The sequence below is a fragment of the Semicossyphus pulcher genome, unplaced genomic scaffold (genome assembly GCF_022749685.1).
Source record: "Semicossyphus pulcher isolate SPU_LCO1_2020_fin unplaced genomic scaffold, fSemPul1.0.p SCAF_15, whole genome shotgun sequence".
NCBI lineage: Eukaryota > Metazoa > Chordata > Actinopteri > Labriformes > Labridae > Semicossyphus > Semicossyphus pulcher.
This window is the reverse complement of record NW_027211659.1, coordinates 16,811,868-16,956,046: the sequence shown is the minus strand read 5'-3', so window position 1 is coordinate 16,956,046 and position 144,179 is coordinate 16,811,868. Positions and strand designations below refer to the sequence as shown.

Here is a 144,179-nt window from a genome sequence, read left to right as displayed (position 1 = left end):
CACTTGCTAAAATAAATCTTTGTTCTGCAGATACACTCAGCAACACTGTTGATCTGGCTTCAATCAGATAGCAGCGCCCCAATTTTACCCCCATAAAGCATTTTAAGGTAAAACCTCCTCCCTCAGCACGCCAATGGAAATCAGGCAGTGATGCAGAAGATACAGCATATTCTAAAGATAATTGAGTCTCTGTCTCATGTGGCTGGAATGACAGGGGAAGATTAAGTGTGTCCATGTGTGGTTGACCTTCTCTTTAACCTTGTTTAGCCCTGTTTCACTGCACCGGAGATTAACACACACAATGAAGAGAGAAGGAGAGAGAAGGAAGAAAAAGTAAGGAGAGCGTCTCACTGTGCTGCAGGTTTTACCGCCTAAACTCAGAGTCTCTCTTTCCCTCTCTGACTCATCGCAAAGTCATGAAATACTAAAGCCGGTAAAGACAGATTATTTAAAAACTATCTTATACATTCAGGAGAAAAGCGTGAATGTCAGCTCCGGCAAAAAGACCCAGCGAGATACAGAGAATCTCTCCCTCTGTCTTACTGTCTCTATCTCACTCTTCAGCGCTCTGTCTCGCTCTTCCCCTCTGTATAATCTTCACCTCATTAGCATTTCAAAAATCATATCTTTATGAGTCATACGTCGCAGGCGCTCTGGTGAGTTTGTCATTGCTTGGTTATGAAACCGGGGCAACTCAGCCTCCCCATGCAAGACTCAGTTCAGGGTTGTCGAAAGAAATTCCACTTCCCACAAATTCACAAAACCCACTCTGTCACAGTCGTGCAAAGGAATGAATATAGCAGGATGTAGGCGAGGACATCAAAGATTAGATGAAAATGTACTGATCTCTGAGGAGAAATTGGGTCATTGCAGCAGGAGACTCACAGGATTCAGCACAAAATAAAGGCATCAGCTAATAAGAACAGAACAGACGGGAGGTTAAAAGTGACAAGAGCCAACAGGTAGGAAGAAAGAGTTTGCAAAATAACAGTGGTTCATACAAATGCAAAAAACACATAGTTAGAGAGAAAATACCAGATGTTACACTAAGTAAGAGTTTATTTTAAAGTAACAATCTCGAAGATTTCAGTGTTTGTGCTCTTGAGCACCTCCCACTGGCGATAATCGGTAATTTCAAGAGCACTCTTCCCAATTTAACCAGACGTCTACGGCTCGCTCCCTTTGTCATAAGCCTTTTTTACACTGCAGTTCTGCCTCAGCTGCCCTCATGCCACCTTTGTCATTCTACATTGGACCACGCAATGCTGGCTTAAAGCCGCCCCAGTGTGTGATTCTAAATAGCGTAAATGTGCATGAGGTGTAAACAAACAGCGTATGCTTCAAATACACTCACAAGGTTCCGCCCTGCCAGCTCTGCAGTTTACACAGACACTGTTTTGCCTCTGTTATGCCGTTGCTACTACCTCCGATGCCGGCTCGGAGGCGGAACAACTTCTCCCCACCATGCGTTCTACATAGAAGATGGAACATAAGAGAGGCGTAATAATCCCGCCTTGAACTGGCAGTGTAAAAAGCCCTATGGTTCGAACTCCTGATTTTCCTCGCTTTCCTTTTTAGACTGTTTTACTTAATCTGAGCCTCGAATTTGTTTCTTTTGCTTTGAATTTTCACTTATTTTTGAAGATATCTGTAGTCATCGATTTTTTTGTTTGTTCAGCAATTGTAGATTACCGTTTCCTCGCAATGCTTACAGAAACTGGAAGTGAGCCACTTAGTTGACAGACCAACCACTGCTGGGTGATGGAAAACGCGTCACTAACTGGGCGTCGCTTGTGATTTTGGCCATAGACATAAAAATATGATATACTGCAAATGCAAAGGCTTTCATCAGTGGGACATAGGCTCAGTCACCATTGTGTTAACTCATTCGCGATAGATAGTGACTTAACAGACATTTATTTCTATGAAAAAGTTTGAGATTCTTACTTTTCTTGTGGATTTCAAAATGTAAAAAAACAGAACATACACAACATTTTAAAAACATTATAAATTGTAAAGAGGGGTTAATATGCTAATAATGGAGTACCTTAGCATAATTTACAGTTAAAAAAACTCATCATTTTTCTCACTGGTGCTCTGTGCAGGCCCTCATACAGCTTCTGCCTTAAATGACTCTGTCCCTTTAAGAAACCCTGCCCCTATAAGCCCACTTCCTTCTGATTGGCCAGCTTTTCCAAAGCCTGCTGAGGCAGTAGAAAAAACTGTGTGAAAACCTGGCGTTCACAGCAGCCTGCAGACAGAGCTGAGAAGCCTGGGGATTACTCCCCACATACTTTTACCTACAGATTTGAAACTTCAGCCCCGTTTAGTCTGGACATCCAACGTTGTAAAATGATATATATGTATTAAAATGTGAAACATCATAATACCCCCTCTTTAAACTGCATTCAATTCTAATTGCTGGTAACTTGCCAGTTTTAATACCAAAAATTACCCCCTAGACCCATACATACACACACAAACAGCAACAAGTTGCCATTGAGGGTTATACTGCTCCACAACAGTTTGCATTAGTGATCTGATTTGCTGCCCATGCACATTCAATTTATTCAGTTCTCAATGGAGTATGTAGTTTCACACAAAACACACACACTCACACTCGGTTTGTCACATAATCACCAAAAGAAGATCCTTCTATACACACCCAGTCCCCACAATGACAGGCTGCTCTACACACTGCATACAAATAGTGTGAAAGAAATTACTGTTTATTTTTCTGCCACATTCGTCCTTTGTTAAAACATCTTCATCCCTGACAATTTTTAAATAAGAACATGGAGGGAGGAAGCGTGGCTCATCATTGCAGCTGTTTTAAGAAAAACACAGAGAAGGGATCTGCCCTTGCTGGTAACAACTAGAGGTGGAGAGAAAACAATGAGACAGATAGCAACAAGCTTATATTTTTTGTCATAATGCAGAGAGGAGTGGCCTTTGTGAGAAGTTCAGCATGATTTTAATATGTCAAGACGCTATGATCCTAATAATAGAAGATTTGATGTGACATTGATGTGTTTCCAGTACAGTTTATGTGGAGTTTGATTGCAGCTCTGTTGACATCAAAATGTAACATCTGTCATATTTGGTTGTGCGGATGTTTCTTTCAATGTTGCAGTGATTACTGCAGTGAATCAAAATGACTGCCGCGCTATTCTGAGCACAGGTGTCAGCTAATGAAAATAACCGTGCCAATTAAGTGTTCGATAATTGCCACCTGCATTAATAACATGTTTGTAGCAAAATGAGGGGACCGAAATGTCAGAGTAGATTAATAATGAAAAAGGTTGTAGGTAAAAGGTTGCTCAGAGAATAGGTGTAGTAATTAAATCAAATTAATTAGCGAATACCTTTATTTTGATAGAATGAAATATTGTCCTCTATTGTGAAGCATGTCAATGTGGCAGCCTTCCCATTCCTGTGCACAGGATGTCCCTGGATATCAGAGCTCCAGTCCAACTCTTTGTTCCTGTGCTCATCAGCTGATACAGCACATCAACAGAGAGGCCAAATAAACCATTACAGCTATGACGTTTAATTAGTCATTGTAAACTGAAACAAACATTTCAATAGCTGTTTTTGTTTAGACATGGTGGAATTACAAAAGCAAATGTGCCATCTTCCACGGGTTTGACAGAATAGTCCATAAGTACTTTATACATTATTCAGGCATTTGTTTTGAACCACTAGACTGTGCGGAACTATTGACTGATACTTTCATTTCACTAGCAAGGGCCACGCCACAACAATATACATCTAAATGTTTACTATTCATTTAGGATTATTGATGTTGAACACAGATATAGAGTCGTGTGAAGGAGGAGGAAGAATGTCTTCTGTTAGGCTGAGCTGGGAGGATGTAAGACTGGGCAGAGGGAGACTCAGAGTTGGGCGGTATGCCTGAGATGACCAGCGTCCAAGGACCTGGATGGTTAGGTCTGAAATTCCTATTGTGCTGCTGTGGATGTTTCGCCAATGTGAAATTAATGGGTTGAATTATGTTCAGTGGATATGCCTAAAATGCAGAGGACTTTTCCAATCAGTGAGGAAGAGTGGGTTATGTGATAATGCCTGAGCAGCACACCTGGAGCTGGTGTATTTTTTCAGTAGCTCATATGGACTGAGACAGGAGTCGAGATGGAAGATGATGATGGGGAAAGAGGCTCTCAGCTGCTCTGTTTTACTCCATTGGAGCGTGAATATGAGAGAGTCTGAAGTGTACATAGTGATGTCAGATAGCTTTAGATGATGACATGGATTAAATACGATAGATGAAGTCGGAGCAAATTCAGAGCACTTCAGGAAAAGACAATCAAAGTTAGTTTTGATGAAAGTTTATTCCTGCTAGGTAGGTCTGAATGGTGGAAGAACTGACTTTTTCTATGGTGTGAGTGTGTGTAATGAAACTGCAGATAGACATGACATCCAGAGACGGACATAGTAGCTGGTATGTGACGGTGGCGATGGGATGCAGATCCGGGGCCAAGTGTCTGAATTTATGGAAAGAGAAATGAGACAGTGCATCAGTGATGGTGTTGTGGTAACCAGGAATATGGTATTAGTTTGTGCACCGACCTGTACAATGGCTGGAGAATGAAATCAACCTTCTCTAGGACTGCTGTGTTATCAATGTATGAGTATGGATTTCCTTGACCATTCATGCCCCCAAAGTATGGTAGCTATGATGGTGGGGTAGAGCTCATGAAGGGCAGATGAAGGACAGCAGATTTAAAGTCGAGAGGTTTTATCACCAAGGGCCAATCAGAAACCTATAGAAGCTGTGTGTAGCTGAATATCTTCGGGTTGAGTGATAACATTTCCAAGAACGAGCAAATGCCTTTCCAAAAGGACAGGTAATGTTGCCGTTTCCATTTTGAAAGGGTATGGCTGCAACTTTTTTCAAGAGGTTGAGTAGGAAAGCCTTTGCTTGAGGAAATATGCAAATAGCATAATTGAGGTGGTCGAGGAGGGTGAGTAGCATGGTGCTTGGTACATCTATCTGTCAGTAGATAGACAGGGGCAGAGTGATCTCTGAGGGCAGTGATGCCTGAAAGGAAATGGAGTTCAAGGTGATGCCTAGAAACTCAATAGAGGTACAATACCCTGAGGTTTTCTCTTTAGAAAGAAGGACAACAAGTTCAGAGAAAGCTTTTGTGGGAGGTGAGGATGGTGGAGTGACAGCAAGAAAATCATCAAGAAGATTAAGTATGTGGGAGACTGTAGTTGTAATATAGGATCCAGCACAGGGCTTCTGAAAGGGAGTGCTTCTGCAGCCCAAAGTGAGGCGCAGGGTAAACAAAAAAGGTTCCTTTCTAATGCACCCTGAAAAAACACCAGTAGTCTGGATGAATAGATAAGACTTTGAATGCACTTGTGATGTCTGCTTTAGACAGCCAGGCTCCATGGCCTGCTAAATGGATGAGAGTCATGGCATGGTCAGTGGTTGCCTATTGCATGGAGAGATCTGGGCAAGGATTGACAATGTTGACACTCAGAATGTGTGAACCATGTGGGGGACAGAGGTCTATAATTAGCCTATTGGGCTGACTCAGAAGAGCAGAAAAGGTGAACAATCAAATGGCACCATCATAGACCCTTCTTTTACTTCTTTAGTTAAAAGAGTGTCAACGGTGTGATGTTCTGTGAGAGCAGACTAAGGTCTATGACTAGTATGTTCCCTGATTAAATTGCTGTATGAGGCCTGAAAATTGGTGGCAATAGAACCCTGTTCCTCCAAACGTATGGCCATGTCGAGTAATATAGAGAGGTAGTCAGCTAGCTCAGACCTGCGTGTGGGAAAGGCTGAACAGATGATGTTGTGGGAGAGTGAGAATGCATGTGTTGGAGTTGACGTGTTGGCTATGAGAGACATGAGAGGAACAGAAGCCGTGTTGTTGTGAGTGGCTGAAGGAAAAGAACAGGAAGGGGTGAAGAATACATCGGCACGGACATTTTGGGAATACTGAGAACACAAGGATGTAAATAAAGCTGAGATTGCTTGAGAAAAGTCAGACACTAAGGGTGCAGGCCTAGGGGATGATAAGACCTGGACCCTGCGAGGGTGAGCTGATGGTAGTGGCTATGGATGCTCAGTCGCTGTAGTGCTCATGGAAGATGAGTAGAGATGGAGTAATCTTGCTTGTCCTTTCGGTGGGATTGAATGCCCTTCACTGTCAGGAATTATTGGAGGCTAGCAACGCTCTAGTGCCTGATCAGGCCAGGTTTGAGGACATGGAGTAGGCTGAGGAAAAAGGGAGGCTGTGGATAGCCAGGGACTGTACGGTGTGAATGGCGAGGAGAGGGTTGGTGATGGATGGTGCGGCTATGCCTGTGGCATCTTTGGTTTTCCCCCCATACAGAGGGTGGAGATAAGGCCTGAGATCTGCCAAGACTCTGAGAAATATTGTTTGGGGAGCTTCAGTGGAGATGACGGGGCCGCGATATGTTGACCAAGGAGCTCAAGCGGCTCTGCTGTGATACTTGGCTGGATGATAACCAGTTTGGAAGAGATCGTCACACAGGTCTTCATCTGAATCATGCAAATGAAGTTCAGGATCCATGGTGAGATTTTTGTTTTATTCAGCATAGTGAAAAATAAAATCATGCATCTAAGTGTGAAGCACTATCTTGTCTGCCCTAGAAGAATCTGAGGCAACCAAAGTGGAATGGGTTGACTGAGTGTAAGTAGGCTACGCAGTTACACTTTTTGGACAAGTTATAAAGTTGTGTTTTGTCACAGTTGTTTGTGAGGCCCAGCCCTAAGAAACAGTCAATCATTCCTCCAACGTAATTCTCTCTCATTTTGGTCTGATAAACAGTAAAGCAATCAAATTCAGTTTCTCCTTATTGGGTCAAAATTAGTGCTCCACCTACAGGTCTGGAGACCTCTGTTGTAATGGCTGGATATTAGGACTGAACGCTAAATCGTTTAACAATCACAATTGTGATTTGCGCATGTGCAATAGTCACATCACAAAAGCAGTTCTTGCCATTTTCTCGTTTTCCATCACTAGTCTACAACAAAAGTCCATATGATATCACATTAGTGCAGCCCCTTATGAGAGCACAGAGTGAACTGACCGCTGAGCTGCAGAGTCTGTGTCACCTGCTTAAACACGGCACTTTGCTGCCAGTAGATTTGTCCTGTTTGCAATTGGTAGCCCTTTCGTGCTTATGGATAGATGTAAATGCCATGTGCAATATCTTTTGTTTGGTTTAGTGAATCCAGATAACGAAAGGATATTGGGTATGGATAACTTGTTTCTTAGTACAGGCCTCTGATCTGCCACTGCATTCTCTATCCTATGATGAGATTATACTGTATCTAAAGCAGATATTGGATCGGAGTATCCCACTTGTGTGGACCAAACGCCAGAAACAGCCTTTCAAAGTGCTAAACATCCCCCAGAATAAACCCTTGGTGACATATAGATATGCCTAAATAAGTATCACAGTGGCAAAACTTGGTCAAAATCCCTTTCTAAAGCAGTAACTCAAATGCTAATGAAATCAAATATTGATGAATCTTCAGGCCTGATATATAATACTGTGTGAATGATTACCATATTCAGACAACAAAAGCAACTCTAATCAACACATATATAATAACAATGGACCAAATTGCTGAGTGTCTCGTAAAAGTGTTCACCAACCTCTGTAGTCCTCTGCAACTCTATTTTAGCATATTTTATCTCATTGTTCTGGTTTATGGTAATGCAACTTCTTATTTTGATTTTCTCTCACCACTCTGATGAACCCTCTTCTTTCAGCAGCAGGGCAGCTGTTTTCAGTGATAAAGCTCTGATAGATCCACTGTGTACTACTTGACCAAGTGGCAAACACACAGTGTTAGCAACTAGCTGGGGAATGTATTGGAGCATTTTGCAGCTAAAGAGACAGATGTCTCTTCAGGAGTTGGTGCAGACCAAAAACAGAGCAAAAAGGAGAGTCAGCATTGGTGACACAGGTTATACAGCATCACTCTTTGGCAATTTGTTTGATTTACACAGAGCTGATGAAGAAAATTACTTGGGAGCGTGACCATTAAATGGCAATTTTTATGAAATGCCAATGATATGGAAGAATTTGCCATCTCTAGATGATGTTGTATCAGCCTTCAAATAATGTCCAGAATATTAGAAATATATAGATATTCTTACTGCATAATATTCCAACTGTAAATGAAATATTGAAAGAGAATGCAGCCTTCTCTGAATTTTTAATCAGTTTAAGCCCTGAGCGCTGACCTGTATAGGAAACATGTCACTTTCATAGCCACACAAATAGTGATTATTTGGGGCTGATAATACTGCAGCTTATCCTCTATAGGTCTTGGAAATATGTGTATGTCCTCCTCCACAACACCTCAGTGATGTTTTCTTGGTACAAAATTACAAGGTAATCTAATGGTGCAGCAAATCACCCTCCTCCTCATGTTCACTTATAGCTGCAATCACCACGCTTGCCTTCAGGCTTTCCGAACAGATGATGAAAAAGAAGCAATTGCCTTTGAACTTAGATTTCAGACCTGCAGAGTCTTGAATGAAAAGTGCAAATTGCATACAGCCAATTGACATTTAAATGTTTCAAGATTTAATGTCCTTTTATAAATGTTTCCTTGCAATTTTCCATGACGTGTCTGATGTTTGGAAGCTTTGATATATTCATTTAAATGTTAAATACATCTTTTGTATGTGAGAAGAAGGCTTCCCACCAAGGTGGTGTGGATACAATGGGCGACCAGAAAGCCAGTGCAAACGATAAAACGATACATTATTTTTCTTTTCAGAGACAGGACTTGACATTTTACATCTTTATTTGATTTAAACAGTTTCACTCTTTGTGCCTTGGAGAGTTTTTTCCAATATACAATATACTGCATGTCCTTCATAATGTAAAGAAATATACAGTATATAATACATGTTTTTTATGTAAAACATTTTCCTCTTTTTATCTCTGCTATATCACTTGCTCTGGAGAATTAGGACCCTGGAGGATTGTTTTCTCTTTCATGTCCTGTCTTATGTAATGTATCTTATCTTCTTCTTAAGTGTTAAAAACAAAGGTCAATAAGCATGTTAGGGTAAAACACTAAAGAAATGCTTTGAATATCACAGTTGTGAATATCTGAGGGCTACATCTTTTTTTCAAGCATATTTTCAAAGTGGATATGAATAGCCTTAAAGCAAATGCTTTAGCTGCGCTGTCCAAAAATGGAAAACACGCTTCAATGGCCCAAAACATTTCATTAAGATAAAAGTGCTGCATTTAAAAAAAAGAAGCCAACTCCAAAAAAACTAAGTTTGAAACAATTACAACAACAGAAACAGGCTGTTTCGGAACGGACCCAAAACAAATGCATAATACTGAATACATCAGAAAACAAAAGCAGAGAAAAAAGCTGCATATACACCACAACAGAAGTCTTCGGACCTTTATGGGGAGTGCTAAGTTTTCAGGCCAGAGTCAAACAGAGTTTCAGTTTGATGGCAGTGCTAAGCCTCTAAGTGTCAATTAGATGTAAACACTGACACTGCCAGACCAGGTAGAGTAAGCTGAATGTACTGCTAGCTTCACTAGCTAACCAAGCTAACTAGCTAAACACAGCTACATTTAGCAGTGAATTTTGCAAAGAAATCTGTCAATCAAAAAACATCCTTGATAAAATAGGATCCTGTTTCACCAAAATCTGTGAAAAATTTGTCCAGTTGTTTGGCTGTTTTTTTTACACGTTATAAAGTTGTTTTTTTTCCACAGTAGTCAGACCCGGCCCCAAGCAACAGTCAATCATTCCTCCAACCTAATTCTCTCTCTTTTGTTGTATGATCAATGACTGTGTATATAGATGGACGACATGTCTCCATCTGCTCTTATTGTGCAAAATTGAAGCCATTTGTAGCCCCTTTGACAGATGCTGCCATCTTGCGAAGGTGACGTCATTTGGAGCCAGAGTTGCGCAGTAGAGGTTGGCAGTCGGAGCTACCGTAGCCACTTTCACCTGTTAACATGAAAGAGGCGGGCTTTATGACCTATACTGCAGCCAGTCAGCAAGGGCGCTTGAAATGTTTTGGCTTCACTTTAAGGGAGCTGTCATGTCGTCCATCTTTTTATACAGTCTGTGGGTATATGATAAACAGTAAATGAATCAAATCCAGTGCTTGGCTCCTGTCTCTAGGCTTGAAAATCCAGCTGTAACAGCACTTGGCTCCCCCTACAGGCCTGGAGACTTCTGTGGTATTAGCTGGATATGAAGCATTTTTTGTTGCTTTTGCTATCTTGGTTCGTGTCTTTTGTTTTGGCTTTCTGACGCAAGTTTCTTTCATTTGCAGCAAATGTCCGTCATTGTGTGCTTTTGTATAATATTTAGCAAGTTTCTCCTATTGGAAATGATTTGGGCCATTGTAGTGTCTGTTAACACTGACAATCACATCTGGATAATGAATGTTAAGTGGCCCATTAGGCAAAGTGTAAAAGGGAGAATTCATTAACTCATAATGAAAATACTGCGTCATGTTTTCCTTTCAGTCGGAGCATCGTCCCTAATCACATTGTCCTGAGATCATTGAATTAAGTCAGTTGGCTTTTTTCTGGATTACATCACTCAGGATTAGTAACATTTGGTGGCCACACAGTATTCTCTTTGCAAGGTTCCCATTGGTCCTAAAGTGCAGTTTATCAGAAGATTAACAGAGGTAAAGTTTTTGGAAATTAAACAAAGGGCCTTGACTCTTTGAAAGATCCAGAGGAGAGAACCTGAAATACAAAAACATTTTGGTACAGAAGCATTTTTAAAGGATTTTTCAGAGATGACTCAATTAAACAGTTTCATCTTTTTGCTTCTTACGAGACGCTCTGCAGTCAGAGAGAGTAAACAAAATGTCCTTGACTGTGTGAGTGTGGGAACTCGGTTTGTACTGTGCCTACCTGTCATCTTTATCTTTCCCCACCTACAGAGTGTCTGTCACTGTCAGAAAACGCAATCACATCCATTTTTCTCGGAGGTAGGAGTTGTCGTGTTCACTGTTATTTATATATTATGTGAGAATGTGAGAATAAAAGTATGACAGAAGGAACAAGGTAAACGATGCATGTAGAGTTGAGCTGTCAACACTTCATCAGAGAGGGAAGAGGCAGTTTGACCCTGTTTATTATGCAACACGAATAAAGGCTTGTTATGTGAAAGATGAACAGGCATTGTAGTCTTATTTATCAAAAAAAGTTAAAAGGTTTGTTCCAATCTCAAATTTCCCATGATCATTCAATGTTTCATCATGTATCTTGCTTGTATATAGGACACGATGTGCACACCGCCTCTCGAAAATGGACCTGAACTCCATTGTCAATCCTGACCATTTCCAACACATTTGATGAAACACATTATATGGTGACATGAGGGTGACAGTGAGCAACATGTGAGCTCGTCCTGCAGAGAGGCAGAGCAGATGAAACAGGAGCGTGATGGAGCAATGACCTTGGAAACAGGACGGCCATCACATCTATCTCTCGTGTCCAATTTCCGTCACACCGGCTCCTTTTTATAATCCCGAATTTATGTCCAAGGTGTTCAAAGGAGTGCCGTTTTTATGAGCAGGGCCGAGTACTTTGCGATGAATTTCCCCCCGTAAAGATTGAATTCAGCCGGCCAATGTGAGAAAACTCAATTCTGCACATGGAGAAACTCTGCCTGCCGCTTTCTGCTTCTGTATCGTTTTTCCCACGAACACACAAGTGTGGACGCGAACACACACACACATAGGGTGATGTGTGTGAAATATGAAAAGCTTATTCCAGGGAAACCCATCTGATATCTGTTTCAGTCATTACCATAATAATTGGCACTCCACTGCACAGAGTAAGAGCCAGGCGGACTGGGATAGAATAATAACTAGAGAAGGGGAAGGAGGGGGCACACTGCAAAAAATATCAATCATAGCAAGTCTCATTCGGCCTGACAGTCTTTTTATCCCGTAAAAACTTGTGAAATTATGCCCAGTGGGCTGCAGTTAAAGCCTCTTGATTTCAATACTGTTGGATTTGCCTTCAGGATTTGTCAAGAAATAAGTGACATTATTTTTAAATGAGGATTAATGACGGCAGATTAGTTTAGAAAAATTACATTCCTCACAGCAAACACTCGAAACAAAAAAGCGACGCGCCATTCGAGGATTTTCTTTCTCTTACTTTATAAGAATAAGCCTCTACAGCTCAATGGCACTTTGCTAAGATCCTTATATTTTTTGCAGTGGGGCAGAGAGATGAGCAGGTAATGCCAATGAGCATCTGTTGAGCACATCCCATGATGCTCAGTTTCACGCTGTCTCTGCTTCCCCGGCTGACAGCCATATAAATCCCAGCGCCTCAGAGATTTTTCAGCTGCCATGTCTTATAAAACATTTTATTGCAGTATGTCATGTAAGGATCTGCATGTTTCCCTCGTCAACACAAAAAAGCTCAGCTCTGTGTTTTTGTTCTTATGATTCACAATGGATTTTGTTACGAGCATGCAACTCCCAGTGGCAATGAATGGCTTCGTTTTGAAAGACATACAATAGATTGAAGTGGTTTTAAGACAACAAACATTCATGATCTGTTTGGGATTTCAAAACTTGCCACATTACATTAGTATTTTAAAGGGCTAGTTTGCCGATTTTCAACCTCAGTCCTATCATGCTATTACGGGGAGCTAATGCCATTATGGTAGGACAAAAAATGCAGTTTTGCTCTGTGCTTTTGGAGGATGCTATCCGCTTCTCCAATGTGCCCTGGAAAAACCTCCGCCAGACTATGCCAGGGAGCTTGCTAAACTACTCTTCCTCAATCTAGGACGCCCGCCTCCGATGTCATGTCTCGTTCAAAATCGTCAGGTTTGAAATTCAGACTGCAGACCAAGAGATTTTTTGAACGATCCACCAGTATATTCTGTACCGCTCTGAGCTCTCCACAGCTATGGCATCAATTTCTCCTTTAAGAACACTTCTTTTGCCAGGTCAAATACATTTGTAAATGACTTCCAAACTATTTCAAATGAACAAAAATAAGTTTTGTGATCTGTTTCCTCCATGTTTAAAGAGAAGTTCGACATTGAAGGAAATATCCTCATAAAAACCCCCAAAACACTCCAGTGTTTACATTGAATATGAAGCTTATTCGGGGCTGCATGTTGGTGCAGTGTTTAGCACTGTCACCTCACAGCTAAAAGGTTTCTGGTTCAAATCCTGGTTCGGACATAGGGGATCATTCTGTGGGAAGTTTGCATGTTCTCCCTGTGCATGCTTGGGTTCTCTCCAGCTTCCTCCCACAGTCCAAAGACATGCTAGTTAGGTTCATTGGTGACTCTAAATTGCCTGGTGTGAATGTTGTCTGTCTCTATGTGTCAGCCCTGTGACTGACTGTTGATCAATCCAGGGTGTACCCCGCCTCTCGCCCAATGACAGCTGGGATAGGCTCTAGCCCCTGGACTCTGAACACAATAAGCGATATAGATGATGGATGGATGGAGCTTATTAACTTATCTTAGCACGAATTGGAGCACCTTTTATTTTTACTGCAGAACATGTAGTAAAGTTTTAAGAGGAGGTGACCCTGTGGTAAAGCCGTCTATTAAGCTGCAGAATTGTTTAACCTGCCCTTATAGGATCAATTTCTGACCTCTTCGTCGCAGGAACAGTAGTGAACACTAGGCTGGGCCAGAGGGAGTTTGGCTTGCGTTAATCACACGGACTGCAGCGAGCCTCTTTACCAATAACAACTAACCTCTACAACCGCCTCCACAGAGACTGCACCACATGGATTTATCAGTGAGACACCTGGCAGCAGCATGACAGCTGTAATTTCTGCCCTCCTTTCAGCAGCTGTAAGGAGACTGTTAATGCTGCGTGGGACAAGTTGCGAACAATTTCATCATATCCAAAGGAATCCTACAGATGGAGTTCCGGTTTTATAGCGGAGAAGGTGAGTCGTGTTAAGTAGAGACAGTGAGAAGACTTTTTAAGTAGGCTGTTAAAAGCTTTGTCAGTAATGAATAATCACACTGAAAGTCAGCTGCACTCTAAACTGCTCCTTGATTCATACAGTTTCACGATCTTTCAGTGTTGGTCAGTGGGTTGCAGCTACAGAGGAACAGCCGGAGGTTCAACGCCACAACGCTTTAAGGCTCCTGGTCACTGCTGCTTCTCCCCCACTGAGAGAGTAAAGAGTGGAAGGACAAAAAGATGAGCTGCCGGCTGGATTCGCTCAGACTGAACAGTTTTCTTGCAAGGTCAGTACTGAGGGGGTGTATGACTCATAGAATTAGTTCATAAATCATTCAATCATGAGGAGATAAAAAGCCAATACCTGCAAGCAGCTTTGTGATTGTCCAATTGCTGCGGGAGCGAGCAAATGTCCTCAAAGCACACAACCAATTTGCTCTGCCAAACTAATTTGAAGGAAAGTAATTATGATACAGAACTATTGTTTTGTTGATGCATTTTGACTTTGCAGAAACTTAAAAATGCATTCTCAGCATGGATTCTTCTGGATGAAGAAAACAGGAGGTGAGTGGAGACACTGAAAGGACAGCTGACAGCTGACAGCAGCAGAGAAGTGAAGTGAAAGACAGCAAGATGATTGCAACAGAGAGACTGTGAGAAAACCCGTAGGTTGAAGTGAAAAAAGGAAATGCCGTCAGTCAGATGATTGAGTTGCGAGTGGGAAATGAATTCAGCTACAGTAAAATCATAGACTGTATGTATATGTATATTGTGATGTCACCCATTGGTTATTCAGACTGCCGTTTTGAAGGCTCAAGTTTAGCATTATGGCCATTGCTATCTGAATACATTTGAGTTTTTTCAGTGATAATATTTGGTTGGGTAGATTGAGTTACCAATGCTGTACGGTCTCGGGCCAATGCTAATTTATTGGCTGGCTAATTAAGGGCCTGTGTCCACTTACGGCTTTTTTTGAGCTGGCAGCGCCCACAACCTCAATTTCAGAGCGCTTCTCACCTACGCTCACTGTTGCTAGGTTACAAAAGTTGTCTGGCGGCACTTCCACTTCCCTTGGTAGTGACCGTTAAGTCTGTTTTAAATCACCCAGTATGCTTAATATTTGCTTTTATTCATGTAAATTTTGCAAAGAAAAACATAAAAACAATGGAAAGTAATCGTGTCCTGGCATGAGCAGGAGCACTAGACCTGGAAAGTGTACCCTCGAAAAAACGAAAGGCTTGGCTTTCAAAGTTGATATCTGAAGTCTCGCCCCTGCTTGACTTTGATTTATCATTGAGGGAGAAGTGACATTGACGAGCGTGGCAGTGTCCCAAAAGTTGAACTATTTTCAGCTGAGAGCGCAGCGACAAAAAACAGCTGACGTTGAGGGTGTTTTTGCGCGGAGGATGCTGAGTGCTGAAAACGCTGAACTGAATTGGTTTTGTATAGAAAAGAGGCGCAGCCAGCGCAGAAAACACAGTCAGTGGACACAGGCCCTAATTAGTTAACAACAGTCTTTTGCACTTATTTATTTGACTAAAAAAGCTAAAAGAACTTGTGAAACATAGCAAATATTGTTGCTGGCCCACACAAATCTGTTGCAGTGCCAGCGGCAGGCGAATGAAACAAACCGGGTTAATTAAGGAAAAAATAGTCTTCTTATCACAGGGGCCAGCAGTCTTCTATGCAGAAACCAACCAACAACAATCCCGACTCCAACGCACATGCAAACACAACCAGTGAACAAGCTAACAAGCCAAGAATGGAGAGCACAGACACTGATACCTGCTAACTAGTGCTAGATACTAGAAAATAGATACTTCTTGAACAGTCTATTAGTACATAAACTGTACAGCAGTCATGAAGAGGGACATTATCTGTGGTGTTTTTGTACCAGGTTGTAAACAAGTTTATCTCAGCTCTAAAGTTAATCATTTTAACATGGGGCCTTATAGGGATTGACTCACCTTTAGAGCCTGCCTCAAGAGGTCATTTTTGGAACTACATTTTTTAGTCCCATTATTGCGACTTGCTGTAAACAAAAGAGAACAAACATTGAGACAGTCTTCGTGATAGAATTTCCAAAGCTTTATTTGGCTAAAGTAAAAGTGCATTAAGCTAGACATTAATCATGCTTTGGGAGATTTTAGCGAAGAAAAACAGTCAAAGCACCATCATATTTCCTTCTAAACTTATTTTTTATGCTAATTACTGGTGATTTATTTGTATATGAGCATCGTTTGTGGGAGACCGTGCTGGCAGGAGAAGAAATGGCCTGAAGGCTGTTGGTCCAGTCAGTGAAGGATTCAGGCCAGACGGGCGATTCGCCAGGGGCTGGAGAACAGCCAGTACACCTTTGATTTACTCATTCAGATTCATCTGACAGCTGCATCATGTTTTTTTGTCATCAGGTTTGCCTTACACAATAATAACCTTATATTTGTGGCCTCTTCGCTGCTCACCGTCTCAGTCTAGAAAAAAAAAAGTAGATCCCAGAGGCGTTGATAACTGCGAGATGACAGATTGAATTGTGTTATCATTTGCTGTGTGTTCTAATGGTGCTCCTCTTCCTCTCGTTTCCTCCCTCCGTATGCCTCCTCCATCTCTGTCTCTATTCTCCTCCTCAGGTCATCACAGGGTGAGATTTGGTTGCTAATTCTGCACAGATTTATGCGGATTCGTCATTAGAAGCTCACAGTTGCACAAGTCACACCTTCCCTTCTTCCTCAATTCCTCAATTTAGCCTGACCTTCCCAAAGCTCTGTCTCGCCAATATGTCTCATTATTGCACCATGGGGGGGCTGACAGACACACACACTTGCACACACAACGAGGTACACGCTCACAACGATCACAGATAATTAAAGACAGCGCAAGAATACTGACAGGCACACACGAGAAACATAATAAGCATGGCTCTTGCTGCTCTCTTCTTCAAGCGCACACGCACATTTCAGCACACGTGTACACACACACACACAGACAGCAGGGCATCAGTAAGTGACATAAAAACTCTAGAGAGAATAGGAAATATGTCTAAGAAGTGAGAGAGCATTCAGGCTTGACAGATTTATGCACACACACACACAAACACACTGAACAGGAAGCAAGAGAAAAATAAACAGACAATAGTGGCATCAACACAGAGTATTTGCATTTTTCTTTATTTCTTGAGGATCGACGTGGGTGTTAATATGTACGTGCGGCAATAAGCCTCCTTAACATGTCTCAATTTTCTTGACAGTCAGGAGGGGACAATACCCCTGAGGCTCTTTTTCGGACTGAGATGTTCTAGATCTTAAAATCAGTGTTTTTATCTAAAGTGGAAAATGTTATTTCAGTAGAACAAGAGCAATCAAATTCCTGATAAAGTTCTGGTTTATATTTAAATGTATTTTAGTTGCCATGCAGAAGCTTTCCAACCAACTAAACCAATGTAAAAATATAAGTGTGCACATAATAACAATGTGAAAGTCGCATTTAAGAGAAAAGTGCTGTAATAGTTGGATGGTTTTAAGAACATTCAAAATACTACACAACTGTTACGGCTGTATGTGTTCCCTGTTCTGTTTATCCCTTCTCCTCTTCTGTTCTCAACTCTACAGGTGAACCTCATTGCAAATGAGGTGCATCTGGCCTTGGATCAGTAGCCTATTTAAGACACCAGCACTGACACCAAGAGAGGCTTTTGGAGTGGGACATCCAGACGGCGCATGTGTGACGTCCACGGTTGGCTCCAGTTTCCTTTTTAGACTGTTTGCCTTCATCTGAGCGTCAAATTAGTTTCTTTTTCTTTGTATTTTCACTCATTTTTGAAGTGGTATCTGTAGTCATCGATTCTTTGTTTGCTCAGCCATAGTAGATTACTGTTTACTCGCAACACTTGCAGAGACCGGACAAGCTGCCCCTTAGCTCTGCCTACCCTCTCTGGCAGACCAACCACTGCTGAGTGATGGAAAACGCGTCACTATTTAAATGAAAATCTTCGAGATTATTACTTTAAGTCTCTTTTAATGGAAAAAGAAATCAAACTTTTCATTGTTATACCTCTAAATATATTTAATGCAAAGTAGCAATAGCAAATATCGACTAAAAGAAAACACTGTGCATCCTCACTGATTTTACAGAGATTCAGGTGCAAGACCCGTACTACTCTAACAACTCTGCTAAACAATCAAAGATAAACTTTGCTCTGTTTTTATGGAGGTAATCTCCCAACTGGTCTCTTCAGTCACCCAATTTCCACAACAACACAACACTCTTCAGTAGCAGGGCTGCAATTGCTGGCTCCCTAAATTGGGTAATGACAGAATACACTCTATGTGGCCTTTAGGGCCTCCGTTTTTTTTGCCATGCAAAAAATTTTCAATTAACCAATGTGTTTAAATGTTCAAATGCAAACTACAGTGCACACTTGGTGCAACACCTCTGTTTTCACATCCATTTCATGCAGCAGTGACCAGGCCGGGGGGCAGAGTTTCCATCCTGATGACCTCCTCCCAACCTGGTGACGGACTGAGGAAGGTGGATCTGTCCTCAATATGAACCATTGCTTAACATTTCACTGTCTTACAGGGTATTTTTTCATTCTGAGAGCCTCTGCTATCAGGGATACATCTCTGGTGAGAGCGACTGTCCAACCAGTCACTGTTGATGCTCTTGCCATATATGCTCTGATATTGTACATCAAATGCTTTTAAATATGTAGGTTTTCATTCTAATCCATCCTCCCCCTCTCATATAAGAAGACTGTCGCTCATCTTTTCACTCATATCACAGTCCAGACACTTTTGCAGACGCGGCCTGGGTGTCTGTTGGCGACCCAGGGAAGACACAAAAGCGCAGAGACAGCTAATCGAATGTTATCCTTATCATGGACGTACAGAGCTGAAGATGAAATATGGCAGAATGTTTTCAAAAGCATATATGCTTTGATGTGAGCATATCTGGAACTGGAGCCCTGCAGGGTTAGTGTGTGAGAGTGTGTGTGTGTGTGTGTGTGTGTGTGTTCCTGTCAGAGCAAGAGCTTGTAGTCACATGATGATAAATCGTCTCTCAAGCAGACTGCGTGTTCATGCAGTGTCACTCATTTGTCTTCTGTACACTAGTCCCTCTCTCGCACTCAGACACACACAATGTTAGGTCTCAGGACAGCCTTGACAGTTTTGTGTGTGTGTGTGTGTGACTCACTATACTGTAATGGCTTTATTGACCTGAGGCCCAAGGACACCACAGCGCTCCCCACCTAAACCAAACGTTAGTTTAATGAACGCCTCTCCTCCTCCACGTCTCAAACACAGTTTTCCTCTCTCGCTCCTGCTCGCCACCATCCATGATCTCCTCCCATCTCGTTCTCATCCTCCTCTTCCTAATCTCCTCAATCTCTCTATAATCTCCCACTCTTCTCAGAGTCCTACATAAGTGACCGGGAAAGAGGGAAGGAATGAAAATCGAAGAGCTGTGAGGTGTCTTTAAATCCCCAAAGAACAAACTCCTACAATGACATACGCAGACACACACACACTTCATACATTTAATCTAAAGTGAAATCCAGTGTGTGAATAAAGCAGCACGTCATGTATCTGTCAGATAAAATAAGGGGAAGCTCGGATAAATGTGTGTGTGTGTTTGTACGAACCCTACGGTGTATTAGAGCTGCGTCATGTGTTAGTACAAGCACATAGAAGAACACATATTTCTGCTTATGTGTCAATGTGCTATTTTCTTTAATGAAAACAGACTTAAAAAAAGTTTCGGCTTTTTGGTGAAAAAGAACATTCCCAAACAGACACTACGGCTCTCTTCAGTATTATCTAGCAGCTCAGGGTCCATAAGACCCTTGGGCCCCTGAGCTTTGCTGTGCCCATTTGGTGCTTTATCCATTACATTATTTCGGATCTGTATCTGACCATTTGTGAAGCTTTTCAAAACTTTCAGCACTTTTGGCCACTTTTTTTTAAACCAGACAGAGTTAAGAACATAAGGTATGCGAGGTTGAAGCCTCTCTCTCAGTACAAACAATGAAGTCCTTTTATGAGATGCGGTCCAAGCCTTTCAACCCTTCTTCAAAGGTGGCAAATTCAGCGTAGCAAAAAACAACTTTCCCTTCAGAAATTGGTGAACAGCACGTTGTACCAGCTACTTCTTTCTAAAAACAGTGACAACAAGGTTTTTAAGACATGATGTCCAACTACAGTACATCTGAAAACAAAAGTCTGAAGTTGTTCCAAATGGCACTGGAAGTCAAAAGCCGGCTGTCACAGAAAGAGGCCAATCTCTCTTGGAGGAGGTTCACAGAGATGCAGTGAGTTGCTCACATTAAAAGTAACAGAAATAGTTTTGGGAGGAATGAAAAACGAAAGCAAAAGAGTAAAGTTCATGCCCTGGGTCATTTCATACCTCAACACTGCTGGTCAGTCGTGTTCAGCTGCAGCCCACCTCAATTCCCTGATGTTTGAAAGGTGTGGAGGGAGGGGGTTCGGAAGCCATGCAACCATCTGGCAGACAGCTCTGATCAGGTACACTGGCCCCTTAAGAGTATACAGTCATGCTAGCTGCTCTGTGAGGCTGTACTGACATTTGTCTGTATAAAGCTAAATGCTAATGTTAGCATTAATATTACACTTTCAGTGATAATGCTAACATGTTAATGTTTAGCAGGAATAAAGACTGGTTTGCAGGCGCAAATTTATTCACTTTAGCACAAACAATAGGCATGTTCACCGTAAGGGAAAACTATTTCAACAAGCACACCTACCAAACACACCTTCCAACACTATGGGCATGCTAAATGTAACATTTTTGTTACTGAGAATTTTATTAAGGTAAGGGTAAGTCTTCTAGAGCTCTTAAGAAAAGACAGACTTCCTCTTCCGGATGACAGCTCTCTGTCAAAGAGCAGAGAGCATATGAAAAAAAGAAAGAGCTAATGACGCATAGGCTTGACAGCCTTGACATCTGCACATTAATAATCAGTTTAATTGAGATAGAAAGGATGATTTAGTAAAGAATGTGAAAACTGGAACATTTAAGGGTTTTACAGATATTTGTTAGGACTCTGGAAACACCTGGTGACTGTAGGTTTTGATCACCACCTTGGAAGCATGCTAACATTTGCTAAACACTAAAGACATAACGCCTTTCTCATTTCTCTATTTTGTGCATCCTTCGTCTCCTCGCTCCTCCTGCCTGTGACCCGGAAATTGATCTCAGCACGCCATCTTGAAGGATGTCTCAATTCATAAAATGCATCTCGAGGAGAGAGGATCGAGGATTGAGGAAGCTTGCCGGAGCAGCTGTGAGCGGGGATACACCGGTGTATCCTTTGTCTTTTCGGCACCCGTGACGTAAAAAGAGGCGTGAAACACAGCTGGAATATACAAACCACGGCAGGAGCCTTTTGCTGCGTATCTCTGCTCCTGGGACACCTGTTCCGTCTGAGCAGGTATTCTCCGCGGCGTGTCTCACATTTAACAGAGGGCGCACCAGACTAGCATGTCCACATGTTGCTATTTCTTCATCAAAACCAGAAGACAAATTGTCTCCTACAAAATAAGGACTGGTGTAGGCCTGGACATTTTATTTTAAGTTTCCACAGCCTGATGTTCATGTATTGACTGTTTTTGAGCAGAAACAAAACATAACATTTTCGCACGAGGCACAGCAGGTAACTCATTAATTATTTAAATCTGCAGAAACACCGTCAGGTCCGGACAGGATCTCATGTTTATTAAAGTTCTGTGTGCTGACCATCAGAGAAAGGTCGGCTGTAAATGTTTATTTACTTATTGTTGCTGCTGGATCACACGGCTGTATGCTCACGTGCGTGCATAAAAAGGACACTGGACAGTTAATATCTGTGGGCATGATTGTTGGTGCCAATGCTTGAGGATTATAATAAATGTGACTTTTATTTGTGTGAGTGTAAATTAAAAAATAAACATGTATGACATCCGTACATTCGCTGAGAAATGAAAAGAACCTATAGTAAAGCTAAGGCTGATGGGAATGTCAGTAGTATGAAGAAGGGTTGTTATACGCACAGCATGTAGGTGCAGGGCAATCAAAAACAGCAGCAAGGGCAAAAGAAGAAACGCCTGCACACCTGCTCAATGCAACAAACACTTTAAAGACTGGGTTTTATGCTGTTTCACATCTTAAGACATATAATGGTACAATGTTGAATGTCCATAGTAAACGTGGGTCCAGTTTCTGTAGGTAAAATTATGTTAGAGTAATTCCCAGGCTTCTCAGCTCAGTCTGCAGGCTGCTATGAACGCCAGGTTTGACACAGTTTTTTTTTTTTTTTCAGCAGGCTTCAGAGAGCTGGCCAATCAGAAGAAAGCGGGCTTGTAGGGGCGGGGTTTCTTAAAGGGACAGAGCTGACTGCGCCTCAGGCAGAGGCTATGTGAGGGACTGCACAGAGCACTAGTGTGAGAAAAATGATGAGTTTTTTTAACTTAAATTATGGTAAGCTACTCCACAGGTATCACAGATGGAAGTATGAAGCTTAAAATTAGCATAATACCCCTCCCTTTAATAATCATAAGTTTAAAGCATGACATGACATACATGACAAACTTTTTTCTTCTTTCACTTTCTAATGTTAGTAGTGCGGTCAAAGTATTGAAAAAGGGACGCATTGACCCGATGATGAAGCTCATAGATCACCAAAGTGTTAACAATTCATCCTGAGGATGAAATAAATGTCTGCACCAAATTTCATGGCAGTATTTCACTCAGGAACAACGCGACGGACTGTCAAACATGTTGGGTTTGTAACTGTGTGACTTGCTGCATTAATGAGACCTCATTAGAATTTCATTGGTCATGTGCAGGAAATCTCTGAGGTTTTTCACCACTATCAGAGTCTAGATTCTGCACCACCAGGGAAAAACAGTCATCTGCTGTCTTCACAGGTTGTTAATTAATTTCTGTATGGGGTCTAATCACTTAAATCCCTTGTGAACATTCTCTCTTTCAATTCCAGTCGCACATTAAAAACTTCAGAAAGTGACACCATGTGGGTGTGAGAAATCTCAGGGGTGAGTTGTTTCTCTCAGGGTGTGACATTTCTGCAGCTTTCATGTCAAAGACAACAACAAAGCAGATTATTTTCTGCTACAGTCACTGTACCTTCTCAGTAAACACCAGGACACAACGATCAATAACTCTGACATTTTAATCATGTTTTTGTGACATGTTGAAATCCAGACCAACAGTCCAAAGCTGTAACTGTGAGGTGAAAATTGTTGTTTTTGTTTCAGTAAATAATTTCTTGGCAATAACTTAAATAATTGCTTTGTCAAAAACTCACCATGAAGCCACAGCAGAATTGTTTTAAAGGATTTCGTTTAGCGGGCTCGCTCATGAGCTGACTTTATACCAAGAAAGAATAACAACTTAAAGGGCAGATGATCTTGAATATTGATTCCTGTCCAGCAATTTGCTAATAATTGTCAAACCCAGTGCAGAGCAACGTGTCATCATCTGCTCTGGTAAATTAACGGTGACAAGACTCCAACAAACATAGCTGCAGGCCTGATGACAGTTATCCGAATAAAGAGGTGGCGGAGATGTCAGCAGGAGAAGATTGTTGGTATTAAACTTGACTTCTTCACGATGAAAAACTTTGTCAAGTCAGTGAGCTCTACTTAGTTACTGTTTGCCAGACACCTAAAGTTTGTTTCATCTTTATGCGGCCTGGTTTCTCCCGAATCTGTTCATCTGCAGCTCTTCTTGAGATTTATTCATTGGTCTGTTGTCTTTCAGTGATAGGTGGGGAGAAGAATAGAAAATAACTGACAGAACCACATCTGCTACTGATACATATTACATCAAGCCTCAAGACAGAAAGACAAAAACAAGAGGACCATATTGCACATTCCCAACTACTAACAGGCCAAATTAGTTATTACTCGTGGGTGTAGTTTGAAGGGCGTTCATTGGTTCACTGACCCCGTAGTGGCCATAGACAAATCGCATTTAAATACGTATTTTTTTAAACACAGAATGAATCATTTATTGTAAAGCCATGCTCTATAATGGAGCGTTAGGGTTAGCCTAAATACAAATAACCCTAATAAAGAATAACCCTACCCCTAAATACAAATAGTAAACTAATTGTGTGACTGTGATAATTCTCAGAAAGCTGTGGTACGGTAGCCTGCAGGGACACTCTTCAGGCGCACCCATGACAGGCAAAGAAGGAGAGCTTGGCTGTCAACACCTGTTTGGCTCACTAAGTTACTACTGCCTTAAAAAGAGTTTTTGAATGGATATACGCTGTTACTAAAAAACAACACCAGCTCTGCCCACAGAAGAGACTGACAGTACCGAGTCAAGCAGCTTTGGTGAGAGTTTCAAAGCAACGGTTGCTAATGTTAGTGGCGGTGGCGTTGTAATTGCTATGGCAACAGCTCCGGAGCCTCACCAGCTCCTGTCTGCCACCACGCCCCCGGTCCGTCCCAGTCCCTGCGAGACACCTGGAACTAATGGCCTGGATGATTTCCACAACCCAGCAATCTAGGAGAAAAACATTCGGGCCCCGAGCAACCAGTGCATCCTGTTTTTCCCAGATATGTCATTGGCAATCCTAATTGTGCCTTTCCTACATTCTACTATTCTAAGCACCTGTGGCTCGAGTATTCTATGACTGTGGCCCAATTCAGGGGCTGCATCCTTAAGGGTGTATTTGAAGGTCAATTGTGTCACAGTACCATGCCGAAGGCTGTCCCAATTCGAAGGCTCTTTCAGATGAGTCCTCCTTTTGCCGTACCATGAAGGATCCATCAGGTCCAGCCAAACATGTCCTGAGATTCATCGTGCACCAATTCAAACGAGATGGCAGACTCTTATGCGGCTAAGTAATACTGTTTAAATGTAAAGTTTTTGGTTTCAACTCAATTGGATAGCTAGTGTTACATGTTAAAAAAACAAAAGGGCCCTTAAAACAAATTATATTTAAAATAACCGGTTAAGTTACGTGACGTTAGTTGTGCTTGCTAGTTAGCCCGCTAGCTACCTGTTGCTAGGCGACAAGAGTGGCATTAAGTGATGCAAGGGTAAGGGTGGGCGCAGCTGGTGACACAAACAGGAAATCCTCTGTAGATCAGACGGTCTAATTTCAGTTTGGCTTTAATGGTCTACGCAGGCTATGAATGGCGTATCATCGTAGACCGCCTCTTTCGAAGGCTTCAGCCCCTGAGTTGAGACACAGCTACTATCACAGGACTCAGTTTTGTTTTTGCTGCCGAAATTCTCTGAGGAAAGCGAGGAAGAAATACTATCGAAGAGAGGTGCGCAGTACTAGAGTACATTTTCTGAGAGGCTCACAAAGCATGGAACCTCACATAGGCACAGTTAACTTGCATGTACCTGTGGGTGGCAGCGTATCCTAGGTTACAGTATACTGTAAATGCCTAGCGATCCCAGACTTCTCTTTGTTCAACATAGGCTATATACTAATGTTTATATTGGACGACACAGGGCTGATTATAAAGGAGCCTGCAGGCTCTTCTCTGGAGAAAAGCAGCTGAGAATCTTGATCAGCTTTACTATCAGGTTTTACTGTTTGTGCAAGTTTGGTCACCAGCACCAGCAGACACCAGGCCTGATCGCAATACTTCAACACTCTGCCTACATTGTACGCATTCCATTTCCTCTGTCCTCCAACCTTATTTCAAACTACCTCGATGCTATTACTGGTAGAATAAGTGATTTCATATACCTGTTTTATGGCACTTTTAAGACAATAATAAGCTAGTACAATTGTTAATCTTGGCAAGGAGCATCAGCCTGCAGTAGATGAGCTGTCTGTGGGAGTGTAAGACAGTGTTAACAAACTATACTTGGTAACTGCAAGTTAAGGACAGAGAGTTGTGTTAGCATTTGTGTGGAAGAGTGAGGACCTCTCCATGTGGCTTGTCAGTTTAAGTGAGAGTGAGAGAGAAAGAGAGCTGTGACTTCTGTCACGACGTACTGTATGTGTGCTTATCTGCACAGAGTTTATCACCTTTTGTGATAAAAAATAAATTATGCAGTCCTTCAGGCACATCAGAGACGTGCATTTTGTGTAGATACATTTTGCTCATCTTAGGTTTTATAATAAAATATAAACAAACTCAACTTCCTGAACTCTCCAAAACGCTTACCTCTACAGTTTTTTTTTCCTGGCCCTCATCACCTGAATAATTAAAATCTGATTTGGGCTCAAATGTTTGCAGATGCCCTCCATCAAAATCTCATCCCAGGCCACCATGTGAGTCAAACTGGTTCAGCCAATCACAGCGTTTACTGATGGTTGATTGACGGTTAATTGACGGTTATGTCACCCTTCCTACTTGAATAAACCAGGCTCTGGCAGGCTCTTGTATCGTCTGTATTTCCGCTGTGACCCTGTACACGCAGTACAAACACAGGCCAATGTATCTTCATGCTCCCTCAGAATAGCATACGCTACCAGCTTGCCTGACCACACCTATATTTAAGACCAACACGCCCCTAGTTGCACAGGTGGGCGCAAGTACATTTGCTTTTCAAACGACAGAAAATAGCAACGACACTTGCGCTGCGCTGTGTAAGATAGGGCCCTAAGGACTTCTACTTTATAGTCTTACAGTTAGTTACAGACAATAATCTTTTCTGAGATCTAGGAGTCAGAATGCATATTTTCTATAAAACTCGATTCCTGTTGGGGTTTTCCTGCTCCTAGTGGAAATTGAAGTCGTTTGGTGCTTTGGTTATTGTTTCCATCTCTTCTACACGCACATGGCAACAACCCTGTCCCTCATTGCCTTTATCAATCTATCCGTGTATGTTCTACCGTTACTTTTTGCTGGATCCTCAATACAGCACAGGTGTTTCAAAAAACATTAATGATGGCTCTATTCAGTTCAAATGTCCATGAATGACAGTGTGACAGTGAGCCAGTGTGAACAATACAAGAACCATAACAATACAACTCATTGAATCATCTCCAACTGTTCCATCTGTGACATGTCAAAATGAAAAGTTGCGGGGGTTCCTTACCTTTGTTGTTTTTATATTGACCATTTTGTGGTGGACCAGCCAATGATTCCAAATCATGTACATTCTGGTTCAGGCACAATCTCTCTCTGCTTATGCTACCACTAAAAACATTGATAAATGACACCCAATTTGTTCTGCATTTGGTTATAAAAAATAGTCCTCTCTCAAATACACTTAGGCCTTTTTTCACTGGGAGTTCATAGTTTATGCTGAAAGATGGAGATAATGGACTCCAATACGGATGACCTACTTTTACCAAATATTAGTTTATTGTTGTTAGATATGTAGTGCAGGGTTATTATGAAAATGCATTACAGCCTGGACCTGGTTTAAATTGATTTCTGATTAAAAAATAGCCTGTAGCAGCCAATAAAGTTGTACTTGTTAATATTCCACTCTTTTTTGCCAAATCATCCTGACCTAATTTACACTCACTTGATTGAAAACGTGTCTGATCTCATAAGAAAGTAAACAAGTCCCAGAAGCACTGAAGGGGAATTGAAATCTGAAACCTCCTCAGGCACCTCCTCGGTCTGCCCCGTCTGATAGGCAGCTTAAGTTACACTGACATCAGTGGCAGTTTACCATGTGTCATTAACACAACAAGAAAATAGCAGCTCCAGTGACTTCAGTGTAGACTATCATCCCTGATCAGTGCTGTGACTTAATGATTTTCATGAGTAAGAGGTTTATCTTTATGGGTTAGGGAGCATTGATCTGTATGGATGAGCGGGCGGCGGGAACACCCATTGTACAACCAAGTAGTCCAACCAAGTAATCTGATTGGATAAGAGGCATTCAAGGAGTGCTGATATAAAGCAAAACATCACCGGGGCTGTGTTCGAATTCGCATAGCAGTACGTACTGATTTGGCCAAAATGTAGTATGTAGTATGCAGCATGCAAACAAAAGCAAAATTTACAGTATGCCAAATATACCCAGATGTCCCTACTGTATCCCACAATGCAAAGCGCTGGAATGTTACAACAGCAGTTGAAATGGCAGCAGCATTCGAGCAGAAGTTGGCACTATAGATAAAGAAGTGGTGGTTTGCTTTTGGTGGGCTACTTCTGCTTTACAAAACCAGAAACTGACACCTGGCATAGCATACTGCAAAATACATTTAAACAGCTCCATACTACATACTACCGCTGAACGCAGGGCGTAGTATGTAGTATATAGTATGCAATTTCCAACACAGCCTGGGACTTTTCACTCTGTGTATCAGCAAGGTGTTCTGAATACTGCTTTTTAACATTACAGCAGACCGTGAATGTCGAGACTGATCAAGCTGGTACCTCTGATCACACAGCAGGCTCTTATTTCACTGGTTGATGATGAATAAAAACATACAGATAAATGTGCTATCACGTGATAAAAACTGCTGATCTGTGGCAACCTGTAGACACAGAGTGCAGGAGAATGTTTGGGTTGCTTGGTAAGTTGAGTTGGTGAAGCAAAAAGTAATCTGTTGTTGATTAACCAGCTCCAGTCATGTTTAAGATATAAAATGCTCTGCTTGAAATAATAAATTGGGTCTGATATGTTTTTTTTCTGTAAAATACGTTTAATTACCTTGTAAAAATCCTCCCAAGACAGACCTCTTTCCCCGCCCACTACGTACTACATTTCTCCTTTCATAAAAATACAGGCGAAAACCAAACACGTCTCTGCCATCGTTTAGTGGCAACTTGTTGAAGCTTAACTAGCGTTAGTGATTGCCATAAATTGCATATAATGATATGCATAGTGTCACCCCTCCATTAACGGGATTGGCTCATTAGGTCTGTGATGTCTCAGCCTGCCAATGTGAAAACGTGTTGTTCAGCCTGTCCTTGGTACACTGCAGTTTAAAAGCAGACAGGCCCAGCCATGGCGATGACTGCTCATGTTGTCCCTGATAAGTCTTGTAGCACATGAAAAACTCTTTTTCACTGGAGGGGGTCTTTCATACTTTTTACTACTCTTTGCCGCTTGTATAACTGTAACAGTGACAGTAGTTGGCTTGATAATCAGGCTTTGGGAGTAATGGAATACAAGTAACGGCGTAACATAATTAGGATACAAAAAAAAGAAGAAAAAAAAGATGAGTTTAGATGACAGTTACATTTATTAAAAATGGACCTGCGCGCACACGTTACGACACTTGACGACACGACACCTCTCCTAAAATTGCCAGGAGCAACATCACAGTAGAGTGCAAGTTGTTAGCTAACCTGTTGTCTTTTTCTACTACTGATATATAGTTTGTGACTCTGTTGATGGCCGCGGCCGCGATGGTGAGGGTAAAAACACAAGCCCCAGACTGGAATAAGTTTATGGAAGTTTGGTTGTGAAGCAGTGTGAATAGCATACTTAACAAAGTACATTTAAACAGGCATAATTACCGCTTTAAAGTTAAAAGGGCATTCGCGCAGTACAAAAATATTGAAATGTCTTTTGGCTTGTCTTTATTTGCAGATTTAGTGTTGAAGTAATCCAAAAGTAACTGAAAGTACCTGGATTATGTTACTGATTACATTTTTTAAGGTAATTAGTAACTGTATTGGAATACATTTTTATAGTAACCGTCCCAACCCTGTGGATAATGCTACTGCTTAATATATGTAATAAAGATTTGTGATCTGGCCAACAGAGACACACATATGTGGCTGCATGCATCTTATGTCACGATTGGATTTTATCTGCATGAGACACAAGAAATTGCAGGTGCAGAAGAGACCCTTTTGATTTGGTTGGGATTCTCTATTGTGCCAACCATCCTGTTCCAGCCTTTGTTCTGTCTGCCTCTCTGTTGTTTTGTTGGATTTTTCTTTCTTTTTTCATTGTTGTTGTTTTGTCTTTGTACTTCCCTGCTCCTTTTTAGACTTTCGTTGCAGTTGTACTCTCCTAACCTGTTCCTAACAAAGACAACGAGTACACCTCTGAACGTCACATATTTGTGCTTCTTAAAGACTTCAGACACACATTATCCACGTCATTCACAAGGAGGAACATTACTTGTTATTCTGTCCGTAGGGCTAAGCTAAGCTAAACAGATGCTGGACCTAATTAATTAATATTGATTTTGTCATCAGACTGTCGGATTGACGTCAAAAGTGCATTTAGCCAAATGTCACAGTGTTACTTTGGTGTCACCTGTGCTATAAAAATCAGTCAGTTAATGCCCATTAACCCAGGAGGGGGCATTTAGAGTAGGCACCAGCAGGCTGTTCGGGGACACTTTAACAATATTTTAACCCAGCTGTTTTCCCCTTTGCGTCACTACTGTGGTAGCTTATGACAGTAAATAAAACAAGAGGACCTTTGCTCGTATTCAATTCATGCTTTACATTGAGTATTGATTGGACTGTAATAGTTTATTGAACGTGATGACGTGGTATTGGCTCAGCATACAAGCTACAGCAGCTCACTGTGTCTTAGGAAAGATGGATTGCCAGGTGTGAAATCCCCCTGCACCGTAAGCGCAGTGCATCTTGACTTTCAAGGGCGTTGTAGGGCGAGGGAGGCGAGTGTTTTCTCCCCCCCCAAAAAAAGAAAGAAAAGAAAGGAGGGATAAGCCAGCCACCTGAGAGAGGAGAGGAGATTGTCATTCAGCAGGCGTGTGATGACTGTCAGGCAGTTCTCCTCCACTGCAGCTGTGACGCAAACATACACTCCTCTTCCTCTTCTCCTCCTCGCTGTGTCATCCTCCCACCCCCCCTCCTCTCCTCCCCACTTTCCTTTCCTTCATCTTCTTATTTCCTTTCCTTCCCTGTCCCGCCTGCTGTTTTTCTCTCTCTCTCTACATGCTCTCTGCCCTCCCACCTCTGTGTTTTCCCCCTTATTTCTTCTTCTCTCAATCCTCTCAGCGGAGATGAGTGGGTGGAGTGAAGCATTGTGCCCTGGAGATCGTTGTGCCATCCGCTTTTCAAATGGGCCAGACCTTGTGTGCATGCTGTGAGAAAAATGGACATTCCCTTTTTTCCAGGCTTGAATAAATGATCTGAGTTATCTGTTCATCGTCGCAGTCCTACAAATATATAAATCTTACTTAGGAAATGACAGCTTATTTTCTCTGGCTTTCCCTGCATTTTCCTCATGGTGCATTCCGACATTTTTCTTTTTTTTTTTTTCCTGTCTCTTTCTGATTTTCTTTATTTCTCCATCCTGGTTTCCCTCTCCCTCATGACTTGTCCTCTTCTCCCCAATTCCTTTCCATGTCAGCTCACAGAGAAATATATCCCCCTCCTCTCTCGCTAAAATTCTACATATCTTCTCACTTTCTTCCTCTCCTCCTCCTCCTCCTCCTCCTCCTCCTCTTTGGCCATTTTTAGACAGTAAATCCCTTCCTCCTCCTCCAGAACATCTCTGTAAATGTGTGTGAGTGTGTATTTAAGCGTGTGTTTTGAGAGATTTTAAGGGATGCACTCACACACAATCACAAAGACTGAGCAATATGCCACCACTCACCTCCTCACCCCGCAGACTGTGAATTCCTAAACACACTGACTGTGACAGAATATGATACTTCCATCAACGCACCATTGTCAACCACCAAGTTATAGTTTGCGACATAATCCTATTTGCATTTCTGGAAAAGAGGGAAATGGAAGGCATGGGTACCAGTTGTCTACCAGAATAATTGCTTTTACACGCCGCTAGGCTCATTGGTGGAATGAGAACCTGATGCATCGTTGAATTAATGAATGGAAATGTGACAGTTTGGAAAAACTCATTTGTGGTGTTTTGGCTTTTCTTTCTCACCTAATGAAACACTTTCACTTTGCTGTTATTCAGACCATTGACTTTGTTTACTGTGGTTGAAACAGAAAGAGAGTGTTTCGTTTCTGGATGAACTACTGCTAATTAAAGCAAATGAATTGAATGAGAGTGGTTTGTGGGAGTCGTATTTTGACTTGTGGCGTGGAATAAGTGTGCAGGAGCAACTGGAGGCCTAAACCAGTATTTTTCTGCTGAAGCTACAAACAATAGATTTTCTTCTTCTATTTCAGCGTGTTCACAAAACTCCAAGCTTTGAATTAGAGCTCCATTTCTTTCTCTCATGAAGTTGAAGTACGTTCATCAACATAACATTTAAATTAGATGAATTAATAGGTAAGTAAATCATTTAATACCTTATTTATTTTTGACTTCCGAAAGTAACAATCAAACAATATGACTTGTTATTAATTAAAGAACAAGATTCATTTCGATCTAATCCGATGATAGCTGAATGATGAAGTCAGTTGCCCTTTTTACACGGAGACCCTGCAAAAAAACTGTAAGTAGCCTGAACCAAACAACACCAGCATGTTGCTGAACCAGTGCGTGATTTTAGATTGCAATTTGACAATCTGGGAACAAAAGAGGCATGACGTTTAAACAGCATTTGCGTCTTTCTCACACAACACACACATATACGCTACACACCATAGACTGTATAAAAAGATGGACGAAATGACAGCTCCCTGAAAGTGAAGCCAAAGGATTTCAAGCGCCCCCTGCTGACTGGCTGCAGTATAGGTCATAAAGCTCTCCTCCTCCATGTTAACAGATGGCACATAAGAACAAACTATAAAATCAAAATACACGCCAAATAAATGTTTCTCAAACATAATTTCTGTCATTATAGTTATTATGCTGATTTACGTCATAGTGGAGGTTTTTTGTTTACAATGATTGAAGCGATCATCTAGCAACGATATGTGCATTCTGTTATCTATTTCACAACTTAGAGCAGAGCTAAATCAGTAGTATTCTGTCTTTTAGTGATATTTCACTCTTCCTGAATGCAAGAGACAATATGTATTACCTAGATTTTGTGTATTGATAGTACTTGAAAGAAGACATTACCCTGTTTACCGGGTTATTTCTTATCAAACCATCTGGTCTCTGCGACACACAGCAGCTGCCTCTTTCCCTTAACTCTCCGTTCCTAAGCCTGCTTTATTGTTCATCAGCAGTATCTTTTTAAAAGTAACCTAAAAACCTCAATTGATTTTCAGATTTTTTCATTTTTGAGTTCCAGCAGGTTAGCTGGTATGGAGGAGGCTCTTTGTAAATGATGTTTCAGTTTAACCAGGGTCGGACTGGACTGTCTGGCAATTTTGGCAAGTGCCAGATGGGCCGGTGTACCCAGTGGGCTGCTAGGGCATGACCGACAGTGTGAAGAATAAAAGTTGGGGAGAGATTCACCTGCCAGCTGTGAGCCACTTGATATTTGAGCAGCCTATCTGAATCGAGATTACAAAGTCCCAAATTATTCAACAAGTGACCTACATTGTTTGCATTTCAGTTAAGTTCGATTCCCCCCGAAGTTATCAGATTTAGAATGACTAATCAATGACACTCCATGGTTTTTGGCTCTCAGGCAGGACATTTCCTTCTTCTTCCAAAGAAGGACAGCAGCTTTTGTTCAATCCTTGCTCTCAGCTGAACCAAGGTCTCAAAGGTTAACCTGACTTATCTTAAAGGTTCAGTTCTTCATGTGCTTCCAATAGCAGATATTGTCCAGGCTACGTCAGAGACAGACAGGTTAAGTATCAACTTGAAAGATACTTATTTTTATGTACCAGTGCCACCCAACCACTGGCAATTCCTTCATGTCGTCACAGTTATGCTCCATTGTGCACCTGCCCCACAGTATTTTCCCCTCCTCTGCTTCACTCTGCCGACATGTCACGCCCACCTCATCAGTTCACTCAGTTCACCGGAGCACGTAGCTGCTCCTCATCACTAATCTAGCCACTAGCCAGTAGATAAGCCTCTCCTGCTCACCCACTCATTGCCAGATTGTTCTTTGGCTTCCATGCAAGACTTTCCAGCACTCTCATTTGGACTGATTTCCCATTGCCGACCCCTACCTGCACCCACCTACCTGCTGGCTCCTCGAATCTCCGCCTGGCCCAGACTTACCTTCTGCCTGTTCCCTACTGGTTTGTTGGCCTAACCTGGTTCTGGACCCACTGCCGTTGCAGATCTGGATCATCTGGAAGTTTGGGCCTCAATCCCAAGAGGCAACAACGCAGGATGGTGATGGTCTCAAGCCAGTTCCTCCCTTTGTGGAACTTTACAGGCTAATCAGGGCTGCAGTGTTCCTTTACTCTGCTGTTAGGCAATGTTAACAAACTCGCTCTCAGGCTGTGTGGGCACAACAGGGCAGTCAGAGGAACCTAGCAGAGGCTCCAGCACAAAAATGTGTTAAGTTGTGTGCAGTACAATTAACGTTCAGAAATACTCTTCCTGTCTCAGAAGAGAAACATGTTTCTCTTCAGTCTGACAACAGCTCAGCAGTTACTTGAATGGCCAGGGGTAACCAAATCCATTCAGTCCCTTATGGAGGCTCCCAAGCTCCTTCAATGGTCCTCCCATTGCCATGCAAGTCTCAGTGATATAGATTTGCCAGGTGTGGCCACAGACATACTAAAAACCAACTTTAGGTGAGACAAGACTTAACCTGATTATCTGGGAGGGGTAGTGCGGACCAGAAGTAGATCCTTTTGCTTTGGACCCACTCTTTGGTCCATACTACTTGCTTGAACATCGTCAGCTAGGGTGCCCTACGCCATGGCTGAAAATGCTTTTCCAGTTGGTGCAATAGTTAGTAAGGGGACCAAGAGCATTGCTCTGTGCCTGTATTGCTCAAGGATTTGCATAAGTAGCTTGTTAAGGGGCTCTCGTTCTTCGCTTTTTAAGGTATATTTTGCTGCCATCTCAGCTTGACATGTTTTGTCGGGCCATTGTGCTGTGCGCTTACATAGAGTGGTAGGCTATTTTCTATAAGGTGCTCTCCGGTTACTTCCCCCACATCATTAGGATTTGCCTATTGTCCTAGAAACTTTTTATTCCCTTCCAGTTGCGCCCCTGGAACAGGGTAACCTCAGATAGATGTCTTTTTAAAATGCCTTCCTGCTAACTGTTGCATCTGTGGAGTGCATTATTGGGTTTCCTGCCCTGTCCATTGCTAGGGAATATTGGCATTGGCATTCTGATGGGTCTGGGGTTACTATGTGGCATAACCCCTCTTTCCTCCTAAGAGCCTTTTTTTTCTTTATAAATCAATCAATTAATCAGTTTTCAACCCAAAGCTAGGGCAAGGGGACTGAATCCTTATGTCAGCTTCAGTGTCCTTATGACTTCTGGGTGCCAGGCTCTGTTATGGTAAGCATGCCTCATCATTGATGGGGATGATAAGGAGTACAGGGAACTGACCCAGGACTTTGAGGACTGGTGCCAGAGGAACTGCCTCAAGATAAATGCCGGGAATACCAAAGAACTGGTGGTGGACTTTTGCAGGCACAAACCCACTCCTCCCGCACTGGTGAACATCCAGGGAATGGACATCGAGATTGTGGACTCTTACAAGTACCAGGGTGTTCACATGAAAAATAGAATCAGGTACTGTGGAGTGCAGGGCGCACTACTGAGGACCCTTTATGACTCTGTGGTGGCATCAACCATCTTTTATGGAGTGGTCTGCTGGAGCAACTGTGTCACGGCTGCAGACAGGAAGAGACTGAATAAACTGGTGAAGAAGGCCAGCTCTGTTCTGGGATGCCACCTCGACGCTGTGGAGGTGGTGGGAGACAGGAGGATGTTGGTAAAGCTGTCATCTCTCATGGAGAACAATTCGCACCCCCTGCATGGCACAGTTACACTAGGCAGCTCCTTCAGTGACAAGCTGCTTCACCCGCGGATGCAGTCAGACTGCAGTAGTACGATAAAAACACACACCCAATCTGAAAATATTTTCTTTTCTGCTATTATGTTATGTGCAATACATGTTAAGAACCACAATATTAATGTTCTTCATTCTTATCTTATCTTATCAATACATAGGAATTACAAACCGTATATGGCTGTGATGCAGTATTTATAGAATCTTGGTTGCATCCGTAATTACTGTATTTTTTTCACTTACAACACCAGAAAGGAGCTGCATGAAGCTCGTTGAAGAGGTGGGTGAATGTTCTGCTTGTTGGTAAATTACAACTCGGGGCAAATTTCACCTAAGATTGGAATTACCATTATCTAAAATAAATATTGGAGTATTGAATTTTGAAGGTACACAATGTGTGACTGCCCTGTGATTTTTAATAGATATTCTTGTAATCAGCAATAGAAATACATTGCCCAAATGCCTACTTGCAAAAAAAAAAGGCACAATAGACCTTCACAGCCAAAACAAGGACACAGAACAGAAGAACTAATGTGCCTTACAAAGTGGAGCCCTGCAGCTCAGAAAGAGTCATGTCACATCTCAGTAATTGTGCTCCTGATATTGTGCATGGATAGCATTATTTCAGCTTCAGGTGCTACTAACAGCATATGGCATGGTACATTTATCTTCATCAAAGAGAGAAATAAAGTTTCATTAAACCAAAAAGACTTTGGATAGCATAAATGCAAAACCTTGGCAAACTATCCTGTGTATATAAGACAAATCACGAGCAAACAGAATATCTTTTTAAACAGGGAGCAAAGATTTCAATCTGTATCTCTGCTGGCCTCACTTCAACTTCTGCCTACATACCGAAGTCCAATACAAATCAATCTGGACACACAATTACAGACAGAATGGTCCATAATTACAAATAGATTAAATGAGATGCACAGCTAACGCAGTAGGACGAGTACAGAATTGAAAACAATGCAGTGTGATTTCTCTGTCCGGTGAGGTTAGAGGTGCAGTTTTTCTTTGAGACTGAGGTTGTTCATTATTTTTGTTGCACGGTAAAGCAGGTTTAGAGGAAGCTTTACTATCCTGAGTATCCTTGAGTGTTTTTGTATTGAATTTGAATATTTATCTGTATATTTTGCACATCAACAATACACATATGCTTACTTTTACATGCTCATCATGACATCTAAGATATTCTGTAATGGTATTTAGATTTTTGCTATAATGGGTCGCACGTATGAGGATTAAGGCCCAAGGACCAGTACATTCCCTAAAACCACTAAAATCTTGGTTAACCTGTCTTGTAATAATGCTAATAAAAACTTGTTTGATTAATCTAGGTCCCACATGTGGATAGCAACTAACGGTTAAACCCATTATCACACAACATATATAACGTACCAACTTCTACCTCTGTTACCTTATTGGCTAGGTGAGGTGTGTGTGTGTGTGTGTGTGTGGGGGGGGGGGGGGGTTCTGCATGTGTGTCTTCGTCCAACCATCTATCCCTCCGTCAGGAGTCTTGACAAGGTCCATGTATCACTTAGCCCTGGGCTGTCAGGCCTTTCCCATAAGCCACTGCTGCCTGGAAGATTAATGGCTGTCGTAATCTTACATTTAGAGACTGCTAATAGGTGGCCCTGCAGACAGACAGACCTCTCTCACACTCTACGGGTTCAGCATCAGCATTTCAGCATTCCATATTGCCTGCTCATGACACCCGGTTAAATAGATGGCCAACATGAAACAGAAAACTCTGTCTTTTAATTTGTTCAAATATCCTTTTCCCGGTACGTTCAAATGTAGGTCTAGTGCACACTTTCATAAAGTTGTAAGTGAGTGGTTCTTCCTCTGAAGTTCCTCTTAGTATCCTGAAGAAGGTCAAAGAGAAGGTCACCCCCCCGCCCCTCCAGTCGACATCTGTTGGACACATCTGCTCAGCAAACTGACCTCAGATCCTGATTTAATAAATTATGAGTAAAAGTAGTGAAGTGGTTTGGGGCGGGTGTTTGACAGAGGGTCACTGCTTTGAATCCTTGAAATTATCTTAGGGAGTAATATAATAAAAATTTGTGAATGAGTTACACTTAATTGTCCCTCAGCAGCTACCAGCAGTGGGTGGTGGCCCAGTAATATTGAAATATAATGACACTATACCTTTAAGTATCAGATAACTTATTGCCTTACATTAGACTTTAGTCTTTCTGTGTCACCTCTAAGTTAGAGTACTTCATGCGTACAGGCCATAACTTGGACCAAAACCACACTGTTCCTGGTTAGCACCTAGGCTAGAGTGTCCCATCATGTTGTTAATCCAATTACGACATAGCTTGGTGACATCACTTAATTTCCAGCACAGTTCCTCTTAAGGTGCTGCACACATGACAGGAGGTCAAATGAGTCAAAATCATCGAGTATAGCTGTGTCTCAATTCGGGGGCTGCATCCTTCAAAGGACACGGTCTATGAAGGATGAGTCATTCGTAGCCTGTGTGTAACGCTAAGTCCGAACTGAAATGAGAAGGTCGGGCCAACAGAGGATTTCCTGTTTGCGTCACCAGCTCTTCCCGCCCTTTACCTTGCGTCACCAAACGTGGCCCCTGTTGCCTAGCAACAGCTAGCTATCATCACTAAAGTATTGTAACTTAACCTATTGTTTTAAAAATAACTTATTTTAAGGCCCCTATCATTTGTTTTTAACATTTGTATCACTAGCTATTTGATTGAGTTGATACCAAAAACATTTAATTGAATTGGCGCAATGAATCTCAGGATATGTTGGGCCACTAAGGATGCACCAAATGGATCCATTGTCACCCAGGAAATGCATTTGTTGGCCACATCTAAAAGAGCCTTCGAAATGGGACAGCCTTTGACCCGCCGCTGTGAGGCAATTGGCCCTCAAATGTGGCCTTCCAAGGATGCAGCCCCTGAATTGGGACGCAGCTGATGTGCAGAGCATTTAGTAAATTGTGGCTATAGATTTCAAATTAAGAGGTGTTTAAAGTTCATTATTTCCCTCTTAAATGTAATGCAGTAGCAAGGACAAGATGTTTCCTAGGTACTGTACTTGAGTAAATGCTATGATTACATTCCACCACTGGTGAAGCTAATAAGCTATTAATAAAGACTAGTAGTTTATATAAGAAATGGTGAAAAAAGCATATTTGTTGTGGGTACCCATCTATTTGGATTTTCTAAGTACATGTTGTGTGTGATTATTTACATGAGCACATACCAATTTTTAAGATTTTAACAGGAAATTAAGTTGACTTAAGACATAAAATCCTCTGCTTAAAATAATCAGTCCGATATGTTTTTTTCTACAAAACACATTTATTTACCTTTTAAAGTCCTCCCAAGGCATCTCCTCTTTCTCCCTCATTAAAAATTCCCAAATCTGTATAGTCCCCGCCCACAATGCAAATTTCCAACTGCCACCTCCGTTGCGAAAACTGCCGTTGTTTAGTGGCAAAGGTTGAAACTTAGCTAGCTTGAAATTTAGTAATTAGTAGCAACATTAACGTTAGTAGTCGGTAGTGAGTTTGCAAAAATTTTGACGACAATAACAGCTGGCTCGTGCATCGCTGAAGTGGTTTTAATAAGTTGCACATAATGCATAGCGTCACCCTGTCCATTAACGGGATTGGCTCCTTAGGTTTGTGACGTCTCAACCTGCCAATCTGAAAACGTGTTGTTCAGCCTGTCCTTGGTACACTGCAGTTTAAAAGCAGACAGGCCAAGCCATGGAGTTGACTGCTTATGTTGTCCCTGATGCACAAGAGAAACACCACATGGAGATGTTTACAAGGTTAAACACATGATTTTCACTGGAGGGGGTCTTTAAGTACAGTAACATACAGCTGCAAGAAAAAGTATGTGAACCCTCTGGACTTGCCTGGATTTCTGCATAAATTGGTCATAAAATGTGTTCTGATCTTCATCTAAGTCACAACAATAGACCATCACAGTCTGCTTAAACTAATACCACACAAACATTATATGTTTTCATGTTTTTATTGAACACACCATGTAAACATTCACAGTGCAGGGTGGAAAAAGTATGTGAACCCTTGGATTTAATAAGTGGTTGACCCTCCTTTGGCAGCAATAACCACAACCAAATGTTTCCTATAGTTGCATATCAGACCTGCACAACGGTCAGGAGGAAATTTGGACCATTCCTCTTTACAAAACTGTTTCAGTTCAGCAATATTCTTGGCATGTCTGGTGTGAATCGCTCGCTTGAGGTCATGCCACAGCATCTCAATCGGGTTGAGGTCAGGACTCTCACTGGGCCACTCCAGAAAGTGAATTTTCGTCTGTTGAAGCCATTCTATTGTTGATTTACTTCTGTGCTTTGGGTCGTTGTCCTGTTGTATCACCCATCTTCTTTTGAGCTTCAATTGGTGGACAGATGGCCTTAACTTCTCCTGCGAAATGTCTTGATAAACTTGGGAACTCATTTTTCAGTCGATGACAGCAATCTGCCCCAAACCATGATGCCCCCTCCACCATATTTCACAGTTGGGATGAGGTTTTGATGTTGGTGTGCTGGGCCTTTTTTTCTCCACTCATAGCATTGTGTGTTCCTTCCAAAGAACTCAACTTTGGTTTCATCTGTCCACAGAATATTTTGCCAGTGGTGCTGTGGAACATCCAGGTGCAACTTCAAACGTGCAGCAATGTTTTTTGTGGACAGAAGTGGCTTCCTCTGTGGTGTCCTCCCATGAACTCCATTCTTGTTTAGTGTTTTACGTATCGTAGATTCATCAACAGAGACGTTAGCATGTGCCACAGATTTCTGTAAGTCTTTAGCTGATACTCTTGGATTGTTCTTCACCTCATTGAGCATTCAGGGCTGTGCTCTTGCAGTCATTTTTACAGGACCGCCACTCCTAGGGAGAGTAGCAACAGTCCTGAACTTTATCCATTTATAGATAATTTGTCTTTCCGTGGACTGATGAACATCAAGGCTTTTAGAGATACTTTTTGTAACCCTTTCCAGCTTTATGCAAGTCAACAATTCTTAATCGTAGGTCTTCTGAGAGCTCTTTTGTGTGAGGCATAGTTCAGGCAATGCTTCTTGAGAATCGCAAACTCAAAACTGGTGTGTGTTTTTTATAGGGCAGGGCACCTTTAACCAACACCTCCAATCTCGTCTCATTGATTGGACTCCTGGTCGGCTGACTCCAATTAGGTCTTGGAGAAGTCATTAGCCTAGGGGTTCACATACTCTTTCCATCCTGCACTGTGAATGTTTACATGGTGTGTTTAAGCAGACTGTGTTTGTCTATTGTTGTGACTTAGATGAAGATCAGAACACATTTTATGACCAATTTATGCAGAAATCCAGGTAATTCCAAAGGGTTCACATACTTTTTCTTGCAACTGTTTAACTTTTGAGATAGGGAGGATCTTCACAGTACCCATTGGACTATGAGTCAGTGCAGCTACAGGTGACTGTGTACAACCAGGACCCTGTTTGGGGTTTGGATATTGCTATGAATAACAATGTCTTCTCTGTCATTTGACAGTAATTACATTAATGAAGGCCTATTAGCAACTTCCTAGTTTATGAGTGTGCATGCAATGACTTCATTAAATCTCCCATAAGGAATTTATGGAGGGAGAGCTGCCACTTAATGGTTGAATAAGGACCTATTAGGTGTGTTTAGAATGCTCTGTGGATTGTACTCATTGTTATAAAACATAATCCGTCCCGAGCATGTAAGCATCAATTAGAATGACATAAATGAGGACGATCGCTGTGTCATTTCAGGGTGCGCGCTCTCTCTCTCTCTCTGTCTGTTTTCTGCCTGAGTGAGCTCAGGCTACCGTCAGTCAAATGCAGACTCGCGCTGTATTGTATGTGTCCTCATGTTACAAAGAGCTGAAGAGACAGCTCTTCATTTCATTGTGTCAGATACTTATTCTACAAGCAGACATATACATGATGTGGCTAGGCCCGGCTGCCATTCAAATGCACCTTGATGAGGTGTCTTCCCATTTCCAAGCGTTTTGATTTTCTGCCGCGACTCAAAGCTCTGCTGTGCATCAGGTCATGTCGGCTAATCAAGTGTCTCAATAGCACTGTTATTAGAGACAAGATGACAGCAGCTCTCCTCTGCTTCTACTAATAGGAACTGTATTGTCACATTATGCAGAAAGAGAGATGTCTGATTCATGTGTTGCTCACTGTCTGAGTCCAATGTAATATTTAGTGTGGAGCAGAAAAGAGGGATTTTTTTGTTTGGCTTCACATACTTCTCTTTCCATCTTCAGTTAAAGTCTCTGAACCACACAACTCATACTCCCTTCTGCTGTATTCCTTTAGGTTTAAAAGGCATCGTGATATCAAAGAATTGTTGTCATGTAGTATGTTCATGGTTTACTTTTTCCATTTATGATATTAAGAAAAGCAGTAAATCCTATTATCAGTGCATAGAGTGGAAATAAAAAGGGCCAGTTCTTCCTTTATTCACATGCTGTCTAGGCTAGATTCTGCAAATCGTTAGGTAAAACATTCTGAATTTCTACGGTGAATAAATATACTGAGCCGAGGAGATAAACATTAATTGCATTTCCAAATTACAGAAAATCATAATTGACTGTGAACTGTAGCTTTTGTGTGTGTGGTGAAATGTCAGCAGGTCGCGGAGGCCTCAGTTCTTTGTGTATCTGGAACATCTCTGGATTCTTCCTCTTTCTTTTGGTGTGTCTGACTCTGTCTGTGTTGTCTTTGTACCATTTCAGATTAGGGTTAATGTAACGTCACTGATTGTATGGCAGCATCACTGAGTGCATATTGAGTTTTGCAATTTAAGTGATAATGAGGTTTTCATTTTGAATTATTTGTTATAAGTGTGCTATGCTTTCTACTTTGAAAACAGATAAATGGTGAGTGTGGTAACCTCAGTTTATTATAATGGACTCTCTCTGCTCGGGGGTTACTACGGCAAACATGTCAGGCCATATATACACTGATAAGCCATGACATTGTGATGCTCACATGGCCATTGTAGGCATGTTCAGCGGTGGACAGGGGCATGGACACCCTGACTGGTCTGCAGCTACACAGCCCCATGCACAACAAACTGTGATGCACTGTGTGTCCTTTCTATCAGAACCAGCATTAACTATTTTTTTTTTTAGCAATTTGAGCTACAGTAGCTCTTCTGTTGCCTTCGCTCCCCATGCGCATCACTGAGCCATGTCGCCAGTTCACAGGTTTCCCTTCCTTGGACCACTTTTGGTAGATATGTGGGAACACACCACAAGAGCTGCAGTTTTGGAGATGCTCTGACCCAGAGTTATTTCTGCTTCCAACACATCAATTTTAAGGACAAAATGTTAATTTGCTGCCTAACATATCCCACCTAATAGGTGCCATTGTAACGAGAAAATCAATGTTTTTTACTCTACCTGCAGTGGTCATAATGTTTTGGCTGATCGGTGTGTATGCCCAATTTTTTTTCCTCTGACAGAGAAACTAACAGGGAGTGAGAACAGGAAGAGGTGGGCATCATGCAGTGCCCTCTGGGTAATGCATTTTTTTAGGGCTGAAATGAATCACCCAGAGAACCTAATATGGAGAGGTGAGAAGAGAAGCTTGAATGAGGTGCATGGGCTCTTTGTAACGGCCCTAACTTAAATAAGTCGTCCAGTAATATTATCACATTGTGAAAGGGAGATGAGTTCTGGTGCAGCAGCGTCTGTATGAGAGCTCTCAATCTTCAATCTGCCATGTGCATTAACGTATGTTTACTGATTGAAGTGTCAAACTGAATTAGCTACAGTGTGTTTAAGGATTCAACTAACATTCATTACAGCAGACTAATTAATACATTTAATTACTGATGGACTGGTAAATCAAGAGTTTGTCAGTTCAGCCATGGTCCTCTGAAATCCCGTTGAATCGGAACACTCTAATGTATGCTCTGGTGAATAGAATAGAATACAGGACGGATAACTAGTGCAAACTGATGTAATTAAATTGTAGACTGTAGGCCAACTGGTATCTAAAGGATTCAGTGGAGAAAGTCTCGGTCACTGACTGGAACAAATGTAATATTTATAACAGGAAGGAGTTAGTGACCTGATAGTAAATGTGAGTGTGAAAGTTTCACTGACGGATCAGAGAACATCTCAAAAGTTCAGACTGCGCTCGAGGCTCGCCGTCTCATGCTGCGTGTCATCAGTGCGGCGGTTTCTCACTCGAACACACTGTAAAGGACGGAGAGCAGGAGTGGCACAATGATATGTTTATTGAGAGGCTTTGGATAATAGAAAAGGTGGTGGCTGCTGCTGGAATGTCACAACCATTGACAAAAAACATGGACATGAACTCCCTTATCTAGACACGCACGCACACTCACACACACTCACACACACACATTCACCTCCCATCACTCCAAAGAGAGAAAAAACTTACGGCAATGCACAAGACGAGACGTAATCACAGTTTCTACAAGCTCATTTCTACATGAGAATTCACAGTTACACATTTATGAGGGAGATTTTCTTCTTAGGCACGGCAAAAGCAATAAGATGTGTATCTCAACGACAACAAAATAATGACAAAAATAAAACATTTTGCACATTTCATAAATCCTCGGGGGCCCAGATGGACTGAATGTTTACACTGGACGTGAGGCGGGAACATCCTCTGTTTTCCGCCTGCAGGGACTCGACTGAAAGGTCGCACTCACACCGAAGGAGGAGACAGCATTAAGGGGGAATGTAATAAAGGTGAAAGGATAGATAAATGTGTGTTTCCTTTTGACTGGACTTTCACCAGTGTAAGGACTCAGCTCATCTGGTTACCCCTGTATACATCTTTATATTATCTCTCTTCCTATACATATACACATTTAGGATTTGCAGAACTTGGGACTGAAACATTTAATATAAATGTAATCCCAGGTCAGACAGAAGAATGGCTATTAGAACATTGTCAGTCTAAATACAGCTCCACTGGTCCGTGTCCAGTGATGACAACGCTTTAAAATGATCATATACGAGTAAATCACATACAGACAATATCACAGACACTTACTCGACTGTTTTTTTTGCTCTTTTTCTATATTTGCAGTTCAAGTTCAGAAAGTTCACTGTGTTGTCCTGTGTGTGTAGAACGCTCGAGGAGTAAGCTAAATATATAACAAGGTAATCATTGATAATTTAGCAGCCCTCCTCTGCACACTGACGCAACAAGAACACCAGGACAGACCATCGCACTCCTCCTCGGCTCGTCTTTGGAAAACCTTGTGCTCGGATAGAAAAGACAGTCAGTGACGTTCTCCGTCTCTCATCCCTCTCAGGGTTTTTCAGACATTTACTGCAGCAGCTGGACTGTGAGAAACACGATAGCTCTTTGACAGGATGTAGCCCTCGATGGAGCCTTGTACTTTATAAATGAGCGCTGTCGAATAGCAAGCTGGTGTTTTCATTTGTGTGGAGGGTGGCGGGTGCGTTAGTACTGAAATGGGACTAGGTTTGGTTGTTTTTCTGTTATTTAGGACCTTAAAGTAGCCTCGGGGAACAACACATCTAAACAAGGAAGCACTGAGGCCATGAACAGTTAGTTTCCAAGCAGTTTGACAACATTGAGCAGAAGAAAAGTTCTCAGAGACATGAGTATTGCTGGCATTTAGATTCAATCCTTAGAAAAAAAAAACACCCAACTTCTTCAATTTAAAATTTAAACATGAACCCTGATTGGCTCTCTGGCATCAGCTACATGTATTTAAAAGAGGCCCACCTGCTAATGGAGAGGACATACTGAAGTCATTCTATTACGTCAGACAGTAGGGGCCGATTTGGGTTGTGATGTGTGTTTTCTTCCTGGTGTTATGCTGCTTTCATGTCCTACCAGATTTTTTGATTTTCAGAATCTGACTGTTAAAACTTGTCGTGATCCAGGGACCAGTTCTACTTGGCACTAAATAAAATGAAAACACTGTAATTGATTAAATATGACCCAAACGTATTGAGTTCTCAGTTTCCGTCTCATATGACATAAACACAGCATCAAATTAAACTGACAAGTCCTGTCCAATTTCAAAGGCTCCTCCACTAAAGGCCAAGAAATGCTGCCCCTTTTTACCCCCCAACTCTGCAGGACACATCTGAGCCGTCGAGATTTAACAAATGCTGACCAACAATCTGTGTCAACTCATAAATTCATGTAATTGGTCATATTTACCAGGTCCCTGCGTGTTCAGGTGATTTATCACTGCTGATCATATTGTATAGACAAGACCAACATTAGGTTGTAAATAATGGAAGCCAGGCATGAACTCCAATATTTGCAGCATGGACGCGTTAATCACAGGGCATTACTTATAAATGGAAGTAATATGGATGTATTAACCTTTGACCTGGTCAACTGTTTGCCGTTTAAAGTCATCACACGATAAAAACCAGGCAGAGCGCGTTCTGCAAACTTTGTTTGGTCTTTACAGGTCAAATCCTGTAATAAACCTGGACATATAGGAGTTGACAAGGCGCGCCTGCACACACCATTACTTTTTATATCTGTGAGTGTAGACCTGTGTGTCGTGTAGGGCTGAGGAGCAGGTTTAAGTGTGACCTTTTGAGGGCTGCATCCTTAAAGATATAATCTCAAAGATTTTCTCGCCGAATGACGTAACTCAATGGTGATTGAGCCTATGGCCCACTGATGAAAGCCTTTGCATTTGCAGTATTACAAACTGTGCGTCTGTGGTGACTTGTAGAAAAAAATCACAAGCGGCGCCCAGTTAGTGACGCTTTTTCCTTCCCCCAGCAGGGGTTGGGTGATGGAAAAAGAGAGGGTAGGCGGAGCGGTTGCTTTTCCAGTCTCTGCAAGTGTTGTGAGTAAACAGTAATCTACTATGGCTGAACAAACAAAGAAAAGATCTATGACTACAGATACAACTTCAAAAATAAGTGATAATCCAAAGAAAAAGAAACGTATTCGATGCTCATATTGAGGCAAACAGTCTAAACAGGAAAGCGACCGTCAGCAAGGAAAATCAAGAGTGACAACCGGAGCCAACCTTGGATGTCACACATGCAACATCTTTTGGATATCCGGGAAGTGTGCTCCCGCAATTACCGTTTATAGCCAAAGGTGCCGCCAAAGAGAACAAAACTGAGATCTTCAAGATTATAACTTTAAGACGATCCGGCCTCGAAAGGGGGACACAAATTCAAACTGCTTAAAAAACTTTTTTTTAGGAATCTTAAATTGAATCATTCCAAACACTCAAATAAAGAGCGTTTTCTTTTTATATATTTTTAAATTTGTCGACAGGGATATTTAAATGTCCTCGTGTGGGTATCTAGAGGCTGGTGTTTTGATTAAAACACTCACAGTCTTGGGCTCGTTCTGTTTTCTGGATGTCTGACTCTGTGCTACTGGCTGAAATAGCTACCACAGTGATAATATTGCTTCACATACGGCAGATAACAAGTGCTGGATGCTCAGTGGCAGTATTCAAAGCAACAATATACACACAGAGCCAAAGAATGGCATAAGGGGAAGGTTATTTAGCCAAAACTTGTTAATTTGAGATAAAACTTTCATCTTCACAGCTAAAATGGTTTATCACAGTGGAGATGGCATTATGGCGCAGTGTGTGTGTGTGTGTGTGTGTGTGTGTGTGTGAGTGTTTTCCTGCATGAGTACCAGACGTGTTTGTTTGCTGTGTGCTTGTTTAGATAAGCCTGTGCCTGGATGTACTGCTTCCAGTGTTTCTGAGTGAGTGTGTGTGTCAGCTCAGCAGATGGAGTTTAATTCTCACCACTGGGAAATCTCAATCCCACAATGCACTGGGAGCCACGCCAAACGAGGAAGCGGCGGCAGAAGCAATGAGGAACCAACCACAGCTATCATAATTGAAAAAAAGGTGCATTTCCTCTCGCTCCTGTTCCCGTCGCTGTTCCTCCAGGACTTCTCATTGTTGTGCTCTCCATCAACATGAATTGGGTCCGTAGCATGAGTAAATTCCGAACTCATGTGCATAAAACACACACACACACACACGTATCACAGACACAGTAAAACCGATTAACAATGATCACAAAGGAAAACGGGGACAGAGTGAAGAGGCGGTTGGTTCCCCATCCTTTCCTTTTTGTGTCGGAGCAGACAAAAGCAAACAAACATCTGGAAATCCTGGCTGCAGAAAACCAAATCAGCTAAAAAATACCCCAGAACAAAACAGGCCTCCTCACTCTCAGGTCTATACCGGGAATTATTCCAGATTTAGGCCCACTTTAACACAGGATCTCTTCCTTTTTGCAGTGTCTTCCCAAATCCCTGATCAGTCTGAAGGAACGTCTTTTGTTGAATAACTGTGCGTTCGAGAGAGAGAGAGAGAGCGAGGAAAGAGGAGGTGATAACATTTTCCCCAAAAAAAATCCCCAATCCCCGCAACGACAGACTTTTTTTAAACACAGCTTATAATACACCTACGACTTACAAACATGAGGATTCAGTGGTGACCAGTAAAAGCACATGAATGTATCTAAAATTAAAGTGCTCTCAGTCAAAACGAGCGGGATGGCGAGACGATCTGAGAAATCATCATGATCTGTCGAAGCATACTGATGACATCACATTCCCCTGCCAGGAGCTAGGTGGGTCCAGATTTGAAAGATCATTGAGAGAGCATTGTCATGTGCATAAATGTGTGTTTGTTTGAGTGTGTGTGTGTGTGCGCTAAGGCTAGACCGACGTGTGATTTTTTAAGCCTGTGTACTACCAAAGAATTTTGTTCATGAATTTGAAATTTTCTGTGCCCGAAAAGCATCTGTATGTTTGCCTAGATTCATATTTTAGGGATGGAAAAGCCTCTGGAACAACGTCTTCACAGAAAGCCAGGCTAATGATATTAAGGCAGAGTGAGGCAGGTGTTTGAACACAACACTATGCAACTATTTCTCTAGCCAGACATCTAAAGTTAACTGTGATCAGGGAATAAACTTCCCTGTAGAAGAGATGGATGAAAACGGTTTCCTGTTTCTAACTAAATGTCAGCAACTGCCCTGTATCTACAGCCGAATCCTACATCGATATAACCCCAGCATACTGTATGTACGTGTGCATATGTCTGCTTGCTCATTGTGAACAACAAAAAAACGTCTTCCATCCCCTGTAGCCCTTCTTTGGCAGGTTAGGAACAAAAAGGAGCTCTTCGCTCCCTAAATAACCGATCACAGTCCACATCATCAACGTAAATAGCTACAAAAACCTCGAAATGAGGTACGATGGAGAAAAAAAAGGAGGAGAATGTGGCTGGATTGCCCCGGGTGAAGGGTCTTATCTGATGTTTTTGTAGAGGATTAGTCCAGTTAGTTGTCCTTTAGCCCCATGCTACTGCAGGCCCAGCAGCTGCAGGCTGGTTTCCCAAAGGCTCAGCTGTAGCTGCGGGTCAAAGGCCGGTGGCGTTGTCATCTCCCTGCGCCCGTTTGCCCAGTAGCCTCCTCCATTCTCCCCCTCCAGGTCCGGTGACAAAGCGGAGTACAGTATCGTGGCAGCGCCTTGTGCAGGAGTCTGACGAGGACACACATACCCGCACACACACACACACACACACACACACACACACACACACACAGGGGTACAGAGTTAGAAAATGCAATTTCATGAAATTAACACAGCTATCACAAAATTTCACACATCAATATAGGAAAAGTTGCTCACTGCTCAGTGACTGTAGCAAACCTTAGCCTTTCTGCTGGCTAATGCTAACATTTATGCATGCTTACTTTGCCTGTAGTTTATTCTCTAATGTCCTGTGGGTTTGTGACAGGTGGTCATTTCTAGCACGGTGTTCATTTTTGTTTGTTTTATTCTAATAACACGGATTGCAGGCTGAACAAGAGAGGCGACTCCCACTGTTTGTGCTTGGACTGAGACAATAAGTGATGTGTGTGAGCTTGGAGTGCTTGGAAGGGTGCGATTGATTTATGTTCCTATCCTTTCAAAATGTGTGGACTGATAATTCAAGAATTGTTTGCAATTGGCAAGGACTAATTGGTAAAATATAATATTATCTTAATACTCCTCTTTATAACAATAAATATGGCCTATTTACATGTTACCTAAGTTAAAGTTACAATCTCAAAGATCTCAGTTTCGTTTTCTTTGGAGGCACCTATGGCGATAAACAGTAATTGCGAGAGCACAATTCCCAGATATCCAGACAGTGTTGCATGTGTGACGTCCACAATTGGCTCCGGTTGTAACTCTTGATTTTCCTGGCTGACGGTCGCTTTTCTTTTTAGACTATTTGCCTTCATCTGAGCGTCAAATTTGTTTCTTTTTTCTTTGTATTTTCACTTATTTTTGGAGTTGTATCTGTAGTCATCGATCTTTTCTTTGTTTGTTCAGCCATAGTTAACTCGCAACATTTGTAGAGACCGGGAAAGCAGCCGCTTAGCTCCGCCTACCCTCTCTGGCAGACCAACCACTGCTGGCTGATGGAAAACGCGTCACTAGCTGGGCGCCGCTTTTGATTTTTTTCCGTAAAAGTCGCACCAGACACCCAGTCCGTAATACTGCAAAGGCAAAGTCTTTCATCAGTGGGCCATAGGCTCAATAACCATTGTGTTACCTCATTTGGAGCTAGATAGTGACTTAACAGACATTAATCTTTGACATTGTTACTTGAAGTACTTTTCTTATTTTTCCCATTCAATGTGTACATTTTAAAAAGCATTGTATTTTGGCAGCCTTTGGGCCTTCACTATAACAGTATGCATAATACCATGTTAATTCCAACACAGGAGAGACCTAAAGATGGTCGAAGGTTACATCGGGAATCAGCCAAGATGAGTTAGAAAGTATTAGCGAATCAGATATCAGCAAAAATCCACCGTCATGCATGCTTAAGTGCGTACATAGAAATAAACATCGAAAAGAATTTAAGTGACTCCACAATGACAAGTTCAACAACAACTTCTCACTGCAAGAAACAAATAGCGTGTCTGTGTGTGTGTATGTTGTTTGTGTGGGTGTCTGAGAATACCAGAGGAGGGCTGATGTCACTGTACGTTATTGTCTCTGAAAAGCAGACTCAGGGTCTGTGTGTGTGTGTATGTGTGTGCGTGCGTGTGTCTATCTGCATGCATAAGCGTGCGTGAGTGTTAGTGTTGATGCATTTTAACAATGATCTCGGTGTCAGCTGTGAGACCTGGAGCAGGTTTCAGAGCAGGGAGGGGATCACATCCTGCGAGCATCAACACTGCACTCGCATACTTTGTGTGTGTGTGCGCGCCGGTGTGTGTGTACGTGTTTTTCTGTTTGTGTTGCAGTTCTCCACATTATTTTCAATACATCAATTTTAATTGTTCTTCTGAATGAATTATTATTTTGCTCGCAGGGGCTACATTTTTCAGTGCGAGTAACGATACAGGCAAACACGACTTGTACTTCATTATACATGTTGCTGTCTGTAGCTGAACGCTCTGTTCACACATGGAGGGTTTTGAGCACAGAAAACACTCCCTAGAAAGCCTTTTGTGAGAGGAAAATACACACACACAAAAACAACTTGATTCCATTACAACACACCACTAATTTCATTGCTCACTGCAATTAATTTCTTATGACTTCACAGTTTCCAAAGTAACTCTCTGACCTTTGTTCCAGAATTTGTCTAGTAAGTGTTTGATAGCCCACTCATAGGTAGTTAAATTCCTTTTCTTTTCTTGTTTGTTCTGCAGTGGCAGTATTATGCTTTATCCCTGGACTCTGATTTTGCATTAAAACAAAGAAGGATGGGCTAAGTGCTTCCTGTCTGAGGCCATTGTATGAATGTAGGTATCTGGGCAGCTGTGGCTCAGTGGTAGAGTCGGTTGTCTTTCAATCGGAAGGTCGGTTCGATCCCCAGCTCCCTCAGTCTACAAGTGTCCTTGGGCAAGACACTGAACCCCAAATTGCTCCTGGTGGCATAGCCAACGAATGAATGTGATAACTGATTGACAGTTGGGCACTTTAGGTAGCTGCCTCTGCCATCAGTGTGTGAATGAGTGTGTGAATGTGACATGTAGTGTAAAAGCAGCTTTGAGTGGTTGCAAAGAGTAGAGAAGCACTATATAAGTACAGTCCATTTACCATGTTGAGTTTTGCAGCAGAAAAATATTACTAAATGATGTTAATTGATGGTCATTTAACTGAATAGATGGGAATTGGAATTCAATGCAAATTAAAGAATGCCAATGCCAACAGATAATGGATGTAGCAAGAGGACCATAAATGCTCATTAGAGATTGCAAAAAACACATTTTACATAGAGAACTGCAACAGGAGCATGATTACTTCTGTTACATCATTTTTCAGTCGTTTTTATTAATATAAAGAACCGTGTAAGAAAATACACCTCCATTATAAACCTTAACAAACAAACCTGCATATTACGTACATAATATGTGTATGCAACTTAATGTTACGGCTTGAGATACAAATGTATCATAACAGCAGCAGAGAGCTACACTTTGTATGTGTGTGTATGTGGGTGCATGTGATTATATGCACGAGTTTGTGTGATTAATGTGTTAACATATATGGGGCAGAAGCATCCCAAAGGTTGTGCTCGAAGGCAAATGCCTGTGACAATTGCAGTTCGGAGCTCATACACGCACACTTGTCTCCTTCCATTAAATCCCAGGGACATTAACAGCAGCCTGAGGCCGGTGCTTTAAGCTATGCAAGAAATGTTTAAAAATATAATGCACAGTGAACAGCCTGCCTTGATTTTAGCAGCACTTTAATTTTTAGTGATGTGGATGGACTGTGCGCATGTGTGTGTCTGTGAGCGACTGAAAATTGCTGCCCTGGAGTTTGTTGTTTCAAATCACTGTGGTGCTGCTTTTAAAAATTAAAACTTAGATACAATACAAGACAGGCTTATAAAAACAATATACAAATCCCTCTCAATTATTACTAAGTGTGAGTGTGCGGTGCCCCCAGCCAACAATCAGGATTTAAAGAAAAAGAAGCACACAAGTAACCTCACTGTCTCTCTCCCCTGCTATCTGTCTGTCCGCAACATGCGCTAAAGGGTACACAGTGTGTCTGATTGAGAGGCCAAAAGGAAGTGACAAAAAGTCGGTATTGCGACCTGTGAATGAGAACAGTCTGGTGTGTGGCGGCTGTCTAAGAGCTGCAGGTGTGACGGAGGGCAGAGCAGAGAGGAGACACACAGCGGGCAGAATGAAGTGAGGCTTTGGCTGCATACAAACAAAATCCGGCACCTTCCTTTAGGGTTGTGTGGAGCGGTGCGTGGTGTCTCTCTGTTTAGCTTGCGGCAGTATTTTTTGATATCTCAAATAAAAAAAATAAGGAAAGTGTATCATTTTTAAACGTGGTATCTAAAACATATTTTAGTATTGATACTTTTGAGAGATGACAGATTTTAACTTGGCATACTGAGGGAGACAGCAGCTTGGATACGATGTAAAATATCAAATGAGCACTCCTGCTCTTAAGGGTGATATGTTCTTTATCACAGCAAAAGATTTGGAGTGTAAATCTGTTGTTTCCTTACAACATGAATTTGTCTGTAAATCTCTCAGACCTTGAGAAAACCTACTTAGCTACTTTATTTCCCATCAAGGATTTGCATTCCAGTCTTTTACCAGACAAAACCTGACAAGGACAACAGCAGAATTAACTGCTGCTATGAGGATGTGGAAGCATTTTAAGTAACCAAGATTAAGGCTTTGTCCTTTTTAATATTCCTGAAACCATAAAGTAATTTAATCAAAATACAGCTTTAGAGCCAAAGTAGAAAGAACTTAATCAACCTGTCAGCCATATTAAAATTTACTTCACACACCCTACAGGAATCCCCTTCGCGGAGTACTACGGCACAGAGAGTACTTGAAAATGAACATCAAAAGGAATATTAAATGTGGTTCAATATTTCTTTCATATGCTCTCTTGCAGGGTGAGCGAAATCAAACTTAGAGTTTTACCCAGAAAAGCAGGCGAGCAATAACACTCAATGCCATGCAGAGGGGAGTCCAGAGGTGGCGATAGAGAGCCGTATCCACGATTCCTGGATCCACAGCACATGAACTCAGTGGGAAACCTCCACGCTGCAGCTCCTGGTGGAGGTGGGAACTAAATAACAGCTGTGCCAGCTTACTGTGACAGTAAGCAGCATGGGCTGAGTAACACTGGCTGAAGAGAGAGAGAAAGAAAGCATGTCAGAAATTATGGATGAAAGGCACATAAACAGATGTTTTCCTCAGTTTTGTTCGGTTCATTCCAATAAACTGTTGGCAAAGTAGGTAACTGTTTTTTTGAAGTTGAAACTTCACACCTCTCTTAATCCTCAGGCTCAGCGGGCACATTTGCGCAAACAAGGACACAATGTCATTGAAGCATCTGAAAGCAGACAGGCGTAGAGCAGCAGTGCCAGTTATTCACAAAAAGATCAGAGGACATATATTTCCAGGCCAACTTGTGCCACTGCAGTTTTTTTTTATTTAAATAACTGCTGTTTATATATGTGTGTGTGCCTGATAAATTTGAACACTTTCATGTCATTGAAAGTCTTCACATATCTGTTGATTATTGTTTCAATCATTGATGCAGACTGTGTATTTATTATACCAATTAAATATGAGTAAATCTTGTCCCACTAAAAGTCAGGTTGGTGGAGCGGGTGCCCCATGTATAGAGGCTACAGTCCTCGACGCACTGATTGCAGGTTTGACACCTGGCCTGCCGATCGTTTTGGTGCATGTCATCCCCCACTCTCTACTCCCCATATTTCCTGTCTCTCTTAAGTTGTCCTATCAATAACGGCAAAATCCAAAAACATCATCTTTTATTGCGCAATTATAATGTAATAATTCAATAAACTGCATCACAAATATCATGCACTCCGCTTTAAAATCAGTGTGACATTTTGAACAAAAATAATTTAGATAAAACTAGGGTATTAGTGATTACTTTATATTTTATAACATGTTACGAGAGCCAAACCACATTTTAATGAGCCTTAGCTAACCACTGAGGTGATGTAACAACACGATGCAACACGATGACATTCAGGCTGCTAATGCTTCTGGACAGCAGTGCTGCTAGCTGGAAGGATTCTGAGTGAACTGGAGCCAACAGTCGCCCCCCAATGCAGATGGAAAATGTGTTGGTACTGCTCAGAGGAAGTGCAGGTAGGTTTGACAAAGGCTTTGATATGAAAAAAATAAAACAAAAGTACAATAATATAAACTGTTACTTAATGAATGATGTCATCACGTTGAGAGATTATTATTTAACTTGGTGAGAACTTGGTGTTATTATTACTAATAGGATTGATAGCCCTAAGTATACAAGTAACATTTGTAAAATGTCTTTGTGATATGTAATTTCATATAGAGGTGACTGCTAGCTTGTGTGTGAACCCACCTGCTGTTTAGGTCATTTAGTCGGATCTCGCTGACGCGGTGTGCAGAGGAGGAGACGTTGACCACGCGGGAGAAGTGACCACATTTTCCAGAATTCTTCAGCGTGTCCAGGAGGAGCCAGGTCAACAGGAAGTGGCCCAGGTAGTTCACGGCAAAGTGCTGCTCAAATCCATCCTCAGTACGGCCTTCAGGAAGCAGCATGACACCAGCTATTCACACACAAACACACACGTACATGAGCATTTAAAGCAAACAAAATTAAATAAAAATAATTACATTACATGTGTAATCCCTGATGTACACACTTCACGTAAAAACAGGACTCACTGGTTAGAGTGTAAACAGCCACTTTTATGTCATCTTTATGGTATATTCATACAGAACCTCTAACAGGAGACTTCTGCTTCAGTCTGGCAGAATTATGACTGACAGACTTTATGTTTAAACTAGTGCAAAATCTCATTAAATGTTTATGAATGTAAACCAATCCATATTTTTTCCCTCTTAGTTAGGATATATATGTTTCTCGCTGAATACAAATATATTTCTATCACTCACCATTATTGACCAGAATGTTTAGCGGCAGGTCCTGCTCCCTGAAGCACTGGACAAACTGACGCACAGACTGCAAAGAGGCGAGGTCCAGTTTCATGAACTCCACTAGAATGGACACACACACACACACACACACACACACACACAGAGACACACGTATCAGAGCCATTGTAAAAGGATTATTTCTTCGAGCCGTTTTGGCGATGAGACATCAAAGAGTGTATTAATCATCTCTTACAGCGGGCTCGGTGCATTCTTACACTACAATAGTGGCAGCTCTACGCTCCTGTTGCTCCAGCACATTATATCAAACCTAATACTTCTTCCTGAGCTCCATCACAAGCTTAACGCAGCGTTCCATCAGGTCTAATGTATGAAGAGACAGAGGTAAGAAAGCAATGCCCAGGAGCAGGTATCGTCACAGCGTGAAAGTAACTTTGTGTGCTGAACACTTTAACACTCAGTATACTTAAAAACATTGACTCACACACATGCCTTGGAGGACGTCTAGTTAGTATGAGGAGTGTTAATGTTGAAGCAGCAGCATCACATTAATACCTGCAGTGGAGACTTCCTTCTTAACTCTGACCACTAAATATACCATTACTGTAAATATCATGTCTGTCCCTGGTGTTGTACGTTCTACAACCTAGATTTTTGCAGCCATAAGAAGTGAACAGAATAATTCCGACTATAAAAATAAAGTTTTTTTGGTGATTAAGTGACCACCATAAAGACCAGCTGGACTCCACTAGACCTCTGAAGGTGTTCTGTGGTACCAAGACGTTAGCAGCAGATCCTTTAAGTCCTGTAAGTTGCGAGGTGGGGCCTCCATGGATCGGACTTGTTTGTCCAGCACATCCCACAGAAGCTTGATTAGATTGAGATTTGGAGAAAATTGGAGGCCAAGTCAACTCCTTGAACTCATTGTCATGTTCCTCAACCGTGATGTAAAAGAAAACGTGATTCATCACACAATTGGTCGCCTATGACCCTTTCACCGCTTCACTGGTTTTCCTTCCTTGGACCACTTTTGGTACTGACCACTGCAGACTGGTAACACCCCACAAGTTTTGGAGATGCTCCGACCCGGCCGTCACAGTTTGGCCCTTGAGCAAGTCGCTCAAATCCTTAAGCTTGCCCATTCTTCCTGTTTCGAACTTCAAGTATAAAATGTTCACTTGCTGCCTATGATACTCCACCCACTGACAGATGCCACTGTAACGAGATAATCAATGTTATTCACTTCACCTGTCAGTGGTCATAATGTCTGATCGGTGTAAAAGAACGAGGGTTTGACAAGGTAATATAAGAAGGTTATATATTTGTTCTGCACCTGTGTATTTAAACTCCTCACTCTTAAAGTAACGTGCAATGTGTTTATAGGTGGGCATAAAGACAATTCAGCTTTTTACAGTGTGGGCATATTAGTCGTTCTCTACTCCCTGCTGTCACATCTGTAGTTCCCTCATCCAATCAAAGGAACGGCCGCATGGTGTGTAGTGTTTATATCTGAGCATTAGCATTAACATTGATGTAATGTTACTTTGTTTCCATTAGCTAAATAGGTTTATGTGGTCTGTCTTTACATTGTTTATTTACATGTGGCAAAAATGTAACTTAGGAACAGTGATTTATCACCACATGCCCTGTTACTGCTGCATTAGCTGCGTCCCTTAAAATACAATATAACTAAAGAAGGTTTCTTGGGCCTTAAACCCATTAACAGTATTCCAGTTGAAATAGGATATTTTGCATAAATTATATTAATTCAGTAATATCCCTGCAGTTGTGGTCTTCAACAGTCGTGAAAACACCGTCCATTTTGTTTGAGACTGCGGCAAGACCGAGTAAACATGCGGTCAAGACAGAAACCATCAAGAAGTAGAATGAGACCTTTAATCCAACAAGCTCCTCAACATATTTGAGCTTGAACATAGAATATAGAATATAGGATATAGCTTTCAAATTCTGCAGCTGGAGGTATAACATATTAAAACTTACTAAAACTTGCAAGGTTAATGGCAGAAAAGAAAAAAAAAAAACCCACTGATTTACCCTTTAAATATTTCGGGCCAGCCCGAAAGCTTTGTATTTCTTGACTTTGTTTTTAGTCCTTCCCTGTCTCTTCCCGTCTTCTTCTTCATTTACTGTTGCAATAAATAAGACAAGATGTTCATCTCTCATTTCCCAACAGGCTCGCCGTAGGTGGAATGACCTTCCCAATCCTCAGGACTGCAGAGTCACTCCTAATCTTAAACAGCAAATTGAAATCCCATCTCTTACAGAGAGGCTTTAAATTGCATCTACACCCTACATCCTCATCTGTATGCCCCTTGCTGGCTTTAATTTAATTTCTTTGCACTTCTCAAAAGTACAGAAGAGAGTTTAAGAATGTGAAAAAAAAACCATATGTCCTACTTTAAACTTTTGTTTTTATTTGTATGTAAAAATGTACCACCCATTACTTTCACCCCTACACACAACAAATGTCCAATATGGCATCCTAATATGTAAATGTCCTATTCTGTTGGACTCTTCCTTTTTGGATTAAGAACTTCTAGTTAATCATGAGTGCACAGCCGCCAGAAAAAAAGAAAAGTCAAATGCCCGAAAAAAATAAAATAAATATATATATATAATATATATATATTGTTCCTATCTATAACTCTAGTGAGCCTGTAGAGGGTCAAATGTGCTGGACAAAGACCGGATGAGGACTGAAAGGGGAGCAGATGGGAGGAGGCTTGATGGAGTTGATAGGGAAAAGGCCGCCATGACAGATGAGAGTGCAGCCGACCCAGATGAAGGTCTGATAGCAGCCTTATCTCCAAGCCATTGCCACTCACCTTATGATGAGTGTGTGTGCGTGTGTGTGTATGTGTGTGTGTGTGTGTGTGTGTGTGTGTGTGTGCGCGTGTGTGTGTGTGTATGTGTGTGTGTGCGTGTGTGCAAGAGAGAGAGAGAAAGGCAAAGAAAAAGAAGGACAGAAGCAGAGAAAGCAACTTAGTGAACAATATATCTCAGTGTCTGCAATTGGACTGTCTACCAGCAAGCACATGTGTGCGTGTGTGTGTGTGTGCATGTATGGGCGTGTGTACGTCATGCCTGTCAGTCCTCTCCAGTCCTCTCAAGTGGGTTCCCTTGGGGCTGGGTCCTTTCAGATAGGTCAGTCATATCTAGAAAGCCCACTGGGAGTGAAATGCCATCGATCGGGCGCGGGCCTGCTGCTGCCAGCCCTCAATTAAGACCCCGGGATCTTCTATAAAGCCCGACGTCTGCGGCTCAACAGCCAAACACAGTGACTTTGTTTTTGTTTCTGAGGATTTATTTGACAGTGACGACAGGAACTGCCTTCAGAGACATCATTCTGTTTAAGACTGACAGGATCCATTCATACTCTCCATGTCTAATTTATCACTCTCATCATTTCAGTTGTATGTTAAGTTTAATTTATTCTCTATTTAATAAAAGTTTGACACTGGCTTGACGTAATTTTTCTTGACGTTTTTTGTAATGAACTGCATTGTTTAACTTTAAAACATATTTTACTCATACTTATGATACTTGTGCATTCTGTATAATAGCACCATGCATTACAATTAATGCCTTTTCCAGCTTGATGACAAAGTGAAATTTAAAGCACAAACTGTAAAGAAAGAGGTAAAGGAGAGTAAAAAAAACACTAAACAAGAATCCCGTTCAGGATCGAGCGCCATGATTTGAAAATGTTTTCCTTCTCAATAAGCTGAACTGAAGTTGCCACGGAAAAAACTGAATTCAGAATTGATTAAATGTGTTAATTGTTCATTGATTCCATCTGTTCATTAATCATGCTATTATAGTCAGACATTTAGATATGACAGTGGGAAATGCATTGGTGTAATGATATAATAATTGATGTGTGAGTACCATCGAGCTGCTTCAGTTTCAGGCTCCTGGTATTGTGCCGGCTGACTCACTGTCACACTGGATGGTTAACTGGGACACTGCGAGAGAACAGAGGCATCACCTGTGCTTTTCCTTCTGTGACAAGTCAGAATGTCTGCTGTGGAAAAAGACTATTGTAGCTGAAAGGTGAAGGTGCCATTTCTGTTATTGTTTCCTCACACTGCTTTACTGACGACAAAACAACCGCCACACTGTGCTTTTTGGAATTACTTCCAAACAAAGACACTTGAATGCACCATGTCACATTTATGACTCGCGAAGTCTTGAAGAGGGCAAAAGTCAAATGAGGGTTTCATGGAAGAGCGGCGATTTCTTACTCGGCTTCGAAGCTTTTAGACCATCACCTTCCTTTGTGACTTTCCATTCGCTCTGCTACACAAACAACCATCTTCATATCAACCAGTTGCTCTCTGTGGATCGGAATACAGCCATGTTTCTTTGTGTTATACAGACAAAAAATGTAACATCTTTGGCCACTTAAAGGGCCAGTTTGCCAATTTTCAACCTTAGTCCTTTCATGCTATTATGGGGAGGTTATGCCATTATGGTAGAAAAAAATGCAATTTAGCTCTGTGCCTTTGAAGGACGCTATCCGCTTCTCCAATGGGCCCTGGAAAACCTCCGGCAGAATACACTTCCTCAATCTAGAACGCCTGCCTCTGATGTCTGTAGTGTTTAGTTGAAAAAAACACATACTGTAAAATGTAATCATTTGTTCGGTGAGGTGCCTTGAAACGCTGCGTGCTCTTCTGTTTCACCTCCCAGATATTTCACATTTAAAACTGAGTCAGGTCTCGTTCAAAATCGTCAGGTCTGAAATGTAGACTGCAGACCTGAAGTGTTTTTAGACGATCCACCTGTATATTCTCGTCATATTTCAGATTCTGTAGCGCTCTGAGCCGTTGCCTGCAGTGAAAACGGTAGTATTTCACTCCAGCGTCTCTCGCTGGAGCGTTCCTTTTGGAGGGAGGGGCGCAATGCACACTGGGTGTTGTAGGAATGTAGAATGGGTGAAAGCACAAGCTTTGTACAACTTTATCCACAGCTATGGCGCCAATTTCTGCTTCCATCGATTACAGAGAACACCAGCTTTGACTGACAGTGGCTTTTTCCAGGGGCGAATTGCTCCCTTAATCAATAGTTCACCCGTTTGGTACAATTGTGATTAAATTAGAAGAGATAAAAAAGCACCTTGGAGCAAGGCAACAGCAAACGTCCATGAAAGTCTAACTTGAACTGCTGTTCTGCTGCCCACACACAGACTGCCAGGAATCTCAAATAGCAAATACGAGCACAGTCTGTCAGGACAGCAGGTAATTAATATGTAAGTCGGTTAATGCCCATGGCTCGTACTCACAGCTCATAGTGCAAGAGTTCAATTTCTGGCCCTTTTGCTGGAGCTATTTTGTGTTTCTCTGTAAAAGTGGGCACCTTTAAAAAGGCAATATCATGAAATACTGATGATGTAGGGCTGCCTACTTCCCTCACCTTACATCCCCTCTTTCCAGCTGGCTTTAACGTGCATCTTGTGTTCTGATTGTGACTCCAGAAGATATGATTAAGCTATGATATTAAAATTCAGTTCTTGTAAACATATCAAATTTCTTGTCTGCTTGCCAAAAAGCAAGAGATCTCAGATGCATTACTCACAAGGCTTTAAAACTGACTGTAAACACCTTGACATGCACTTAATTCTTAAGTGATTAACCGTCAGAGCTCTCACGACTGTTTAGAGTTTGGATGATCTTTTTTTGTTTGTTTTAAATACAACAAGTCAAGACGCTAATTCCCCTGACTCTTAAGCCTTGTGTAATTTCCCTGGATTACATCCTGCTCTAGTTTCTCACCCCCTCTATCTAAATAAAGAGTGAAAATACAACAAGATGAGCAGACTGACCCCCCTGACATTACCTCTTATGAGGTGACAAGAAAGTACCGTATACGTAGTTTCACTCTGAGCTCTCTGATAAACAACTCAGTGATATCCAAGAATATTAAGTCTGGGCGTCGTGCCAGTGTTTGCTCTTCCACATACATTTTTATCCACCTGATGTGGGAGAGAGGATGCAAGTTGGTGACCCAGTCAGCTCGAGCTTTAAGTATTAAAAGGGATGATACCCTCATGAGTCAGAAGTCAGACGGCTGTAATGTGAATCTGTGCACAGGCCTCTTGTAAGGCTGTCCAACACACACATAATATAGTACTATGACGCTCTGTTTAGATATAATCTTGGGGAAATAATACGCAGAACATTTGCAGCCGAGGTGGCAGGTGCAAATACTTTATGACTGAACTGAATAAAAACAAAGGTGACCAAAATAATGTTAATTAGAGTGAAAAGTTAAGATGAAATAGTTTTTGCAGGAAGGGAGCAGCTGGGTTACCAAAGTGAGAGAACAGTTAATGTGTGTTAAGCGCACACACACACACACACACACACACACAGGTCCCCCCTGCTTCACACTGTTAACTAGGCCTATGGTTGGAGGCATAAAGTGTTACTTTCAAGTGCACCGTGACTAAGGTTAGTGGACAGAATGCACTGCCTGGGGCAGAAATACAGAAATACCCTACATTTGAATGTGTGTGTGTGTGTGTGTGTGTGTGTGTGTGTGTGTGTGTTTATAATTCAAAATGCTTTAAGCCTCATTGACTAACGCCCACTTGCAGTCTAAAGTCATTAGCATAATCTTACAGGATTTGACTTGAGGTTTTCTAGGGACGGTACCTTTCGAGCACCACGCAATCTATGACAACATGACAACAAATGAGAGGAAACATACCGTGACACGTTTATATAATACACACATGCATGCTGTATGTGAGCAATTATTTTCTGCGATATATATTGTGATATAGAAAATCCAGGGAGGTTCACCAGATCCACGCAGTGTTTTATTCATGTACAGATAAAAAAATAATAATCTTAAAATAATAATTTTTCATTTAAATAAATGTCTGTTAAGTCACTATCTATCGCCAAATGAGGTAACACGATGGTGACTGAGCCTGTGGCCCACTGATGAAAGCCTTTGCATTTGCAGAATTACAGACCGGGTGTCTGTGGTGACCTTTGTGGAAAGAATTAGTGACACATTTTCCATCACCCAGCAGTGGTTGGTCTGCCAGAGAGGGTAGGCGGAGCTAAGCTGCTGTTTTTCCGGTCTCTGCAAGTGTTGCGAGTAAACAGTAATCTACTATGGCTGAACAAACAAAGAAAAGATCGATGACTACAGATACAACTTGAAAAATAAGTGAAAATCCAAAGAAAAAGAAACAAATTCGACGCTCAGATGAAGGCAAACAGTCTGATAAGGAAAGCGACCTTCAGCGAGGAAAATCAAGAGTTACAACCGGAGCCAACCGTGGACGTCACACATGCAACACTGTCTGGATATCTGGGAAGTGTGCTTGAAAAATGAAACTGAGATCTTTGAGGTTACAACTTAAATTTTTATTGAAGGAGTTATATATGGGTCTATTTTCTTCTAGCAAAACAAAATCTCTTTCCTACGAAAACCACTATGCCAGCCACCCTGACACGTTTCTTTACAATGGACCTGTGTGTCGCAGTTTACATGTAATCTACTATTTCTGACAATTTTCCTATGTTTGCTTAATCGGGTGGAAGATAAACAGGCCTCCCAGCGCAGCTTAGAGGGAAAAACCTTTAATGTCATTCAACAAACAAAATTTTCTTTATGTCTGCAACACAACAGATTTGATCCTGCAAGTTTCAGATAATCCTTTATTGATCCCTGGGGGGGAATGCGGGAATTTATGTTGTGAGAGTTAAGCATTTCTCACATTAGGTCACAGACCAGCGCTGCGACTGTAACTTTTAATACTGAAAGCACACCTCCGCTGACTCACACAACCCTACAGTTCATGTGTGCATCAGGTGTAGCCGCTAGGGAACATCCCACGGCACATCCGCTCTGTGAACAGTCTGCGTAACTAACAGCCATTCTGATAATTCAAATGTCCCCAATTATGAGAATAATACACATAATTTTCCTTTATTTCTGTTCAATTTACTCTAACAAACAGTCTTTTATATACGCATTGCTTTTGTTCAATATAATATATGAACATGCACTCTACTGAAATTAAACTCTTCATCAATGATGACACCTTGAAATCCCAAAGGACCTTTACAATTGTCCACTGCTCCCTAGTTTGAGAACCACCTTTACAGCCTACATTTATATTATGAGCTGTCTCCCATTTCTCATAACAGACAATGTGCAAACACCAGGACGGATGCCAAAGGGCGTTAGACAGAGATGTTTAAAGCGCCTGCCTCACATACTAATGAGAATCCATTACCGTCTTATTCAAACACAAACACACACACACACACACATCGACACATTCTCATTCAGTGCACAAGCATCTGGCTACAGACACCCCCCTTGTCCCCTATGCCTCAGCGCCTGCCAATTACAAAAGAAGTAATCAATTCCACCACGGCCCCGTCCAGGGAAATCGACTTCAATGACACCAGCTACACGGCCGCTGTCTCTGTACCTGACAGCCACTTACACACGAGCAGGAGCCCAGCCAGCCTGCTTTCTGCTGCTCTCTGCTGCAACGCCGAGCAAGACTATCCAGGACGTGCTTCCTATCAGGCAGCACTTCATTCGGTATCGTATATAACCTGCAGTCAACTCAATCAATGAGCAATTATAAAGCACTAATGTATACAGTAACAGCTGATCAGTGTCTCACTGGAGTTTGATGTCTCAGACATGTGTAATTAAACGATAAGCCTACATTGTGATATACTGGTGGTATCATTTTATAAATTACCTATTAATTAATTCATAAAAAACTGTTCATACAAGGCAATGAAATTTGCTGTAATCACCAGTTAGAGTATAAATTTCCCTTTTTTTACTTTCTCGTCAGCATGGTATAATTTGACAGTGCAGTTAATGAACCTTTCTTTATCCAGACAGCTATTTAATTTTTAATGACAAGAGAGGGACTGTGTGTATTTAAGATATGAGAAATAAAAAGCACAACAAAACCAAAGAATGGCAACAATATTAGAAGAGAAGTGGTTCAAATAATAAGCACCAATTCTTATCCTTTGGTTTCCAGTGGAGGTGATTGATAGCTTTCTGCCAAATGCACACCCCAGATTAAATACATGTTTAATATTTGTTGCATTAATGATTAGGGTTGAATGAATGAATGTGGATGAAAATGAAAACAGCTGCTGGTATTTTGTGAACCAGGAATAAAGAGTGGACACCTAAACTGATGTCACTTTTTGCTTTCTGTTCAAAAATATCAGATTAAACAAAAACTAAAAAGAATTTAGTTTGGTAGCTGTAACAAAGCTTTTAAATATTCCTTTATGTAACATTTTCTAATGAAAATGGTGTAAAAGTGCACCATACAGTATAAGGTGTGTAAAACTTGCAACAAAATGTTACTGATAACTGGTTTCCAATCTGGCAGCCACTAACAAAAGTTACTGTTGAATCTTGAGGTCTCACTGTTAATAAAAATCTACTAACCAATACACACCTGGTATTTACTTGTTGTGTAGTTATTTTCTTCGAAATTGAAACTGTTTTGGTGTATTGGTGTTCTGTAGCATATTTTTTTTGCTGATGATCAGTAATTTAAGTCAAGAAATATCTGTAAAATCTAATTATTTTAGCCTAACAGGGAGATCAGGGATTAGTTTATGTATCAACTGATGTAAAATGAAAGGCAAACTTTGAACCCGTCAGTGTTTTCTTCACTATCTTTCAGCTTCAGTAACAGATTTCAAACGTTGCACCATCCGGCTTTCATGAAATAATTATAAATAAGTACTGCATTTGTTTGAACTGATATACAGAGGTTAATATCTCATATGAGCTTAAAAGGACAGAAAGACAGGTATACTGGGCATGAGGTCTGCAAGCTTCTATAGAAATATAATCGCACAATGATCCTACAAATTGCTGAGTAGTGTAAAGGGACGTGAAGCTTAAAGTTGTACTGTCAGTCGGCTGTGTGCACTGGTGGAAAAAACACATTGTATGAACATGTGTAATAATTTTCAGGTTTCGTTCAGTTCAAGGTCACTCTGCTTTCACGCATAAAGTAGTAGACAGTCCCTGGCCTCTAAAGTAAAGTAGCTTTTCTTTGTGTGTGTCTGTGTGTGTGAGAATATAATTTACACACAGTTGTGTTCTGTCACAGCCCTACACACAGGAAAGTTGTTAATTTGTTGTTGTACTGTTTGTCTCTAGGGTGCAGAATAGCTTTTTTTATGGTCTTTTGTTTTAATGAAGTACAAGCTTTTGAATCTGTTTTGGTACAACAATGGAGCCCATTCTGGCAAGACTGATTAGCAACACTGTGGCTCTGTATCTGCACTGTAGCATTTCCTCACTCCACTAGCAGAAAGCTGCATTTCCTGCTGTTTTAGTGAGTATAAAATCATAAACTGGAAGGGAATTTGGCCTCTTGGTTTCAAGCCAATGCAGAAGTGCTAAAAAAGCTGCATTATTTTCAATTATCAGCAAGGGGTGACTACACTGGTTGAAATAGAAGTCTGATTGTCTGACACCAGATGGGAAAATGGCCCTACTTCTCACTTGATTTGTAGCTAGCTTCAAGTCTTATTCGATACATTAAGGTTGTAATGCTGTACATTTTGCTCCCATTTGGGATATACTCAAAGATAAGGCAGGGAATGCTTTAGAGTGTGGATACCTATGGTTAAAAAGATGCTACTACAACAACCTGTCAACCAACAGGGGATTTAGCAACGCATATCAAATCCATTAAACCTCAAATGGTTAATGGGAGGGTGGCTACGTCCACTTCTTGTATCAATCTATTATTAAATCAAATGCAATAGGCTGTCACCTAGTGGTCGATCGGGTTGCACAAGAGGATATTTGCATAAAGTCATTTTCCATTGTAGTGCTGCTGGATGACTTTTAAAACGTTGGTGGTTGTTGGTTTCCATTTACAGGGGATGGACCCAATTTTCGAGGCTTGTGAACTCCTCGTCTTAAAAAATCTGAGGCTCAAGGTTTCAACACATACAAATGTTTATGACCACAGTTGTCATAAATATGTATACGTTTCTTCAGTGTTTGTATTCAACAGTTTAATGAAAATCTTTACAACCGTAAATAGTAAAAAGAGCTCAAATTTCAGGTTTTTTTAATCACAAAAAAACTGTCCCTGATTTTTTCATCAGATGAAATCTCTGGCCATCTCCTGACGTTAACAACAACTGTCAGTCCTTGCAAGGTGCTTAAGCTCAAGGCTGTTTGCTACAATAAAGAATAACTTATGAGGCCTCTTAGTCATGAGACCATGGGTGAATTTATGGTGCTGTGAAGGTCAGCCGAATCAATTTCTCAACATGGGAGTTACAGAGAACACTGTAAGCTTTAGTCAATGAAGTAATAAATCTCTTCGCCGTGTCCCCCCCATCTCCATCACCTCCTCTACACCTCCATCTCGTCTTTCTCCATCCCTCCTTTATTGTCCAATATTTGCCCATTTGTCATGTTCTCCTCCACCCCTCTACCTCCCTCACATCCGTCTCCCCCCCTCCTCTTTCACATTTCGCTTGACTTATCTCCCCTCTGCTTCTTCCCTTGTATCCTCCTCCCTCACGGTGCGTCAACAACACCCCTGACATTGTACAGCCAGCGTGGAAGCGCTGCATGTCTCGCCATGAGCGTATACCTGCTGCAAGTGTGCAATTATGTGTGTGTGCCGGGTAAAGACTGTAAAAACAAGCCTGCGGGACGCACTGCTTCCGCTCTGCCCTTTATCTTCAAACACTGACATACAAAAACAAGTACACACATGCACAAGCGTTAGTGTGTGTTATGCGTGTGTTCTCCGGCGTGTTTGCAATGCTACCTTTGGCCTCTTTGTACTCTTCACAGATCTTCCTGACGGCTGCCAGACCTTCCTGCTCATTCCTCCCACCTGAAAGAGAAGGAGACACACATACAGATTAATACAATGTCTGACAAACCCTTTGGGGCTTTAAATAAAATAAAACTGATTTTGTTACTCTGGTGTTCTTTCATCTTCCTAAAAATGTATTTCCATGAAGGGCTCTTCATATGAAAAGAGGTTGATACAACCATTTAGCCCTTGAGGAAGAGCTCCGTGGTTTCAAAGAGGACAGTACTTCAAAAATACGATTCATTATAGCATCAAATATGTATAAGATATAAAGTAAAAAGCAAGCCCGGCGGTTAATAACACTGTGACTCAGGCAATTCAGGAGAGTGACAAATATTTTTCACGATGGCTGTTGTGTTATTTTGGAATTTGACCAGGCATGCAGAGACAAATTGAACTCAAAATAGCAAGAAAACATCTACAGCACCAAATATTAGTCCAAGTAGAAATAACTACGGGAGAGAAGCAGGGTTAATCGAACTTTAATCCCAATCTTGGGTTCCTACAATTAAATAATTGATTGACGGCAATATTGACATTTCAAATACGTGCTCCGTCCGTAGAAAACTCTGCTGCATATCAAATGTAGCGCTTCCTAAGCTAACAGCTACTGCCCCAGGGGGCAATCGAGAGGTTTTGGCTTCACCTTTGAGAGAGCTGGCATGTCATGTCATGAGCGCCAACCTTACAGTGGCAGTGTGGGTGGAAGATTAAACAACAGAGATCGGTGTTTTGGTTCAACCATGTTAACTGGCGACTTTCAGCCGAATGTGCCTGTGGTTGTCATAGTTACAGCAGCTGTTGAAAACGGGAAGAGAATATGTAGCTGTCCTCGTGAATGCCTTACGATCTCAAAATATACGTAAGTGTTGCGTCTTTGAAGTTTCGTTTGTGTAAGAGGGGTCTAAAACAGGAAGAGAGCAAGTTACTCAAACTGAAAGACTGGTCCCCCCAAAAAAGACTCGTCATCAGTTGTTTGGAGGGATTTCACGTTTAGGGCAAGAAGAAATAATACGCATGATTGCCACAAAGCAACACAACTAACTTGGTCAACCACCTGAAAAACACCGCAAAGTGCAGCATGATGAGTGTATGAGGGCCAAGAGGAATAACGTTGCTACCCCCCGTCCTTGTCGGGCATCAAGTCAGACATTCATGAGAGCGACGCTGTACAGTGTGACAGCCTATCCACCCAACTCCCAAAGACAGACCGAAATTACCAATGTAATTTAAATGCCCAAAAATTAATTAATAATCATGATTAATAATCGGGAACTCACTATTGATCAACAAACTGTAACTTGTTTTTAAAAATGAACTGGTATGTTGATCTAAACACAGGTTAGTATTCCAATAAAAGTAGAGCTCTGTGTTTCTCAAACATTAGATACAGTATATTAGATATTTTAATATTTTCAGCACGTTTCGATTCAAGCATCGGCTCTGACTAACAAACACAGACTTTCTGTTTACAGGGATTGTCTGCATACAAATTAACTCCATCTCGATGCAAGACAGGAGAAAGTTTTTAGAAAGAGAAGGTGACAAAATGAGAAAGAGACATGAAGGACACAGAGACAGATAGCTGGGGTGGGGTGAAATGTTCTTCTTTGCTTAGAAAGTTTCCAAACTGAGAGAAATGACCTGAAAGTATTTTTAAGTGTCAGCCATAATAGCAGCCGTTAAAGCTAAGATAATTTTATCCTTTAGCATAGGAAACAAATGATGAACCGTCCCACAGTTTCTTTAAAGCTACGCATCACTTGGCCGTTCAAAAAAACAAACATTTGTTAGCTGCCTCATTAAATGTTTCAGTCCTGCACTTCGGAACAACTAATAGACCCATCCAGGAAGATCTGATAGACTGTAATGCTACATACAGTGTTAGCACTTTGGTGATAAAGAGATATTTTTCACCAGGTTGTTTACAGCATGAAACACCAAAGTTAAAAAGCACCAGTCGATAAGAAGTGCTTTTTGTAGTCCATCTTTGGAACCATGTAGTTTCCCAATGGCAGGCCCATATTAGTTATATCAGCCAGGTGTAAGTTCAGTTTGACTTATAAGTCCTTATAAATTCTCCTTCACACCTTCCTGGACCTTGTGATGATTGTATCCATGTCAAGGAAAAGGGGTGAGGAAAAGACAGCGGCAACTTTCTGACTGCATCCCTGGTTTGTAATTTAGTGAGAACTATTCCGAGACACACACGGGCACAGACAAACATGCAGACAGATAAACGAAAACACTCACTGCCTACAAATTAGGACAGAAAAAAAGTCGATAAAGTGGTCAATCAACAAAACACTGACTGACAGACCAATAGTTCAACCTCTCAAATGTGCATGTTCTGATACACACACCTTATAAATACACACACAATCAAACTCTCCTTTTATCCAATCTCATTCACACAGCCTACATGCCCACTCTCATTTTTCTGTCTGCGCACACACAAACACACACACACACACACGCAGACACACTAATCTTGGATTATCACGCAGGCCTTTTCAAGGGCACAGCATCATTTACCCTGATGCACTGCGGTTAAGGATGCAGCTCTTCAGGTTGGCGTGTCGCAAAAGGTCGCACAAACACACACAAACAGGACAAACACAGTGATCAGACACAAATGGAATTTATGTGCAAGTCAAATAGTTCAACAGGCTCCTCTGCTCATTCAGTCACAGTCACTTAGAGCACTGCATATCATTACATACGCATTTCTGCACAACTGCTTCGGGTAAACGCTCTCCATTAAAATAGCCACTGATTAAAAATATGCCCGGAGGTATCAATTTGCCTACTAAATATTTTTGGAAAAATTTAACCTAATTAATACACTTAAATAATCTTGCAGCAGCTGAACAAATGGATAAACTGTGACACGGAGAAGGAAAGTCTTAACAAACACTTCATATACTCCCACCTGCATTAAGTTCAACATTAATCTAATGTATGTGTGTTTACTTACACTGTGTTAACACTTAAACTCTCTTAATCATACAGTTTATCTACTCTGCAAATGCAACAGTGATTTTATGCTAAGATACATTTTGGAGCAATATCTTGACAAACCATCAATCCATGTAGTACTGCTAAACCTGCATCTCCAGTTACAGCGTAGGTAGATATAATCAGTGAGCATACATAGGCTTTGGTTTTAGGCATAATGTAGCAAAGCTCCCATAGTTCAAAGTAAAGTGAAAGTTCTCTTCAGACAACAGTGAAGTTTCAGCCTGGTGGTATGCAAATAAAGTTATTTCACTAAAAAGTCGATCAATTTCAAAGCGTTTGAGCAAAACGCTGTCTGCTGAAAGTTAGTTTAAAGTCTGTGTCTACTCAAAGCAGCAGCACGGCTAATTAATTCTATGAATGAGTGGAGGACTGTTGAGGCTCTGCAAGTTGCATGAGGCAGCAGCAGTTGAAAATCCCCTGTTAAAAAACATACTAGCTGCATTAAATCAATTGAAATTGTAAGTTGAGTACGGTCAGTCAAAGCTGGTGTTCTCTGTAATCGATAGCAGCAATCATATTTGAAATTGACACCATGGCTGTGAAGAAAGTTTTAGACTTTCATGGACGTTTGCTGTTGCCTTGCTCCAAGGTGAATTTTTACCTCTTCTAATTTAATCACAATTGTACCAAACGGGTGAACTATTTATTAATGGAGCAATTCGCCCCTGGAAAAAGCCACTGTCAGTCAAAGCTGGTGTTCTCTGTAATCGATGGAAGCAGAAATTGGCGCCATAGCTGTGGATAAAGTTGTACAAACAGCTTGTGGTTTCACCCATTCTACATTCCTACAACACCCAGCGTGCATTGCTCCCCTCCCTATGAAAGGAACGGCCCAGCGAGACAAGCTGGAGTGAAATATTACTGGTTGAAAATAGGCGAACTGGCCCTTTAAATATTATTCCATTTTGCTGGGCCAGGCTACTTAGTCCTTGCCTCCAGTCTTTATGCCAAGCTAGGCTAAACACAAACTATTCTTAACATACACACACAATAATAATATTGATGTTCCATTCTCACTTTTGTTAAGCATAAACTGATAAATAAAAAATAAATTAAATGTTTTCCAAAATGCCAAGCTATTTCATTGAATGTGAAAAATGGATTCAGAATAAATGCAAATTGAAACTTCATTTGAATCGCTTCAATTTTAAAGGCAGACTTTGTTATCTTGAGAAGAAAGGGGCACACAATGACAAACGCAGTGTTGGGGCTTGTAAAGGCTTCTTTAGTTGAAATAAATGATTGAATAAAATCTTCACAGCAGTGCTGTTCTTAAGATGTTTACACAGATGGAATAGTACGACTTTGAAGGTACAATTGAGAGCTTCTGGTGAGAGAAATTTGGCTGGTTGCTGTAGCGTTAAGCTGGAATCATAAAAGTGACGAATGGAAAAGTTTGGGGTTTTTTTAAGTTGAGACTCATAGTGCACAGCTCGACATGACTAATAAGGAACTTAGATGTCCCACGATTTTGTCATATGACATTACCATCAGATCTTGTCGAGAACTGTTGTTTAAGCTAGGACAGGTTATGTGTGTTACTGCATTCACTATATGCCGTCACAAAATACATCGTCTGTCAGGCTCTGGGATTAATGTTCTGCTATCAATAACTGTATAATCAGGCAGTGCAGATAACCTGAGGCCACCAGCTTGTCATTATTCAGTTTTGGTTGAGCAGATTGATGGATTTGGCACTGTTTTCTTATGATTTTCCAGAGATAAAAACACAGACAGATGGAGAGTTATTCTGGAGTGTGCTCCCACATTTACCTATGAGCTATAAATCCTTTAAAAGACTGAACACATATTGACACTTACAGGTGCTCATGAATTAAACCTGGTCCTTTATTCCTTACAGTTTTCTGATAATGTACATATCTGTGTACTTCTTGGTTCATGGGACTAAAAAACAGTGTGACTGCTGTTCAATGCTAAATTTCATCAAGACTAAATTTGGCCTCCAGAGACTTTTTCTTCCACTGTAGCAGAGGACAAAGATAATTTCCTCTTTGAGTCCAATTCATCAATCCCACACATCAAACTGTGTTATATAAACCTGATTTAATGGCACTCTCAGAGTAAAGTAATTAGGTAATGCATTCGGTTATCAAAGGCTGTTTCTAACATTGGCGTTGGCCTTCATTCATGATTTTATGAAATGTTTGAGATTGGCACTGATTAGGAGACAGAAGGAGACGGAAAATCTAATTACATATTTGAATTACAAATTGCCTGGCCCTGAAATCATATATTATGTCTAAAGGCGGAATGAAAACACAAAGTCTTGCTGTCAGATTCAGGTGAGTGAATGTTTTAAACCACAACAAAACTTATCATCACAGATCCTATTTTTCCTTCTAGCTTCGGTTATAGTAATCCACAATGACTGTTGTTTTCAATGTGTTTCCAAAAACTAGGTCAAAAACTAGTATGTGGCTGACCACATCAGGTCAATACGGGCTTTTGTGGGCAACACTGGAAGCGTGGCGTGTGCGTGACGGCTGCATGATGTGTTCATTCTCATTTGAAATGCATGAAAACAGATGATTCTTCACAATGCTGGCGTGACACGCGCGTATCTTGAGCGACTCATGCGCCTAAAATGTAGAGAATAGGAGGCTCGCCTACTTTTACCGCGCGGTTCTCAGTCAAAATACACCGTGAAAAGTCCTATTGATCTCTGACAGCAATATTAACATCTCTTCCTGTAGTAAAAGTCACAGGCATGGAGAGTAAAGTAGGTCAACACTTCTGGTATGCTTTTTCAAAGTAAAAGCCCGATCTGTAATTCTGACTTATTTTGAAGTGTTTCACAGGCCGTTGTTGTTGTCATTTTTTTTACTTTATTTGGCTCTGAAAGTACCGTCACTCAATCTATCAGTCAGTCAGTCAGTCACATACAGACCCATGTGTAGGGCTGACCCCAGCAGTCAGCCATTAAAGCCCATTATATTTAATTACTCAAGAAAAACATTAGAATTATTTTGCACAACATGCATGCATGCTGTTATCCGTGTATCCACTTATTCTTTTCATACTAATGCTACGTTCTTGTACTCTACACTGTGCTGCTACCTGCCTGAAATATACATCTTCTCCACTGGCAAAGAGGGATCCACTTCCACATAAATATTCTCACTTCATGAACTATCTCAAGAGGTGGGAATATGTAAAATGTAGACATACTCCTGTGGGATCACATTAAATACACGAAGGATTACCTTGGCCTTGTATTGATTTCATTTGTTTGATTATGTGTAAGGCTCAAGACTCATTTATGTTCTACTCAAACTGTTTCCAAGGATACCCTGACATTGACTCTTTCAGTACACACAGAATGAATAAAGCAGAGTTTTCTTCAAAGTTTTAAAGATCGTGAACAGAATGAAAAATGCAGCTTCACCCTGGAAACCGAGCATGAAAACATGTTGGTGTTCTGTGCACGGCGTCTTGGAGGTGTTTGGATCCTGCAGAGGAGGAGGAGGAAGGCTGTTATGAAAAACAATTTCTAACCCCCCATAAAAACATGGTATCTGAACAGTTTTTAAATGGGCCAGTATCAGTATTCACCATTCTCAGCTCAAATGTGTGGTTGTGGTAACGATCTCATTGGAATGTCTAACACCATTTTTCCTCCCCATCTTCCTCTCTGCTTGAATTTCCTCTTCCCTGGCTTACTGGGTCATTGAAATAGATCAAACCATGTTATGTTCGAAATCTCAATTACATAAAAAGGATAATAAACCATAACACAGAAATGAACTCCAACCATGAGGATGGCCTACCAAACACAATGAAGTGTTAACTGCTGCCACCAAACTTTTCTAACCTGGTCTGGGGCAAATCAGTCATTTCACACTGGAAGGACAAGCTGGAATGGAATCTATAATGTTTTATAGAAATAGCAGAAAATAGTTCAGACTTTACATTTGGCAGAGGGCTATGGGAGTGTATTTTCAAGGGCCAAAATGAACAAATATTTTCAATATTATTTCATTATTTCTTGTAGAAGTTGATGTGTTGGACGCTTTTGTCCAAAGCAACATTCATCTGAGAGTTAATACAACACAACACTAAGTCAGGTAACTAAGTTAGTAAGTGCCAACAAACAGCTTCAAGTGCGATCGGACACAGGTGCCAACAGGCGGTGCACAGGGCAACAAGGTCAATATAGTCATCTTCATCATCATGGTTTATCCTAATCAACATCAACAACATCCTCATCAATAGCATCAATATCATTAAGTTTAGAGGTGTTCATGAAAGAGCTGGGTTTTTATTTTTTTCTTAAAGGTGGAGAGGGACTCTGCAGACCAAATGGAGTTTGGTAACTGATTCCAACACCTGGGGACCACAGAGGAGAAGAGTCTAGCGACTTAGGGCCCTGTTGTGATGGGAGTACCAGGCGCCTTTCATTGGCAGAGCATAGTGGGGAGGGAGGGAGGGTAGACCTGGAAGAGGGCGTTCAGGTAGGCAGGAGTTGTTTTTGTGGCTGTTTTGTAAGCAACAGGGTTTTGAATTTGATGCAAGCAGCAACTGGTGCCAGTGGAGGGATATGAACAGTGGAGTGACATGTGCTGTTTTGGGTTGATCAAAGACCAGTCATGCTGCTGCGACCAGTCATGCCGCTCCAGTTCGCTAATCGTCCCACCCGCTCCCAGAGGATGCAATATCCACCACCTTGCACTCAGTCATCACTCATCTGGACCATAAGGACACCTACGCCAGAATCCTGTACATTCAGCACAGCGTTTAACACCATCATCCCCCAGAGACTAATGGAGAAACTCCTCCTACTCGGCCTGAACACCGCCACATGTCTCTGGATCCTGGACTTTCTGACTGAGAGACCACAGTCTGTCCGTGTTGACACCACAGTGGTAGGACTCATCCGTGGAAATGAGGAATCAATGTACAGGGAAGAAGTTAAACACCTAGAGGGCTGGTGCAGAGAGAACAACCTGGTGCTCAACGTGGACAAAACTAAGGAGATGATCATCGACTTTCGGAGGTCACGGCCCGAGCACGCTCCCCTCAGCGTCAGCGGCAGCACAGTGGAGAGAGTGGAGAACATCAAGTTCCTCGGAGTGCAGATCTCGCAGGGCCTGAGCTGGAAGAAGAACACTTCAGGGATTGTGAAGCCGGCCCAGCAGAGACTGTACTTCCTGAGGAAGCTGAAACAAGCCTCTCCCCCTACCAGCATCCTCAGGACCTTCTACAGAGGTGTGGTTAAGAGCGTACTGACATACTGTATCTCAACATGGTACTCCAGCTGCAGTATGTCTGACAAGAAGGCCCTGCAGAGGACAGTGAGGGGAGTTGAGAGGGTCATCAGAGTTTCCCTCCCCTCTGTCCAAGAACTCTTCGATAACAGGAGCAGGGCACTGAACATTGTCCTCTCCACAAACTCTTTGAACTGCTGCCATCTTAGAAATGTTTCCGGAGCATTAAAGGCAGAACCACCAGACTGATCAACAGCTTCCTCCCACAAGCTGTTAGGATGCTGAACTGCTGATCTGGAATATGCACACTACTGGACCTTAGTCTCAGTCAGAGTCATAGTTCTAGTTTCAATTATTTATTGTTATAGCAATTATTTATTCTTATAGTCATTTTAACTTTTTTTTATTTTGCACTTTAATCACAGGTTGCTGTTATGGACATCTTATTACTGTCACTTTTACTGAGTCCTAGAGAAACGCTCTCTCGTTTTGCTTACACACTGTATGTACAGCCGAATGACAATAAAGTGTTATTTGATTTGATCATCTGCAGAGGTTTGAATTTGCATGCAGGAAGGCCTGCCAGTAGGGAGTTGCAGTAGTCAAAGCGTGATATCAAAAGTGGTCCAAGGAAGGAAAAACAACTTGCGACAGGCTCAGGGGCATTGATGCACGTGTGGAGTGAATGCTGGCCCATGTGGTCCGATCCAACAGTAGAGCTACTGTAGCTCAAATTGCTTAAAAACTTCATGCTGATTCTAACAGAAAGGTGTCAGAACACAGTGCAATGCAGTTTGTTGCGTATGGGGCTGCGTAGCTGCAGATCGGTCAGGGTGCCCATGCTGACCCCTGTTGCCTGCCGAAAGTGCCCAAAATGGGCTCTTGAGCATCAGAACTGGACCACAGATCAATGGAAGAAGGTGGCCTGGTCTGATGAAGCTTTCTTTTACATCATGTGGATGGCCGAGTGCATGTGCGTCGCTTAAGCTACCTGGCACCAGAAATGGCACCAGGATGCTCTCTGGGAAGAAGGCAAGCCGTGGGGAGGCAGTGTGATGCTTTTGGCAATGTTCTGCTGGGAAACCTTGGGTGCTGCTATTCATGTTTATGTTACTTTGACACGTGCAACCTACTTAACATTGTGGCAGACCAAGTGCACCCTGTTAAGGGTGCTTCCTACACAATATAGACACTAGGCAGGTGGTCATAATGTTATGGGTAATCGGTGTAAATGCAGTACATTTACCATTTCCGTTCATTACAATCCGCTGTTTAGTCACTCAATTAATTGAATGGTCGCTTAGTCTATTAAATGACATAAAATATAGAAAAGTGCTCTTTGCAGTTTTTTGGTGATGCCATTAAAACCTTGTAACTTTATATAGTCATCTTGAATAACACAAAGAGAAGCAGATATTCACATTTGAAAAACTGGACATATTTTCAAATTACAAAAGCAATTTAACAAATATTTAAAATTGTAACCCATTTTGTTTTTGTCAATTGATTTGAATCTAAGGGAGTTTATCAGTGGAGTCTTTCTTTAAGCATTCAAAAATCTACAGCAAATATTTAATTGTATGTACATTTTTTTTCAGACTGCTATGCAGCAGATAGCATCATTTCCTACACTATGATATTCATATTTTAAAGATGTATGATTAATCTGTAAGACGTAGATTTACCGGTAGATTACAATCATGTTTGGTGAGATGGATCTTCTGAATGTTTATAATGAGCAATTACCTGATGCAACTGTCTATTCCAGCTGCATTCAATTACACTGAAGGTGCTGTTTGAATTTGGTTTAGATTATTTAATGTTGCATATCCTTCTTCAGTGACAGTGATTCATGCCCCAAACACCCACTGTTTTGTCAGTTTGTCAGTAAGCATCAGTAAAGGCCTTTATCTGGTGCCACAAAAATGTCGGCCATGGAAATTATAATGTTTGTTTGTCCAATTTGGGGTTGCAAATATTGTAGACACAGATATTTCTGATGACCTGATGATCTACTTTTGTTGAAAGCAAACGCAGCAACTGTATACTGCAAACAGAGAATAAACAGTAGGACTGGCGGTTATATTAATGGGAGCAGCAGAAATTGCATTAAACCCCATAGGAGTGTACATTTGAGGAGATGTTAATGGCAGTTAGCTCAGCTGCCAGTTGTGGAGCGTTGCTGGGAGAAATCCCAGATGAAAAGGAAAATGTACTTCCTCAGAACATAAATCCCCAGTAAAACCCTCCAGACACAAGAACAAAGCACAGTAATACAAACGATTAAACAGGAAGCCATCTTATCTCCCGTGTGTCTCTTCCTCAGAGAAAACTACAAATGTAACAACTCAGGATATTTACAACTTCAAATGCTGCCAGACAGATAAGAGACACTTTAACACATCATTAGAATGGTTATTGTACTGCTTTTTTCACCATGCTTTGTTTGTCGAATCACTGTATGTCTATATCTCTAATAGACTTGGGACAATTCTACTTTATATGGATGTATTAAAAATCTTATGATAGAGCAGAAAAACACGACAGCCTGCAAGTCTGAGGTGTTTGGCTTGCACATTAAGTCTTTGGCCAATTCCCACAGCTAAGCATTTATCAGCTGATCCCAATGAAATGCAAATATCAGTGTACATCCCTAATAAATTGTGGACTGTAATCTTCAAAAAGTGCAATAACTGCACAAGTGTGCAACCACAGACAACAAATGCAGTAAATACAGAGTCACATGCATATCCTCGGCTCTGCACCCACCTGTGTTCTTTTTTTTGTGGCTCAATACATTAACTATGAAAGCTTCTAAGCTGGTAACAGTTCAGTTCATTTCTGCTGTAAAAACTGGAATAAGACTTCTAAGAAACATGTAAATATCCTTTCAGAGAAAGAAAGTAGTATGTACAGATGTAAAGGAAGCCATCATTAGAATGTCTCTGCGCATGTTTTACCTGGCATATAATGCCTCCCTTTATACTGTACTTTCCTCTTTCGCAAAACACATCACGTCCACAGCTGATCTGTGAATGTAAACTCAGATTTGCGACTAACTCTTGTACACACGCCATTTATCAACATTAAAAATGATTGCCCGGAGAAACTCCCTCGCCTTGGCTCACTGGCAACAACATCAGACCCCAAATATAAAACTCCCTTACGATGAAAAGCTCCTTTAACAGCAAAGGAAATTACACCTATAAAGACTGATGTTACCAACAAGCACAGATATGAAAACAAATCAGTCTGAGAAAAACATGTTCCTACATAATGAAAAAAAGGCCTGTTTACAGATTCATGAATGTGCACAAAGCGATTCACTTCAGATCCTTCAGTCAGACGACGCAACAAAATGAAGGAGCCGAGCTGTTAATCACAGATGGAGCCTTGAACGGCGTAACATTAAGGAAAGACAGAGGAGACATCAGAGGTGTAGGGAGCAACATGTTAAACAAGAGGCTCTGGGGATACAGGATGAATGATCTGCAGAATGTAGTACACAACATGATAAGTCAGTACTCGATGGCACTTCAAGGAAGGAAGAAAAGGATGCATAGATATAAGTATACAGTATATGGACAGTGCAAGCTCATACAGACAACTGAACACATTAGACGCCCTTTAAGACTTAGTTGTTTTGCATTTATCTGACAAAAGTGAATATCAATAAATAATTGATGGCAAAATACCAGATCTTGTTTTATGCATAATCCTAAATTTGCATTTAACAGTCGGTCTTACAACAGCCTTTTAACATCCGAGCTAAAGGAGTCTTTACATCAGCTCACAGCAGAGCATCACACACACTTTCTTAAGATGAAAACAAACTGTTTTGATGTTATTCCAAACCTTAAGACGGATCGGCGGGGTGTCAAGAGACTTCTGAATACGCTGTTGACCGTTTGATGCTAAGTGAGGATGTCTGACAGAGAGACAGGCTTTAAAGTAGGCACAAACAGAGGATTCCTTCAATATGACTGCCACTGCAGAGCTGCTCTGGGCTTCTGAGTACCATGAACAGCATGGATCGTGGATCACTCTTTAAACTCAGGGTTCTTACAGCTCTTTAACAGTAAACTTCAAGCACTTTTCAAGCAATATCCAGGTAGCTTGAACCAAAAATTCCAGACTCTGTTTTTTTTAATTGAATTAAACACAAGATACTTGTAATGAGCGCTCAGTGAAGAAACCTTCATCTCAATACTTGTACTTGTACTTGAATGTACCACATGACCCTTAGTGGTCACCGCAACCCGAGCAGCATTGCCAACTTCAACAGACCCAGGCTCCGTCAAGAGAGCTCCGCGTATTGACAACACCGATACTAGAAAAATATTTTTCAATTACAAAAGAGAAAAATAGGGAGAGAGAAGAGTTTGTGTTGAGAGGTGTGTTAGACAGGAGACGGGGAAGGCAGAGCCAGGGTGAGGTGCCCTGTTCGGTGTTATAAAGTGGGCACCTCCCTGCTCTCTTCACCAGTGTTTCATCAAGTTAAGCCCACGACACCTTGGGGAGGCTCAACACTTTATCATCACCCAAATATAACTGAGTGTTATCGTGCAAAATAAGGTTTACAGAATTCATTTACCCGTAGCAATCAATACTTATTGTCACTTTGTTTATTGTAACAACAAAAAGCCTCCCTTTCTGAGGCTCCTTTACGAAGAGACTTTTATATTTGTTTTGTTTGAGCCAGCCAGCTGTCATTTAAAGGACAGTCTGGTATTGCTTAAGTGATAACCTCTGAGAGGCCTGAAGACAACAAATAAAAAGAAATATTTCATACAAGTAAACAAGTTATTTCAACACTATTTCAATTTATTTTCATTCAAAACGTAAACAAATTACAGGCTAGCATCTGTTTTCGCCATGTCGAGTGCATGTCCGTGACGAAGCGTAAGCAACAATCAAGTTAGTGTTAAACAGCTTTAAACAGCGAGGAAAACACAAAACAGCACTGCGGCATATTTTAAATAATATAGACGCTGTAGCGGCCCGGACCCAGAAACAGTTTAATGCAGAGATGAAACTGTGTTTATTGTTCTGCACTTAAACACCAAGTCAGATTCCTTGTATTTGTAAACCTACTTGGCAGTAAACTTGATTCTGATTCTGAGATGTGATGTCACCACTCATTAACTGGATAGCAACGTTTTCTGGGTAAAATACGGTAACACAATAAGTCTCTGCATTTTATACTGGTATATTGGTCGCACCGGTATAGTATGCAGCCCACTTTTTAGAACAAAAAAAATGTATTAAGTGTGTCTTATACACCAAATTTTACTGTAGTTTGCCTTGGGCGCTTGACCTCTTAATACAATGTTATGTTGTCTGTTAGGAGAATGGAGGACAGTCGCGAGGCAAGCAAATATATTCAAATATTTGGCCTGTAAATTGAAATTCATTCGAACTTGATTTTAGGACAAACTTACAGCCCTGATCAGGAGCAGTGTTTTGAAATCATTTATCAAATATCCTAGTAATTCATTGCTCATTGCTCTTGATGATAAACAAATATTACCTCACAAGTCAATCAACAAGACAATACATTCCTTAACTCATTTCCATTCTATGTGTTGTTTTCATGAATCATACCATAGCAGTCATCTGTCATCTACACAATCTGACAATGCTTTCCGGTGCTCCCTGTATTACTGCAGCATACCTGGGCAGACTAATCTCAGCCTGTTTAGAAGTGATTGAGGCATCATCCTCTGTGACAGGACAACAAGCTGCAATTCTGCCATCAGTTTCACATTAGCATGCAAGTGCTTTGAAAAACTGCTTTGTCATGTTTGCTGCTATGAACAGGTGTTTATCAGCGGGACACCACTAACATTCTATGGCGATCGTTTCGTTCTATGAAATAGAATTTTAAAAGAAACGCGTCCAAGTAGCAGTAATCTTTTCCCTTTTAAATTAAGGGCTCTCTTGTATTTATATTCTTTTTGCCTCGTTTTATTATGTTAATCAATGTTTTACTGGCGTTTCTTTTATTGTTGCATTTTATGTTTAACTCTAATTACTAATGTTAAATGGCCCCTCAAATAAAAATGTTATTACCTATCTATGACTGTGGTGTTTTAAGTTTTTGTGTTAAACTTGAGTGGAAACAGATGGAGCCAGCCTCTCAGTAGCATACATGTGCATTCATCCTGTTATAGGTTACATCTGCTGCCCTGAGTCCTGTTTGCGTGTCAGTGTTGTGGTGCTTGTTACTGTACCTATGATAACATGCGCCCCCAGTCTGGCCATGTGGCGGACTACCTCATAGCCGATTCCCCTGCTACCTCCTGTCACTATGGCAACCTTGCCATCTTGTCTCGGCATCACTGGCAGAGGCAGAAGAGGACACACAGATATCAGGGAGAATGTCATTTGATAAGGAATCTGTTTTGAGATGGTTCACTATTTCAAGACATGAGAAGCACCTGTTAGACCTGGAAATGGTCTGCGAAACTCAGATGGACACTTTTTAAGTTATCTTTAAAACTGCAGAAAAACTTCTTAAAAATGCTGTTGTGTTGATTGTATATTGTTCCTTCAATGGATATGGAGTTATAAACAGAGTGGTTTCCCATAAGAGCAGACACCCTGCCTAAAATGAGATGTAAAATAATTAGGCTAATCAAATAATTAAATAAACATAATTAAATTATCAACATGAATAAAACAGACTTTATAGATGTGCTTCAATTTGGCAAACTTTTAGTTTTCTTAAATTTGTAGGACTGGTGAACTGACTAAGAAAGTGACATACTAAAAAATATCAATATGTTACACTATATGTCCTCAGCAATGTAATCTTGCATTGCATGCATTGTAGAGGGCAAATCGATTTTTAAAGCCATTCCTACTTTTTTCTCTAATCATGTTCCCTAGGAATGGCAGTACTTTGATAGGGACTGCTTTTAATAAAGACAATTAAACAGTAGCTTATTTTGTAATGCATACCTGACTGTTGACTAAACCAATTAAATCACCTTCAATTAGCAGTACAACACTAACAAAAAATACCAAAATATTCACATAATTCCTGTACCAACTCTTGGATCTATATATTATCCAGAAACTACATAATATGCTTAATAGTCGGCTGTACTGTCAATCAAGTGTCTAGACTGACTTTCAGCCAAGAACCAGTGCGTTCTATACTTGTGTATAGCCACATAGACCAAACTGCATTATAAAAAGTGGAAATTTACACGAATATCACTTGGCGATAAATGTAGACGCTTTGAAGTAGATAACCTGAGGAAAGGAGCAACTGTTGGGTTCTTCTGTTTCATTCGGCTACTTTATTACACAAGACAGGGCTTTATTTCACTCGTGTTTCGACTTGCACATTTCTCTCTATCCAGCATTAGCTAACTTAACAAGCTAGCATCACGTTGACGTCCCTGCACCACTATGTAAGTTACACACCTGGTGGGAAATGGCTACTGGCTAAATGTTGTAATTAATGGTGTCTTCTTTAAATAGCTATAATACCAATCTCATTAACGACGTCATTATGAATGTTGCCCCGTTACCCGGAATGTACAACCAGGCTAACAGCAACTTATTGGAAGTTGAACCCACCTGGCAACCTGAAACACCTGCTGAACAGTTGAGCCAGCAGAACCTTCAGACCAAGCAGATACAGTTTGATAACAGGTAGAAGATGAGACCGAATAGCCGACAACATCTCTGCCCGCCTCTGTAACGGAGTGAGCAGTGCAGGGGAGAAGCAGCTCCGGTGTATACAGTGCTGTTCAGACTATGGGGTGCGTTCCAATATGAAGTCATCCACCTTCGCCTCCTTCCTTGACGTGTCTTTCATTAAATAGTTCCTACAGAAAGATAGTGAAGGAGGTTATTTTGAGACCTACAAGAGCCTGTTTATATATGAGATTTTCTTGAAAACGCCTGCTTGACTAATAGTCTGACAGCTCAGTGGCTAGTTGACCTTGAAAAACTGATCTCTTGCTGCTATCCACCACTTATCTGTAGAGGTTGAATTAGTGTTTGATGGAGGGGACTCTTCACTGCTGCTTGGCTGCCTGATGTGCCGTATGATCCTCCTCTATAGATCCAGCATATTGCTCCCTTCAGCTCACTGACTATCTTATTAACTCCTGTCAGATAGGTCACACATGACAGAAGCAGACGCTGAAAGACGCAGTAGTTTTAGCTATAATTTCCCAGGATAGGCTTTAGGAGCATGTTTCTGGAGCGGTGCAGCTTCTGTCTGCAGCTCGTCATGTGCAGATCAGTCAATTCATGCTGGGATAACTTATTCTTATACTGGGATCACTTTAGTACATCACACCTCACTCCTCTTTTTTATAGCTAGTCTGCCTGCTAAGAACATATTCGCGAGATCACCAGGGCTTAGGGCTTCCTTAAATAACAGATCCTTTATTATGCGTGACATTATTATATTACTGGTGTTTTTTGATTCTATAATTTAAAAATAATAAAAATAAAAATATGCAGTGTTTTATTACAGTGTTGATGATTGTGTCATTAACAGAGTGAAATCATTTATTTCCAGAGATAAGGTACTGACACCTCATATTACACACTATGACTTCTCATTAGTACCAATACACACTGTGCTGTTGATAATGAACATCCTGGTCCCTTTACTAGGATTAAAATTTCAAGGAAACATTTTTAATAATTCGATCATTTTATCTTTCTATCTGAGCATGCCCTATTCCCTGCAGCAGTTTGTCACATCCACCTCAGCCCCTTTGAAGATTTGGGAAACAGTGATTCTCAAGTGTTTGTTGCTGGAGTGATCCCATTTTGCCAAGATGCTAAAAGACTCTCACATGCACTAAGTAACAACCTGCATATAAATGGAAATGTTTAATTATACGAGTGGCTATATAAAATACAAAGAGCAGTCATATAAGCCAGACTTCAATTACGAGAGCATGCATTCATTCATCCACCTGCTTTTAAGCAGAGACTACCCTCCTCCTCCTCCTCCTCCTCCTCCAAGAGCTCAGCTGTAAGTGGTTACATGCTGAAAGTAGTTACATGATTGCCCATAATGTGTGTAATGGATGATTGTGAAGCTAGCAGAGATGTGTTAAAAGAGCAGAGATGTCTTTCAACATTTTTATATTGGATGAAAGTTTATTTTTGTCTCTTGGAAATATCATGAAAGGACACCTGCTGCAGTGAGTCACCTTCCCCAAAACAAAATGTTAAAATGCTAATGGCCGTTACTAAATCAATTCAAGCGGGGAGCCCTGTGTGAGAGAGGAAATTGATTACGGTTATCACTGAATCTATATTTGGTTGCTGTTTTACACAGATTTATATACTGTAGATTACCATGTAAACTAAGTTATTCTCCCAAAGAGACATTTCCCCCTTTAAAATACAAAGTGGCCACTGGGCCACTGCTGCAGAGCGAGTTCACTTTGGATGCTTTACAGTTTACTGACAATACTGCTGTACTTCAAATTAGGAACCTTTACATGCAATAGAGTATTTTAGAATGGCTGTTTTGTTACTTTACTTTTTCTTTTCCATTGTAAAGCGTGTTATTTTGTCAGGTTTGAGATTAACAAAAAAGGGAGAGGACCCAAGTTCAGACTTGAGGAGATTTAATAAACAAGAGAGGCAAACTTAAAAGGCTTTCTGTACAAAGTCCAGAGAAATCAAAATCCACGGGAAAACAATAAGAGCCATCAAAAAGGGTGCAAACACAAGTCGAGCCATAAGGAAACACTGTAACGGGGAGCAAGGCTACACTGTATGACTCAAGGTTTGACAAAAGAAGACAAACACGTTCTGCGGGGGGGCGCTGGCTTGAGCCTCAAACATTTTAATGTTAAATTCAAGCCTACTGCAAGATTGACACCTTCACTCCCAACCTTTCTCTCTGCTCCGCCCGCATTAACCGTCACTCTGCCGCTCTCTATCTCTCTTACTTCCTCTACCACTCACTCAGCGTGCACTTCACAACACAAGTTACGAGAGAGGAGAGGAGAGATGTGTTCAGGCCCTGTTGGAAAAACTCAAACTTAATCTTTTAATAGAGGGGAGGGTGAGAGTTTTTGCCTTACATATAATGTATGTTCTGTTGTTTAATTAGCTCCCCCTATTCAGACAGACAACAAATAATAGAAAGGTAGGGGAAGAGAGACAGCAGCATGTGATGGAAAGCGAAAGCGAGGAAAGAGACAAAGAAACTCTACCTTAAAAAGTTTATTGTGAGTTTCCATGAATAAAGAAAAACCCATATATTACAATATTACAGTAAACTAATGGTAACTTAATTTCAGAATTTGCCAAGTCTATTCAATAAATGTTAAATGAAAGTAGTTGAGGTACATATTTTTGAATTTTCAATGATTACTTTGAATGTAAATAAAGAGTGCATAAAATTGCATCAAAATAGAGCTTTTTATAAAAAAAAATTGTGGGGGAGAATCCCCCAGACCGCCCTACTGGTGTATAAGGCCCCTCAATGTCCGCATATACCAACACCTTGTAGTAAGCTTGATCAATCTTAATGGCAATATCAACTGTGTTGGACACTGGCATGCAAAATAGAAAATGATATTGTGTGGCAGAAAAAATTATATTTTATCATTTGCAGTGGGGGCGCCAAATTATAAACTCGCCAAGGGCGCCAAAAATGGCCAGAGCCGGCCCTTGGCGGGGCACACAATCAAGCAAGAGGGAAAACACACAAAAGCAGGAAGTAGAATATCACAAGGGTAGTAAACAACAAAATAAAACAGGAAATGCTTTCTGAACACATAATAATAAATCACAATCATACATTACAGGACTAAACTTCCGACCCAAAAGAATGAGACAAAATCTGACCATCATTATCTATAGCTGAAAAAACCCACTGCTGTGATGGATTGTGTTTGGCGAGCAGGGCCGAGCTAGCTGAACTATCACTGGCATTCAAAGTAGGCCAACCAAACTCCCCAAGTCCTTCATTGGAGCTAAATTACAATCATTTCTGTTAAAGACAGGTCTGGGGCATTCAAAATCACTTCCTTCTTTCTCTTGGCAAGGAAATCATTAGTATTAGATTACGACTTGCCCACTATCCAATACTTAAGGTCTCACTATAGAGCAGCAGGACTGACATGCAGTTGGCCCCAGTTATTAAAGTCTGCTTAGAAGGCGGATAAAAATGAGCAGCAACATGAAGAGAGTGTGTCATCACCACTGCCACTGCTCTGACGGAGGCTGAGCTGTGGAGGCTGTGTGTGTGTGTGTGTGTGTATTTAACTGTGCAGCTCTATTAATGCAAGCTGAGAGTGTGTGTGTGTGTGTGTGCAAGTGTGAGTGTTTGTTCCGTCGCAGCCTGAGAGGTTGGGGGGTCAGCGAGCCGAGCCGGCCTGCTATTGTTTAAAGGAAATCGCATCTCACGCATGACTATCGGATGATTATTTGGGATGATGGGACATCAGGGAGACAGTCTTTTACACACATAAGCACACACACACAAATGGAGACGTATGTACACACATGAGACACCCAGAGAACAGGATATGACAGGAGAGTGTGTGATGTAAATAACATGTGAACAGCATCAGAATAGCTCAGACAAACAGTCACCTACTCTTATATGACAACCACTGGCTGGCTGCAAAGCTCAACTTGTCTAACTTTGTAAATCCAGGCTGACAACAGCTCTACAGGATCTCTGTGCAAGTGTGCGTATGTGTGAGTGTGTGCTGACAGTTCAAATGTAAGCTTTATTTCATGTTAGGCATAGATTTATCCCTCATGAGAGCAGAAGGTAAAGGATTTTGGATATTTTTAGCATAGAAATGCCACCGACAGTTTTCAAATACGACGGTTTTGACAGGCCTCAACATTTTTCCCCAAGTTTGTTTCTGCCACCCAGGGGAGATGATAGGTGAAGTGTCACAGTGTGAAGAAAGGGGATTTTCTGGGTTTGACACGGGCAATTTGGGCCTCAAAGTGCAACAGGCTATGAGAATTGATGTTGTCTTTTTCTTTCACTTCGAGCCGCCTCTTTCAAAGCTTTTCCTCAGACAGACGTTTCCGACAATCAAGGATGCACTTTGAGCTCAGAGACGGGGCTGCAGGCTACATACTGTCCTCTAATAAGGCTGCACTTTTGCATGTAGGAAAGACAAACCTACTGGGAATGTTGTACTGAGCAATCTGAAGCTCAAATGTCTCTGTGCACCTACATTTGAGTGTAAGCTGGTGTGTTTAAAACCAGCAGGCGTATGTCTATCTGTGCTTAGCTTAAAGGAGACAATGAAATGGTTAAAGAAAGTGTTTCAAGCAAGACACTTCCTGTGTGTGTCTTTGCTGATGTACAATATGTGTGTCATTCATGCAAAAGTGAAAAAGAATTTTACTTTCTTGCTGAGATGTCATTGACAAGATTAATGCCACTCTCATGTCTGTAAGCTAAACAGGAAGCTTGAGCCTGGAGTTGATTAGCTTAGCTTAGCAAGACTGGGAGTTAGTGAAAAGTCCAGGCTCTGTTTCACCCCTACCTGCCGCTGTGAGGCTCACTAACAGCAATCTTTCTGGTTTATGAGCATTTGTAGCTGAAGCTGAGAAACAATTTTGGCTTCCAATTAGCTGCTCAAATTGACGTTCTTCCGTTTGGCTTGTGCGCAAATTAGACAACTGAAATACAATGTGTTAATCGACGCTTTTCACAGCAGACATTTTAACTCGCCAAAGCAGGAAAGCACAAGTGGAATGAACGACATTCCTGGTGGCTGTATTCCATTTAGGTGAGCTACTTCCAGGGAATTGGCATTGTTCATGCTCACTGACATGTGTTAACTGAATGGAGCCATAGCCAATGTTTTACAACTGTGCTTTCTGGCTTTGGCAATTAAAAACGTATTTACTAAAATGGGCCAATTAGTAAAATCCCTTGCTTTTTGTCTTCATGCTACGCCTAGCCAATCACATTCTGCCTCCATCTACATATTTAATGCAAAGATGTAAGTGTGTCATTGATGACAAAATGATGAGTATCCTTTTCTTGAACAGGAAGTCAAGAGTCCTTGCATAGGCCAGTGTCTCAAAGGGCTTTATAGGCCCACAACAGCATGTGTTTGTAACCCGAGATCTCTACAAAGAGAGGGACAAACTACCCGGAAAAAAACAAACACTCACACTTGGATTGTAAGTAAGAGGAAAAATAAAAATAAGCCCCAGGGGAGGCAATTGAGAGAGATCCCCCCTCCACAGATGGCCGGATGTGCGCTAGGAGCCGTGGGTGGGAAAAGGCAGATGACTGTACGTGAACAGATTTGGTAATAGTCGTGCCGCCTCAGCTGCAGCAGCCGAAGGCTTTCCACGGGGTAGAAGCAGAAAAGCCAGATTGTAAACATGAAAGTAAAACTTTTTTTGCATGTGTTTGCAGAGGGCAACTTCACACACCATATAATATCATCCTAGACTTGAATTAGGTCTGGGAATTTTTCCCCCTCTTTTTGACTCACAGGCATTTTCAACAAAAGGACTCCGTAATGCCTTAAAGAGTGATAAAATAACAATATCTCTTTCTGTAGTCCTCATGCGCATATATTAGTATTTGGCTGTTTACTATTAGTTAGAAATCTACAATCACACAAAATATTAACTGTTCTTCCTCCTAAACCATGTCAGGAGCTCCAGAAATGTCAGATGTCTCCAAAATCTTAACTGCATTTTTTAGGCAAGGAATAGACCGTGCAAATGTGCAAAAGCATTTTTTACGTTTAAAGACAAAAAAAAAATTGTAATATCTTCTGAAAGCAAAGCTTTTCTGTATAAAAATGTGTCTGTGGACGCATTTTTGTTATCAGCATTTAACGTGCAAAGTGTTTGGACTATTAATTCATGGTGTTGTGTGGGAAAAAACTCTTCCTCTTAACCGTCTGTAGGGAGTGGTTGACTTTCCATTAGTAGATGTAGAATGAGGAGCAGTGGGAGGGGTACTTGCTTGCACCAATTAAGACTGTCATTAAATATCCTCACCACACACACACACACACACACACAAGCACACAGTATTTAGCACATTTAATTTAACAGTCTGTGAGTCAGCGTGTGTGCCTCTGTTTCTATCTGAAACCTGTTGTCGGCGAGACGGTGCTGCGAGGACACTCTTTCTTTCTGTCCTACTCTGCTTCTCTCTTTTTTTTCTGTCTCTCACTTCAGGGCGATGAGCACACAGTGAGATTTTAAGGTTGTGTGTGTATGTGTGTGCGTTTTGCTTCCTTGGCTTCAAGGCCTTACCTACCCTTCCATTTAACTCGGAAATGCAGCTGCCTCACGAAAGAAAATTAAATCAGATATCAGCTATAAGAATGTGAGGCCGTCTTTGATTATTCGAGGTATGACAGTACGATCAATATAGCATTTACAGGATTCATTTTCTTATTCAGCTTAAGCCACATTAGATAAAGGCAGAGCCAGTGTGGATTATTGGATGACACTTGTGGCTTAATTTGGACATTTAAATGTGATCATTTTCAAACTAACGCCTCCCTTATTACTTAAAAACACCCTGTAGTGCTTCCCAATCGATTTCAATCCAGTGAGGTGGAACAGCATTAGGAGCACCATGGGACAAGAGAGGCCTGTATTCACACCCAGGTTGATAACTGTGGGAAACATATTTGCATTACAGCTGATTAAAATATCTCCTTATAATTAATACAAGTTCAGGTTTTTCCCCATAGGAAACCAAAGCAGATGATGAATACATAATCAAACACCCTGCTTCACATCTGTTATAGGAGAAGCGGTTGATACACAGACGATTAGATGTGATATTCAATAGAGACAGCAGCAAGCTAATGCACAAGTCCGGCTCTGGAGTCGTGGTTTGCTCATGTTTACCACTATTGATTGAACTGTCCACCTGGCCAGAGGGAAGGCGGATGTGACTCATGTCTAGCGTGGTGTTTCCCTCCCAGTGTGCGCTGAAATGCTAATAATGTGCACTGTTTGGGCTGGAGGGAGTCCATTACGCTGACGGTATCACATCTTTGTCCAGCGGGACCCACACACACACACACACTGGGGATCGTAGGAAAGAAGAAGAAGGAGTGAGAGGGGAGGGATGCTCGCACGCATATTCTGGGAAAACTATGCATCTGTGTGTGTGTGTGTGTGTGTGTGTGAGAGAGAGTGTGTGTTGGAGCTCGGACACAGCAGACACGTGTCACCTCAGCTCCAGCGCCGTCAAGCTAAACTGACATAAACAGCCCCAGGCGGCCCTATCAGAGATGGACTTTACATAACGGCTGAGTCACTCACAATCTATTTTTATGGCTTTGAGGTGTGTGAGTGTTTCCGTGCTTCTGTCTTTCTGAGAGCCAATTTGAGTTTCAGAGCTTTTGAATGAGGACATATTTGTGACGTCAGCTCATCCTGACTTGGCATCTCTCTCCCGAGGTGATGTGTGAGAAAATCGGAGTTGGTTTTTAGGTTAAGGTTGGAACAGAGATTAGGTGTAGGGAGGTGTAAGGAGGGAGGGATTTTGTGGGATTTTTTGAGAGAGTAAATTGGCGAGCTGCTGAAAAGGAGAGGAGAGGAAAGGGGGATGACGTGCAATAGGAAGCCCCAGGCATGTAGTATAAATGAAAGTGAATGAGTTATGGTGAGTAAATCCAAAAAACACAACAAGTGAGCATTCCAGAGAGAGGAGAAATACCCTGCTTTTGAAAAAGTTGATGCTGTCAAGCATTTTTTTTACAGAATAAAGTACCTTTGATTTTAAATGATAAGAAATTGTGACCTAAATACTGTTGAAAAATAAACTTGTCAGTGCTCTCTTGTGGACAGACTTGGTAATGGAAACACTGTTTCTAAACTAAAATCAGCGACGTTATCATTTGGAGGAAATACCTCCACCAAGGCTGGACAGCTTCAGTTTGTCATGGTAATGATGTAAAGTATTTGAAAACTGCTTTTGTGCATCAGAAAAACACAAATGGGACACATAAAAGCATAACCTTGAAGTAATTAAAGATTGGAATTAAAAAATTAAAATTGAATTAATACAATGCAGTTTTATACAATGATTACACAGCTATGAGGTAAGGATAAGGGTGTAGGAGGATGGAGACACAGGGGGACCTTCAAAATAGAGAAAATAAAGCAGAAAATAACTTTAAAAAATACAATTTTAATGACATTCAAATTCCAATCAAAATCAATTTACTGTTTTCTGCAGTGTAGAAACAATTGGTACTAAACAACATCAAATAAACAATGTCAAACCGGAGTTGATCTTACATATTATAGATGTAAGCTGTTGCAAAGCAGAGTATCCATCATGCAAATACAGCAGAGTCCGATCATAATCATTTACACAGTTAATATGGCACATGTTTTATACAGTATGCATACTGTCCTTTGGCCAACAAGCCTGTTCAACCCTTTGTACCATTAAGTACCCACTCCTGCTGAAATGGCCTTGACAAAGACTCTGACTCTCTAGCGGTACAGATCTTGACCCTGACCTCTGACCTCTAACCAAGAAGAGTCTTTCATATATCCCACAGCTATACTGATGTAGCATTTAAAAAGGGTTAATCAACATACTGAATGTGGTGACTTTTAGCTCCCATTTATTTATTTATTTATTGTAAATTAATTAAGATATTTTTTCAGTAGGCATGTATGTGACATTTTAATGCCCAAAGTTGCTTCAGGTTACGGGCAGTGAGTATGGCTGGAGCTCTTCAACATTTGTATCTAAATTAATCAGCAGTATGCTAAATAGTTTTAGAAGCTGTTCAACACTTCAAGGACACATATTGAAAATGGAAATAAACAAAAGCATGAATAATTCAGTGAATGCCAAACACTGGTATTATTAAATGTGTTTCTTTATACCATCAGTTGTTGATGCAGCTTCTGCTCTGTGACCTTAAACGCCTCATCTCAGCTATCCAAAACAAAAAAACCATGACCTTTACAGTCAAATTTATACTTTTTATGATGGGAAACTTTATTTCTATATTTATAAAGGCCGTATAGAGACTATAGAATTATCGGGTCTATTTTCTTCCGTCCATATGATTCTTTTTGGATTGTAATTGGCTGAAGCAACACACCCATATACGCACACACTTTATTATTCAGTTGATTATCATTCAGAGGCCATAACAGGTTAACGCATCCCCTCCTCACCGCCGGAAGCTTCAATAATTTACTTTTATGCCTAAATATTTCATGGCTTCAATCTCAATTGAACTTGGATCTATCAAGGTGTGTTAACGTTTAAGCACTCTGGAGGAAGCTCTTCTGTCCGTGCCTGCTGCCTCCCACAACGCATCATCTCTGGTATTACCATGTTGCGTTTGAGGGATTGAGTATCACCCTTATGATGAAACCAAAAATAACACTAAATAATAAAGGCAAATTTAATTTTATGTCGTTTAATACACAATCCTTAATGTGCGCATGACTAGAATTATTGTTTAATTTACTTTGTAGGTCACACATGCGCTACAAAAAACAATATTTTACTTTGAATAGAAAACATTTTCAATAGACTTGAGTGAATTTGAGTCATGCTCATGAATCCATGCAAAGGCACACACACACACACACACATGCACACACGAACACACACACCTGTCTCCCATCCTGAGTCCCGCTGAGCCTTCCCTGCTCCACTTTTTTTTTTTTTCATCTGTCATTCCGGAGCATGTCAGTGTTTAACCCCCTCCCACGCTCGCACGCACACACACATACACAGGCAGACACACACACTGCCTTTCTCCTTTAACAAACTGCACAAACAAACACAGTGCCTCAGACACAGCTTTTTCCTTTCTTTCCACCTTGACACACAAACTTGCCCAAACACAGACGATCCAGGGCACCGGTTTAAACAGACAGACACCAACAGCTGACGCAGAAGTCAAACACCTTTTCGCTCTCTCTCTTTGGGTCATTACTGGGGCTGATGGAGTCCGAACTGTCATTTTACAGCCTATGTGTATGTGTATGTATTTAGAGGCCAAAAGGCTGCTTGCATGGCTGACAGGAAAGATTTTGTTGTCCGGTCAAACAGGGCATCTGCCTTCCCACCAGACTCTTTGTCGTTGCGGAAGAGTACACACAACAGTTTAGGAGACTGCGGGGTTTCTTCCTCATGGCTGCATCCAGCATTTAGGCTGCTTATGGATTTTTAAGTACTCGAGTGAGGCGTCCCGTAGCTCAAAATAAGAAGGTTTAAATTTTTTAAGCTTAAACTTGCACTTTTTCCGTGAGTTTGGAGAGTTGCTTGGATGTTTAAATCCTCTGAGGTGTTCATGGGGAAAATGTTGATGTGGCGCTCTATAAAAAGGTGGATAAACTTCAGTCTGAGCTGCAGTCAGCGATTGTCATTCAGGAATCAACAATCAGTTCTATCTTATAAGGTGGTTAGTGATGCCATGCCTTTTCCCCTGTAAAAAGGCCCTCCTCATTTTTACATCATAATAACATAAATTGATATCATAAAGATTCATAGATGAGTAAAGTCTTTTCTGCAATTGAAGGCATGGATTAAATGGGTTTGAATGTGCAGAAGCCTCACTACATCTGTACTTAAGTGTCCTAAAATCCCTCAGAAAGCAACATGTCCTTGGTGTGCCCTTCAAGTTAACCATTTTATGATGTGCAGAATGTGTTAATGCTCCTTGTTCGGAGGGGGCTGGAGATGAAAACAAAATTCTTTTGGACCCAGATAAAAAATGGCAATTACATCTCACATGTTTAATGGCATTATGGGTCATGTGATAGCGTGTATGCATTGGGGGCCAACGTGCCTGCGATACTGAGAAGTCTTTAATTAAGCGTGGCCAACAGATGTGTTTGTTCCTGTGTGTGAGTGTGTTAAAGTAAATCTAAGAGCGTGTTCTTAAACTAAGATTGGACATGTTGACTAAGCCCACTGATGTCAAGGGGAATATAAATGTGCTATGCGTAAAAGCATTAGCGGGGTATTCACGATAAGGAGTCAAAAACATGGCACGAGCCAGATTAGGAATAAGACGCACAGGAGCCAATAGAGATAATCCTGTTATCTCGTTGGATGTAAAATGCCAGTGTGGGAGCATCCTCAGAGACCAAGATGAACTGAACATGAACTAATGCTGCAGATATACGGATGAGGAGGAGGAGAAGGAAGAGGGGGAGAGGGGTGGACAAAACAATATTGGCAACCTGGTGTAAACACTGTTGTTGTTGTTGACCTTAAGGGACACCCACGCCGTTTACCGCAATGTCACCGGCGCTCCTCGTTCTCCACACACGCGCGCCCGCGCCGTCTTCCGTTTGACACCAGTTCGATATCCTCCTCGTGACATTGTTTCACCTTTGAGGATTCACTGGCAGCAACAACGCCGGGTGTGTGATACATTATAAGCCCGTATTGATTGATGATCGCTGTCAACTTTAACAATAAGGGATGTGGGGCTCTGCTCAGTGAGGGTTTGGGAGACCGGGTGCCGGTGGAGACGCACTCCGGTCATCACCTTTTAACCAGAGCGCATTAAACATTACGCACGACTAGAATGCAAGCGTGCACACACAGAGACACTCACATCCACAGATAACCTGGAAACACGCGCACACAACAAGAAAGACACGAGAAAAAGAAGAGTGCAGACTTACGGAATGACCCTGGGCTCTGCGGGCTCTCTCTCTGTGCGCCCCATTGTGAAATCCCCGTTATTCCCGTTTAACGGAATCCTCAGATGCCGTGGTCGCAGTCCACGTCTCTGCAAATGTACCAAAGAATCACATAGAGGATGAGGAGTATGGCGAAGATGAAGAGCGCTACTAGGATGGCCTTGGTCACCGGAGAGATGAGCGACTGCATGTCAGGAGCAGAGCCGGGCAGAGCGGCGTGGGGCTCCGCGTCCGTCCGTCCTCAGTCTGCTGTCTCTCCCGCTCTCCTCCGCTCCTCTCCGCCGCTCCGGTAGCAACTGTTGAGGACGGAGCCAGGGGCTTTGACGTGCGCGAAGACACACATTTAGAGCCTGACGCACATGCACACGCACTCCGCGACTCGAATTTTTACCGGCGATCCAGGCGCGCAACGCGTGGGGGCTTCCCTTGCTGGAAGCGTCGCAGGAGAGGGCTGAATATCCCCAGATCCACTCTCTCCGGCTGCCTGTCGCACATTAGGAGAAACAGAGACAGTGAGTGGGAGACAGGAGGGATAACTGCTGCGGTGCAAAAAGCCTATGAAATTCAGCAGGTGGAGGTTTAGATGAAATTTCCAGGCACAGAGGGGAGAAGTCCGAAGTTGCGCGCCGAGCTGCTGCACTTATAGGCAAACAGGTTGATTAGTATTCCACACGGCGGGGCGTGTGTGAGAAGTGTGTATGTGTGTAGGCTGTGTGTGTGTGTGTGTGTGTGTGTGTGGTGATGAGATGGTTCGGCATGACAGGCTATCATCTTATCACGAACCTCAACACCCTTTTTTAGTAGCAAAGATGTCAGTCGAAGATTAATATATAAATCTTTATGGTTATTAAATTTAACCCGTTTGCACTGGATACACTCTTTGTTGCTGTTTTAAATTGTACCTGTAAGGTTGGTTCTTATGGACTGTTGCCCTAACGCGCCTTTCTAAACTAATCCCATAATAATCGCATAATAGGGGGAAGATGGTTTGAGAAATGTCACGGACAACCGCTGTCAAGTCATGATGTAGCTGTAATGCAATAGATATAGTACCCTATTAATGTGACAAGGTCATTATTATAATAAAGGGCTTTCAAAGGTTATTTTGAAACTTATTTTGTCACCATCACCAAGCAAAACGAGCGAATTTTGCGTTCTATGTGTTATTTCGCTAAGGCAAGAAGATATGAGTAAATAGAAGCCTTCTGAAGCCCTTTTCATCTGGAGCCACAAACACACCATACATGACCATATAGGTGGCTATAGAGTGACTACATGACAGCATGAAACTGATTATTCATGTGGCCTCCAACCCACTGACTGGTCGTGCTTAATTTCCGCATGGATTCTATCAGATGACCATAAATCATATTTGGGTAATGAATGTAATATCCCGTGTTTAGCCATAGTTGCTTATTATCTTTTAAGTTGCTAATTTAAAAAGGCTAAAGAATAATGACAAAAAATACAAGCAATGACATATGACAATCGTTAAAATATAATTTTAAAAGATCATGTATAGAAGTGGGTCGCTGAAGCAAGAGTGAACACAATCAGCAGCAGGCATCAGGAGCGCACGGTTCCTCACTTACCGTTGTTAACCACTAGATGGCGACAAATAGGAATTTCCATGCCTTCATGAAATGTGATGGTGTATTTGATTATTCCGCACTCCATCATTACACTGTAGTCTTGCATAACAATCATGACAGCTATACGGGTTTAAGACGCATAGCAGGTAAGAGGAAATAATGCAGCTTTAATAGTTGATATAACTTGTGCGCTACTGAGACGGATATTGTTTGTCTAGTATCGAGCTGGCAGTTAGCGTACGTTAGCTTACTAGCAGGCATAACATTGTGGCCTATAGAGCTGAGTGGCTGAGGAAGCTGGAGGCGCTAGCGCCATAGCGGACTAGCCATGCTGACAAGTTTAGTGAAATGTGCAAACAAAAGTAGTTTTTTGGGCCATGTAAGTCGTTTCGTGGGAACAAGGAGTTTTCGTTAAGTACTGGACGCAATGAGAAACGTCTAACGTTATGATAATGAGGTGTCAACTGAGTATTACAGCAACAGAGATGAACCATGTTTGCAGCAACTTGCTAGCAGCTAGCTAACTAGCATCAAACAGGCCGTAGATGTTTGTTAATTAGTTGTAAAGAAATAGAACTTCCGGTGGCCGCCTTAAAAGTAAAACATTAAGTTAGGCAATTCTGTTAATGTTTGCGTGGTTGATATGGTTTGTGGAAAATTTGTAGAAGCAATACTCATATTTTGCTGTGAAAAATATTTTAATACTAGATGATATGTACTGTAGAAAGTGTGTTCCTTTTGAAGTGGTAAATTAGCTTTTATTTTGAAGGCATATTCCTCCCGCTTCCGTCGTTTCTTCAGCATGGCTTTTAATGTGATGTAGCAGCTTTGACAAGCGCGGCTAGCTAACTGGCTAGCAAGAGACTTAACCTAAGTGACACAGTGAGTGTGTTTACATATGGGACCAAGTGCTTGTTTATGTTTAAACCTTGACAGGTACTTACTCACTACCACCTGGGTCGGGCTATAATAGCTACAATGTCAAACCTGTTATCAGACGGTCTACAAATGCTACATTAGCTAGCGTCACCGTTTTAAGATCGAGTGATTGTTAACTAATTAGGTGTAGTTGAGGAGAACTCCTAGAAATGGGAACACCAGTGTAATGCTCCAGTTAAAATTTTTATATATATCTGCTTTTTACTTCTCCTTCAGGTCTAGTAATGTGCTGTTATACACGTAGACATTTAGCCGTCTTTGAAAAGCCAGCCTGCTAAGTAAAGGACATAATTTATAAATAACGATTTCAAACATTTTACGATATATGCATATAAAAGCAGAACATTATTTCTATATATGTTCAACTTTCTTAGTTGTTTTACAGTGCTTGCTATCACTTTACCCTGTAGAGTACATTTTGTGAGATGAGATCACACACACAATAGCTTAGCCAATAACAAAAGTAAACACTGCTACGAAGAGGCATTGTTTGGGGAATAGATGTGGAATTGAGTTGGGTCATGAGTCTTGACAGTTTGACAAAATGAAACCCTCTGGGAGTATAATATTAATAGCTTAAGTGACCCTTAGTATCTTTAAAACCATCTTCATAAGGTTGGAGAAATTCATGTTAACCAGAGTAGAGCCTGTCTTAAACTTGTTCTTGCCAGTGGTTCGGTTCCAACACGGGTATGTGTTTCTTCAGAGTTTTTTGCACTAAAATAAAGAGTAAGCATAATGTATGTTTAAGATGCGCAATAGGGATGTGCATTTAGAATATTTTTTTGACCGGTTAACCAACACTCTTACGGGTTAATACCTGGTTAACCGACAACATTAAAATGAGAACAAAAACAGATTAAAAAAATGAAAACACACATTGAATGTACCATCGCCTAAGTACTGCATTGCACAATTTACAAGTAACATTGTCGTCGTCGTCTTGGGTAAAATAGTCCCACACGCTGCTTTTTCTTTGCTTGTTTCATTTTGCTCTCCTCTCAAGCTCAGCTCAGCTGTCGACAACAAAATGTGTTTCCCAAATATATATGTTTACTATATATAAATATAAAACATTACATTTTATTTAACCGTTTAACTGGTAGTATTAACCGGATGAAATTCTTAACGGTCGGTTAGCGGTTAACTAGTTAAAATGCACATCCCCAATGCACAATCATTTGAAACTTTAAGCTTGCATACTAGTTGTATCTTAATCACTTGGACTCCTGCATCTTTACATCAATAATCACAATGGAACTATGTTTTGGATATATACTTTGTTATATCTTGATATTATTGTTGCATGTGATTTTGCATCAGCCAAAAAAACTGAAACAAAAACAAAAAAAACTATTACATTGAGTGCAATTGACATTAAACTATCTCTCTGTATCTGTCTTTTTACAGACACAAGAGCTACTCTATGTAAGATGAACACTGAGGACAAGTTGGAGGGCATGCTGATAAAGTGCAGCAGTGGGGGGATCGATGGAGGTGGGAGGGTCGGGCTGGTCAGCGGAGGAGGACTAGTGGTGATGACCCTGGGGGAACGATCGCTGGCAAACCACCCACTGTTGGCTGAGGACGAAGACGATGAAGACGAAGATGAGGACTTGACCGAGAGCTCACTGGTTACTCATGACCTGGTCCCTCCTGAGCAGCTGATGATGCAGGAGGAGATGACAAAGAATGGTGAAGGCGGAGAAGAGGAGGGAGGAGCTGAGGTGGGAGTGCATTTCCCCCTTAAACTCACCAATAAGTTACCCTGCTTGCTTCATATGCCAGTGAGTTCATGCTGGTTTAGAGGAAGTAGTCAATGTATTAATAAGATTATTTGTGCTTGTACGGCCTCCACATCATTCATAATCAACACTTGTTCCTTTGCTGCATGTCATCCTAGCTCTCTTTCCCCTGTATTTCCTGTCTTTCTTGTCAGCTGTCTGTATCTAATGAAGGAAAAGTGTCAAAATAAATTAATCAGATTTGAGATCTACAGGTGCTCCCTGGACAGCTGCGAGATCTCAGGCTTTCTCAGGCTTTCTTGGACCTGAGGATTCTGCCTGGTCTATTAAGCTTCCAGCAGGGGGTCACACTAAGAGGATGCTTCAACCACATCAGCTGGCTGCTTAATTTGTGGAGGAGCAGCTGCTCCTTGATGGGGTCCCCTCACATCGGCTGCTTATCCTGTGCCTGCCCTGTTGCCACTGCATGACCCGGATAAGCTGCTGGATGTGTGCGTGGGCCTTAAAGTGGGTCATGCGCCTTGTTAAATATCTTGCCTATCTATGGTTGTACTTTTACAGCTGAGCATCAAGCAGGAGCTGAAGCTGTCTGAATCAGCAGTCCAGTTAAAGAGGGACAAAAAAGGAGTGAAGGACCTGATGGTGTGTCCCAAGAAGAAAAAGAGGAAGCAGCGTTCACCAGCAAAGGTGCGAGTCAGATTGATCTCAGAAATCACTTATTTTAAACTGCTTGACCTGCTTGTGTGTGAGAAGAGAAGCTGCAAGAGTGAAACTAACACTGTTATACGTCTTTATTACCTTAATGTTGTAGATTCTCAGCATCAATGACGATGGATCATTGGGGATACAAAATCCCAAGTGTCACGTCTGTGTTCACTGTAATGCAGCATTCAGAACCAACTACCATCTCCAGAGGCATGTCTTCATTCACACTGGTATGAATAACCCAGCCATGTTTCAAAATGGCATTTTAATATTTATCTTGCTTTAAAACTATCATGAAATGTTATATTTATGTTGTATGCACTGATGTTTATACATATGTTTTTCAAACTCCAGGTGAGAAGCCTTTTCAGTGCAGCCAGTGTGATATGCGCTTCATTCAGAAATATCTTCTCCAGAGACATGAGAAAATCCACACTGGTGAGTGATGAGTGAATGTAATCAACATGAACTCAGGTTTTTACTTTTCATTTCAGTCTTAAGTTAGTCCCATGTTTTTCTTTTTTCCTTCTCTTGTCTTGTTGTTCAGGTGAAAAACCTTTTCGCTGTGATGAGTGTGGGATGAGGTTTATTCAGAAGTACCACATGGAGAGACACAAGAGGACTCATAGTGGAGAGAAGCCCTACCAGTGTGACTACTGTCACCAGGTAAGCTGTTTTTGTTTACTAGTAAATTAACGCATCTGGGACCAGTGAGTAATTGAATATGGTGGGGAATCAGGTTTTAAAAACAGCATTGTTTTGAAGTGATGCTCACACTGTTGGTCTTTATATCTACAAGATGTGAACACAGAATGTACATAGTATGTATTTAACATTGAAGTCAGCATGTAATTCAGGTAAATAGACTTCCTATTCCTATTTTCACAACATTTTCTTTTGTCCTCTGTCCACAGTACTTCTCCAGAACAGACCGGGTTTTGAAGCACAGACGAATGTGTCACGAGAACAGAGAGAGAAAGACCAACAAGGCAGCTGGTAAAGTTGGGCCTTTACGTGAAGCAGATTCTCTCGGCCTCCCCTTTCTCACCAAAGAGTGCTCACTGCCCAAGAAAAAGCGCCAAAAGTGTCCAGACAAGACCTCGGGCGCTTCCACCGCTGCCCAGACAGATGGGCACACTGTCGCGGAAACTGAGAAGAAGGAGGAGCAGGGACAGAATAAAATCGAAGGTCTACCTCTCTATGCTGTGTCCTCCAAAGTAAAACATGAGTATGTGATTTCAGACTACTCTGTGGAGCTTCCTGATGACACGGCGAGCCAACACCAAGAGGACGAAGTGTCCTCAGAAGATACGACTCCTCCTAAACTCGTCCTGAAGAAAGTCCCGAAGAGGAGTCTCAAACAGTCCGGTGAACAAACGCCTTGCCTCTCCACTTTGTCTTCCTTTGAGGAAAATACTAAGGTCACACAGTACACCTTTGAAATCGTGGAAAAGCAAGGCCTTTTAGAGGTAGAAAGCAACACTGAACTGGAGTCAGTTGAAGCTCTTCAAGGACCAACAAAACCAGCAGCCAGCAGCACAAACTACGACGACGCCATGCAGTTCCTCAAGAAGAAGCGCTATCTTCAGGCTGCAATGGCCAACAACAGTCGGGATTACAGCCTGAACACAAGCAGCATTTCCTCTCAGCCACCTGTTACACAAACTGTGGTGTCAGCTGTCATCGATGAGACTGTCCCTGCCACCATTCTAGAGCCCCAGCCCATCAACACGGAGATTAAAGCGACGCACGACAAGAACGTGTTGCCAGATGAGGTTCTTCAGACGCTGTTGGACCATTACTCCAACAAGGCCAACGGGCAGGCAGACATTTCCTTCAGCGTGGCCGACACAGAGGTTACATCAAGCATATCCATTAATTCATCAGATGTTTCGGACAGCAGCCCCGGGGAGAGTCTCGGGGCCTCGACTGCACAGGCTCAGCCGCCTACAGAGAAAGTCAGCATCTTGCAAGAATACTCCAAGTTTCTCCAGCAAGCGCTGGAGAGGACCAGCCAGAACGACAGCTACCTGACCAGCCAGAGCCTCAGCCTGGTCGCAGAAAACCCCACTTTAGCTGGACAACCTCTGTTCTCCACTGAGAAACAGTTTCCTTCCCCCAGCAGGTTCAAATCAGGAATGAGCTCTCCACTAAGGTCCACTTTAGAGAAACCTCACTTTGGATTACTGGTCGGGGACTCCCAGCACTCATTTTCATTTTCAGGTGACGAGACCACCCCTCCCTCTGCAGTGTCCCCAGCTGATGAGGATTTTCTGGAGCAGGTCTCGCCCTCCAAAAAGACAGACTCTTCGCAGGGTATACTGCAGACATTTCAGTTAAGCTCCTTCGATCAGAACTTCAAATCTCATTTCCAGACTTCAAGGTCCGGATCCTCCTCTCAGTTTACTGTTGCCAATGGACAGTTAAGTCTTCGAGGACACAGCACAGACTTCTCAGAGTTCCCCTTAGTCAGAGTCACTGAGACCAGGTCTCAACTGAACTCCTCCCCTGATGTTACATCCAGTGAAACATTTGGCTGAAAGCAGCGGAGGAAGAATTCATTTCTGTTCATACTTTTCAGCGGCACTTTATCTCATGTCTCCTTTTTTTTGCCAAAACAAGTCCCACTGTAACTATGTGCTCTTTCTCACAACATTATGTTATAAAATATATTAATGTTTTGTGTTTTCTTAGAATTGAAACAATGAAAATTGATGAATCATTATAAGCACTTCCCCTTTAAAAAAGAAGAAATTGCAATTTGCATAGATGTGTTTCTTGCTCCAGAATGTAAATTGAGAGATTAAGCGACCTAAGTGTAATTCAAGAGATGGAGTGAAATATTCTGTCGTACCATTGCCATTGAGTTTATTTTTATTGTTTTGTCAATCAGTTTGCCTTGCACAAAACATAATCAAGTTGCTTTTGCTGCTTAATGCAACATTTCCACGTCCACTAAACTGTAGGCCCTGTCTTTGTATGCCTCTCTTACTGTATCTACCTCCCCTCGCTGTTAATCTGGTTTAGTTCACTCCTAGAACCTTTTTATTCCAGCTGTGTATCTCCTGTGAAGCTGTCTACTGAATTTACCCCACGATCTAATCATAACTAATTCTTCACTTTATGTCAGAGTCACTATAATGCACCTTAAATGAGTGTTTACACATGATATGTGTCTCAGATGCCAGTTCAAATCACATTTACCGATTGGGTCGAAATTGGTTCACAGGAAATCAAAGCTCCTGATTCCTATATTCAAATTAAAACATGAATTCCCTTTCAGAATTTGTAAGCACTTACCGTTTTGTTTTTTTAAATCTGACTCCAGTGCAGGACAGGCTGTGAATAAAAAGGCTGGATTGTACTACATTTCAAAGTTGATCCCCCATCCCCTCCAAAAAAAATGAAAGATTTGGGTATGTACAAGCTGCAGACATGAAATGGTTGCAGGACAATTCTTATTTCCCTTCATAAGTATCGGTAAGAGTTGTAGTGAAATTTCTTAAGAGGATTGTGCTTACTTTTTGCACAATTTGCACATTTTTCACTACAGGGAATGTAGTATGTACTTTCACAGTGGAGGAATTGCATAATACCTTTACTTTAAATCAAATTATTGTTTCTTTGACTGTTTATCTACGAAGATGCGCTGGTTAAGGAGAAACAATGTAATTAGACGCCCTTATATTGACTAAAAGTCAAAGTTTTATTACGGCTAGATTATGTAAGATGTGGAAATGAGGTGCTTGGTTTTCCAGTTTTCTTAGTTTTGCATCTGTGCCTTTACTTTTTTCTTTATTCCACTCTTTTCTTGACTCATTCCTGTATTTCTTTCTTCTTAATCAGTGCCCTGAGGCTACGTATTCCACTTGCACAGTAACAACAAACATATAAGCTATCAACCTATTCAGTCTGTAATACACGGAGACCTGGAAGCTTTATTTAATTTTGCCCGTCATATTATATTATTTTCTTCTTTTTTTTAAGACATAGCTCAAAGTTTATTTCTCAAACTATTATCTGTGGTTGGAAGGAAAAGGCAATTTCTTTGTGCTGCGTTGTGTATATGAATTCAGAATCATGTTTCAGATATGTGTAGTTATTAAGTTTCTCACCTATAAAAATTTAACTGTAAGCCACATCTGTCCAGGCCTGAGAAAATGCAATAGAGTGGAGTCTCTTCGATCCCTCATCACACTGTTGATTGTTTCCCATGTGTACATGTATGTGTGATGTCATAGGTGCTAATGTGTTAAACACTGTTTTGATATGCGCCATCAAATTAGGTTTCTGAAATTACTGTTATGCTCCCTCTTGTTACAACTCGACTGACAATCAGGGACAGACATCACCCACATGAATCATCAAATACTTTATTTTCACTCAAAGATCATTCCCACTGAAATCTATGAGAAATCTCCTGCTGTAAATACATTGTATATTTTTATGTTCTGGGAAGTACTGTTAGATCTTTGTGTCAATAGAGAGACGAGTCTTGTGCAAGAGACACTTTTTGTCAGTGAAAGGCACATTAATTAGTAATCCAGCATTAAGTACATTCAACAATGAAACCACATGTGGCTTTCTGAGGTTTGTATATATCTCACCACTCTTATCAGAAAACAATTGACTCTTCTTTTTACACTTTTTGACGATGGTAAAAGTGAGGATATCTTTGTTTAATTTGTAACTTAATGCAGTTGATTGTGCATTATGAGATTTACTGTTGTTAACAGAAAGCCCCCACTCCCACAAAAAGGCTGATTTATTTGAAGTTAAAGCAATTATTATGAAAGCACACTGCACCGAATCCCATGAATGGTTTCTGTATGTTTTAAACTGAATGAAGCAATTTAAAATGCAAAACTGTTCATGGAGATTCATTAATATCCAGAACAGCACCATGGTTAATTTTTCCTTTGAAATTACTGTTGTCAGTAACCTGGCCATAAGTGTCCTTGTATAAGCTAGAAAAAAAATAAAAAATATTTGTTTTGTGTAAAAAGATCTGAATTATGAATTTTTTGATAAAGACTATTTTTGAAACATGTCATTTAAGGCACTGATATGTACAGTATATCATATGCAGTCACTATTGCTACCCTCATTTATCTCTGTACAAGTCGTTTGTGTCAAGATCTTTCAGACGCAGAAGGGAAGCTCCCTCTCGAGTCTGACCTTTGGCAATTTAATACCTTTTAAGACGAGGAAGCCCTCCTGCTTCAGTGAAAGGTCGGTCTTGAGTTAGACAGTAAGGTTTATTTGCATGGTCTCTAACTTGTCGGGTCGAGTGAACTTGTTTTATGAATAATGTGCAGCTTTAATTGTAGCTGAATAATTTCAGTCAAGTAACCCATATGATTAGACTTTTGCAATATATTATGATTTGTAAACAATCTGATTAAATTGTTGTTTTGATTGTGTGTCATGTCCTTATAAATAAAATAATTCACAGTAGTTGATCATTGATTGTGCGATATTTTTGTCTGAAGGAATGTATGAAGTTTCAGAAACTTTGCACAATTATTACAATGTCTTGTTTTGACCAACCAATGATATGACTACCGATACAATGAATACACAAAAAGCACCAAATCCTAATCCTCAAATTTTTTTCCTATTGGCCTTGTGTTACATTTAAAGACATAATTCATATCTCTTTCATCATCTTTATGAGTGAAGTTTACAAATATACTCTTAGGATTAGTAAATGTTTGCTCAAGTCTCTCTGTCCTTTGCTATAGTCATGTGTAAAATATGACCTTACAGTCTATTGTACGCCTACAAAAAGCCTTATTATGGTCCAAAACATTATCTTCTTTCCCAAAACCTGGAGTAGACACATGTTTCAGGAAAGAATTCCACGAATAAAAGGATAAGGACATTGAGAGGTATGTGTATTTCTCAGCATTAATCATTGGTCAACATTTCCCACTGGAGGCCTTGCCAAAACTAACACAGGATCATGTGCGAAAGCAGCAACACGCCCTGAAAGTTAACCAGTGACAACATTGTTACCTGCTGGCTGCTGACGTTTTATGAAATCTATTGTTCATAGCAGGAGTCAGTAGGTACATATTGACAGGAGTCATCACTGAGGATCAATGGAATAATGAACTATCATTTTCATAACTGACTATTCCTATTTTTTCAGCATGGAATGACATGGGACTCTGTTACAGGTAGGTTTAACTTACGCCAAACTCTATTTAAAAATCTGCCATTTCAAGTGTTTGCTTTTTAAAATAGAAGACCTTTTATGAATGTATTGTTGCAACATTATGGCACATAAAGCCCACCAGCAAAGCATCTTTTTATGAACATTTTAAATCAAATAATTCTTGTTCATAAACGTTAGTAACTTTTTTGGTAAATCAATTTCTAAATGCATGAAATACACCGTATTGGTTATTGCTTAATTTATGAGTTCATCCTAGTAATTCAGAAAAGTTAATGGAGCATAATTTACTTTTGCCACACGGAGTCATGATATTGACGATTTTGTACATTAGGTTTGGCTTTATAGGCTATCTGTAAAGTCGCAAGAGCATCGAGAGGTCCTGCTGGTGAGTTTTATGAACACGCGGACAGATAGCCAGTGACTGTAGTTGCCATTATCTTTTAAGGAGTGTGTTACAGTTTATTTTTATGTAAAAAGGGCGATATTGATATAAAATCACCGCAATTTGATGCTGACAACTTCTATAGCCTACATCCTTGTAAACAGCGACCTGTCTAGAATGATTTATTGTTTTAGCAAGCTAGTAAAATGTCAATCTGGTTCGCTTTCGACTTATGATTGGCATCTATTTAGCACACCTCGTTGTATCCGGGTATCCTCGTGTTGCACCTGTTGCTGTTTAACCGGGATAGGCGGGACCAATACAATCAGCCTTAAGACAAATTCAGCCAAGTCTCTCGACAGAGCAAACTAATGCGGTCTCTATAGTGCTTATAAATCAAAGCCTAATCTGAATTCTTCCATGTAGTCGCTTCGCCTTCAACCTAGAATTAAATTGGAACAAATAGAGCAACATGTAGAAGTGTAACACAACTGTTTACGCCAAGGTTGAAATGGAAACCGTGCCAATAGTCTGGACTGTGCACACCTGTGACCAGGAAGGTGATGGGACAGGACTGTTGAATGGGGGAGCCTATGACACAAACACCAACACACACGTCCATGATCTGTTTCATGAAGATGCACAGGTAGGAGGACGCTTGCTCTGATAGCTTTTGATATATTACCCAGATTCAAGGTGATGGAGGCCAGATGAGGAATGTGTAACCTAGTCTCTAAGGAAGTTTAATTCAGTTTGTGTGTTGTTAGGATATTGTTGTTTGGCATTTGGGGGATCATTTTTTAAGATGTTACAGATGTCTGTCTTTTCTTTTACATAAAATAACATAATTTTATCCACCAGTTGGGTTTAAAGCTCTCTACTGACCGAAGTGCTTTACCTGTTGTCTTTCCTTGGTCAGGGCTTCCAGCAGTCCAGCCAGCCATGGTGGAGGATCAAACTATTTGTGTGGGAGCCGGTGCTCTTTGGTACCTGGGATGGAGTTTTCACCACCTGTATGATCAACATCTTTGGTGTGGTTCTGTTTCTACGTACTGGCTACCTGGTGGTAAGTGTTTTAACTTTTCTACCTCAATCTCCCTTCCTCTTTTACATGTATGTCTTCAAAATATTTTTGTTATATCAGTTGACTTCGACAACCAGCAAATTCATATCCAGAGAGAAAAACTGTTAGTCTGTGATGAAGCTTTTGTAACTCCATTAATTAATTGTCACCCTGTCAGTTGATCTCAAACACTTCATTGTGCATGTGACAACACATGACAAAACTGAGAGACCAGACAATATAAATTGCTACATGCGTTCTGGTTTAGATTGACAGCAAAAATTTTGGCCTGCCCAAATTGGAAAGCAGGTTTTTTTTTTCCACTTACTTCCTTATTACATTCTGTGATAAAGTAAAGACTGTGTGTTTGCCCTTGTTTGATGGGCCTGGTTTCACCAGAAGGTCATCCAAACATACAGTAGGTATGTCATTTCTTGTCTTATTATTCTCCTTTTAAAGTGAAGCTGAAATGTCTCCCTGTTTCCTACTTATCCTACAAATGAGTTTTAAGCACGGTAATCAACATTTTGAACGAGGGAGAACATAAAGGAAATGATTAATAATGTCTTTGAGATGTAAAAACAGAATTGATGGAGATAGTGTGTGCAGTGAACTACATTCTAAGCAGCCATTTAGCATAATGCTACAGTATAATGTCTATACGCAGGTGTACTGTAAAGCTGTACATCATTATAAAGTACAAACACTTCATATCATCACACACATAATGTGCATGACTCATCCATATTACCTCCTCACATCATCCAGGGGAACACGGGTGTGCTGCTCGGGATGTTCCTGGTCTCCCTGGTCGTGCTGGTTGCTTTGGTGACAGTGATGTCGGGGATCGGGGTGTCTGAGCACTGTGGTGTTGGGGGTGGAGGAATCTACTCTATGATCTCCACAGTTCTGGGAGGCAGGGTGGGGGGCACAGTCGGCCTCCTTTATGTGTTTGGACAGGTGGGTAACAAATCTGGATTTTCAGTTAGACTTTATGGCTTTTTTGAAAGCTAATGTTAATCTAAACGATTTCATATAGATATGCACATTTATATATGTTCTTCACATTTATGTTTCCATCCTTTATAGTGTGTAGCTGGAGCGATGTACATCACAGGTTTCTCTGAGTCAGTGGCGGAGCTGCTGCATCTACAGAGCCAGTGGGCGGTACGTGGGATGTCGGCGGCCGTGCTGCTGGCACTGCTCGGAATCAACCTGGCTGGTGTCAAGTGGATTGTCCGACTCCAGCTGCTGCTGCTGGCTGTGCTTGCCGTCTCCACGCTCGACTTTGTCATTGGCACGTTCACACACCTTGACCCAGGTAAGACTGTAGGTCATTAATCAAGGCTTGAAGTATAAAGAGAGAAAGTACAGTTAAATCAGTTTTCTTGGACAGCTGCAGGTCAGGGAAGGAGGCGTAGTTGACATCCTTTCAAGCCCTGGATGGAAAAAGTGGATTGATGGCACAGTGAGGCAGCACAAGACCTCAAGATGTTGAACAGAACTTTTTCGAACACAGGTTTAACGAATAAGTCCACGACTGCTCTGCATGGCTGTAACTGCTGGAAAGAGGTCCTTGTTAATATTATTAGTTCCACCTGTGCTTTTCCTGTCGCAACTAGGGAATAAGCTTGGTTTATTAAGAAACAATAAAGAGAGCAGAGTTCTCTGATGCTACCAATAAGATCTTTTAAAGGGGCAGGAAAACGTTTGGAAACACCAAAATAGACCACTTTGGTGAATTGCTGTTACCTGATCTGGCCAGCAGGCGTCACTATAGTATCAATTATAATTGTCAAAAATAATCTAGTATACTACAGAGACTTCATTTCTATAGTTCAATTCCTCATGAGACTGGCGTCTGTAAAACATTGGGAGTTATTGGGATCCAGATTTGATCAGTTTTTTGTTTCTCATGTCTTTTTGCCTTTTCACCTGTTTTTTTCTCCAATGAGAGCTTTCTCTTCCGAGTGTTTGGTTGCTTTGTAAGAAACCTCTGTAAACCTTGTTTTCCTTCTCCTGTTGCCTTAGGCTTAAACTAAGGGTGTATTGATGGGGAAGATTTTTTTTTCTTTTGTGATGAGGAAATGTTGCCCTTTTTGAGTAGAGCCGATTGTATTCTTTTTCTTCAGGAAGTCCTTCCCCACGTTTCCTGTTCTCACTGATTATCAACGTCCTGTCCAGTGGGAAGAGTAAAGTGTTCCGGAAGTCAGGCCAGGCTTTATTTGAATAGGACATTGAAGGCACAAAACACTCACTATGCATCTACACAAAAATACAAAAAAAAAGTTTACAAAAAAAATATGCATGTACACAGTGAACTCAGTCCAAATGTGGGCAGTAGCTAGTTTTCACAAGAAGAAATAAATACTCCCTGTAGGTGTAAGTAAATAAAAAAGAAAACAAAAACAGAACAGACTCCAGTTCTTCCCCTTCTGTATAATACAGTAGTCAAAGACGAAGTCATAGTCCAGAAGGATTGTGGGAGAACTGGCCATAATGTCTACTCCAGCTTTTTCCAATTAGAAGCCGCTGTGTGTTGTGGTGACCTCATGGTTGGCAGAGGACCAACAGGTCTCGTAGCTGGTTGAAACAGCCCAGATTAGCCTGCACAGACTGAACGCCGCGGCACATCCTGCAGGAAAAGTAGCCACTTACACGTCACCTCTTGGCAAAGATTTCTCTGTGGTTAGGTTTCAGACACCGTGTTGCATTATTGACATAGCTAAGGTGTGACTATGATGTAATAATATATTGGTTTGCTTTTAGTATAGTTGGCAAATATTGACGTTTTGTAAGAAAGGGTTGACTTTTAAATATATATTTGTCAAATTTAAATAACTTATTTGTCTATTAGAGGATTTAACAGAAGAAAAAATTCTGTTACTTTTCAGGTATAATAACAAACAGGCTTTGGTCCCTGCTTGTCACTTAGGTTTTTGCTGTTTTTTGTTTTGTTGTTCTTTTATTTGATTGTGAAGTGAATATTTTTTACTTTTTGTGTTGGAATTGGGCAGACAAAACTAAGCTATACTAAGACCTTAGCTCATCGGTTACCCAGACCATAGAAACTGGGTAACTTATGAGCATTTTTACCTACAGTACATCTCAAACATTTACGATCTCAGTTCAAATAGCTATATTAACATATATTTACAATCATAGTCTAATCCCACATGTATTTATTGCATCGCTGAATATACAAGAATAGGTATGTATTGTTGTTGTTTTGTTTTTCTTTGCTTTATCATCCTGTATTATAGTCGTTTGATTGAGAAACAGTTTAAAATCCCTCCAGCAGAAATACCTGAAAGACTCGAGAACTGTTTTTTTCATGCTATGATGAGGAGCTAATGCTATTATGGTAGAAAAAAATGCAACTTGGCTCTGTGCCTTTGGAGGACGCTATCCACTTCTCCAATAGGCCCTGGAAAACCTCCGCCAGACTACGTAGCACGCATCATCTGGCGGAGGCCAGGGAGCTTGCTAAACGACACTTCCTCAATCTAGGACTCCCGCCTCTGATGTCATGTCTCGTTCAAAATCATCAGGTTTGAAATGTAGATTGCAGACACCAAGATCCACCGGTATATTCTCGTCATATTTCGGATTCTGTACCGCTCTGAGCCATTGCCTGCAGCGATCATCAGCGATGTCCTTGCCTGGAAAACGGGAGTATTTCACTCCAGTGTCTCCCGCTGGGCCGTTCCTTTCAGAGGGAGGGGTGCAATGCACGCTGGTTGTTGTAGGAATGTAGAATGGGCGAAACCACAAGCTGTTTCTTCAACTTTCTCCACAGCTATGGCGCCAATTTTAAATATTATTGCTTCTATCGTTTACGGAGAACACCAGCTTTGACTGACAGTGGCTTTTTCCAGGGGCGAATTGCTCCTTTTAAGATCATCAACAGCTCAGCTAAAATGATTTTATATCTTTGTTGTACCTCGTTATTCATACCCCATCACACCACAGCTAAGGCATGCAAAAGGAGTCTTATTCTGTGATGATACACTCTCTCCTACTACCATAATGTATTCTGTGTTAGTGCCAGATATAGGTTGTTGTTTGTTTTTTTACATGAACTCCCTCAAGTACTCAGATCCGGCTCCATCATGTACCCAGCCACAAGAGTCTGTTAAGTGATTGATAATGACATGTATTCCTGAAGTACTTTGACAGGTGTAGTAAAACAAAAACTGCATGTGTGCAACATGTAAGCCATTTTATAATTGTGCTTTATGATCACCATTGGGAGGATAATTCATTACCCAACTGTAATTTTCAAAAAATGTTTAACTTTAGTCAGCACCACCTCCAATGTATTTTCTCTGCAGCCAAACAATTCAAACTCAAAAACTTGTTATTGTGGTGCACAAATGAAATACAATCTGACACGCATCATCCAATCCCTTTAGTTGCAACATATTCCCCATAGAACAGCAAGCCATAATGTGTTTGTTGGGTCTGGGGTTTAGGGTGTTAACCAGACTCACCCACATTTTTGGTAAATGACAAAGAGAGAAGGCCGGAAACTGAGATCTGAGGCCTGCTGCTCCTCCAGAGACCGCCTCATGGTCTCTCCCTGTGATCCACACTGTAATATATAGTTCTCAATCATCCCAGTGGGACCTGCCCTACCTCTATAACAGCAGAGCCCTCCCTGTTCTCCATACACAGCAGTTTAGACTGGTTAAAGTGGGAGAGTGACAGTTTAGACAGATGGAGGGAGAGGCTTTGACTGCACGTTCCAGTTCGTAACAGACAAATGCTGCGTTAAGAAAGAAGTCTGTTCATACACTTGCTCTTCAGACAATATATATATATATAGTGATTTATGCATGTTTTCAACACAGGTTTAATTTACTTATTTGCTCTTATAGGCTCATAAAGCAAAGTGATGTTTTTTCTGGATATTTTATATAGATCACTTGCACTGATTTCTCCTACCATTGGTATTATATAAAAGATATAAAAAGTTGGTAAGAAACCTCCATCAAATAATCGAATATCTGAATGATAGCTAGTTTTACTCAACCAGACTGAGAGTTTACAACCATGTTTGAAGCTTAAAGGTACACTATAATCTCGAAGATTTTCATGTAAATAAATGTCTGTTAAGTCACTATTGCCAAATGAGTTAATACATGGTGATTGAGCCAATGGCCCACTGATGGAAGCCTTTGCATTTGCAGTATATAGTATTATTACAGACTGGGTGTCTGTGGTGAAAAAATCACAAGCGGCGCCAAGTTAGTGACGCGTTTCCATCAGCCAGCAGTGGTTGGTCTGCTAGAGAGGGTAGGCGGAGCTAAGCGGCGGCTTTTCCGGTCTCTGCAAGTGTTGTGAGTGAACGGTAATCTATTATGTCTGAACAAACAAAGAAAAGATCGATGACTACAGATACAACTTCAAAAATAATTGAAAATCAAGATTTACAACCGTTACAAATGGAGCCAACCATGGACATCTGGCTAAAGGGAAGGGAAGTGTACTCCCACAATCACTGTTCATCGCCATTAGGTGCTGCCAAAGAGAACGGAAATCTGAAATTATATCTTTAATGAGGATGTTTGCACTGCTTGCATGCTAACATGCTCAAAATCACAGTTTTAACATGCTGTCGTTTAGCAGTTTTAATGTTTACCTTTTTAACCATCTTTGTTTTGCCTGTTCTTGTTTTACTAATTACCTAACAAAGTATATAGCTGAGATTTCTGGCTGTGGCTCAGTGGTAGAGTTGGTCGTCTCTCAATCGGAAGGTTGGGTGTTCAATCCCTGACTGCTACAGTCACATGTCAAAGTGTCCTTAGGCAAGACACTAAACCCCGAATTGCTCCTGAAGGCAAAGCCATCGGGTATGAATGTGCATAGATACTGATTGGCCTTTGCCATCAGTGTGTGAATGGGTGAATGTGTAGTGTAAAAGCACTTTGAGTGGTCGCCAAAGTCAGGATAATTCTTCTGTGGACAAAGAATGTACTAATTTTCATGGCCATGTTTTTAATAGTGGTTGACATTTTAGTCCGGACCAAACCAATGGACGTACAGCTAGATCGTCATTGCCATCCTTTGGGCCATGTCGGTAGCATAAACCCAAAGACAAATTTGATTAGCAACAAGCAGGCAAAACAGTCACAGCAGGCAAGTGCAACTCTGGCCCTAGACCTCTGGCACCCTCTTGTATATGATCTGGCTTTAGACCTTTGACCTTTTATAATTTATTTTACAAAACGACTTGTCCCCATGTGTGCAAAAAATAATGAAGCTCCTATCTATAGTCTGCTCTGTTACTTAAATGCAACTGGGGCCCAACAACAAAGTTTGGGTCTGTGGTTTCTGTTGACTCATATGAGACGATGAGAGATGTGAGTTTGTAGTTCACCAGGACTTTGTCCAAAAGTTTAACTGGATAGGCATACTTTCTGTCCACAGTTCTTGAGATGAAATACTCTGGCAGTGTATCGACTTTGTGTTCATAGAAACGCTTTTGCCTTATAAACATGTGAACGCCCTAAACTGAATACTCGGTCAGCCATGGCTGGATGTTGTACGATGATGTTGTAATATGGGTGGGGAGCCCAGGGAGCAGACATGGACACTGACTGCCCTGGATTTGTTAGATTCTGATTGTTTTGACAGAGGGCGGTCTCACCGGGTCACAGAGTGAACAAGAGTTTAGGCTCCAAGTCACATTTGATGCCCATTTTTTCAGCCTCATTAAATTCCATGTGCACTTGGAATAACTGATCTATCCACCCTTTCATGGTTTTAGCTTTTTTTTCTGGAACAAAAGGAAAGCTTGTGTGCACTCTCACTCTCTTCTCACTCTCACTCTCTGTCTCCCTCTCTCGCTCGCTCTCATTCTTTCTTTTAAACTTGGAAGCTGCTGAGCTTCTGAAAAGGGTGGCGACTTCCTTTTGGATAAACATGTCATTAATCTGAGAGAACACATTCTTTCCCATCGCAAGATAACCAAGGGGGAAATGTCCGGTTTTGTAACATAGGCGGGCCCTTCAGACTGTGTGGTTTAAATGCCCCCAACCAGTGCAGAACAATCTCTCTCCCTACATATTCAACAAGCTGACCTGTCCTGAATTTAGGCTCCACACTTAAAGTTTGTCACCACCTATAAATATCATTTATTTAGATAAAAAAGTATCAGTTATTCTAGTTTTTGTATTGCAAACATTGGTAGTTGCATACTGCAGTTTTTCTTTGAGTTGGAGGAAAATACAAGTTGTTTTGGCCACCATCATCCTTCAGTCATGTACCTCTTGTTTAAATTTGGTTTAATTTTGTTTCAACTAATAAACTTGTTCGGAATATGAGTGATGTGTGGCACTATTTTTCAAATATATGGCATACAGAATATAGTTTTTTAAATCTTGCTGTGGGGTTTTCCTTATAAAGTCCCCCGCTGCAGACATGATGCGTTTACATTTACATTTTCAGCTCTCTTCAACTTCCCCAGGAAGTGAAAAACAATAACCACGTCAAAGACACTAATTATAACTAAATGAAAATCAAGCTAATGAAAACACCATAGGCGTGTCACCTCACACACATGATATATATAGTTCAATCATGTTGTGGCTGCAAGCAGCAATACAGCACACAGTCTAGCAGTCTAGCAGTAGTAGGCACTGGGATAAAGGTGGATTTTAAAGTTAAAGGGCCAGTTTGCTGATTTTCAACCTCAGTCCTATCATGCTATTACGGGGAGCTAATGCCATCATGTTGGGAAAAAAATGCAATTTCACTCTGTGCCTTCAGAGGACACTATCCGCTTCTCCAAAGGGCCCTGGAAAACCTCCTCCAGAGTACATAAAACGTGTCATCTGGCGGAGGCCAGGGAGCTTGCTAAACTACACTTCCTCAATCTAGGACGCCCGCCTCCGATGTCATGTCTCGTTCTAAATCATCGGGTTTGAAATGTAGACAGCAGACCCAAAGATTTTTTAGACGATCCACTGGTATATTCTCGTTGTACTTCGGATTCTGTCCCGCTCTGAGCCATTGCCTGCAGCGATCAATGTCCTTAGCTGGAAAACAGTGGCATTTCACTGCAACTGCAACGTCTCTCGCTGGGCCGTTCTTTTCAGAGGGAGGGGCGCAATGCACGCTGGGTGTTGTAGGAATGTAGAATGGGCGAAACCACGAGCTGTTTCTTAAAGGTCATATAAATAATGCACCTTATATGATGAGTAATTTTAATGTTGTCATTTACAACCAAACATTGCTGTGGGCTCAAGTGGGTATGAAAATGTCTGACTTGCTTGAATTGCTTGCCCCAGTCTGCAGATGTTTACAGCAACTTTTGGTGAAAGCTACTAACTGGACCTTGCAGCAACATTATTCCACAAGTCATGCTGCATATCCTAGTATGAGGTTAAGAACTGATGTGCTCTGTGTGTTGTTGTCTCCTCATTGTCAGAGCATGGCTTCATTGGTTATACAGCCAGGCTGCTCAGCAGTAACACGATGCCAGATTACACCCCAGGAGAAAACTTCTTCACAGTCTTTGGGGTCTTCTTCCCTGCTGCTACAGGTGAGGTGCCACCCATCATCTTGTTTTTGTTTAGATATACTGCATGTACAGGGAACGTCTTATCTCAACAATCGAGATTTCTTGCAGCTGCATATGCAATGTATAAACACGCATTGTATTGTTCAGTATGTAATGTTCATTTTTGTGGTTTGTATCTGTGTGTGTGTGTGTGTGTGTGTGTGTGCCCATGTGTAGGGGTTATGGCAGGCTTCAACATGAGCTCAGACCTTCAGCGGCCTGAAAACAACATCCCTGTGGGAACGCTGGCAGCTGTCTTCACCTCGTATGACGACACCCCAACAGACACAAACACACACACGCACATAATCACACAATAATATTGTAAAATGAGAAAGACCCAGCACAAAAACACAATACAAACACACTTAAACTACAGTTAAAGAAGTAATTATACATACATACGCAGACGTATGCTACACATACACAGACATTAATACTGGTGAATCATACAGACTGATCTACATCAAGGCCTGAAGAGGTCTGCTTACAAAATTATAGTTATCAACACTTACAAATACTCTAAAATTCTTGATATATTTAAATACATTATAATTTAACATGTAGATTTTTAAACATAACACTGGAGGTGTGAGTTATATAAAAGGGGACTTTCCAACTGTTTTGGTTGTGACTTCTGTGGTGCCCTCAGATCACTCCGTGGTGTCTCTTCAAAAGGGCAGCCCCTTTCCACCTTTCACTGGAGAGAACAAACACTCCCACACTCCACACTGCCACTTGTGGAGCATTCATGACACAATTCTCCTATTAATAGCGACAAAGCAGCAGATGTTAATATTTCTTTGTGGTGTACTGTTGGTGACCCTCAGGTGGTTCCTGTATCTGGTCTTTGTCTTCCTCCTGGGGGCCATCTGCACCAGAGAAGCTCTGCGCTATGACTTCTTGATAGCAGAAAAGGTAAACTCCTCTCTCAGTTTGCATCCTGCCCTGTTAGACGGGCCATTTCAACATAGGGCTGAGGGGAGGGGATTCCCTGTGATGTTCTTTGCATTGACATGTGAGACGTGCTGCGTTTTTTCACTGAAAGTGATTACCTTATTAACACAATGGTGAGCCTATGGCCCAGTGATCAAAGCCTGTGCATTTGCAGTATTACAAGCGGCGCCCAGTTAGTGACATTTTCCATCAACAAGCAGTGGCTGGTCTGCCAGAGAGGGTAGGCGGAGCTTACACAGCAAACACACTTGAGTGTCAAGTTCCGGTCTCTGCAAGTGTCTGCAAGTAAACAGTAATCTACTATGGCCGGACAAACAAAAAAAAGATCGATGACTACAGATAGAACTTCAAAAATAAGTGAAAATCCAAAGAAAAAGAAACAAATTTGACGCTCAGACTCACTTTAAAGTTATAATCTCAAAGATCTCAGTTTCGTTCTCTTTGGCGGCACCTATGGCGATACACGGTAATTGCGGGAGCACACTTCCCAGGCATCCAGACCGTGTCGCATGTGTGACGTCGACGGTTGGCTCCGGTTGTAACAGTTGTAATTCTATCTTTTAGACTGTTTGCCTTCATCTGAGCATCAAATTTGTTTCTTTTTCTTTGGATTCTCACTTATTTTTGAGGTTGTCGATCTTGTCTTTGTCTGTTCAGCCATAGCGATCAAGTTGCACCAGACACCTAATTCTGCAAATGCAAAGGCTTCATCAGTGGACCATAGGCTCAAAATCACCATCGTGTTACCTCATTCGGCGATGGATAGTGACTTAGGGCCCGATCAGACAGAACGTGTTTTGCAGGCTGTAAAACGCGAGGCGCACCGCACTGCCTTTTTTGTTGAAGCCTACGGTTAAAAAAAGAGCAGCTCGCTGGGCTTTCCCAAAAACACGAGGCGCACAGAGTGGAAAAATGCGAGGCACTCTGCAACGCAAAAGCAGCGTGCAAAAAGTGTCCCTCTCATTGAAAACAATGACAAAAAAGCCGCCTCCAGCTGCTAAAATGCATTCTGTCTGATTGGGCCCTAAATGAAAATCTTCGAGATTGTTACTTTAAGTAGATGTGCTGTAAAGTTAGAAAAAACAGATCATGCTGCAACAGTCTCACACACTGTGGATATAATAGCTCTGTTTAATGGAGGTAATCTGGGAACTCTGGGCCTCAGTGAATCTTGGTTCGGCTTCAAATGGACAGCTAATTAAGGAAAACTGCACGTGATAAATTAAGTCTGTGCGGATGAGAGGTCAGGTTAGATTCATCCACATAGACAATAACACCCAAATTGCTCATGGCTTTGTGATGTGCTATAAAAGTGGATGCAAGTCATTAGTATGCGATGAAGAGCAACTGCTGACCAGGTATCACTATGATACATTGAGGACATTGCGGTATTAATGCAAAAATGTGCCTTATTAATACTAACCAATAACACCTTCTCCTATAAAAACACAAGATTTAGTTTGCACTAATGACCGACTCTTTTAGAAATACTTGACTTCTTCATCAGCGGCTCGTTCTCATTGTTTTCATAAGGGGCTGGCTGCAGCGGAACGGAACTGGGTGTAGCTGTTGTGAGCCAGCAACCCCACCCCATCCCCTTCCACCCACTGTTTGTTTTCCTTCTTCCTCCAGGTCTCCTTGGTGGGTTTCCTCTTTCTGCTGGGCCTCTACATCTCCTCCCTGGCTTCCTGCATGGGCGGCCTGTACGGAGCACCCAGGATCCTCCAGTGCATCGCCCAGGAGAGGGTCATTCCCGCTTTGGCCTTCCTGGGAACAGGGGTGGGTGGATGGATGGATGGAGTCTCCATCATGTGAACGCATTATTTATTTAGGGTGTGTGTTTATGCACCATTACTTTCACATAATGGAGAATCATTATTTCTTTCAAGCCCTGTACTCTGACAGTTTAAATGTCAAACTGATATAAAAGCTTTTGATTGCTGTCGTGTGATGTTAAAAGTAAGCAGAAAATGGTTAAAACACATTGTTTTTCTCTGTCTACCTGAAGTATTAACATGTTGAGACCTAATACATGGTGTAGGCTGGATGTATAGGGGGAAGTTGTGAGTGGACTCGACAGGAAACCGTGACAAGACTGCCTGACTATAGAGTGCAGACTCCACTTCATAGAAGTTATAAGATAACGAGTTCAACTCACTGCTGCTACACCAGTACGTACACCCACACACACACAGTCACTGTCAAGTCGTCGTCCTGACCCCGGCCCGCCCCACTTTTCCTCAGACTACCCTGGATGGCAGCAGTGTCTGACCTCTCTCAGCGGGCTGGAATGAGGCCCTAGACATCTTGGCCCAAATCAAAGCTTCAGAACAAACGCAGGAAGGGCGACAGGCAGGGCGCAGCTCTGCTGTGTGCACTGGAGGCCTGCCAGGCACACATCAGTGCTCCTTAAAATGTGTGATAGGACCGGGGAGGTGAAAGCAAGCTGGTTAACGAACCACATGTTAAAACAATGTAGCCATTTTAAGAAAGATTATTGTTGGGACATTGATTTTGACCTTTTGTTACAGGTGGTGTTTCACATATTTCTTGATTTTTAGGTAATCAGAATAATCAGCTCATTTAACCGTTTGTCTCCCTTGAATGACCGTTTTCTGTTGTGGAGAAGCAAGTATTCCATGTTTAATTCATGTATAGCACTCATTAATGAAGTCCATACATAAAGTGTGACTTACGTTGAAACCGGGGACTGTACATATAGATGGACGACGTGTCTCTACCTGCTCTCATTGTACAGAATTGATGACGAAATACCCCCGGGATACTCGCTGCCATCTTGCGATAGTGACGTCATTTGGAGCCAGAGCTGTACTCTACTAATCCGGAACAGATCGGCGGCAGGAGTCGTATTTGTCAACAGAGCTGGCATTCATTCTTTTTACACCATCAGATAACTAATGAAAACTAAACTTGTCAGTAAAATTAACACTTGGACTTAACAGAAACCATGTTTTTAGAATAATGTATTTGGAGTGTATTTTGATTTTATAGTTTGACTCATGTTCCGGGGCTGCACGGTGGTGCAGTGGTTAGCGCTGTTGCCTCACAGCTAGAATGTCACTGGTTCAAACCCCGGTTTGGGCAAGGTGGGCCTTTCTGTGTGGAGTTTGCATGTTCTCCTCGTGCATGCGTGGGTTCCCTCCGGGGTCTCCGGCTTCCTCCCACAGTCCAAAGACATGCTTGTAAGGTTAATTGGTGACTCTAAATTGCCCGTGGGTGTAAGTGCGAAAGGTTGTCTGTCTCTATGTGTCGGCCCTGTGATTGACTGGCGACCAGTCCAGGGTGTACCCCGCCCTTCGCCCAATGGCAGCTGGGATAGGCTCCAGCCCCCCGCGACCCTGAACAGGATAAGCGGTATAAATAATGGAAGGATGGATGGATGGACTCATGTCCCAGCTGATAACATGGAGGGGTGGGCTTTATGACCTATACTGCAGCCAGCTTAAAATGTTTTGGTTTCACTTTTAAGGAGCTGTCATGTTGTCCATCTTTTAATACAGTCTATGGTTGAAATAGGGAAGGATATGTGACTAAGCAGGGTTCCTGACCAACTCAAGTCAAGGGAGGATGTTGTTGAATGGTTTATCACACACTTATGTAGTGTAAAAAAAATAATTGTTTCGAGTCGAGTCGAGTTTTGTTTGAATGCATATAGATAATTTACCCATAGTTACCTGTTAAATTCCATTGTCATGAAAAGGTAGGGTATTCACTTGCCACATTCTCAAGTATAACTCACAGTAAAGTTTCTTGCATTATGTCACGTAGGTGGTGGTTTCTCCTGAGTGTCCAAAAGTGACAGTTTTGTAACTCGACAGCATCACATTTCATACAAATCTGAGTCTCCCTCTAGGTATGACTCATACAGTCTAAAAAGGGACTTCCCAACTGTTTTGATTGTGAGTTCTGTGGTGCCCTCTGATCACTCTGTGGTGTCTCTTCAAAAGGGCAGCCCTTTGCACCTTTCACTGGAGAGAACAAACACACCCACACTCCCAGCCAACTCTGACACCCACTTGTGGAGCAGTCGTGACACAATTTTCCTATTAATAGTGACAACAGCTTCAGGATCATTTGGACAACCTTCTTTTTCGTAGTTGTACGGTGATAGATCAGGATACGGATCATGTGTATTTTTTGTAGTGTCAGTTTCCTTTGACACCCATGTAACCACAAAAGAAAACTTTTAATGCGTTTTTTATAGCTTACTAAGAGCATCTTCTCAATGCTTAATTCTAATTTATTAGTCCTTATTTAATAAAATTAAAATCTACTAAGAAAGGCTGCCATGTGTAGTGCAGCCATCACTTTCCATAATGTGACACTCTCTCCCTCTCTGTTGCAGAAAGGCCCAAACAGGACACCAGTGGCAGCTATCTGTTTGACCAGCCTGCTGACCATGGCCTTCATCTTCATCGGTGGGGTCAATGTGCTGGCCCCCATCGTCAGCATCAACTTCATGCTCACCTACAGCTTCATCGACTACTCATACTTCAGTGTGGCCATGACCTCCAAGCTTCAGAGTAAAGACAAGAGGGACCCCCTCATCACTGACAAAAGAACCCAGCGTAGATCTGCCAGGCTGGGCTCTGTGCCTCTGATCGGGGCCAGTCTCACAAACTATGGTACTCTCCTGCAGTTCACCAAGGACATGGACCAGATCTTTCCCCCTGTGTCAAATGTTGATGCTGGAGCTGAGAAAATGTTCACAAAGAAAGAGCTAAGCAGTAGATGCAAGGGCAGAAAGGCTTATGTTAGTACCAAGCAGAGGCTGTTGGACAGCTTTGGTCTTGACCTAAACAGCAACAAGTTCTCAGATGAGAGAGAAGAGGAGATGAGTTCAGTCTTACAACACGAGGAAGCTGAGATGATGGGTGGAAGCTGGGAGCCAGGAGATGGAGAAGAACCAGAAGTAAAAAGCTGCCTCAAAATAAACCAAGCTGAGCAGGATACATCTGATGACTTTCACTATCAAAGCACAGGTGACAGCTCCCATCATCAATCACTATCGATGTTTGAGACGCGACATGAGTTGATATCAAGTTTAGTTAAAGCTGTTTTTTCAAACCTGGCCATTAAATCTTCCAGGTGCTGGAGGGAAATCAGAGCACCAGAACTTTGAAATCAGGCCAATGCAAGACTCAGTCTATGCAAAGTTCTGTAACCACTGGTTTGCTCTGATCGGGGTAGGTCACACTTTTTGTACTCTACTACGTTATTTCTTGATGTTCTAATGGCTTATTTTCAGAGTGTAAAGATTAATATTTGTTTATCATGTGTTTTCTTTCAGGCATTGAGCTCCATTGTGATTATGTTTGTTATTCAGTGGGTTTATGCCTTAGCAAACATAGTCGTTGCCTTGCTGCTCTTCCTGTACATCGGGAAAACAAGCCCGGGACTCCCTATAGGTGACTTCCTTCAAATCATTTCCTTTGAGACCCATAGCTTGGTTTTATAACGAGGTCCTGTTAGTGTTGCCAAATGTCTTGAATTGCACAGAGCACTCACACATTTTGACAATCATCCCCATCTGCAACAACACAGAACATTTCTCTATTAAAAAAACACATGCACTTTAAATGAAAAGTCCAATTGTGCACTAACATAATCTGGGATAAATAGAGTTCTGTGGGTTTCACATATGTACCACCTGCCCCTGTGCATTTTCCAGCTTGAAATTAGTGAACTTAGGACATATGATGCATTTAGTGGCCAGCGTGCTGTGGTTGTGAAATATGACAACTGGCACTGAGCTTAGCACCTTTAGCGGATGCTAGCCTGCTGTTGTGGCCTCACCCATATTTAATATGATGCACCAGTTGTGTTTCAAGTCCCCGTCCAAGTTCCCGGTTTAAAAGCAATTTAAGTGCAAATAGACTATTATAGTATTTTGCAGGCTTGCATCTTTATTGAAAGGGGAAATAAAGCATGCATGACTTCACTGACAGACTGTGCTACTCCAGATAAGAGAAGCTGTCTTTGTAGTTTTTGTGTTGCAGATATTGAAATTTCAGCATAAAAGCTATATTTAGTTTGGTCAGATTTTCTGTTCAGTTGACAGTGCATCACCATTACACTTCACACATACATTATATATTCACTCGTGGTCCTTCTGAATTCCAGGGCGGCAGCTGTTGTGACTTACTCACCACATGCAGCGTGCCTTAGCTGTCTGACTCACAACATTTGTGAGCACGAGCCCTGCCAGTGTTAAACACTTGTCCCACAGGTGGTCCATCTGATGCTGTGTGTTTCTCCTCGCTTTGTTTCTAACACAACTTAAAATGTTGACTAGTAATGAAATTAATTACTTAATTGAGCTCAATTCTTCAGATAACAGTGTGGATTTTGATTTATTTGCAGGTATTGCAGCTCAATTCAGCTTTTTCAAATGGCTCAAATCAACATTGAACAGCATCTGCAGGTACTGTGTGTAACAAATTAAATCTGTAAATGTTTGTTCTTGTAGTTCTTTAGTAATATATCTCTGTACTGTTCCCCCGTTTTTCAGGAGCAAAGGGTCTCCTCAGGAGGAGATGGTGATCACGCCCTCTCTGTGCGAGGTTGGGCTGAAAAGCATGCAGCTGACACAGGAAAACGCTGACTTTGCTTCTCGTCATCGCCATCACCAGTCCTCGTTTATCAGGCCCGACAAGATGGTGCAACCGGCGTTGCACTGACTGACTGAAGCACTGTCGCCTGCACATGTCACAGCTGTCGGCCAGCAGCCATGCTTTCTGCTTTAGGCTGTGCCTCATGTTGCGATGTACTGTAACTCAGATAGTTCATCTTCCATAAAAGTTAATCTAAAGAGAAAAATATTTATTTTGTCTTAATATACTTTATGCCTTTTAAAAGTGTGTGTCACTTTTTGGAAATGTTTTCAGGAGAGTATAAAACCAGGATCAGACCTGTAGTGAGAGGTGAAGATCAGGAAAAGATTTGTGGTTAACAATAAAATCTTTCATGTGTTTGTGTGTTTCAAACATTCTATTTTTAACATGAATGTGAACCTTTCCAGCCACATCATCTATTCACATAATATACACCCACCGGCCACTTTATTAGGTAAACCCTTGCCAGGGGTGAATCCAGACTTTTTTAACTGGGGTGGCCCAACTGGGGCACTGACTTATGCAGGGGTGGCATGACGTATGTGTCCACACACACATGCAAATTAATAGTATTTAATTAACCCTTCCTTCTAAGCTTCATTCTTTAAGATGTGTGGTCAGAGTAACAATTTAAGTACTAAATGAAATGTGCCACATTGAAATGGAAAGAAAGCTACTAGCAGCCTGTTGCAACACAGCCCAAATAGCTGATGTTAATACAAGTCCCGCCTTTGACAAGGCAAATAGCCAATCCTAGTTTAGGATTTTGGAGCGGCACTTGGGATGGCGAATCAGATTTTAAGTGGGGCCCAGGCCACCCCTCTAGATCCGTCCCTGCACCTTGCTAGTACCCCCTTTTGCTGTCAGAACTGCCTTAATTCTTCGTGGCATAGATTCAACAAGGTGATTTTGGTCCATATTGACATGATAGCATCACGCAGTTGCCCCAGAATTGTCTGGCCTGCCTGGCACCAACAACCATGCCACGTTCAAAGTCACTGAAATCACCTTTCTTCTCCATTCTGATGCTCGGTTTGAACTTCAGCACATCATCTTTACCATGTCTGCATGCCTAAATGCATTGAGTTGCTGCCATGTGATAACGAGTAGTTGAACAGGTGTATCTAATTAGGTGAGTGTAGATCAAACAGTTATTAAGAAAATCGTTTTGTATCCAAGAAAAATAAGTGATCTGAAGACTATTTTGATTATTTTAAACACATGTCTGTCATACAGATTTATGTTATTCAGGTGAATTGATTGGCACAGAGTATATTACAGTTTCTGCTCAAGCAGCTCAACAGGAAAGCTGTAAAAACCACTTCCTCTCAGCATGTTGTTGCCGGAGCTGAAACCAGGCAACAGGCTCATGAAAAAGATATGGTACCGGTTTACTGATCCTCAGCTCCTCTCCAGATGATGGTACTCAAAAAAAGGTTTTGAGATCAAACTTGTCAAAAACACAAAAGTGGTAGGCTACATGTGTTCCGGTAATTGAATGCACTTATTACATTTTCACCAAACGTCTGTTTTGGGGTTTTATCCCTCTCTCTTAAAACATTTGTGAAATTTTTCCTTCTTTTTTTTTGTTACAGACCACAGTAGCAGACTCAGAGTGTCGTATATAAAGCCTGTGCCATGACAAGCTCTCTTGTGGCCACCACAAAGGGCACTATCATGTTCTATTCTGTCATCCAAGAGGTCCTTTTTGCAGCATTTTTTCCGCAACATCCAGCATAATTGGGATGAACCCTTATGCGACCCATATATGTTACCATGGCACACCTAATTTTTCCATTTTTCACTGATCCCATCCAGAACTCACTCTTTTAATAGTCTGGCCTGTATATCGAGTTTTGACTGAGCAGTGACTTGCAGTGTGTCTGAAGTGAAACCAGTTGCTGTGCTGACTACAGCTGAGGAGAAAATAGATCATAGTTTACATATGTTGTCTGTGAAGTGCTACCATGCTCTCATTTTTACAAGTGTTGGGACCGGACTATGCCTCTAAGTCAGATTCCATAAGTAAAGGGAGGTATTAAAAATGGCTTTTAAAATAAATTAACAATTATTAAAAATGATTGTTAATTATATAAAAGATATGATTTAATCTGAATTAAATCACCTCTGTAGGCAGCACCACTTAATGAAGTTAATAAAATAATCATCTAATTACCTCAGTCTCATGAAGTATAATAGACTATCAAAATAGACTCTGATTAATAATTGACTTAATAACTATAACCCAATTATTGATAGCTAGTAGGTTGAAGGATTTGGAGTTCAAACGCAGAAGAGGTTGGCAGTATTCATTCTTGTGCAACATTAAATACAAAGTCTGGTCAAAAGGTCAAAAGGTCAGTCCAATATATTGTATGCGTCTAAGTCTTAAAAATGCCGGGTTAGAAAAGAGCGAGGTTAATTTAGCATGCAGACTATGTCTTTGTGTAGGCCTAAGTAACCTCAACTACACTTAATACCTGACTAATCAGACATTACAACAATACAACTCAGTAAAAAATCAAATCAATAACATTACAATACAGTAAACATTCCTGCTTAGCCGCTACTGTGAGTTATTCTAGCTTTGTCCAGATGTTACGTTACCAGACCATGGATGGAAAGGCGTTGCTGTGCTGTGTTGCAGCTTGTTAGGCCCATAGACGGATTACCACATTGGCAAAGTGGGCGTGTGCCGATGGCCCCAGAGCCAACAGGGGCCCTTGGCCTTCAGAGTTGTTGTTTTTTTTTGGTACAATTTAAAATATTGGAATGAATGTGGTTTTGAAAATGTAGTATGATAATAAAATCATTAAATCAGATTAAATCAGTAATGTGTGATGACACAATGATTTAAGTACCTACGCTGAGGGTCAAACATACAGCGAGTTTTCAAAATGGAGAAGCGGAGTGGAAGTGGATCAGCTAAATGAAAACAAAGAAAAGAAAAAAAAGCCAAAGATGCCGCTTTGGTACAGCAAATTCCATCCATGTCAACAATTTTCACCAGAAAAGTGACGCAAGATGATGGTACTCATGCCGGTGGTTTAGGTGCGTAGTTTCGCTGTGGTTTTGTGTGGTCGTAGCTGTGGCTCTGATGTTCATTCATGTTGCCTTTATTACTTTCACGATTTGTTTTAGGTGGTTATATTTTAATTAAGGTGTGTTTTACTCAATAATACTGCAAGGGCTGGCTATTTGAGCTTGCTGTCTCTCACAAGTATATTGTCCTGTACATTGCAGGTGCCAAACAAAACAGACCTAAAATGACAGTAATTTTGTGTAGTTGTGTGTTGCCCGGTGTTGTTATGTCCGTAATGGGAAGACAGCCTTTGCACGCGCACTGTTTGCATGTGTAGGCAGGGGCCCGTGGCGAGTTTGTGTCCAGGGCCCATGGTCATGATAATCCGTCTATGGTTAGGCTGACGATCCTGTTGCTCAACCGGGCTGGGGGAGCAGTGGTTCTGGTGAAGAAAGTTGCAGTCGTTGTTATGGTGTCCAGTTGGAGGGAAACTGGTCCTTCGTTGCTCCGTTGTCCTTACTTGAAAAGTTAGCTGGCAGACTCTTTTAGCTGTTGCTAAACTACGGTTACTAGTTCGTGCTGAGTAAACCGGTAATCTTTTCAGGATCTTGCATCGCTGCTGAGGCCTTGCTCAGTTAGCAAGCCATGAGAGCTGTTGAATTGGAGGGAACTGCGGCAGCAGCTCCAACCTTCTTGGAGGGCAGTGGGCAGTGTCACCTAATTACTGCACCAAATCATCCACACAAAAATTCTTTCAAAAAGTTTTGCAGCAACATTTTCTGTAATATTTTGGATCTCGATTTAATTTGCATGCAAGTCACTATTTTCAAATATATCATACAATTCGACCACTTTTTGTTTGGGATTATCAGAAGGCTATTCAAAAGCCTTTTGCAGTAATTACACTTGTCTTTTGCTGCTATTTTTTTAAACAATTGCCTACTTGAGAATCTAAATGGAAATAATGTATAATAATGTAATAATGTAGTAATAGGAGTTCAATAAATACATAACATAAAAAAGAGTTCGTCAATGTGACTATTATTGTTATCTTTATATACTTTTAATGGTGAAGATGGGTTTCCGTACTGTAGCCTACATCAGAGCAGAGGATTTAGGAGTGAAGTGACGCGTGATGTTAGTTAAATTCCCTCAGAAGCGTCAGTCTCCACTTGTTTAACGGCAAGACTTCCGACAACACCTGAAGGCACCAGGCCGCCACTGGGTTAAATCACAGGACAGAGGGAAAACCACCGCGCGCACGTGAATGTGTGCGCGTGTATGTGTGGGTGCAGGAGGAGGAGCCCGGGCTGTGATAACAGGCTGCTGCCTCGGCTCTGCATCTCTGTTATCTTCCGTTCCCCGCCGTCCGAGCAGCGGACCTCCTTCCTCCGGACCTCTACCAGGATTTACTTAATTCTTGTGAAACTTCACTATAAGCTGAAGTGCTCCTCTCATGGTGTCCCCGGGAGAGTCCCCGGCCTCTACTCGACTTTACGGAAACTATCGGCGACCGTTTTGGGGGTCTTGGAAATCATGGAAACGTGGTTTTTGAATCACGTCCTCGGTTTGTCCCTGTCGGTCTTCCTGCTGGGTCTACCGGGGGCCCTCGGGACAGGGACCCCCAGTAACAACAACACAGATCCGGTAACGGCAGGATTGTATATTTCAGCAGCCACCGATGAACTAAGTAACGTGGAAAACAATGCAACTTCAACTATATACTCCAGCGAGAGTTTATCACCATCACAGAGGAACATCCTGCTCACACACGCTGCTGAGACACACACTGCTGCTGCTGGAAACTTCGGTAAGAACACTGTCAGTGAGGCCTGTAAGAGCAAGTGCAACTTTTCAGACAGGTTTACCCCCAATATACCACATGAGAATTACATGAACCTGCTGGAGGATAAAATAGAACCCCTACATAGAAGCTCATTTGTGATAACAAATGCAGATAAGCTAACATTTGGTGTAGGATAGCATTGATAACGTAATTAAAACTTTATTTGTTTAAAAAGTCATGTTAAATGAAATGTGAAAAATGTAACTGGATATCCCCTACATTTCTAATGTTGCTATGGCACACATTGCATGCCAAATTAAATTGAACTGATATGAATCTTATAGGCTACAAAGTGTCATGAAATAAGTGCATTGCTCTTTTGATTTGTTTGCTTCAATTGCTTTCATTATAGGTTAGATGTATCAGTTGTTTTTTAATTTCTAGATTGACTTGAATTTCAAAAGTTGCACCATCATAGTAAAAAAAAAAAAAATCCTAGCACAGCAACACAAGCCTCAGTTTAAATATTCAAATTGATTTATTTGTTTAATCAAGGATTTGACAAAGTTTTTTATATTCATGTTTTGAAAATGAAATAAATGATTAAGTCAATAAATGAAACGTAAGTCGATTCGACGAAAATTGTTTTAGTCCTTCTTTAGTATTAAATGTGTTTTTAAGACTTGTACTCTATTCTCCAATCTGTGCTTCTGATATAGAGAAGATAAAACCACCATTAGACACTTAATATAAGATATTTCCCACCTCTTCAAACTGACAATGAATAAAGAAGGACAGTAATAAAATGTTACCTTGGTCCATCAATGTGGCTCTGCTCCTGTAATCAGAGTCATGTTTTTGCCAAGTAGGTTTTCAGAAAGAAAAACCTTCATACATTGGTGCATAACAGTAACAAACAATAAAAAAAGATGAAAGCATGTACAAAATAGGTACCATGTCAATGTTATGTAAAAGGAAGTGCAGCACGAATGTATGCAGCAATGTGCAAAAGCTGCCTGAAGCATCTTGCCCTTTTGACACCTTTGCTAGTTTCCTGTTAGCAATAAAGCTGTGGTGTAGCTGTTGCCACAGTAAAGTCTGTGATCTCAGGCACAAACAGATGTATATAAGGTATAAGGGTATTTACCCCATACCAATTGATCATACATCTGCATGGCAAAGACAGCAGTGATAGTAAAAGTATCCCAAGTAAGGCATGTAGGACAGTAGAGTCTACTGATGACCTCAGTCCATATAGAAACACTCTGCTTTTTGTTTCACGAAACATAAACATATCATAAAACAGAATGCAAATAGAAAGAAGCAGACATATAAGAGAGTGATTGTGAACCTGCAGCCTGTATTCCTAAACCATTGTGTTATATGCTCAAAGCAGTTTAATATAACACAGCAGGAGAATCTTTTTTTGGAGAGCCAGCAGTGATACCAGTTCATCCCTTAAATAGAGGGTTTCAGCTCAGTGCTGCTGCTGTGCTGGAAGCAAAATACTATTCTGGCCCGGCTGGCTTAACTTAAACCCCATCCAGAGGTCATGAAAGGGAGATTTAGGTTCTGAGGGTAAGGTTTTAGAAAATAATTTTAGGAATATCAGGATGCGTAATGCAAACAGGGGCAAGCGAGATACCAAAAAAGGTTCCATAAAGACACCCAGTAACAGCCTGGTCCTTTACCTTTCATTCAGAGAGCTGGAGCTTTAGTACAGACAGACATTTAAATCTATACGCAATCCCACTGTTCTGTGTAAAAGCCAAACACAAAGTCACAGGTTACAACTCCAATATAGGCTACTTCTTGTGCAACTGCATTGGAACTTTATTTTAGTTTATTACAAACTGTACTACTACTTAAGCTACAGTTTACCTGATAGCCTTCTTACACCTTAAACAACCTTAAAAACATCTCTCTCTGATGCTGTACTTCATTTGTTTAAATTATATTCATATTATATATATTTATTAAAGGAGCCTATGACATATGCGGCGGCTGTGGCTTAGTGGTAGAGTCGGTCATCTTCGATCCCTGACTGCTACAGTCACATGTCGAAGTGTCCTTTGGCAAGACACTGAACCCCAAATCGCTCCCTAAGACACAGCCATCGGGTATGAATGCATAGACCCTGATTGGCACTTAGGTCATTGCCATCAGTGTGTGAATGTGAGTGTGAATGGGTGGATGTGACATGTAGTGTAAGACTAGAAAAGCGCTATATAAGTACAGTCCATTTACCATTTACATATGATTGTATCACTGATTTCAACATTTAAAGTGAAACAGATATAACTGCATTTTACACTTGAAACATACACAAAAAGCGGCTCCTGTCCTGAGAGCTGCTTTATTCTTTCACATGTGTAATAGTGTTCTCTGTGAGAACTTAAAGCTACTGCAAGTTTTTCACTGGTTATGAAACCACTGAAATTAATACTGATGCCTCTGTATGACAAACTAAACCAAACAAGACCATCAGGAATAATACTGACTATTGCTATATGGTCATTTTTATTCCCGTTGCCACCGGGTCGGTATACCAGATGAGGCGATTTATAGAGTGCGGGCCAAAAGTGCCTTTGTTTACAATTTCTACGGAAATGATCCACTGTGAGTGTTACATTAGACAGATAAAAGACAGCAGGAGGAATTGTTTTGTTTAAGAATTCTTCTTATGCGTGTACAGGACACGATCAGCAAATAGATCAGACGTTCCGCTTTGTCAACAGGGGCTGCCAAGATCAACACAAACACAAAGTTCCTCAAAGTAGCTCAAAGCTATGATGGGGTTTTTTTTTTCAGTCACGCTTGATTCATTCAGACTGGGAGTAGTCCATTTCAATTCCGCAGGAACAATGTGAGGGCCGAATTATTTGCTAAAAGGCATTGAGTAATTTCCCCTGAAGAATGATTGAGTATTATTCACGCTCAGTCGGATTTCACCCAGACTCCCCTCCCTGTCCTGAACCGGGTCATAAGGTCAGAATTTGGTGACAAACCCACAACCTGAGTGTGGATCTCAAACAAAGCCCAACATGTGGTCACTGAGTCCACAGCAACAAATGACCTACAATAATTAAAAATGAATCATTCCATTCACAATCCTGCTTCGATATAGCATTGTCATTGCTCATTAATATGCTAAACACACTGCACATGCCTAAATTAATATGCAAGCCACAGAGTTTACACTAAGTCACACTTACAACTGTGTTAACTATTTGGAGCTGAGAGATAAACAGCAAAGAATCTGGGAGTGTCCGCCACTTGTTGCCAACACCACGTTCCAGTCTGAGTTTTGTTGCCCGGACTGGATCCAGAGAGAGAAAATGTAATAATGAGAGAGACACATGCAGAGGAAGTGAAAGTGAAAAATAGAGTCCAATGGCTCAGTTCTCTCTACAGACTCCCAGTGGGCCGGCTGTTCTGAATATGAACTCTCCCCTCCGCTGGTTTTTGGATGGTGGCTGCTGCTCGCTGTCTGCTGTCTGTCAGGATGCTGTCCAGCTCCGACGCTCATCCTCAGAGTGCTGTTGTTCCAGTCCTTTGCTTCAGGAGACAGGCCAGATAATGGGATGTCAGACAGCTCAGAATAAGGCTGAGAGAGATCGCACACACACACACAGTTTTCCCCCCCTTATTTACACGTATCATACGATATGATTCAAATCAAGCCCATAAAATGTCCACTAGTTATTTAAAGCTACTATGCGGAACTTTCTGTATGTGTTCATTTTAGCGACCCCTATGGACAAAGCCGTACCTCTTATCTCTTTGCTGATTTTGTCCTGTACATGCTTAAGTGGTGGTTTTTAACAAAAAATCTCATCCTGCTTTCTTTAACAGTCATGTGTTACTTACTTTAAATATTTGCCCTGGAAAATGTAATCAAAGGCAGCGTGCAGTTAATCGCTTGGTCTGACACCTATCCCCCGCCAGCAGCTTCAGGCATCAAACATAACTATATAGAAATAATCAATGTTGTCGCACATGGTCTGGTTTACTTTTGTAGGTTATAAAGAGTAATCAGAATTAATTTCAGTTGAGAAAAACTCCTCACAGGAGCTTTAAAGTTGCACTTATCAATATCTTAATGTAAACAATGGATCACATGCATTATTGTAAATGTGAAAAAGGTCTCTCATGATGAACCTACAGAGAATTATCACACTTTGAAGTTTCGGTCAGGTTTTTGGTGCATTTAAGTGTCTTTCTCTCTATGTGGTGTTTTTCATGTGCTACAAGGGCTCAGTGGTAGAGTCGGTCGTCTTTCAATCGAAGGTTGGAGGTTCGATCCCCACCTCCCTCAGTCTACATGTCGAAGTGTCCTTGGGCAAGACACTGAGCCCCAAATTGCTCCCGGTGGCATAGCCAACGGGTATGAATGTGATATCTGATTGACAGTTGGGCACTTTCCGTAGCAGCCTCTGCTATCAGTGTATGAATGTGTGAGTGAATGGGTGAATGTGACATGTAGTGTAAAAGCAGCTTTGAGTGGTCGCAAAGACTAGAAAAGCGCTATATAAGTACAGTCCATTTAAGTAGTACATAGTGGGCGGGGACTATGCAGATTGGGTCCTTTATTTTTACAAGGTAATTTATTTTTTTATTTAGTTTGTTTGGCATAGAGATTTGTCTCACCACTCTCTTAGCTGTATTTAGCAAAAAAATGATGAATAAATCCACTCTACAATACAAGCAAAGCAATAAACAGTAGTGAAACAAAGTTAGCAGCTAGCTAGTGAATGTGATTCAGATCCTGGAGCCAGGAGATCAAAGCAGACAAAAATAGACTGATATTAATTATGTAAAAAGCAGGGGTGCAAATCCAAGTTTCATCACGATATCTGCTAAAATCACAAAGTCTGCCATGATATGATTTTGTTTTAAATCATTTCAGTGGCCAGTTATCAATAAAAGATGAAAATCAGCTAAAACTAAACTTCTTAATCTTCTTAACTAAGTCTTCTTATTGTTTAAATAAAAAAAAAGTATACACTTATGTAAGTATAAGACAGTGCATCTTAAAGAGTACGATATAGGTAATTTTTTCCATTTGAATTTTCCCCTTTGAATCAATGTACTGATTGATCCCTGTCAATATACTGATCCATATTGAGTACACGTACAGTTAAAAGATGATAATATATCCATGTTAACAGCTTGCTCCTCTGCTAAGGGGCCACAAAACAAGGTATGCAGCTTTAAAGTAATGATTTGATAAAAAGATGTAGAATTTGTCTTTATAATTTCTTGGGCATTCCGGAGAACTTGTTGTCAAAGAAACATACCATGCATTTGAAATGCCTCTAGGTTGATCCCAGCGGGTGACCTCTGTTTGCCTGTCACTCCGTTGCTCGCTATGCGTGGCTCTTGTGTATTTCTATTGTGAAATGTCGATGGCAAACTGCAAAAAAAAAAAAAAGTATCGAAAACAACTATCTCTATTCAATAACAACATTCTTTTGTGACACTTTAATGACCTGACTACAATTTTAAGCCAGGCTAAAAAAGATCTCCACAGCCACTGAACACGAAAACACGCCCACATCCACAGTGACAGTTTACTGCCAGGGCCTTGTGCTCGCTCAGCGTTAGGAAGGAAACGACTGATTCCCAACGGAGACAGTCACCACCACATTTAGGACCTCAAGCCTTTGTTAGAGTAGACGAGCCCGGCTGCCAATTGTTCTCCACCCAAAATCATTCCGTCTGCAACACTACAACAGTGATTCTGACTGCACCCCCCCCTTGCTGGAGAGGTCTGATACAGCCTGGTGAGCACCCTCTGGTGGCCACAGCTGGAAGTGAACTACAACACGTGCAGCTTGTTTATTTAAAGTAGAACAAACTGAGAAAATTGGAGACAAAAAACATTCCAGATCATTGTTGTTGAGAGGGTGAACTGTCTGAGAAAATCACACCTGATGCTTATAATATTCCTTTTTGTCCTTCCTCAGACACTGAGCAGACGCAGACCTTCACAGACACCAGCAGTCGTTCACTGGAGCCCACCAGTCCGTCTACTGAGCCTCTCACCTCCTCCCTTGTTGTAGCCACCACTGAGGCCAGCAGCAGCAGCAGCAGCAGCATCAGCAGCAGCAGCAGCATCAGTAGCAGCAGCAGCAGCAGCAGCAGCAGCAGCATCAGCAGCAGCAGCAGCAGCAGCAGTAGCAGCAGCAGCAGCAGCAGCAGCATCAGCAGCAGCAGCAGCAGCAGCAGCAGCAGCAGCAGCAGCAGCAGCAGTAGCAGCATCAGCAGCAGCATCAGTAGCAGCAGCAGCAGCAGCAGCAGCAGCAGCAGCATCAGCAGCAGCAGCAGCAGCATCAGCAGCAGCAGCAGTAGGGATTGGACGGACTTCACTAACACACACCAGGTGCCAGACGCCTCCCCTGCTGTGTCCTCGGAGGAGGCGAGAACCTGGATGTCGACAGAGGAGGCCAGACTGCCCCGGGACAGCCCAGACACCACCCTCCGACTAGGAGACGCAACCTCCGTCCACACTGACAGCACCTACACTTCCACCACCAGCCGAGCTGGGGAGAGGACCCTGCTATCTGTCACATCCTCATCCAGCAACAGCACCTCCTCTTTCTTTACAGAGGAGTCTCATCAGCCTGCCTCCACACGGGGAATTTCTGCTAAGACTGAGGACTACACCCACAATGGCGCCTCCACCGGGACTGACAGCGGAGACACAACAGACCAGCACATGACCAGCTCCTTCAGGGGGATGTCTTCAGAGACTGGGGGGCCCAGAGGAATCCAAAGACAACCTAATGCCACCGAGAATCAGCAGAACTCCACATCAGAGGACACCTCCGACTCAACACCACCACTCAGAGTGACAGAACCGAGCACTGACCAATCAGAAGTGTCCTTTTCCTCCACTCCTCCTCTCACCTCACCTGCAGAAGGTCTCACTAACATCTCAGGGACAGACCAGGGGACAGGTTCTAGTCTCCGAACCTTCACTGAGTCCTCCACTGGAGCTCACAGCTCCAGCACGCAGAACCAGGAGGGCACTGAAGGGGTTTCATCCCAGACTGGGGAGGAAAGCGTGAGCTGGGGTCTGACCACAGCGCCCACTACAGTCAGAGGCTGTACATTTGAACAGGACGACTCTCTGACAGAAACAATGCTGGTTACAGAGGCCTTCCTCACCGAGACGCCTGTCACTGTTACAGAGAGGTATGCACAGGCAAAGAAATAAAACAAAAGGCTTCATCTTTTTGCTTTAGAATTATATCATTACTTTGAAATATGTCTAATTACATTTCATTTCCTCTTTAACAGATCCCAAATGACGGAGGAAGACACATTCAAAGCCACTGCCTCCTCCACCACCACTCCCACCCCTCCTCCACCTGCAACCTCATCCTTCAGGTTCATAAGCACCACCAGCAGCTCTACTTCAGAGTCACCCACCGAGGCTACTGTGCCCTACACTACACCCCCCACCACAGTTTCCACTCTGGCACCCTCCACCTCTGCAGTTCACCCGACTCACCGCTTGTCACCCAGCCACACCCAGGGGCCCTCAACTGGAATGGCTAACCCCACAAACGCCCCCACCCTGCAGGCAGAGACGAGCACGGCCACTCTGGGAGTCACCACAGCTCATAGACAGCACATCACCACCGCCTACACCCAAAGCACCCCAACAAAGAGTACAGAGGCTGTGCAGACTACAGGGAGGCGGACAGGCAGTCGAGCTACAGAGCCTGTGGTGACAACTATAACCACTGGCTTCAGCACCACAAAGGCTGCACTGCTACCAAGTTAGTAGTTAACTCTTTCTTCAGCATCACAGCAAGATTTGGTCATGATACTCTCTTTTCTATCTGATACCTACTTTACTGACTTTATCTAACAAATTTAAAAACACATCAGTTTTAGCATGCAAGTTCAAATGTCATCTTTAAAAGATGTACCCAACCTGGTTTTTAGGACAAGTAAAAGCTTGAACTGCATACAACTATAGCAGATAATTGCTTACAAGTGCTACTTTTGTGTCCAAAACCCAACACATTATTAAAATACAATAATACAGTCCAAAACTTCGGCAGCAAAAACTCAGATATTCCTGTCTTATTATTGAAAGAAAAATCCTTTTGCTAAGCTTATTATATTATTATTATTATTATTATTATTATTATTATTATGAGGTAGACAGTTTTCAAGGATAACTCAAAAATGATAAGGAATAAGGAAGGATTCAATATTTAGGACTACCAACTTCAAAAATGCATTACTCATCATAGAAATTAACTAGGAAATTTAGGCAGATTTAAAGGGGGGTATTATGCTAATTTCAAGCTGATACATGTGGAGTAGCTTAGCATAATTTACAGTTAAAAACTAAATCCTAATTTTTTTTTCACACTGGTGCTTTGTGCAGGCCCTCATACAGCCTCTGCCTGAAAGGACTCAGTCAGCTCTGTCCCTTTAAGAAACCCCACCCCTACAAGCCTGCTTTCTTCTGATTGGCCAGCTCTCAGAAGCCTTCTGAGGCGTCACAAGGTGCATGTAGAAAAAAACAGTGTGAAGCCTGGCGTTCACAGCAGCCAGCAGACTGAGCTGAGAAGCCTGGGGATTACTCCAACATACTTTTACCTACAGATTTGATGCGATATCAACGTTTAGTATGGACATCCAACACTGTAACATTATATATATGTCTTAAAATGTCAAACAGCATAATACCCCCTTTTTAAGCTTTTGAGCCCAACCTTTAAACTGAAAGCTCAAATTCTGGTTTCCATTTATTGACACTTTCAATTACTTAACTTCAGAGTTCAATGGATGGGATAACAGATAGCAATAATCCTATAATCAATACCTAAAGTCAATAGGTATTCATATATTTCTAAAAAATCTATGTCTTAACTTTCCTCATAGTTCTGTTTTTTATTTTTTAAGCTTTTCAAATGTTAATAGAGTTACATCCAATGCAGATTTGTTTTTCCAAATGACCACAGATCTGTACTCTCCAGTCTGAAAAGGGTGCTTAATTATAGATTATGCACTTTTTGGAAATTCCTTAGTGGTGCAATTTAAGAATGACTTTGATTTTACTGAATACAATAGACTACTGAAATTAGGTCAGGAGGGAAAATGTGCATTCACTCATATACATTATGTGACTGATAAAACCACTGTGTGTGCCAATTTGATTACTCTGTTTGTTTTAAACTTTTTAAGGGTTTAGTTGTTTTTTATTCTTTGGTAAAATGCCTGATTTCTTCTCTACACTCCAGGAAACCCCTGTGTGTCAAACCCTTGCATGAACGGAGGGATGTGTGTGAGCTATAAAGGGCATCAATTCACCTGCCACTGTCAGCAGGAGTGGACAGGACCCACCTGCAACCAGGGTGAACCTCTCTAGCAACACTGTCAACATGCAGCCACTTTAAAGGCTGTGTTTAAATATAGTGTAACATTTCCCTGCAATGGTCTGAGTTAACATGGATTCAGTGATTTTAAAGCTGCATGTACTCATGTGTCCAGATATGGATGAGTGTAAAAGGGACCCCTGTCCTGTTGGATCCAGATGTGTGAACACGCGAGGTTCCTTCAGCTGTGAATGTCCGCTCGGCTTCGACCTGGAGGACGGACGCACCTGCACCAGAGGTACAAACCTGTCTGAAACATTATAGCTGTACAGTTATTTAATCACAGTGGTGTATATTATTTCTCTAGTCTACATATTTTTCCAATTTGATTCACCAACATTATTTTCTATCCTCCTTAGCAAAGACATTTCTGGGAACTTTCAGTGTAAACAGACTGCCACTTGACCCTGCTGTTTTCACGAGTTCCACCTTGCATGAGATCCAGAGAGAGATTATTCAGCTGGTGAGAGGACGTGCACGTAACTTCATATTCTCTGCTCATTTCTGAGAAAATCCCTGTCAGTCTTATGTGCTTTATATCTGATTGACACTCTCTTCATATCTTGTCCTCAGCTCAATGCTTCATTATCAGTCCTCCGAGGTTACACCCGCTCAACACTGAGTACGAAGTAAGTTCTTGCCAACACACAATTTAGTTTCTGTTATTATCCTGTACTATGAGGTTATGTTTTTAAAATCAGAAAAGGAAAAAGTGTTTAAATTCATATTTATACCCTTGACTCAGCAATTACTTGACCTTCATGAGATGAAATCTAAAATTTTGCTTGTTTGACATGAGAAAAATAGACCCTACTACTAAAATGTTCCATGAATTTTAGAGAAAATTTGACAAAAAAACTGGTTTAACTTTCAGGATTGCAATATTTTTGGACATTTTGTCAGTGAAGACCTCTGTACTGACCTCCGATCTCTTCCCCGCAGAGGCGAGGACGGGGTTCGTATCTCAGCTGTCAACATGTTTTCCATTTCCACCGAAGTGACGAGTGCTGAGGTCTACAACAGCATCCAGATGTTTCTCAGCAACTGCAGCTCCTCTTTGACCCACTGCCACATGGTCCTGCACCACCAGCTCACTTATAACGGTAAATAGAGCCAGACATTCAGGATGTTTATTGTTGCATATTTCAACCAAATTTATGTTTTAAACACTTTCGTTGTTTTTGAAGGCAGGCTCCTAAATAATAGCTCCTAATAGCTGTAATTATGTAACCAGCCACTAGAGGGCGCAATTTAGTCGTAAATAGCTCCTACAGTTTACATTGCATCACTACTTCCTCATCCAGCGGCCTTATTTCACAAACTTATGATACAGATGTAATGATCCTACATTAACAATTCAATACTTATAAAAACAGCAAAACACAATTTACACCATAATAGACCAGTATGAGCTCACATGAGTTGTTACTGTTGTACAATTTTATATATGATGTTTATGTGGACCTACATTATAGCTCAATACATTCTGCCCTCTTCTTGAGATGAGACCTGAATACTTGATATGCTTTACTAATGTTGTCCAAGATTCCTGTGTTGTTGTAGTAATGACTAACTTTGTCCACACTGTGTTCCAGTGGAAAGTCTGTGTGTGGCCCAGAAGACTCAGTGTGATACGGAGCGCTCCACCTGCACAGACAACAGTGGCACAGCTTCCTGCCAGTGCCTTCAAGGATACTACAAACATAACCCTGAAGACCTGTCCTGCTTAGGTAAAGGAACACCTGTTAAGTATTTAGAAAAACCAAGAAAGCTTTTATTTTGAAAACACCAAATTAACTGCACTATTGCACTATTTCATACTTTATACTGCACCATTTCATACTGCTAAATGTTGCTGCTATTACCCATACGTGTCACTTTAGATTGTCACTTATGTCACCAGTTGTATATATCTCTTATTTAATGTAATTTAAGTTAACTTTAATCTATTCCTATTTCTATTTGTACTTGCCTTCTTGCTATTTGCTTCTTGCTTGCTTGCTGTTGCAACAACCGAATTTCCCTCTGGGGATCAATAAAGTACTATCTTATCTTATCTTATCTTAAAACCTGTCATTTCAGAATGTGGGGATGGCTACAAGCTGGAAAATGGCACCTGTGTTCCGTAAGTATAACCTCACTCTGTATGAATCTAGTTACAATGTAAGATTCAAGAACACATTCTCACTGCTGATTCTGTTTCTCCTCCTCAGGTGCATGTTTGGATTTGGAGGATTCAATTGTGGAAATTGTAAGTGGCTTTAAAAATTCCCTAAATAAAACATGTTCAGTTCAAGTGTTAAATTAAGCGTCACATTTTCTTTTGTGATCTTTTTATGCTTTTTATACATTTTTTTTATAAGCTGTTGTGTGACCTCTTTGCAGTTTACAAGCTGATAGCAGTCGTGGTGTCGCCCGCAGGCGGTGGTCTGCTCCTCATCCTCGTAATCGCTCTTATTGTCACCTGTTGCAGGTGAGACTGATGTTATTGTTGATGCTAGCGCAGTATTATCTGCCTAGCTCTACTGTTTTTTCAAAGTCATGATTTATAAAACAAGGGATCCTAGACTATAAAACAAATCTATTATTCTGTTTGCAAATATGTAAAGTCATCACTCCAAAATTTTTGCTGAATTGTGGCAGATCTTTCACTTTTAAATGATGTTTTATCCCCAAGGAGAGACAAGAATGACATCAACAAGATCATCTTTAAGAGTGGAGACCTGCAGATGTCCCCGTATGCAGACTTCCCCAAAAATAACCGCATATCCATGGAGTGGGGGAGGGAGACCATAGAGATGCAGGAGAACGGCAGCACCAAGAACCTCCTGCAGATGACTGACATTTACTACTCTGTAAGTAGACATCGAATGCAGCTTTATTTTTTCTTCCAAACCTCCCTTTGTCTTAATTTTTCACACTTAGTTATGTTTTGTGAGTTTTTTCAATACAACTGATAATCAAAGAAAATTAAATATGTTTTCTGATTCCTGTGCTCTCTCCCTCAGCCTGCGCTGCGTAACTCAGACCTGGAGAGAAACGGCCTTTACCCCTTCACTGGCCTGCCAGGTTCTCGCCACTCATGCATATACCCCGCCCAGTGGAACCCCTCCTTCATCAGTGATGATTCACGAAGAAGAGACTACTTCTAACTGCCCCACCTTCAACACGCACACAAAGAAGTGATGTGTCATGATGGTTTTCTGTCACCATGAAAATGCTAATATGTGAGCCCCACTGTTTTTCGAGAGCCCATTTGAAACATCTACATACATGGTTGCGCACTATGTAAATATGTGTGTGTTTGTGTCTGCACGTTGCAAAAGTGCACATTTTTGCAAGTGAAATGTTTCCTCAGAGTGTGACCACTTCAGCGTTTTTGCATGTTGTAGCTCATTTACTTCCCTCACACATTACGAGCTGCTGTGGTGTTAAAGACTGTTTAATGTGTTTTTCTGCCTGCCAGCCACTCGCTGATTCTCATTTACTTCTATGTGTGAGGAAAAACAATTTGCAGATGCTTGTAATGTGCCTGCGGTAGTTGATCCATGACAGTTGAAATCATATCGGCTGTTATGTAATGCAGATTTGCTTGAAAAATCTGCACTGCACATTTATAAATTAGACAGATATGATGCTCACTGTGTTTGCTCAGTGTGCCCACATTAATGAAGTGCCAGGATGTGGGAAAAACACATTTAAATGAATATAAAACAGCAGTATATGTGTTGTGTAACAAATTCAACATGCAAAAACACTGACACGGTCCTTTAAGTTCAGAGCTATAAATGTGTGCGTGCCACTGCTGTGATTTAAAAACATAAAATGTAGATGGAACAAGACAATAACAGACCACTGAGTAATGCACAAAATACTGTTTTATGCCAATAGAAGCTGAGGAAGGACTTGCCAACGTTTTATTTATTCCCTGTATGTCTGAGTGGTCGACATGTAGCATAAAGGACATCTCATAGATACACAATGACAGACTGTAGATTCACAAACCTGTGGCTTTAAGTGTGTGTGAGAGAGAGGAAGTGTGTGTGTTTAAACTTTTAGTGTATGCAAGGTGTGTGTATATGTGTGTGTGGAGTAATTGTCTTTATACCAGAAGGATCATAACTGTCAATGAATGTAAAGATGTATCATAATTAGTTTGCCTATTCTTACATGGAGTATTATTTTTATGTGACTATTTTCTTCTTTGTGTTTATATGATCTATCATTCTGGCGTTTTAGTCAGATGCGCTTATTTAAATAAAGACATTGCACAGAATATTTTCACTGACTTTATTATTTTTTTGCTTGAATTTTTATCTTTTTTAGTTCTTAAAACAAACTAAAATGTATTTCAGCACTGGTTTTCATCAGTGGATGGAGTTTGTTTAGTTCTCTTGAAACTTACTTTTCATCCACAGTATGAAATGGGGACAACACTCACAAGATGATTTGCAAAAACAAACACCTGATTTGTACAAAAACAAATGTCGTTTACATGTACTCTGGTCCATTGAAGTTGGTTTCCTGTAGTGTCATGTATAGACAATGACTATGCATCATTTAGCTCACCACTTCATTTGAATACTTACACAACCTAATACAAATGTGCTCCAGGTGTAATGGAAAAAAATGCCTTACAGAAAACATTAATGTTTGTCTAAACTTTGTATTCTTAGATTTACACTGTTCAGCCATAAAATTATGATCACTGACAGGTCCAGTGAATAACATTGATTATCTTGCGACAATGGCCCCTATCAGGGGATGGGACATGTGAGGCAGCTAGTGAACTCTAGTCCTTGAAGTTTATGTGTTGGAAGCAGGAAAAGTGGGCAAGCTTAAGTGTCTGAGCGAGTTTGACAGGGGCCAAATTGTGATGGTTGGACGACTGGGTCAGAGAATCTCCAAAACTGCAGCTCTTATGGGGTTCCCGGGCTGCAGTGGTCAGGACCTACCAAAAGTGGTCCAAGGAAGGAAAACCAGTGAACCAGCATCAGAGTCATGGCTCATAGAGTGTGTGGGGAGTGAAGGCTGGATCGTGTGGTCCAATCCAACAGAAGAGCTACTGAAGCTCAAACTGCTAAAAAAGTGAATCCTGGTTCTTGATAGAAAGGTGTCAGAACACACAGTGCATCACAGTTTGTTGTGTATGTGTATGTGTATGTCAGGGTGTCCATGCTGACCCCTGTCCACCACAGAAAGTGCCCACAATGGGCTTGAGAGCATCAGAACTGAACCAGGGAGCAATGCAAGAAGGTGCCCTGGTCTGATGAATCATGTGGATGGTCGAGTGCCATTGTTGCAGACCACGGACACTCCATCATGGAAACGGTATTCAGTAAAAGCAGTGGCCTCTTTCAGCAGGATAATGCGCCCTGCCACACAGCAAAAATGGTTCAGGAATGGTTTGAGGAACACGACAACAAGGACTTGGCCTCCAAATTCCCCAGATCTCAATCCAATGGAGCATCTGTGGGATATGCTGGACAAACAACGCCATTCCATGCAGGCCAAACTTGAATCTAAGGGGTTGGGAACAGCTGCATTTTAAGTAGAAAACAGGTCGATGTTTTTCTTGGGTTCGTATGTCAGAATAAAATCAGAGAGAAAACCATGATAAGACAACAAAGTCGGATTGATGAAATAATCCAGAATTTCTGTTTGGATCTGGTTCTTTTTTCTCTCTCTGGCCTTTAAAGCTTTAAACGCAGCAAAGGCCTTTTGACGGAGGATGTCTTGACATGTCGCAGTAGGAGGAGCA

General features: G+C 41.4%; 4 protein-coding genes across 7 annotated transcripts; 3 read left to right on the top strand and 1 right to left on the bottom strand.

The window, feature by feature from the left end:
• Positions 1-43,931: 43,931 nt before the first annotated feature.
• Positions 43,932-83,478, bottom strand: LOC138592925 (polyprenol dehydrogenase). The gene is made up of 7 exons (XM_069663822.1): positions 83,373-83,478; positions 82,016-82,123; positions 67,486-67,554; positions 55,644-55,745; positions 55,087-55,294; positions 53,646-53,853; positions 43,932-49,218 (listed from the first exon to the last, which is right to left on the bottom strand). Exons 1-7 carry the CDS (start codon positions 83,476-83,478, stop codon positions 49,039-49,041), a joined length of 981 nt encoding a protein of 326 aa, XP_069519923.1. The 3' UTR covers positions 43,932-49,038.
• A 13,591-nt stretch (positions 83,479-97,069) lies between these two features.
• Positions 97,070-105,869, top strand: znf148 (zinc finger protein 148). 4 transcript variants are annotated; one of them, XM_069663697.1, is made up of 7 exons: positions 97,070-97,179; positions 99,383-99,759; positions 100,279-100,404; positions 100,529-100,652; positions 100,777-100,860; positions 100,970-101,088; positions 101,337-105,869. In XM_069663697.1, exons 1-7 carry the CDS (start codon positions 97,080-97,082, stop codon positions 102,960-102,962), a joined length of 2,556 nt encoding a protein of 851 aa, XP_069519798.1. In that variant the 5' UTR covers positions 97,070-97,079; the 3' UTR covers positions 102,963-105,869. The 4 variants fall into 4 exon arrangements, with proteins under 4 accessions (XP_069519798.1, XP_069519802.1, XP_069519799.1 ...); XM_069663701.1 differs by having other exon boundaries at positions 97,099-97,179; positions 99,383-99,699; XM_069663698.1 differs by lacking the exon at positions 97,070-97,179 and adding an exon at positions 97,840-97,915.
• A 659-nt stretch (positions 105,870-106,528) lies between these two features.
• On the top strand, positions 106,529-124,272 carry slc12a8 (solute carrier family 12 member 8). The gene is made up of 14 exons (XM_069663682.1): positions 106,529-106,604; positions 107,491-107,631; positions 107,905-108,051; positions 108,817-109,008; positions 109,138-109,369; positions 116,483-116,596; positions 116,792-116,879; positions 117,445-117,532; positions 119,204-119,350; positions 121,938-122,574; positions 122,681-122,778; positions 122,883-123,000; positions 123,956-124,016; positions 124,104-124,272. The coding sequence occupies exons 2-14, from the start codon at positions 107,497-107,499 to the stop codon at positions 124,270-124,272; spliced, it is 2,226 nt and encodes a 741-aa protein (XP_069519783.1). The 5' UTR covers positions 106,529-106,604; positions 107,491-107,496.
• Positions 124,273-128,619: 4,347 nt separating this feature from the next.
• On the top strand, positions 128,620-142,688 carry heg1 (heart development protein with EGF-like domains 1). Its single transcript, XM_069663709.1, has 15 exons — positions 128,620-129,038; positions 134,984-135,098; positions 135,351-136,214; positions 136,320-136,804; positions 138,284-138,397; positions 138,534-138,656; positions 138,778-138,881; positions 138,992-139,047; positions 139,361-139,521; positions 140,014-140,148; positions 140,501-140,543; positions 140,632-140,669; positions 140,804-140,891; positions 141,096-141,273; positions 141,427-142,688. Exons 1-15 carry the CDS (start codon positions 128,765-128,767, stop codon positions 141,568-141,570), a joined length of 2,922 nt encoding a protein of 973 aa, XP_069519810.1. The 5' UTR covers positions 128,620-128,764; the 3' UTR covers positions 141,571-142,688.
• The last annotated feature ends 1,491 nt before the right edge of the window (positions 142,689-144,179 follow it).

Bases quoted from the DNA above. Each gene is read 5' to 3' on its own strand.
- slc12a8 (XM_069663682.1), top strand. From the start codon at position 107,497: ATGGAAACCGTGCCAATAGTCTGGACTGTGCACACCTGTGACCAGGAA. The intron at 119,351-121,937 runs GTGGGTGGATGG...TCTCTGTTGCAG, and splicing joins TGGCCTTCCTGGGAACAGGG to AAAGGCCCAAACAGGACACC. The intron at 124,017-124,103 runs GTACTGTGTGTA...CCCGTTTTTCAG, and splicing joins ACATTGAACAGCATCTGCAG to GAGCAAAGGGTCTCCTCAGG.
- heg1 (XM_069663709.1), top strand. From the start codon at position 128,765: ATGGAAACGTGGTTTTTGAATCACGTCCTCGGTTTGTCCCTGTCGGTC. The intron at 138,657-138,777 runs GTACAAACCTGT...TATCCTCCTTAG, and splicing joins CGGACGCACCTGCACCAGAG to CAAAGACATTTCTGGGAACT. The intron at 140,149-140,500 runs GTAAAGGAACAC...CTGTCATTTCAG, and splicing joins TGAAGACCTGTCCTGCTTAG to AATGTGGGGATGGCTACAAG.
- znf148 (XM_069663697.1), top strand. From the start codon at position 97,080: ATGAAATGTGATGGTGTATTTGATTATTCCGCACTCCATCATTACACT. The intron at 99,760-100,278 runs GTGAGTTCATGC...GTACTTTTACAG, and splicing joins CCTGCTTGCTTCATATGCCA to CTGAGCATCAAGCAGGAGCT. The intron at 100,653-100,776 runs GTATGAATAACC...TTCAAACTCCAG, and splicing joins GCATGTCTTCATTCACACTG to GTGAGAAGCCTTTTCAGTGC.
- LOC138592925 (XM_069663822.1), bottom strand. From the start codon at position 83,478: ATGTTGTCGGCTATTCGGTCTCATCTTCTACCTGTTATCAAACTGTAT. The intron at 53,854-55,086 runs GTGGGTTCACAC...CTCTCTCTTCAG, and splicing joins CTAAATGACCTAAACAGCAG to CCAGTGTTACTCAGCCCATG. The intron at 49,219-53,645 runs GTAAAACTCTAA...TGTCCTCGTCAG, and splicing joins TTGCTCGCCTGCTTTTCTGG to ACTCCTGCACAAGGCGCTGC.